The 143,665-nt window shown below is 49.4% G+C and overlaps 3 protein-coding genes across 3 annotated transcripts; 2 read left to right on the top strand and 1 right to left on the bottom strand.

Moving 5' to 3' along the window:
- Window positions 1-66,191: 66,191 nt before the first annotated feature.
- On the top strand, window positions 66,192-93,530 carry UNC93A (unc-93 homolog A; the record flags this gene model as incomplete). The annotated part of the gene is made up of 11 exons (XM_082633248.1): window positions 66,192-66,278; window positions 70,952-71,133; window positions 72,073-72,302; window positions 73,926-74,051; window positions 78,113-78,327; window positions 81,404-81,539; window positions 82,632-82,763; window positions 90,674-90,935; window positions 92,304-92,365; window positions 93,095-93,201; window positions 93,522-93,530. The coding sequence occupies 11 exons, from the start codon at window positions 66,192-66,194 to the stop codon at window positions 93,528-93,530; spliced, it is 1,548 nt and encodes a 515-aa protein (XP_082489374.1).
- Window positions 93,531-110,075: 16,545 nt separating this feature from the next.
- Window positions 110,076-111,029, top strand: GPR31 (G protein-coupled receptor 31; the record flags this gene model as incomplete). The annotated part of the gene is made up of 1 exon (XM_082634098.1): window positions 110,076-111,029. The coding sequence occupies one exon, from the start codon at window positions 110,076-110,078 to the stop codon at window positions 111,027-111,029; it is 954 nt and encodes a 317-aa protein (XP_082490224.1).
- A 15,854-nt stretch (window positions 111,030-126,883) lies between these two features.
- Window positions 126,884-128,000, bottom strand: CCR6 (C-C motif chemokine receptor 6; the record flags this gene model as incomplete). The annotated part of the gene is made up of 1 exon (XM_082633826.1): window positions 126,884-128,000. The coding sequence occupies exon 1, from the start codon at window positions 127,994-127,996 to the stop codon at window positions 126,884-126,886; it is 1,113 nt and encodes a 370-aa protein (XP_082489952.1). The 5' UTR covers window positions 127,997-128,000.
- Between the last annotated feature and the right edge of the window lie 15,665 nt (window positions 128,001-143,665).

Below are 143,665 nucleotides of genomic sequence, written 5' to 3' on the forward strand. Positions count from 1 at the left end.
CTCAGGGGTTAAAATTAAGCTCATCATTCAAGGAGCATTTAGAAAAAAGGGTGGGGTGCAGCATCCATGACCTTGAAGGGTGGTCCATTGGCTGCGGTCCCATCTTCCTGACTTGGCAGGAGGGAGGCCCTTCCCTCAATCTCCTCCCAGACAGGATGGGCTGGCAGACAGCCTTCCAATTCAGCTCTTCCAATCTGTCTTTTCTTACATCAGATTCATCTCCCATGGTACCTTGTTTCCCTCTGGCTTTCCGTTGCCTAGGAAATGAAATAAGGATGTAGCAGGGGCTGCTCGAGGGCTGGGGGCTGCGTGCTCTCTGGAGCTCGCTAGGTGGAAGGGGGTCTGCCTCTGTGTCTGACAAGAATTTCTGCAGCAGTCAAGCAGCCTTGTTAGGGTTTTTCCCATACCACTTCACAAAAGATGGAAGGCACAAACAAAAGTGAGATGCTAGCTAGGCTGTACCCCTTTGTCCGAGAGCCCAGGCCTGGCTGGACCTCCCGGCGCATGCATGCATAATTCAGAGCAGCCAATTCAGAGCTTTGTGCTTCCCTTAAAGAAAAGGTGGCCCTGGAGAGGAGGGGTGGAGAGACAGAGGTTGGTCTAGTTAGGAATACCCAGTTGTGCATAATATTTACATAAGGCAGAGCTAAAATTCCTCAGATAGTCAAGAAAGGGAGAAAGTAAGAATTTAACCTCTCAGAACAGCAAGATAAGTGGAAGTGTAGCACTTTTAATTCACGGCGCTTCACCTCTTGCAGCAGCCTTTGGCGTGTGTGGACCGGAACGCAGGCTTCTTTGCCCACGTGGGATAAGCCTGCCTCTTCCGTAGGTGCTGAAGTCATCAGCACTTTTCCCCCGGGTCCCGTTCGGGTCACGCTATCTCATGGGATTCACAGGACAGCTTTGTCCCTGTTTCCTTGCCAGCAGGCCTGGCTGATGGAGCTGTGATTCCCAGTCCTGTAGAGCCCGCCGCTGAGGGGCTGAGTCTGGCGTGTTCTTTTCAATCCTTCTTCAGCTCTCCCTGGAGGCACCGACTGGACGAAGGCAGAGCTCTGGCTGGTTCTGTCGTCGCTTTTCTGTTACCATCTCCAACCTCTGCAGTTCAAAGAACTGGGCAGGAGAGTGTGAAGGGAAGCAGGAGAGAGGAAATTAAAACAAGAAACCTCTGCTTTGAAATCCTATGGTAATTCTAAGGTCACGTAAAGACAAGGCTGTTTATGTTTCTCATTTTAAGAATTCAGGGGAGGGGCTTCCCTGGTGGCGCAGTGGTTGAGAGTCCGCCTGCCAATGCAGGGGACACAGGTTCGTGCCCCGGTCCAGGAAGATCCCACATGCCACGGAGCGGCTGGGCCCATGAGCCATGGCCGCTGAGCTTGCACGTCCGGAGCCTGTGCTCCGCAATGGGAGAGGCCGCAACAGTGAGAGGCCCACGTACCGCAAAAAAAAAAAAAAAAAAAAAAAAGAATTCAGGGGACGTCCCTGGTGGCACAGTGGTTAAGAATCCACTTGCTAATGCAGGGGACACGGGTTCGAGCCCTGGTCCAGGAAGATCCCACATGCTGCGGAGCAACTAAGCCCATGTGCCACAACTACTGAGCCCATGTGCCACAACTACTGAAGCCCATGTGACTAGAGCCCATGCTCCATAAACAAGAGAAGCCTGAGCACTGCAACGAAGAGTAGCCCCCGCTTGCCGCGACTAGAGAAAGCCTGCACACAGCAACGAAGACCCAACTCAGCCAAAAATAAATAAATAAATAAAATTTATTAAAAACAAACCAAAGAATTCAGTACAAGGAACACGATGTCCCCATATCTGATTGTTTTAGTTTTACTTAAAACTCTCCATGTCCCTCAGAGTCATCTGTGGTTCCCAATTGCCTGGTGGAGCCATGTCCTCAGATAGGTGCCCAGGGGGTTCTGTAGCTCAGACACACACACACATCCTTGTTTACGTGGTGTGTGTGGTGTGGATTGCATCGAATCTACAGATCAATTGAGAAGAATTAACATTTTAGCAACATTTACTTATTTAATCCTTATTTCTTCATTTATTCAGGTCATCTACCATTTCTCTCAGCAATATATCCTATTTCCAGTGTGGTTTTTTTTTTTTTTTTTTTACATCTTATACTTAGTTTGTTAAATTTCTCCTTAAGCATGCTTTTTATACTTTTATACAAGGTTTTAAAATTTTTTTCATTTTCCATTTTTTGCATTGCTAGTATATGGAAATATAATGGATTTTGTTGTTGATGTTGTTAGTATCCTACAATTTTGTTAAATTACTTGATCGTTCTGGAAGCTTTTTTGGTGATTCCTTAGAATTTTCTACATACTTAGTCCTGTCATTTGCAAATAAAGACATTTTATTCTGCCTGACCAATATGTGTGCCTTCTATTTCCATTCTTGGCTTATTTCACTGGCTTGTGCAGTGTTGAATAGAAGAGGTGGGAACACACGTTCTCACCTTGTTCATGGTCTTAGGGAGAAAAGAAAGAGCCTTTACAGCGACACTCAGGAAAGTTCACTCATCACCACGCTTGTGTCAGTGCCCACTCCAGGCCTGGTGCTGAGGCCAAGAGAACAACACATCCTCATCCCTGGACCCACAAACAGGGACCTGGGCTGACAACACTCAGGCATCATACGTGCAGCTGGGAAGGACACCCCCCAACCACCCCCAGGTGGGCGCTGGGCAGATGGGGACAACAGGTGGACATTTCATTTTGGTTTGTGGCTACTTACGCTTCCCTCTTGCAGACAAAAGCACAGCGATGTGGATGCACAGGGCTGTGAGGATGCCTGCAGGATTGTGGTCGTTTGTCGGAAGGGCGTGTAGGATGCACAGGAGCTCCCGCCTTCCTCACCGGCCAACTCACTCAGCATCTTGATAACTCCCATCCTCACCTGTGGCACGGCCGGAAGGACAGTGCCCGCACCAGGGCGCAGTCTGAGGACTAAGTGACTTGATACCACGGCCCACCTGAAAGTGTGCACTCACAGTGTTAGCTGTTACTGAGGTGAAAGCGTACGTCTCCCAAACTTTTTAAGCCAATAAATCCTATTTTTATGAACGTCTTGTGAGACTAATGTTTCTCAGAACATACTTTTGAAAAGTCTGTGCAGTGGAAAAGTAAGGGTTTTGGGGCTTAGACTCTAGATCTTTGGGGAGTTTTCTTTCGTTTTTGGTGTGGGTGGTGTATCTCATTGAGTAATTTCTTTGTTTCCAGAAAGAGTGCGTGGGTGGTAAGATATCTGCCTTTTGTTCTCAAAGTTAAACAACAGTTTGGCTGAGTGTAAAACTGTAATATTCTTTCTCTCAAAATCCCTATACATACTAACTGCTTTTTAAGCTTAGTGTCACAGTAAGGGCCTCGGTGTCAGCCTGATTCTCTCTCCTCCATCAATCCCCTTCCTCCACATGGGAATGGTAGCACTTTCTTCTACGGGGAATTAGGAGCACTGACCAGATTGTATCTATATGTATAGTCTTCCTGCCCCTTTGGTGCGGCTCGGGAATTTCCCTGTGTCCTACACTTGGTTATGGCCTCCCAGGCCTGGTGCAAGTTGTGTAGTCAGCCAGTGCCATGCTAATGCTTTGGAACAAGCCACCCCATACTCTACGGCTTCAGCCATGATCACGCATTACCCACACTGCTCGCGGGTCAGTGTGGCCTCCAGCTGCAGGGCTGTGGTCAGAGGGAGACTCTGCTCACGTGCCTCTCCATCTGTGACCAGCTATTGCACCGGGTCCTCCTCCTGGCAACAGAAGATGCTCAGAGCAAAGCAAGTCTCCTGGGCAAAATCAACCCCAACGGGACAGGGAAATATGCTCTTCCTTTGGTGGGGGACATCCAGAGTCCCCTGGCTGAGGGGGTGGGTGCGGGCACGGACGGGGAAGCGCTGGAACGGTAACTGCAGATGTGGAGTACAGCTGTCTGGATGTTGTAAAATTCCTCTCTCTTCCCCGCTCGCTCTCTCCGTCCGCCCGTCTCAATGCTAAGTGAGTTGTATATGACAGTCTTCTAATTCAATAATCTGGTTCTAAGTGTAAAAGCAGGAACAAAAATAACCTATAAACCAGGGAGAATCATTTCACTTCGCTGGTAATCCAAGAAATGGCAAATGGCGACCCGCAAAATCAGACTGCCCACTGGATCTAGAGCTGGGGATCCAGCTGCCTCTTTTGCTGCTGCTGGGGGTGTGAGGCCCACAGGCCGAGGCTGAGTTAGGAAGGACGGACCCCCTTCCTGAAGGCTCCCCCTGCCGGATGCCCCTGTGGTCCAAACCTCTGGCCGGTGCTGAAGAGCTTCCAATACGCCGTGTGGACCGAGCCTCCGCCTTTTGTGCTGAGACTGAGCTGTCCAGCCGGGGGAGCCACTCATCAGCCACACAGGGTTCAGGGCGCTTGAAAGTGGCTCATCCAAACTGTGACAAGTCTTAAGCACTGGGTTAGAAGGTACAATAAAAAAAGGAAACCATCTCATCACAAGTTTCTTTTATTTATTTATTAATTATTATTTATTTATTTTATTTATTTATGTATTTTTGGCTGCGTTGGGTCTTTGTTGCTGTGCGTGGGCTTTTCTCTAGTTGAGGCGAGCTGGGGCTACTCTTCATTGTGGTGCACAGGCTTCTCATTGCAGTGGCTTCTCTTGTTGAGGAGCATGGGCTTCAGTAGTTGTGGCTCACGAGATCTAGAGTGCAGGCTCAGTAGTTGCGGTGTATGGGCTTAGTTGCTCCGCGGCATGTGGGATCTTCCTGGACCAGGGCTTGAACCCGTGTACCCTGCATTGGCAGGCGGATCCTTAACCACTGCACCACCAGGGAAGCCCTCATCATAAGGTTCATAGTGGTTATGTATTCAAATGATGACTTTGGATATATTGAGTTGTATAAAATATGCCATTAAAATTAATTTCAGCAGTTTCTTTTTACTGTTTTTAATGTGACTCCTAGAAAGTATACAGTTATGTATGTGGCTTGCATTAAGTTTCACTGGATATTCTATTATACTGGACATTGCTGCTTTAGAACATTTACCAACTGTTTTAAGCCATTTAGGTTTAGACAAATGTTACTCCCCAAGTTTTTATTTTGTTTTATTTTTAACAAACAAAATAATTTTATTATGCTTACCTACTTGGCCTTTTATTGTAGTTTACTTGAACTTTTGTTATATTTTATCTTATAATTCTTAGTCTTTTTTACAAGGATGTGTTTATTTTTATCTTTCATTTACTTTACGGAAAAGAGGAAGTTACAGTGCAGAGAGGGATTGTTCGTGTTCAAAAAAGGGAGGCTAAATACTTTTTAAAAATTCCTCTAGTTTCCACCGAGGACTTTCCACAGTGCAGAGGGGTCGCCCTCCTTCCTGTGAGGACGAGCCCCCGTGTTCTGCCTCCGGGACCCCAGCACCCCAGCACCCCAGCAAAGCCCCTCTATCTGCTAGCCCCGCAGGACGACTTCATAGGCCTGACCGGCCACCCTGACTCTTGTCAGTCTTAGGAAAGTTGAAATGTGTCCCAACGATGCTCAGCTTTGCCTCCGTGAAGGAGCTCCAGGGGGCCGCACTACTGCCCCCAACTGCGGGGACACTGGCGGGACCGCTGGAGCTGGCCGAGGTCGCTCCAGGTTAAGGCAGGGAGCCGCTCGAGCCGCTCGGTCCGTTGCAAATATCCCCCGTCTCCACACCTCCCGAGCCCCGTCCCCGGCTCACTGTACCTGCACCACTGCGCAGGATGGGCCAAGATTCCACCCCACGTGCCCCCCTGACCTCCCCGTGTGGGTATGGCCCTCCCCCACCCAGCCCTGCTGCTCCAGGACCAGAGGGAAGAAGTTCAAGGTGCGAAGGGTCCCTGCTCCCCATGGGCTCCTTCTCAGCGGCCTGGGAAGGTCACGTGCCGTCCATCACAAGGTGCTCTGGAAGGAACGGCGTGGTCGGGAGTGACGGGAACTCCAGCTCCCACATCTCTGGCCCTGGAGACTTTTGGAAGCACATATCCTTCAGGACCGTGAATCCCTCCTGGACGGGCGGGACCCGAGGCAAATCCGAGGCCCTGACGTAACCCCAGCCTCGGCTCAGCTTCAGAAGCCTTTCACGTGGAGGGTTTGAGGTGCTGCCATCACCCCGCAGTTGGGGCAAACTGGGTGCCCTTGTCACCAGGAGCTTTGGAAAATGCCCGTGTGTGCTAGCCCTGCATGGCCCAGGTGACTCGGGGCGGGCGGGGGGACACGAAGCCACGGAGTGGATCACATGCCCCTGTGTGATCACTCAGGACCCAGTCTCTGTGGCTCTGAACACACGAAGCCAGTGTAAGAACCTCAGATGGAACAGGAGTGATCAGGGCCCCTGGCAAATGTACACTAAGGATGCAAAGGCACACAGTTCTCTGGGGCCCTGCACAGTGACGCCGGGAGGGGTGGGGACCCCATCAGCAGGAGGACGGGAAGAAAAGGAGGCCAGGGGGGCCTGCAGGAAGTATTGGCCGGTCCAGCTCAGGGAGGCTGGACCGGGGACGGGGGGCTGTCCCCACCTGCTGTCCCCACCTGGCTCCTTCCCAAAACACAGCCAGGGTGGGTGACTCCAATCACTTCTCCTGCCAGAAATCTCCAGACGAGAAGCCTGCCCGGCCTCTGTGGTCAGGTAGACAGGGGGTGACCAGGGCAGGAAGATCTCTACGTATCTGGGGCCAAGGTGGACACCAGCGTGGGAAGGGGGAGGCAGGCGGAGGGACGATGCAGAGGTGGACAAGAGCAGACACGGCCATGCAGGACTGTGAATGAGACTGAAACATGTGATGGTCTCCCAGCTCAGCCCAGTGAGTCAGTGGATTTTACCTGCTTTATTTGGAGGCAGGAAGGAAGCTTTGCCTCCACACAGAGGAGCCTGGGCCAAGCTCTTCACCCAGGCCAGCGGGTCCTCATCCTGGCTCTTTGCTGGACGACTGGTCACTGCGGACAAGCACGTGTCCTCTCTGGGCTCCACTTCCTCGTGGACAAACGTCCGCCCTGATCACAGCCTCCTGTCCGACGTCTCCCCCGAGCTCTCAGGGGTCTCTCCTGATGCTTTAGTCTCTCTCGACTTTCTCCGCACGTCCCCTGACCTAGAAATCCTTTCACTCCCTTGAAGCGGCCTCTTGGAGCAGCCTGGATAGGCCCGAGTGTCTTGCTGCAGCCCAGAGCGAGGCCACCCCCAGAGCTGATGGGAGCCACGGTCCCAGCCCCTGCAGGGAAGCTGAGGCCTGAGGGCCAGGGCTGCCTTGACCCTGCCGGTCAGGAGCTGCACCTGCCCTTGGGCAGCTTCCCAAGCCCTCCCCCCTGCAGCCCCTCCACCCCCCGTCATTCTCCTCAAGCTCCCCACCCGACCCCCACTGACCTGTCCAGTGAATGACAGGGCCACCCACCAGAGCGTGGGCTCTTCCAGGTAGTGGGGTCTTCAGCTGCCTCTCCCAGGCCTCTCCCTTCCTCAACCTGTGACCTGCCAGCTGTCCCCATCCATCCTGTGAGCCCAGCTTCACCAGGCCTGCCCGAGCATCACCTCCACGGAAATCCTCCCTGCCAGGCTCAGTGGCCTCACCCCAAGCGCCGCTCCGCAGGCTCATGCTACACAGACACTCAGTCCTGGGGTCCTCATCTGCACCCCCACCTGACACCAAGCCCCCCAGAGCGTGTCACCTGGGTGTACCCAAAGTGTCGTGTAGACCTAAAGAACTCGGGAAGCTGCACCAGACGTTTGCTGAAGCCCATGCCTCTCTAGGGGGCTCTGATTCACGCCGGTCACAGATGGTGTTAACAGAAGTCTAAAATCAAAACTAAATGTGACCAGAAACAGTCATCTTCTTCGGCTATCCAAGGTTACTCAGGATAATGTGTAATCTGCACTAATTTGTAATCTCATCGTAGCCTCATCATTTTCTTCTTTTAGCCTCAGGTTTCTTCCACGAAGGCTGCAGCTTCATTTAAATAATTTTAACCTTTTGATGTGGCAAAGTCACGAGTATCGTTTATTGTCACCAATTCTTTTGAAGGAGAAGGGGGTGAACGTGGATTTGGTGACAACCTCCTCATATAACAGGAAACGTGGGCTTGAACAAATTAATGTTGACTCTTAACTTTCTCATCTGAAAAATGGGATTAGTACTGCTTATCTGACAGCACTGCCATGAGGATTAGGTGGAATAATGCACAAGAACAAGATGGTAACAGGCTCAGCTTCTCCTGGCTTCCATCCCAGACCTGAGATACCACAGAAGCCAGAGGAAAATTGATGGGTTCCAGAGCCAACCACACGTTAACAGATGGATGTGTCTAAAGGTGAGACACCTCAGAGAGCAGGAGGTGATGGACCCCCTTGGGGAATGGCAGTCTACATCAGGGCACGTGTGTCACCAGCCCGGGATGACAAGAGTAAGAAGGTACAGAATAGTGAAAATAGGCTCCTCCTGTGTGTGCCCTGCTTGTCTCCTGACCCGTTGCTCCTGGACGTGGAAAGAATGGCACCAGCTCGACTGGGGGCAATGAGTGGCAGTGCAGCAACAAGGCAGTGGCAATGCAGTGACAATGCAGTGACACGGTGGTTGGCTGCTCTTGGTGGAGACAACAGGTAAAGGAGAAAGAGAGTCCCTGGAGGCTCCTGTTCTCCACCAGGCACACAATGGCAGACAAAGTGGCTGATCATTCCAAGGATGTACAAGCTCAAAAGGAAAAAAGATGAGAGATCTGAGAAGGGTACATGCTATGTTAGACAGAAAACTGTACATAAAAGGCAGCATATAGTATATATCCAAAGTAATTGAAAGCAGGGTCTCAAAGAGACATTTCTACACCCATGTTCATAGCACCATTATTCACAGTGGCCAAAAGGTGGAAGCAACCCAGGAGTCCATCACTGGATCAAGAAATAAACACATCACTGTCCATCCATACAATGGAATGTTAGCCTGAAAAAGGAAGGAAATTCTGTCACACACTGCAGCATGGGTGAAGCTTGAGGACATTACGCTCAGTGAAATAAGCCGGTCATGAAAGGACAAATGCTGTGGGGTCCACTTACGTGAGGTCCTTAGAGTAACCAAGTTTCTAGAGGCTGAAAGTAGATCAGTGGGTGTCAGAGGCTGATAGAAGGCACAGGGAATTCGGGTTTCAGTTTGGGAAGATGAAAGAGCTCTGGAGATGGGCGGTGGTGATCGTTACACAACAATGTGAATGCACTTAATGCCACTTAGCCTTTAAAAAAATAGTTAAGATGATAAATTTTGTTATGTATATTTTAATATAAAATATTTTATATTTTAATAAAAAGGTAGCATATTTCACTATTCTGTACCTTACTACTTTTATTTAAAATGTATTTCTTGGAGATCTTACTTACTGATTCCATATTTTATACAATTTTGTTCCAGAAAATGGGGGGAAAAAAAGCAAGCTAACCATCTCTTGTATAAGGCTTAATATAGCCCTGATTTTAACTAGATACATAACAGAATCATTGAAAAGATATGTAGAAAACATAAGGTGTGTTTAACTTATGAACAAACATCTATTAGCAAATGATTCCATCATTTCAAACCAATTAAAATTAATGCAGCATGATTAAGTGGGGTGTATCAGAGAGTTAGAAGATGGTTCTACATTAGAAAATTTATCAGTTTAATAAATCACATTAATGAACTAAAGAAGAAAAATCATGTGATTATCTAAAGAAATACAAGAAAGAGCATTTGATAATATCCCATAGCAGTTTGTAATTAAAACCAAAAAAATGGAAGGGAGCTGTTTTTTATTTTGATAAAAGCTGTTTACCAAACACCTAGAGTAAACACACCGATTGAGAAATATGAGAAACCAGACAAGGCTTGCTACTTAGAAAAATGGAGAAAACCACCAGAAGAAGCAGTAACGAGAGTTGAAAATAGTTGCCTCTGAAGAGTGGCAGTGCTTTATTAATTAGTCCTCAATGGATGGACATGTAGGTTGTTCCCAATCTTTTACTGTTATAAGTTCCGTTGCAAAGAGAGATTATTGTATGTGTATAATTTTGCATGTGAGCAATTGTATCTTTAAAAAATCCCTTAAGTAGAATTTCTGGGTCAAAGGGCATGTGCATTTGTAATTTTGAGAGCTATGGCAAATTGCTCCTCAAAGGTCTGCACAAATTTACACGTCTGCCAGGGAAGTGGGAAAGAGCCGTCCTCACGGTCTCCCCAGTAGGGGGTCATCAATTTGGTCCAATCTGATACATCAAATCACTCAGCGAAATGTAGTCTGCACTTTGAACATCTCTTCATAAATGTAAGAACCACTTGTATTTCCTTTTCTGTGAATCGTTTCTCATATCTGGTACCATTTTTTCTATTAAATTGTTGGGGTCCCTTCCTTCCTTCCTTCCTTCCTTCCTTCCCTGTATCAGTTTTGGTCTTATATATTAGGGGTGTTAGTCCTTTGACTGTGATGTAAAACACAGATATTTTTTCTGTTGTTATTTTGTCTCTTACTTGATAAGGCCATTTTTCTTTTACCATGAAGGTTTTAACATTTTCTGTGTGGTCAAACTTATCAATCTCACCTTTTATGACTTTTAAGTTTGGATGAATAGTTATAGAATCCTTCCACATTCCACATTTATAAAGCAATTCTCTCACGTACAAGGTAAAACACATTGTGTGCGTGAATGTGTGGTTACGTACGATTTAACTGAAAAGAGAAAGTCGTTCTACGTACCACATTTCTAGATGGAATTTGTCACGTCGGAATGCCCATCTCTGGGTTTTCTCGAGATCTTTTTGTACCTTGAGACAGACCTTTCTGAGGTTGATTATCACTCAGGGAAAAGAGGCCCCCATTTTGCCTGTTGGAGTTTTGCTGTGAGAAAGTGGCTGTTTGGGAAAGGGAGAGGAGAGCCTCGTGGGGGCCTTGACTGCGGCCTCGGGTCGTTTGTCACGTGTGTAGCCGTGGAGGGGCGCGGGGTCCCTCTCTCCAGCCCAGTCGGGTTCTCACGCACGGGCTCACCGGCCTCTTTCCCTCCCTCGGTGCTATGGGGACGGAGGACTCGCTAAGTGCTAACGCTGTCGTCAGCCTGAGAGTCTCTCTGAGAGGCCAAGGAGGCATGGCCAGGGTTAGCTGCAATAACAAAGCGTGGGAAACCGTCCAAACGCCCATCACAGGGCGATGGCCAAGGAATCGTTGCTGCTCCAGACGATGAAGTAGGTGCAGCCGCTCGGGCGGAGGAACGGTTCCTTGTGGACTCTAATTGCAGGATCCCACGATGGGCTGCAAAGTTAAAACCAAAGCAAGTTACAGAGCAGCATGCAGAAAATACTGTGTAAAACCCCAAACAAACAAACAAATAATTGAATGGATACCTTGAATGGAGAAAGAGAGAGAAAGGTGAAGACAGACAGAGACAGAGATAGAGAGACACAGAGGGAGGTTACTGGGCGTTAACACTGGGCAGTGAAAGGGTTGTTGGATGAAGAAATATACAGAAGACGTAAACTTTTTTTTTCAATTTTTCAAAGAGCATACATTTCTTTTCTATTATGAGTGCATATTCCCTATACTAAAAGAAGGAAGTTCCATGAAGAGTTAAGGCAGTTTTAAGAGAAAAAGGAAGAGGAGCTGGCCTCACAGGGCAGTGCCCTGCTCCACGGATACCAGCGCAAGAAGGGTAAGCGGTGATCCTAAGAGACACGTGAAGTCCAGACACGAGCACACGTGGGAACTTTGTGTTGATCGACACAGAATTATCACACATCAGCAGGGAAAGAATGGTCATTTAGTAGATGGTGTTAGGAAAAAAGGCACATGGGTAGAGAAAAAAACTAGGTCCATCCCTTCCTGAGCCCATACACAGAAGTAAACTTAAAATGGACCCAAGACACGAACGTGAAAGGAAACACTCTAAATCCCCAAGAAGGAACTATGGGCAAATGCAACTAGAAACTTGGGGGGAAAGAGATTTTACATAAGATTCCCAAGTTCCAAACCACAGGTGGTAAATTGATGGTGTGATGACATCATAGTTACAAAGGATGCAGGGACAAAATTAGCAAATAAATAGCAGATGCTTGCAGTGCCTAAAACAGTGGGGAACTAATATTCTCAACAGACTGGGAACACTTGCTAATCAAAAATAAGGTCATCAACTCAAGAGAAAAATAGGCAAATTCTACACAATTTAAACAAATTGGAGGCAACCTCAGCAGCTACCAGCAGGTGAGATGTTCAACCTCTCCCATGATCAGAAAAAAGCAAATGGACAACCCATGAGAACCGGGACTGGCAGAAATACAGGAGTTTGATGGAGTCACACCAGTGGATAAAGATGTTAAGCTGGTGACCAGCAGCCCCTCCTGGTGTAGACCCCAGGGGATCCTCGTCTAGCTCTGCAAGGATGTTCCCATTAGCAGGAAGCTGGGCAATTAGGTGTCCATCCTCAGGGGGCATAGGGGAAATCACGGTGTGTGCAAATGATGGGCATGTTACAGGGGTGCCTGGGATGAGGTACATTTACAGACAGCAACACAGAGAAGTCTTTTTTTAAACTTATTTTATTGAAGTATAGTTGGTTTACAATGTTGTGTTAATTTCTGGTGTACAGCACAGTGATTCAATCATACATATATATGCATTCTTTTTCATATTCTTTTCCATTGTGGTTTATCACAGAATACTGAATATAGTTTTCTGTGCTCTACAGTAGGACCTTGTTGTTTATCCATTCTAGATACAATAGTTTGCATCTGCTAATCCCAAGCTCCCAATCCATCCCTCGAGAGATTTTAAAACACAGCACGAGTGGGAAAGAGTAAGATGCCAATTGATACTTAAAGTACAATACAATTTATGTAAATTAAAAAACATGACCACAAGATACAATATATTACACTTTGAAGGGCTCACACATATCTAAGGGTATAAAACAGAATAGCTGGGGCCGAAGGCAGGGAAGGCAGTGAAAGTAAGGGTAGTAAGTGAAGGAAAACTAATAAAAACGGCACTGTTCACAGCGGTGTCAGGCGTGATTCTAAGTGTTTTGTGAGTATTACACTGAATTCTTGTAACCTTCGTTTGGTAGGAATTACGGAAATGGGCACAAACATAGAGTTCAGTGAGAAAATGTGTTTTCCTGTAAGAAATTGTTTGAAGAACTTATTTAGATTAAAATCTTAAGGTCTCGGAGGAGGACGTTCAAAATCTTCTCATAAAAAATAAAGCTGCTCACGCTTGGTGAGTTTTATTAAGATGTAGGTCAAAGCAGGTTTGAAGATGTTTCTGGGTGTTCCCCTTTGACTAAAAATGTCCGGCGTGCGTGCAGCCACCTGGGCAGTGGGCTACTCACAGGGACCTCGGGGCCACGGCCCACTCTGTTCTGCTCCCACGGTGCCAGGTCTTAAGAGCGGGGTCAGGTGGTCACGTGGATCCCTTAATTAGCACGAGGAAAGCCTCTTCTCACCTTTTTTTTTTTCATTGTAAAGTTAACACAACAGTAAAAAGCACATTCGGAAAATAAAGATGTGAATGGAAAAAGCCAATAACGTCCTCCTTCTGCAAGTACTGTTAAGAGTCTAATGCATTTGCTTTGAGAAAATGTCCATCCCTAAGTAAATATTGGGGAGGTGAAGGATAGTCTCCACTGGAACCCAGAGAATTCACGGGGATTCACATCTGCTTGGGCTGGAGGGACCCAGGCCCCTGGGAAGAGTGCCTCCCAGGGGACAGAGGGGCTGGGGCCAGCTCCTGGGTGGGCTCGGGGGCAGGCGGGCTCCCCAGGGAGGGGACGGCTGCAGGGGCTCCGGGTGAGGACACCAAACGCCAGGGACTCTTCCTAGTCAGCTCCTTCCAGGGTCTAGAAAACAGGGCACCTGCACTGGCTCCACTGCTCCCCGGGCCCCTCGAAGCCGAGCTCTCGTCTCAGGGCTGTGATAAGGGTGTGCAGCCTGGAAACAGGAGGCCACCGCGAGGCTGCTGTGAGGAGGGACCCCTGGGGTCTGAACTCTGTGGAGGGGCCACAGGCGGCTTTCTAAGAGTGCTGTCCACGGGTCGGATTCCAGTCACATCATTGCCGATGGTAACCACACAGCTTGTTTGGGATGCTGCCTGGAGAACCCAGCTGGGACGCCTGGGCGGGGTGGGGAGGGAGCACCCAGGGTCCTGCCCCAGCTTGGCCCGTGGCCTCAATGCCCCGGAGACTGTCTTCTGTCTGAGTACCTGCAGCCTTGGGCCAGCTGTGGTGCTAGCACACTGGGACACCAGTGGGACTCCGTGCCCTGCAGGGGCTGAGGTGCCCGTCACCCAGGGAGGAGGGGCTCCACCTAGTGGCCCACAGGACCGAGTGGAGGGGAGGTGGTCCCTGCCCCCATCCCTGGCTCTACTGCACTGGGGCAGCCCTCCACCCCCTGCTTTTGGGATCTGGCATCCTCACCAACCCTGGCTGTTGCTGCCCCTGGCTGTCCCCACCAGGTCCACAGAGCCCTTTTGCTGAAGAGCACAGCTGGACATCTGGCTGGGAGGACGCCCGCTCTCACCTGGGGTCTTTACCAGGAGGGGCTGCCGGTCACCGGGCCAGCATCTTAATCCACTGGTGTGACTCCCTCGCACACCTGCACTTCTGCCAGTCCCAGTTCTCACGGGTCGTCCATTTGCTCTTTTCCCATCGCGGGAGAGGATGAACACCTCACCTGCTGAAGCACCAGTTCACCCCTCTCCGTGCTCTGCACCAAGATCACACTCACAGGCCCTTCTGTGCTCGGCAGGGCTGCTAGTGCACAGGAGAGTGGGGCCCAACGCCTGTGGTGTCCCCAGGCCTGCCTCAAATGGCCATGGTCCACTCCCAAGGGTCCCCCAGCTGCCACTCTCCAGAAAGAGGGGGCAGCCCCTGTCCCAAGAGCTCCCTCATTTGAGTTTCTGGGATGTGTTTCATTCCAAAATGCCCTGGGAAAGAAGCTGTTAGAGGCTTTTAAAAAGAGAAAGAATATGATATTCTTTAAAATCAGATAACTCTGCTTTTATTTAGGAAAAGAAATAGAGAGGAGAGGAACCAGAAGAGTCTGGAAGGAACGGTGTGTCTTAATTCAGCTTCTTTCCAGAAACCCATGGAGCCTCCTTGGAAACAGCTGGAAATAAAGACGTGCAGGAGAACAGAGCAAAATTCTCCATCCCACAGGAAATATTTTAGAGCCTAAGTGCTACTGACCATCAAGGAAGACAAGAACAAATGCCTCAAAAACAAACATTTTACAGCTTCTTCTTTTTTTTTTTTTTTTTTTTTTTTTTGCAGTAAGTGTTTGTGTCTTTCATTACTTATTTGTTCATTTGACCAAGCTGCTAGCTGGCTGATATTTGAATGTTAATGCAATAGATGCTCTATATAGCAGTAAACTTCTTTGTTCATTTCAAATGGGGCCTTTTAATGAAGGCTCAAAATTAAACAATTCAGAGCTGAAACCAAGTTATAGATTCTGTATAAACAGCAATCATCATAAGGAAATATTTCCTATTTTAAAATATGTCAGGAAATAAAGCTTAAAGAAAATGATAACAGTTTGTACGTGTTAAAATAGTGCAAGTAACTTGTTCGTTCTTTATGAAGATAAAACAAAAGCTGAAGAATTAGGTGAGTCTATATGACATGAAATAATCTGGCTAATTATTTTAAGTATAAGTTTAAATAGTAAAATAATATGTAAATGTGCCTCCACATTTACAATCAGTTAATTTTAAGAAGCTCAGAACAAACTTAGTGTGAGATCAACAGAATGAGATCTATTATTTAAATGATGTAATTAATGATAATGATAATGTAAAAATCATTCATTTGTAAGATAAAATAGTTACTAATATGCTAAATTAGTTACGTACTTGATATAGGCAAAAGTAAGGGGCAGACACATCTTTCAAAACTAAGTAAGGTTTTGGAAGGAGCTTTTCATTCTCCAAATAAGTAACTGTTTCAGTCTATTTGGGCTGCTAAAGCAAAAATACAGAGACTGGGCAGCTTACAAACAATAGACATTTATTTATCACAGTTCTGGAGGCTGAGGTCCAGGGTGAAGGCCCTGGCACTTTCACTGTCTGTGGGTCCACTTCCTGGTTCATGGATGGGGTCTTCTCACTGTGTCCTCACATGGTTGGAGCAGCGGGAGGCTCTCTGGGGTCTCTTATTAGGGCACTGATCCCCTTCATGGGGGCTCCACCCTCGTGACCTCATCATCTCCCAAAGGCCCACCTCCTCACACCATCAGGTTGGGGGGAGGCAATGGGTAGGGTTTCAGCATACGGCCCTGGGGGACACAGACACTCAGCTCACTGCAGGTACGTTGTGAGAGTTGGTAGAGGAGCTGGTGTGGGGTGGGGTGTCTGAGAGGGGTCACCTGGAACCATCACCTTCTTCTAGGTCATCTGAAAGATGCCCTTCAGAACAAGTGTGTGTTTAGTCTGGTAATAGGCAGTTATGATGTGAGAAACCTCATCACTCTTGTAGGAAAACAGAGAATCATTAAAAGGCTGGGAGGGCCAATAATGTATCTCAGCAGACGGGAGCAGCTTGTAACATCTGAGCGAGCCCCTGCGGGGTGTGCCCTGTGACCGGTCACCCCCTGCTATCCATCGCATGAGGGGACATGTGTGAGTCCCCACATTGTCCGATCTGAGCCATCCCATGAGTAACGTGAGTCTTCACGGCCCGAAAGAGGCTCCCGGGACTGTGCTCAGGCGTGCCGAGAGCCTTGCACTCTTTCAGCTGGGCTGGAAACTAACATTATTGGTCAAAATCGTCACCACCCCTTCCTGCCCATGTGAAATAATTCTTCTCTTTGATCAAGAATACCCATTTCTGGCCTTTTCCTCTTCTCAACAGTAAGAATCAGAGTTGGCCAATTCCTACCATGACTGACAGATGGAAAAAGTCGTTCCTTCAAGGAAAACCCACCTTCGCCCTCCCTACCGGGCACACGCTGCTCACAACCCACTGGGTACCGACCAGGTGTGGCCTCCCAAAACCCATCCACGCCGTCTGGCCACACAGCCTCACATCATAATTGGTCACATACACAACATCTTAGCACTTCTTACATCAAAACGGTTTCCAGCCTGAAGCACCGCCAGCGTAAGGCAGTTTATAACAGCTGAACATGGACTAAGAGCTCTAAATTATACAACCACCTCCCTTTTCTGGTATTTAGGCAGTTTCCAGTTTTTTCTTTATTATGAACACCTCTAAAATGAACATTTTCCATGTAGTTTTACTTGTTATGATTGAAGATTATGAAACTTTAAAATATTCTGTTGCCTTCTTTCAAGAAAGATTAAGAGCATCCATCCCCGTCATTTTCTACAGTGATCCTCTGATCATCGTAATGTCTGATTTTCTTTTCCTGTCCCCCTTTCTAGAATGGAATCTGCTTGTAAAAACGGAGTATGTAGCTGGAAGGGACCTTTCCTGTCCCAGGCTCCCCAAGAAGGATTGCAGTCCACAAAGGAGTAGAATTTCTGTTCTCTCTCTAACTCCTATTTCCCATCTGCCTGCCCTCAGAATGCTTCACTTCTTACTCCACAGTTGCCAGGGTCAGTCGTGGCGCACATTACATTTACATTAGCAGAACTTCAGACGGGGCAAGCAGAGGAAACCGACAAATACTCTGGCCTTTGTGACAAATGCACATTGTGAGTTTGCTTCCTCCACTGCATCCATCAGGTCCCAGCGGCAGTGCCTCAGGTCCCCCTGGGCAGGCGAGCAGAGCCAGGTCACACTGAGAAGACGATGCGACTGTAGCTTCAAAGGCACGAGTGAGTCGACCAAACTGCTTGGAAGTACTCTGCAGAGAGGCTACGGGACACCTCCCTCCCGTGGTTTACGAAGTCCACTTACATAGGACGCCCCCTAGCTATGGGCTGGCTCCAGAAAAATGCCAAAAAGTTACTTTCTTCCCCTTACCCCCATGAGAATGCAAGGCAAGTTAATAGTGAGTTCAGTCCTAAAAACAGAGACTAGTAAAGGGAAAAGGAGAAACTTTGTCATCTGGAACACGGATTGCATCCACCCGCAGATGGCATGATGGGATGGTCCAGCCTTTGCACTCACTGGCCCCGGAGCTGCTGGCTGCACGCATCTGCAGAGACCACCAGGGCTGAGGTGGGGACTCGGAATCTGAAAGGAACCATCGAGAAAGTGAGTATGTGCAGATAACTGCCCTGGGAAGAACCCACTACTGATGAGAATCCTGAGTTCGTGGGCAGCCCACTGGCCTCACCCTCCAGGCCATCCCGGCTCCTTTTTCTTGCTGTGAGAGCTGGTGGGGACCCTCCCAGGCCCTGCTATGCCCGATGCTGGCATGGTCATTGCCCCCTGGGACCCGTGTGGCTGTCGGCCTCCCTCTGACGAGGTGTGCCTTTGTGGTCACACGAAGATGGAGCTTCACTAGCGTCACCATCCTGTCACTGGGAGAGCGTCTTTAGTGACACACTGTAAGGCCACTTTACGTGTGAGTTCACCACTAAGGCATCGCTCATACTGCTGAAGCAATTCTGATAAGTAGGAAGGTTCAGACAGGATCCCGCGCTTTGCCGTGGGTCTCAGACATGAAAGACGCAGCCACTGATCACATGGGCCGAGCGCTCTGGGGACAGGATCAGTCAAGCACGGACATTCCACAGAATCACTGCATGGGCTCAGGTAGCAGGCGATGAAATAAAATCTCAATTTGGATTCCACAGCCTAGAATCTGCAGATAGGACATATTGAGGGAATATGCTTTCTGAACCCAATTGAGAGGGAGGTGCAGGCTGCACCGAGCCATCCGTGTGAAGCTGAGGCCAGCCAACCTCAGGCTGTTCTTGTCCCAGTTCATTCACCCCGGAGTACCCGAGCCATCGTCACCCGTGGGGAGTTCTTCCAAGCTCCTCCAAATTCCTTCACTCCTGGAATTGTATGGAGGCCCATGTTTAGAGGATTCCGGGCCCGAGACTGCTTCTCGGTCATTCCTGATCATGGATTCAGCAGAGAAGACCTCGGGAAAAAGTCCTGACCGTGTCTCTGAGCAGCTAGCTGGTGTCTCAGAAAGAGAAAAGCAACGGGAACATTAAGACTTTCCCAGTGCCCTGGACGACTTGAGTGGTGTGTTGGTGGTCATCCCTCGATGATGCTTTTCCCCCTCACTCTGAGTGCCCGGGGTCCCAGGCGCAGGCCTGGAGCGGGAAGCAGGACCTGGCCTCTCTCATGGCGGGTACACACTCCCTTGGGCATTCTGGATCCCCCTCAGCCTCCTGTCAGGACAGACAGCAGTGGGGCGGGAGATGCAGCAGGAGGTGCCCATGCCACCTCCTTCTCTACACAAAATGACCAGGATGCTTCTCCCAAAAGGAATTTCATGTGCTATGCTGTCCCCATGGTCGGGCACACCCCTCTGAGGTCTCAGAAGGACAAGCTCCCCTCAAAAGGGAGGAGGAGAAGAGGGGACTTTGGATCAGAATATGCCACCCCCATGAGGTCCAGCTTGTTCCCTGCACCCCTGGCTGCCTCGCTGGTTCAGCCAGCACCGCGCACCCCGTCCCCCAGGAGCCAGCTGTCACTGTCACCGTCACCAAGCCCCTGAGAGCCCAGGACACAGGAAGAGGGGCAGGGAGAGGAGGGAGGGCAGACTGCAGGGACTGTCCACTTTACTTTTCATTGCATTTGATTTTTGTTCACACACACTGCCTCTCTCTTAGCCAATTTTTTAAAATATTTAAATTTTTGATTTTTAGTTTGATGTTCTTTAGAGAGAATGTGAGTCTTGAAATACAATTCTATTAAAGTGCTTTTGGCTTGGGAAACCCAAAGTCTCAGGACTCGGACATTTTGATGTGGGGACCTGTGCTAACCGGGAGATCTTTTGGGGACCAGCTGTGGGCTCAGCCCCCCGGGGGAGGTATAACCCGGTGCTCTGAGACCTGCTTAATGCAAGGACTCACTTCCCGTTCCAGCCCTGGACTGGGATGCAGAGAAACGACAGAGAAAAAATTAATCACTGGGAGATGGGAAATTTCATCAAATTTGAGTTCAATCACCTGCTTTACATTAATTTAAATGGAAACTTGGCCACGGGCAAAGGCTTAGCTTGCACCCCTTCTAAGTGTTATTTTCCATCTTGGAAAACCTTAATGGCTTAATCTGACTGTTGCAGTTACTCTCCATGATGGTTAATTTCAGGTCAACATGACTGGCCTCCAGGAGCCGGACTAGATAGCACTCTGGGCGTGTGTGAGGGTGTTTCCGGGTGAGATGAGCGTTTGAATCTGTGGACTCAGGGAAGCAGGTCGCCCTGCCCAGCGTGGGTGGGCAGCGTCCGGTCTGCCGAGGCCCCAGTAGGACAAAAGCTGCAGGGAGGAGGATCCTCCCGTTTCCTGTTTCCTGCCTCAGTGATAGGCGGGCCATCTCATTCCTCTCCTGCCCTCGGGCTCCCCTGGTCCTCAGGCCTCTGGTCTCAGGCTGGGTCTCAGCCTGCAGACGGCAGATTGTGCGGCTTCTCTGCCACCGCAATCGCGGAAGCTCGTTCCTGTAATAATTCTCCTTTCAGGTATGTAATCTCCTGCTGGCTCTGTTTCTCTGGAGAACCCTGACTAGGATGCTCACTCTAAGGCTAGCCTGTGATGGGAGATGCTTTGTTCCACTTAGATACCCTCAGGCGGTGGGATGCAGCTTCCATTCCTACCAAGGACAGAGATTCCAGCACGCCCTCTGCTAAGGAGGACCTCCCTCCACATGAGCTAGCAAAGGAAAGCATCTCGTAATGTCTCTGCTGGGACCAGCGTTTCCCAAGCTAGTCGCTCATCAGAATACCTGGTGATCCCTAAGCACTGGGACTCCAAGGCCCCCAGATGTACTGAATCAGAATCTCTGGGTGCAGCCTGAGTCACAGACCTGAAAGATCTCAGGGGAGTGGGCCCAAGGTCAGCAGTGTCCCACCCTCTCTGTGTCTTCTGTGCTACGTCTTCATGGTCATTTGTGTCTGAGATTCAAGGAATTTGAGTTATATATGCATTTTCAGTCTGTGTAGTTATGTATATAGTGATGGACTAATGTACAGTTAATAGTAGCTTCCCCGCCCCCAGAAAGTGTGCATATACATACATGCCTAAGTTTATTATGAGTTTTACTGATGTAGAGGTATGCAGCACACGAAATAATAAATTATACAGTACTATTTTACCATGAATTCCATGTAGCCAACTGATTCTCACAGGATGATTTTATTGATTTTTTTAGACTATGATTTGACAAATAAAATTACATACCAGTCTGTTAACTCTTCACCCTATAAATTTATTGTTGTTAATCTGATTTGTGATCTACTCAAACTATTTTCACCCACATCTAAAATATAGTAAGAATAATATATAATATATATTATATGCATTAAGCTGAAACATCTTTCAGCTTCAGCAGTAGACACAACACATGGTATCTGCACTGGTAACATTTTCTCCTTTACTTTCTTCCGTCTAGACAATCAACAAAATAATAAATCAAGCCCCAATTTGTAGTGTTTGCCAATTCCTGGGGTGTAAACCCTTCCACGATGGCTTGTTTCGAACCAAGCGTACACAGAATATCACGATGGTAACTCATCATGACAAAGTTTCTCCACCACCCGGATACAAGGGATGAGCAAACTCAAAAGCAGAGAACTTGTAGAGTGTAGAAAAACTGGTAGGAAGTGATGAGCTTTGAGCATTTATTACCTTTTAAAAATATAACTTATATATTTGAAAGTTTATGTAACTTCATTTAAAATAATGGTCATGTTGAACAACAGGTTTGCCCAAATCCTGAAACTTTAACAAACCACTCTTGCTGCTATATATATATCTTTTAAAATATGGGATGTACACGGAAAAGGGTAGCAGGCGTGGAGATGCAGGGAAAATCTGTGACAAATCACAACAGCTTTAAGGTAAAATATTCTGTCGATGTCAAAAGAGGAAATGGTTTCGAATTATTATTTTTTTCCCTAACAAGAGACCACAGCACTCTCGGCCCTGCCAGCTGTAAGCTCCAGAGGAAAAGTGTTCCTGTAACATTTTCAGTCTCACAGTTTTTAAGGCTGCAAAGAACTGGACCAGAAACAATTTCAGTTTGTGATCAGTCATCTTTGTGAGCAGAAAATCCAAATGCCACACATATCTGAAAACAGGTTCTGAGCCTCAGATTGCTGGTCGTTTCCAATCACGCGTCACAAAGTTGTCATAATGTGTTGAAAGGGATTTGTACTGATCCTGGATGGTGCTAACAGGGCTGGCAGCTCCGTTCTCCCACCTTCGGCTGCCTGCTCCCCTGGCAGGTAGACACGCGGTGCCGCTCACAGCCTGGAAGGCTAAATCCCTCATCTCATCTCAGATCTGAAGCACGTCTCCCCAGCTGTTCGCCAGCTTGTCGTCACACAGTTTCCAGATGTGCGCGCAGCGGTTCACTGTTGGCTGTGAGCCGCTACCCTCCTCATCTCCGTCCACTGGCGTCTCCCCGCTTCCCTGCAGACATTTTCCAAGAGTCTTAGTTTACCTTCCTGGCTTTTTAAAACTAGGTCCAGAAGGGAGATTAAAGAAGAGAGTCCTTTATCATTGCAAAGGCCGCAATGCCAAGGTTGATCTTTATGCTGTTTTTGCTGTTGTGTAAAAGTCCTCAGTTTCCAGGCCCTAAATTTAGAGGTTCTCATCATTTTCGGGTTTCTGAGACATTTCTGGCCCCCAGCAGGGCCACTCAAGGAGCTGATTTCTTTGTGGGGCTACCTATACCAGCGTAGTGATTTTGCTTTTGAACCGCAGGTGTCCAGGCTCTGCAGAAATGGTTCATTTCATGAAAACGTAGGATGGAGACACAAGTCAGAATGGTGACTTTTAACTCTGCCATGATGGTGATATTTGTTTCCCTCACCCAGGATGCCTCATTCCCAGGATCAGGGTTCTTGGAAATCAGATTCTAAAGAGGGGGTTGTTTGGAACCACAGGAGGAGATTGAAGGCCCTGGAGCTCCTGCGGCTCTTTCCCACCCAGGGTCTCCTCTGCCCACTCAGTGGCACTGCAGCCCACCAGCCCCCAGGGCTCCGCCTCCCAGGGTTTCCCTGGTGTTTGCACCGAGCCTTTTAAAGCCGGTCAGGCCGCCACCAACACTGTTTCCTCAGACAGTCGGGTGATAACATCGGAGACTGGAGCCTGCTTTCCTCGATCAAGTTGTAAGATACTCCCAAGCATGCACTCCAGTTTCTTACTTGAACTCTGGAAGGACCTTGAGCGAATCAGCATCATGTTATCCTCTCATCACTTGGATGGGTCTCTTCTAAAGATGGTTTATCTCAAAACCCAGTTTTCACTTTCCCTCATTCCCATTTCACATGGCGCCATTCCCCGACGGGACTCGCCATCTTCTTGGAACTGGAATGCCTCTACTTTCTGTAACCAAGTTCCTGGTTCCCTCTCCTCACCTCCCCACCCCAGGACGGAAGCCTGCTGCATTGTTTCAAGACCCCATGGCTTCAAAGTGAATCTCTGGATTCTCTCTCGTAGGTCCTGGAGCAGCCCAAGGGTCAGGAAAGTGGGGAAGAGCTCTTTTCTCCCCCCACCGTCCCTGTCTGTTCACATTATTGCAGGATCCTTTGGTTTAGCAAGTTAAGGACTCTGAAAACACCTAGTGCAATGCTTCACATATACTAGGGGTGCCCTAAATGTTAATTGAGTCTATATGTGGTTGTATGAGTTTGCTTGGGGCTGTCACAACAAAGTACCACAGACCAGGCCACTTAAACAACAGACATTTTATTTTCTCACAGTCCTGGAAGCTGGAAGTCCAAGACCAAGGCTGGCTCCTTCTGAGGTCTTCTCCCCCTATCCTCACCTGGGCATCCGCTCTGCACGGCTGTGCCCCAACACAGTCACACTGTGTGACTTATAAGACCACCAGTCACACTGGGTTAGGGCCCACCCACATGACCTCATAATCACCTCTTTAAAGGCCCTTTTCCCAACTAGAGTCACATTCTAAGTACTGGGGGCTAGGACTCCAACATATGAATTTTGGGGATACAATTCACCCTGTGACAGAGGTTGCTGATTTCAGACATAGACATACCTAGACATTTCCACAAAAGGACAAAAGATAACAAACCCAGAGGTGACCAGCTTGGCGTTTCTGGTCCTCCTGGGAATGAAGAGCCAGGTTATGCCTTGGTCAGAAGTCCAGTCAGTGGGCCCACTGGTTCCTCCTCTGCTCAAGGAGACCAGACTCAGCCAGATGCTGCCTTCACCTGTAAAGTTAAACCCAATCTGCCTCAAGCAAAGCTAAGAAGACGCAGCCTGCTTTCCGGAACTGACTGGTCCCCAGTGCAGGGAATCCTCTAGGGCCAGAACTGACCTTCTGGCCAAGCAAATTTTCCCACTGCTTCTCATGTGCCCGAGGCTCCCCTGAACCCCTAAACTGTACGAGGTTCTGGGAAAGGGGACGGGGCCAGGACTCGGCAGGCCCAGGGTCCAGCACGACGGGCCAGCCATGGGGCTCTGGGACCGTCAGTTTACCTCGCGTCCACGACAGGTCAAACACGCGTTGAGCAGGAAGCTACCTGAGAATGTTAACTGATATGTGTCCCCAAATTTCCTGTTCCCAACGTTCCTGCCCCTTGTCCTGGTCGATTATGCTTCAGGAGGGAGATAATGCTGCAAAAGGCGGACAACAAAATAGGACAATTATCAGCTCTTCAGTTGGAAGAAACCGTGACCCTAGGCAAAGATGAAATATTTAAGACACTGAATAGACCTCAGTTTTCCTGACCCTCCATGCCCATGTCCACCCACCTAAGGGTAGATGGATCCTGTATGCCGGGAGGTTGGGCAGGGGAGCTGGAGGAGGCTGGAGGTGGTAGATGCTAGACGGTCCTGAGACGCTCCCTACGGCCCCAAGCCCAGTCTCTGGGTCACACCAGGAGCCAGCGTGATCCTAGAGAGGAGATCTGAGAAGTGAGTGTGTGCTGTTTAGGTGGCCTCGTGGCCTCTCCTGGTGTGGCCCGTGGACATCCCCCGTGGGGTGCGCAGGAGGTGGGCACTCCTCCTTTCCTTCCTTCCTTCCTTTTTCTTCCTGGCAAAGACAGGTTGGCCTGGTGTGGGGCAGAGGGAATTTTCAGACAATACATACTGAGTTTTGATCCACAGTTGATCTCTTACCGTGTTATTTTAAAACACTTTGTAGAGACTGCACTAGTGTCCTTATTTCTCTAACACCTTTCCTTATAATTCTATACAATTATAGAACAATTAAGAATTGTTATAATAATAATACTAGTTGTCTTGGGACAGTGGAGCTGGGAAGATGAGGGAGGGGGTTGGAGGAGGTTTGTCACTCTAAATAATTTGGTACTTTCGAATTTTGAACAAAGTCCGTGCATTACAACATACACTGGTCAGTCATTTGACTGTGTAACAAAGAGCCCCAGATCTTAGTGGCTGACAACAGTGGCGCTTTCCTTCTCACACTGAGTGCCCTGGACAGGTCTGCCTCTGGCTGCCGGCCAGCTGGGCTCTGGATCCCAGGCAGGCTGCGGTCTCTTGGAAGGGACGGTAGTTCTCTGGGGCATGGGTTTGCGTGGTGTGTACTTGGCTCAAAGGCCAAACGAGTCTTATGCCTCACAGCCCATCAGCAGAAGCAAGCCAAGCATGGGGGAGCTGGAGGGGCACCCCCCACTCTCAGACTGCAGGTCATGTGGCAGAGAGATGGAGAGAGGGAGGGAGCTTGCCAAGCCAGCCTCCCATGCCACACCCAAAATAAAGAGCCGGAAAGGAATAAAGAGTAAAAAGGATTCAGTAAACCAACTTCAGTATTAATAATAAATCACTGACGCTGACATTTCTGAGTTCTTGTCATGAGCCAGGCATTACTAGCTGTGGTTACTTCATTGACGAACACTTTGACCACCCCCATTAACAACAGCCTCTGTGATGTTCTCACTATTTTAAAACGTGTGAGGCTAGGTGTTTAATGGAATTCAGGGCACAGCTATGGTATCAATAGCTTATAAATGGATGTAAGGAAAAATACATCAGCAAGGTAGCTCATCCTTTTAACCTTTACCCTTGTTGTTTAAGATTTGGAACCAAGACATAGATAGAAATGATTCATGAAATTTCTCCGCTGATAGAGCATCATTCAGCGTATGTAGTCAACGGCGCATTTTTGTACCCTAACTGATGCGACGTGCTGTCCTGATAGTGCAAGTGCAACTTTTCAGACGAAGGAACCGTGCGTGGAGAGGACTGTGACCATCTCAGGCCCAGGCTGACTCGGCTCCAGCACATGCAGAGAATGCACCTGGGAGACACCGATGCAGTTAACTCCTCCCACTGAAGCTGTTCCTGCTGCCTGGGGACCACGTGCGGCCACTGACCTTCGTCCTTCCCTTTCACAGCACTCCTCCCGGCCCCCCAGTGTGCCAGAGTCCCCATCGCCTAGGATGCTACGTGAACCTCTGCTTCCTTCTCCTTTGAAGGGGACTCACGGAAGCAGAGAGGGAGGGGTTGGGGGAGATGCTGCAGCCATGCAGGGTGAGTTCTAGAGACCGAGACCTGCTGGCTGTGTTCTTAACAACACAGTGCCGTGCTCTTTTCAAGGTGTGTGAATACAAGTATGTAGATGCCATGTTACATGTTCTTCATGTACACCATACATGCCACACACAGGCGTGCATGCGCACACACACACTGCACACACACACCTACACACCACTCACATCACACATACATACACACACACACACACCACACATCCACAGTTTCAGTGAAATCCAACTGATTCTTTTGCAGAGGAACGGAGCTAAATCCCACAACTTTCTGGGAGCTGATGCGTGAAACTCTCCATTCAGACTTGCATGCTGTGGGAAAATTATAAAGTAGGCAAACTTTATTTTCACCCCGATCTGCGCTTTAAATAGGCACCGCTGGGGCTCCCCAGGCCCCTCGCTGGCGGACCCACATCCGTCTGCCCCCGGTTCTGCTCTGTGTCACGCCCGGTGAGCTGATAAACCCACGTGCGAGAGGCGGCAGGGGGTCTCCCTGCCTAAGGCTCAAACTGTCCCCCGGAGAGTTAACATTCAGATTTGAACAGAGAGGGGCACGGAAGCAGGATTTTCCGGGTGGATTTCTAAAGGAGGAGCGCTTTCCAAGTTAACTCAGATTATACTAACCAGGTGGCCACCTGAGCACCACCTGGGCCCCAAGGTCCTCCACCTTGAACATGCCCGGTGCGGGGCTGAGATGCCACTCAGGGCAGAGCCTGGTCAGCGGCCGCAGGGTGAGTCCCTCGGCGTCTGGAAGACTACAGCCTGCAGGGGATCGTGCAGATGTGCTGTGGGTCCGTGTAGATGTCCAAGCTGTGGGCCGGACAGCGATCAGATCCCCAGTGGAGCTGGGGACTCCCGTAGTCAGAGGCTCCAAACGTGCTGCTGTGTCAGGGGCGTCACTCCTGGGCCTGCTGTGTGGACTTGGGGGAAGCCGGGAAGGGAGGGTTTAGAAGCAGTCGCAGCCCCACGCGAGCCCGGCTCTGTCCATCTTCCCGGAATACTTCCTTCCCAGCCCACTGCCACGTCCCCCAGCTCCCTGCTCCCTGAGCCCTGGGCAGTGGGGAGGGGAGGGATCCAGGCTGGCAAAGACTCAGTGGTCCCCCCGCAAGCAGCCGTCCCAGCAAACTGCCCAGGAGGCAAAGGAATGTGGGCTCGGCCGCCGCTCAGGCCCTCTGCACTGAGAGCCTCACGCAGGGCACAGGAAAGACGCTTCTGGCCCTCGGGACTGGTCCTGGACCACGGGTGCCGGGCCACCGTGGCCCTCTTCCCACACGTCACCCACATGGCCTTGGGTCGGGGCCGCTCGGGCCAGCCTCTCTTCCCACCGGGCGAAACTCTCTGCAGGGAGAGTGGGTGACACACCCGTGCCGAGTGTCTCTGGGCACAAGGTCGTGGCCACAGCTGTCTTGTGAGGCCAATGACAGTGCCTGGAGACATCCCTGGGAGCACTCCTCAGACCGAAATGGGGTGATGGGGCAGCCTTTTCGTGTTCATGGCGACACCCTGAGTGCAGCTTGCGCGTAGCCACGACTGTTTGGTAGAAATCGGGACTGGGTGGAACTTTGACCATGTTTCCTGGAAAAAAACGCCATTTCCTTTCTGCAGTCCTCCCACCAGCTTGGAAGACTGACAGGGCCAAACAGAGCTCTGGGCCGAGGATCTTCTGAGCGAGATTCAGAGAATAAAGGTCTTTCCTGAGAAGCAGGGACACGGAAGCGGAGCCTGAGAGGAGAGCTCAGGCCATCCCAGGTCTGTGCTGATGCCACAGGTACCTCCTGTCGGTCACTTAACCTCATGGCCACCATTTCCCCATCTGCAGAGATAGGCGATGCCCTGGGGATTGTTTGAAGACCCACAGAATGAGAACAAGACCCGAACAACAAATGTCTCTCCTGTGACCACACTTCAGCAGAGCTTTTGAACACAAACCATGAGTTCTCGTGCCCCCAAAACACAGTGTCTGGCCAGTGACACAGACAATAGTTGCTCCCAGAATTCAGAAAGTGAAGCTGGCGTGGCGGGCTCAGCTGCCCAGGTGAGGGCCAGTGTCCAGGCCGGGCAGGGAGGGCTCTGGAGCTCGCGGTTTCGGGGCAAGTTCTGGTACAAGAGGATACCCTACAGCCCAGTCTTCATCACAAACCCTGGGCCTGCGCTTGGGTCATGATGTCCTATCTGCCACCAACAACAGTGACACAGGGATTCTCCGCGAGAGGACAGTTAGCATGAATGGCCCGGGGCTCCGCACTGAAATATACATAAGCGTGGGTCTGCAGGGGTGGGGTGGGATTGAGGCAGGGGAGGAACCCCACGGGGAGGTCTCCAAACAGTCGCCGTTGGCCCCGTGAGGGAACAAACAGCCCCTGGATCGTCGCAAACAGCCCTGAGGAGTTGGGCCTCCACCTGTCCGCCTGTGGAGAGTGACTGAGTCAGTGCAGACACCGTTTGTCATGTGGTAAAGGTTAATGGGAGTTTGCAAAAGGCATCCAGATGGCAGCATTTGGCCCCAGGAACATCCAAATTTAGAGAAACTTTTGACCATCATAAAAAATAGCAGGAAAAACAAAACAAAACAGACACCCAGAAGCCAGAAGCGATGTATTGTGTCTGCACGTGCGTCACCCAGGTTCTTACGCTGAGGTGCAAATCTCTCTTAATCACTTAAACAACGAGCTGTACTCAGTCCTTCCTCTGAGAACTGCAGGTTTCTTAGCAAATATGCTTGAATAAACCATGTTAACACTACCCCAGGTACCAGGGCAGTGGGACGAGGGAGGGATGTAGATGTGACAGCCATCCTGACAGCAGACTGGGACATTAAACACTTCCAGACGACTCTTTCCAGGGACTGTGCACTAACCCAGTGCGATCACCAAGTGATTCCGGTAAACATACCTTCTCTTCCCGTTAAAAGCTACAGAGAATAAATTTCAGAGAAACTGGAGTTTATCTAACCCAAACTACCTTATTTTATGCTTTGCCCAAGGTCCCACCACCAATGAGAGAAGCAAAGCTTCTAGCCCATATTTCTGGGTCCTGTCTCCTTGAAACCCATACATTTTGTGCTTAGATTCAGAGCAATTGGAATAATCCCCTCGCAGTTCTCTTTCTAGCCTCCCAGAGCACATGAGTTCCCTGGTGGTTCCAACAAACCTCTACATAGAGAGATAGAAGATAGATAGATAGATAGATGATAGATAGGCAGATGGATAGATAGATAGATAGGCAGATAGATGATAGATAGATAGGCAGATGGATAGATAAATAGGCAGATGATAGATGATAGGCAGATGGATAGATAGATAGGCAGATGGATAGACAGGCAGATGGATAGACATACACTCACAAATATAGCCTATGTATCAATAAATGCATACAGGACAATATTAGTGTACATGTTTGGGTCTGTATCTGTGTGCCTGTACTTTATGAAAGACATGTTTTGGGGGCAGAATGCTAGTTTTAGCAAAACTCCCAAAGTTTTGTCAAAGTAAACAAGTTATCCATGGGTCAAAGTAGGAAATCCATTTTTAGACCCTGGCTCTTCACCTCTGGTTTTCTACAATTTCTATAATCACTACAGGTATCTAGCATTGAACACCTCCAAATTGAAGTGTTATGAAAAACAATTTATCTTTCTCAGGGGTATTTATATTAACAGAAATGAATTACTTAAATCCAAGAAAACAGTGTCTATGGTAGAAGTGCCAATGTTAATACACATATATTTTCTATCAAACAATCCATCCATTCTCCAACTCAATCAATACTGTTTTTATTGAGTTATTGTTTTGTACCAGGAACTCTTCTAGGTATAGTAACAAAAGTTTCTGCCTTTATAGACGATTCATTCCAGATGCGTATCTTTTTTTTAAAGCAGATTACAAAGCATTTTTACATTCATTGCTTTAGGAGAAACAACAAATATGTGGGTATATTAGTCAACAATTGTCATAGTAATGCTGGGTAACAAGCCATCCCAAAACTCAGTGGTTTCCAAGAACAAACATTGTTTTTCACTCTCATGAGTGTCTAGGTCACCAGTGGCTCAATTGGTCTACACTGGGCTCAGCTGGTTGTCTGGGTAGCTTGGCTCCAAGCTGTGGGTTTAATTTCTTTCTGTCCCACATGCTATTCTGGGGCTGCAGCTGAAGGACAGCTGCTGACCGGGGTGTGTTCCTTTCATGCTAGAGCTCGAGACAGTGGGGACCCCTGAAGCCTCCTCCTAAAGCCGGCACACTGACACCTCTGCCCACGTCCCTGGCAGGTAAGCCCCATGGCCATGCCCAATACCAGTGGGCTGGGACACATAGTCAGACCCTCCTGGGAGGCCCTGCAAAGTCATGAGGTCTAAAGCTCTTTTATAGGTGACAGAAGAATGGGGACTATTTATCCAACCTCCCACACCTGGAAAAGTGATACTGTCCCTATTTCACAGAGGAGGAAACTGAGTCTCACAGAGGTGAGTGGTTTGTTCAAGCTCACATCATCATTCCTGTGACAGCCAGGCCTCTTGGCTCCTAGGTCAGTGCTCTTTGGTTATTGCACTCTTTCAGCTATGTAACCTGGGCAACTTTCATTCACACCGAACAGGCTAGCCTATCCAGGCTTACGGGTTCTAGAAGGCCGAGTCAGGCTGACAAAGCTCATGCCAACAGCACTTGCTTATTCCCATCTGTGGTCACTCGGGACCCTGCCTGATGTATCTTGTGAGTCACTTAACTGCTAGGTATCTCAGAGGAGGGGGTTACAGGGCCATGAACCGCAGGGTAGAAATATGGGTTTGCATATACCACAGACCCACCTCATCCCCAGGGCAGGGTGGTAGTAGAATCAGAGAACCAAACACTTCAACATGCGCCTTCGTTAAAAGGTACAAACTGGAAGCCAACACAAGGTGTTTGAGGTGCTGATGCCTTAATACCCACATTGCTCTTCTTCTTGCTATAATCCTTTAGGAAAGGATCAAGGCACCTGTCAAGAGACATTACCCTTGAAACACAGCAGCCTCGAGGAAGTTATTAACATGTTTGTCTCCCAAGGGCCATGTGGATACCCTGGTGTCCAGGCCCAAGGGGAGAAGGTGTTTCTGCCATCTGATGCTCTGCTTCCGGCCCTGAGCTCCGCCTCTGTCTGCCTTCTCCTTGCTCTTGATTGAGAGACCGGGTCGCAGGTCTCTGATCAGAGGACACCATGGACATGGGGTGCCCGCTCCCTGCCTGCGTGATCACACAGCTCTCCTGCAGGTCTCTCTTCCCCTCCCCTCCTCTCCTGCCGTTCCATCCTGTGTCTCTCCGGCTGAATTCCTCATACACGTCAAGGACATTTTCTGTTGTACTGCTAATGGTAAACAACCTTAAAAACGCCTTTAAATGTAAATACATTCTGGCTGATGGGTAAGATCCGACCCACCCATTCACCAGATAAATTTCCAGCTTCAGAGAGGAAGCCAAAAATACAACTTTAAAAACTGAAAACAGATCCTAAAGCACGTTGGGACCAGGTTACTTTGGAAGCAGTGAACTGCGGGTAAAGGTAGTGAGCAGGTGTGGTGCTCGAGAAGATGCCTCAGCATCACTTCCCATGGGGGGTTCGCGGACCCACGCAGAACATGACGGCATTTTCTCAGTTCCTTGATTATACAGTTTCTTCTGGTCTCCGTACAAACTGCCCTTGCACTTGATTTCGGATGTGTTAATTACCTGAAATAATTAGCTTCTTATATTTTTATGTTGTTTAAAGAAACCAGAAAGCTTTAATTATTCAAATTCCAACTCAATTGGCTTTCACATTTGCCTTTCAGATGTGGCTATGCCCTGGTCTGATCATTTTATAAGGCGTCATGTGTTGTCTTTGGTGGGTTAGCAAATGTGCTGAGGTATAATTTTATTTTTTGCTGGAAGATATGCAATTATCTATATGAATAGGATTGTGGTAAATGTAAATGGAGTAGATAGGGCATTTTATGAGTACACATTCTTTGCCAAAGCCACTCAATACATTTGTACAATTACGTACGTTATCGAATGATTGATTAATTTCTAGGGCATGATTATAGACTCAGATCAATTGTGACTCCAAGAATGACCCCCCCAAAAATGGCAGAGGCTCCAGTGGGTAAACCTCAGGTCCAGTTGTTTCTCTTTCTAGAATCAATCATATCATTTTGATGGTTATGAGAGTTGTTTTAAGGTTGGGAATTAGAAATCAAGCTATACTACTACTCAGGCCCATTTCCTAAAATAAACCACAGTTTATAGTTGTGGGCTGCATAAGCTTTGATATTCAGATACAGTTAGGAGCTGTAAATATTTGGAAAATGAATCGGCCTCTATTCCAAAGTAACCAAACCAATCTTTCCTTAAGTATTGAGAATGCTATGAGACAAAGACCCCATAATACCCCAAATTGATCAACAAGGACTCTAGGGATATTCCTTTCCTGAAAACAATTCTCAGCATTTCAAAGGCTGGGAAATCTTAGCCATGAGACCTGTAGTTTCAAGGTCTAGTTCCGAATCCCCTAACCTGACTTATTCATGAAATGGAAAGAAGCCAAATGCATAAATTCATGTGGTATAGCCAGGTCTTATTCATTTTCTCTAAGAGGTAATTACTCTAAGAATGAAAAAAACCAGAAATTCTACAGCAGAGTTTTCAAGAAAGGTGTTGGTTTTAAAGCATGTTCGCTCCTCTTGGTGTGAGCTGCACGTGGTGGTTTGCTTTTCACATGGGGCGTATGGTGGAGGTGACTGCCTATCAGTCCCCTGACTGATCACAAAGGCACGTGACTTCCTCCTCGCTCTTTCTGGGAACACTCACTTGGGGGCAGGCCAGTGCCATGTCATGAAGATACCCAAGCACCCCGATGGGCAGGCCCGTGTGTGAGGAATGGAAGCCATGTGAGGCACCATCTTGGAAGTGGACCCTCCAGCCCCTGTCGCACCTTCAGGTGAAGGGGCCCCGGCCAACACCTTGATTGCAACCTCAGCGGAGACTCTGAGCCACCCACTGAGCCACTGCCAAATTCCTCACCCACCAACACTGAGACGGTAAGCACTGATTTATTTAAGCTGCAAAGTTTGGGGTAATTTGTCATGCAGTGCAGCTGACTAATACAGAAAAGGGAGAAGTGCTCCTTGTCCCATCTTCCCTGACCCCGCGGGTGAGCATGAGGGTGTGGAAAAAAGTGAGTGTCAACTAATACATGCAGGTTTCTGATACTTTAGTTACTTGAAAGTTGGCCAGAAAATAAGATGTTTCTTTCCCTTGGGTAGGTACATATTACTTAATACATCTGTGCATCTTCTTCACTTTGTATTATTTTAGAAATTCCAAAATTGGACAGTGAGAGCCAGAACTAGGGTAAACAGGCAGAGCTGGCACAATACACACAAGCACCGGGCACTTTTAGTACCTTCCACATTCCCATCTTCCTCACTGTGTCTCCCTTCAGATCTTGCGCAAAATTTCAGGAGTAGACCCTTTAACTAGAAGATAATGAAATCCATCAGGTTAAGATTTTTTTTCTGTTAATTATTCTCTTCCTTAATATTTCTCAAATTTAAGATTGTAATCCACTTTAAAGAGTCATCCAAAGAGGGCATGATTATTGAGGAGTTTTAAATAACTATCAAATACTTACATTTATCTGAAAAAGCTTTATAGCAATAATGATAGAAGTGTGCATTTTTTTTAATATTCTGGGGTTCTGATATATAGTGCTATTTTTCATTATTGAGTTATAGTTGGCATACAATATTATGTTAGTTTCAGGTATAGTTCATAGTGATTTGACATTCACACACATTTTGAAATGACCACCGCAATAAATCTAGTAAACTTCTGTCCCCATACAAAGTTATTACAATATTATTGACCATAATATTTATGCTGTGTATTATATGGCTTATTTATTTTATAACTGGAGGTTTGTTCCTCTTAGTCTCCTTCACCTACTTCACCCCCCACCCACCCCCTGGCAGCCACCCATTTGTTCTCGGCAAATATGAGTCTGTTTTTGTTTTGTTTGTTTGATTCTTAGATGCCACATATAAGTGAGACCATATGGTAGCTGTCTTTCTCTCTCTGACTTATTTCAATTAGCATAATTCTCTCTGGATCCACTCATGTTGTTGCAAATGGCAACATTTCATTTTTTACACCTGAGTAATATTCCTGAGTAATATTTCATGTTTATGTCTGAGTAGAGTACCGGCATGGTTATTTTTCTCTAGTGTAGCAAGAAACTCACAAGTTTGTCCCTCAGAAGACTATTTATGACCTGGATATTTTGCCTGCAATAGAGATACACTTTCACCAGAAGGCGGTGTGGTCCAAGCAGCTCTTTCCCTACAGGCACTGTTACCAAACAACTTTACTTTTTCAACAAGAACATAGTTCAAGCATTTGAAGTTACTTCTTCTGATGCTACCAAGTTTCAAACAATGACAACATTTATCATCCAAACACTTTTCTGCTTGTTCTCTTAGCAATGACCCCAGTAGACTCCCAGGTTGGTTATAAGAATCTGCTTCTGAATTAGCCTTTTTTTTCAGGTCAAATGTGGCTTTCTGGAACACAGCTTGAAACCCCACTTCAAAGATCAGCATACAGGTGGTAGTGATTGGAGGGTTCTCTACACTGGACACTGAACCTGGGAAGCTGACTTGCTGACCTCTCTGAGCATGTCAGCCCTGGTGGTGGGGCAGCCTCAGGGAGTGGGCTTGCTGCTTGGTCCCCCTCCCCTGGTTGAGGAAGGGGGAGCCCTCAGCAAGACCTCACCTCTGCCAAGCTGCCTCTATGCTAGCTGCAAAACTAAGTGAAGATAAGCCAACAGTTTACTTGTTTTAATGTAATGAAGGGAGAGCAAACTTCACTGCTACTCTGTGGCAAAATATCAATAGCAAAGTAGGTAAGATTCTCTGCCTGAAAATACATTCTTATTTCTTGTTAAATATCTCTTTTAACTCCGGGAAATAGGAACTAATATAAACAGCACTGAGAAGTCAACAGTCTAGCATATGCTCTTCCACTGGCGGGCAGTTCCCTGGCTGTGACCTCTGGAGAAGTTACTTAACTCCCCTGGTCCCTACAGAAGGGAAATTTTGATGATTAAATGGGATAGAAAAGTGTATAGAAAGCACCTGATGCTCAGTAGATTTTTATTAAAACTGCTAGTTCCCTACTTTTGTTCTTTATGGTCTCAGTTTTCATTTTTCGAAATTAGAATTTGAAAGTAGCTGGCATCTATAGCCTGCTGTAACATTCTATTTGGGTCTTTGGAAGAGATGAAGCTAATTAATGCTTTTGGTCTTGCAAGTGTTTGAGAAAGAAACTCATCCTGAAGACTGAAGGAAAGGGATTGGTCTCCTCAGGGGTCTGAACGCAAGCCTGCCCCGGACATGATTCCAGGTCCCTTACATCTCCCAATAGAGGGCTGGACAGACCTCTCCTGCCGTTTCTCCCTGAACCTTAAAATACTGTTTAACATGACAACTCCCCTCATCAGGAGTTTTCCAGGTGCCTGATTGGCAGTTTGGATGCTGTGTGGGCAGATGGAGAGAGGAGGGCTTTCGTGCAGGTCCATCTCAGTCATGGGTAGCGTGCAGCGGGTATCGTCCTGCAGTCACGTCCCCCTGAGGCGCCCGCCCACCTTCCTCTGAAGCACAGTCTCCCCTCTCCAGCCTCCCAGGCTCCTCCCTCATTCTTTTCTCTCGAGAACCATCCTATCATCCTACGGTACGCATCACAGCGCTTCTCAACCTGTGTGACGTCGCCCCCTAGGGGACATTCTCAACATGTCATCGTGTTGTCTCCGCTCTCACCAAGACAACTGACCCTCAGGGGCTGGCAGCAGGGTGCTAAACACCCTGAAAGGAAGGGGACCTTCCTGCAGGGGGAAAACCTACTTCTAATCACAGGAACACGGTGTAAGCCTGCTTTACTGTTAACACCCGTCTTTAGGCCAAGTCTCAACAAGCACTGAATTTACCTGGAACACACAACCCTCTGACCAGCAGGCAGATCGCACTTGGCTTTGCTTGAAATCCTCAGTAACTTGTGTTAATCGATTCACTCTAGGTTTCTTGGTGTCAGTCCGCATCCTGACTGCATCCATGGGGATCCTAATAGTCGTGAGTGGTTAGCCAGCAACAGACACCGTCGTTATCTTCTTGGCTACTGCCCCCAAGCATCAGATACCAAATACATGTTATGTTATTAAATGACTGTATTAGTCAGGGTCCTGCAGAGGAACGGAACCAATAATATATATATATAAAATTCGTATATTTATGAAAGGAATTGGTTCACGAGGTTATGGAGGCTGAGAAGCCCCACACATGCCGTCTGCAGGCTGAGACCGGGAGAGCAGGTGGTGTGATGCAGTCTGGGTCTGAAAGCTTGAGAACCAGCAGAGCTGATGGTGGAAGCCCCAGCCGGAGGGCAGGAGAAGATGAACGAGACAGTCCAGCGCATCAGTGAGGCAGGGACAACGGGAGGATCCTCCTCCGGCGCCTTTTGTCCCCCTGGAGCCTCAGCAGACTGGACGCTGCCCACCCACACTGGGCAGGGCGACCTGCTTTACTGAGTCCACCGATTCAAATGCTCATCTCGCCCGGAAACACCCTCACACACGTCCAGAGTCCTGTCTAATCCGGCGCCCTGGGCCAATCAAGGTGACACAAAATTTACCATCACAATTGCTTTCTTTTTACTTCTCCTTCATATAAAGGCGAGGGCCTTATGTTGCTTTTTTAAAAGGTTGTGCTATCTGTGAATTCCATTTGAAGATCATAAAGGAGCATCACAAATATTCGCTGCAGCGGGGGAGGTGTGCTGTCTGATAAAATAAAACTGTGTTTATGAATAATGGTTCACGGGGTTACTGTTCCCAGGGTGTGGGCATGTTTTAACAAGGCTCTTAAAGACTGAAATGCTTAAAGGTCTTAAGATAATCTATGTCTAGTGGGGAGATTTCAGAAGACATGACAAAGAAAGATTCAGGAATAAGTGGGGAATTTTCTGGTGCCCCTGAAATTACAGCTCACAGATGGCTACTGGATTCTGCCTTTCACAACAAAAATGCCATGTGAATAAGCTGAGCCCAGGCTTATTAAGTCTGAAATAATGATTTTTGATCCAAGCATGGGATTAAAGCAGTGATCATCAGGCCCTGAGGGAATCGCCCCAGGCTCAGGCCTTGGCAGGGGAGGGAATTGTGTGTCCCTAACCTCAGGCCAGAGGCTTCCTGGCTGTCCCTGGACTACAGCCAGCGGTAGGGGCCCTGCCTTCAGAGTCTCTTTTCTCTGGGTCCACGCTGCTAAGTGAGCAAACTCAGAGGCCAGAACATGGCCTGCGGGGATTCTCCTTCACTTCCCACCACTGATGTCTCAATGCTGGCACAACTCTGAAGAGCCTCGTGCTGGATTCAAGCCCCAGGGAGACACTGACGTTGACCTGGGGGGGTCCCCAAGCTGCTCACACCCCCTCCCCTCCTTCTCCACGGCTTCCCGGGGACACAGCAAAGAGGGAGGGAAGCATGGCCTCCTCGTTCTGCAGCCCACAAAATCGGGAAACAAAGACAATGCCTGGGGCTCTGGCGAATACCCTGTTTCCTCCAAATTAACTGGGAGAGTAACTCGGAGCAGCGGCTGCTTCGCTTCAGTCAGTCAAGCAATTCCTTCCATTCTTTCCTTTTCTGTTTCAAGAAAAGCAAAGGAAAAGAATTGAAGGAAGGAAGAGAAACAGACATTTTCAAACCTACAACTGCAGCTTTCCAGGGTCCTCTTGGAGAGCTGAATGCTTCTGAGCCCTGTGTGTGTGGTGTGAGGGGAACCCTGGCCACCTCTGGGAATTCCAAGATCAAAGGAAGGCCTTCCTGGCCACTGCTGTGGTTTTCTGAAAGCTGCAGCTTTGAAGATGTGCTACAGCTGTTTATTGCTCACTTTCAGAAAGCAGCTTTATATTCTTTTCTCTTTCAGGCTTTTCCGCTAAGTTAGGAAAAACTAGCTTTTCATTCACTGCCACCTCCTGTTCTGCCCTGGTGGTGTTTAGATGACGCCTCACCAAAGGGCCTGATCGGTGTGAGATGGGATGCCCGCTCCTGCGGGAGGGGCCGGATGGGGAGAGACAGGCGGCAGATTTGCCTGGTGAGGCTCCTGGTCCCTAACTAAGAATTAAGGATGGAGAAGCCTCCTGCCTTTCTTCCCTTCCATGGGCATCTTCTTTTTCATTCTTGAATTCTCCTCGCTTTGTTGGGAGGCCCTGGGGTTTGGAAAAGTGTGAGAGAAAGCCCAGCTTGGACTCCGCTGAGCGAGGCTGGCGGCGGCCCTGACAGCCTGGCGGGGTTTACTGAGCCCAGGACCTTCCCAGCTTCCCCGTCTGGCAGGCGTGGCCATGTGACTGATTCTGGCCCGTGGGGTGGGGGCAGATGAGCCCTGGCTCTGGATGCTTCTGACCGAGGCGGGGCCGCTCTCCCTACTCCTCTTCTGGCAGAATGGGGATGCCTACGGGGACGGAAGGGTGGGGACATGGAGGGACCCAGCGTAACCACGGAAAAGGTCACTTACCCACCCAATGTTTTCTAAGCAAAAATTAACTCTGAGATTAAGCTACAGAATTGGGGGTTTATGTGTCGGGTCAGCTAGTACTATTCTGAGAAACACAGGCCTGTTACCCCACCTCCAAGCCCTGGTTTTCTTGTCTACACAGAGTGAGAAATAACACTGCCTGCCTTGCTGTGTTCACGCCAAGATCACAGGACATGACATTTGAGGGTGTGCCTTCACCACCCCCAAATATTTGACAAACCAAATATTTATCAAGCATCTGTCTGGCCTCGGCAGATGCTTGATAAATATTTGTTTCCCTACTTTTAAGACAGGCTCTCACCTCTCTAATTATCTTCGCTGCCTTTCTCTGAAACGTCTCCATCCCTTTGCTCATTTGTGTGGCACAAAAGTCCTCACAACTGCCCATGATATACGGCGAGGGAAGCGCCATGACCCGGCAGCGGGCCACACCCCGTCTCTACCATCTGCCGCTGTCATTCTAGCCAAGTAACCCTCCCTCCACCCCGCCAGTTTCAGCTGGTACTCCAAGTGGATCAAAATCAGGACACCGGGACAAACGTGTCTGTCTATCAAACCGACACCTAATACCAAGAGGGCTCCAGTCCCACAATTGTCAGGATGATGGAGCTGCTCCCAGTAGGAACCAGGCTGGTATCACTCCCTAAAAGTTCATAATTATGTGTCTGCCAGCTGCACACCCAGGCAGAAATGCGCCGAGCACAGGCTCCAGGCAGGAAGCAGGGGCCCCGCCAGGGCCGGCGGAGTCCTGGTCCTGAGGTCAGCCCCGCAGCCTGTCTCTGGGTGCCAGACACCAGCATCTCCCTAAGTCCCGGCCCTGGAGGCACCCACAGAGCAGGGCCCACCTTTTTTAAAAAGTTAATTTTTTTTGCCCAGCTTGATTGGGGTATAAGTGACAAATGAAACTTACATATGTAAGGTGTACGACGTGGTGTTTTGAGTAGGAATACGTGGGAACTGTTTACCACACCAAGTTCACTGACACATCCACACCCCGCATAGATACTTTTTTTTTTCTCATGATGAGAACGCTTAAATCTACCCTCTGAGCAAATTTCAAGGATACAAAAACGTATTACTAACTGCAGGCCCCATGCTGGCCCCTGATCCCAGGACGTCCTTACCTTTGAAGTGGAGGTTTGTGCCCTTTGACCGACATCTCCGCATCCCCTGCCCCAGCCGCTGGTGACAACCGCCCTGCTCTGGCCTGGCAGCTGGACTGCTTTTGATGCAGCACAGGTAAGGCGGGCAGTGTTTGCCTTTCTGTGTCTGGCTCATTTCACCAGACACCCTCTCGTCCATCCATGCAAACGACAGAGTTCTTTCTTTGTCATGGCTGGATAACATTCCTCACAGGGGGAGTGCTGAGCAGATGGAATCGGGGCCTGTTTCAGAGGTCAGAGCAAAGAAGGAACTGCAGGTGCCCCTTTCAAGTGGACACTGAGATGCTCTGAGTCAGAAGAAGGTGATTAAAGGGCTTGGCCTGGGCAGGAAGCTCCTTTACCAAGGGCACCACTGGGCCCAACTAGGTTCCCCAGAAGCAGGGGCAAAATGGACCATAGGAAATGCAGCTCGTACATTACACACCACCTGTGTCTCACACGCGTGCACACACACACACACACACTCACGAGGCTCTCCCACAAGCCACCGCTGTGAACCAGCACTGGCTGTCTGCTTCACATGACACCCTTACACTCACACCTCTGACCTCTGTGCACAGGGGCGGCGGGGAACCCTGAGACCAGTGGCCTGACACCGTCCCAGCGGAGTCACGTCTGCTGCTGTTTTGTATCTGCCACTCGGAGGTGATGACTCACCTGTGGAGCTGGCACGGGGCAAAATCCCACTTCTTCTCCCCAGTCAATGTGATTTCAAACCACACAGTCCCCAGACCCAACCGCTGGCCTTTACTTCTTCCTGTGGCCCTAATCAGCCATGAAATCTCAGACAGGACGGCCAAGGGGAAGGGCTGTCTGCCTGCCACCCATCCCCACGACGGAGAGATCCACGGGCTTCCTCACCTCGTGGGGCAACAGCCATGCCCTGGAGGCCTTAGAAACCCGACTAATAGTTCATCTCTCATAGAGGGGAAAGAGAGTCTTGTGGGCTGCAGACCAGAATACCGGTGACTTGCTTCCCAGAAATGGCAGACTTGGGAGGTTTCCAAGGCGGGCAGCCAGCGGAGGGCAAGGGGCAGGCGGGAGACAGGACAAGCGTTTGGCAGAGGACGCGAAGGGAGGTTGCAGGTCTGGGGCTTCTCCACGCAGAGATGGGGCTGAGGACGGCTACACAGTTTGCAAAGAGAAACTGTGTGTGTGTGTGAGTGTGTACACGCACGTATGTGCATGTGTGTGTGCACACGTGTGTGTAGGTGTCGATGAAAAAAAAAGCACAGCGTGAGAGTTGTGAGTTGGGGTTTATTTGGGGCAAAATGAGGACTGTAGCCCGGGAGACAGCACTTCAGACAGCCCTGAGGAACGGCTCCCGAGAGGAAGCGGGGAAGGTCAGTGTATGTGTGATTTTGGTGAAGGTGGGTGCAGGCAACCAAGCACACATTTTTGCAGAAGGTTTCCACTAGTCACTCCTTGCAGGGGGTGTTGAAGGCCAGCAGTCACAGCAGCTTGTGGTTTAATCATTGTAGAGGCAGACGGCAAGTGCCGGTGTTTAGTCGGCATGTGCATGTGTGCACGTGTGTGTCCTTTCCTTCCCGCAGTTCCTGCCCTCAGGGGTCAGGGATTGTCACCTGTGACGGCTGACCCCTTCGGGCATGTGAGGAACAAAGCAGTGGTCCAGACCCTTGGCTGCCAAGCCACAGAGCAGCCCTACCTAGTCCAGGTGTGTGAAGGCAGGAGTCCACACCTGGAGATGCTTCCTTGCCAGGCTGGCTGGGACGGCTTTGGCTCTGATCTTGCACCAGGTTCTGGTGACTGCAAGGACCCAAGTGCAACCAGAACCTTTGGAGTGTGATGCAGGACAAAGGTTTCTTCTGACTTGACATTTCAAAGACTCAGACGTGTGCTATGCAAACCCTCCTTCGATTTGGTGGTGCGGACTGACTCAGGCACCACCATTTTCTATCTTTAATAGAAAGATTTTTAAAAAGAAATAACAAGCCCAAAATGGAGTCATTTGTCTCCCTCAGGACAGCAACTTCTGCTGATTTCTGTTCATGGCAGTTTCAAGCTCTCCCAGAAATGGCACCTTTAAATAGACTGTCCGAAATGCCTGATCGGCACCGGTGAGGTCACTGGTGTGATGAGACGCCTGGCTTCCCTTCCCCCAGAAGAAGGTGGCCTGGCCTGGAACAGTCCCTTTCCTCCTCTTGTGACATCTTCCTGCCCCTCACCCCGCCCCCCTGTAAAACCCTTTCTTTTGGGTCCTTCTTCAGAGCTCCCTTCTCCTTGCTCTATGGGGAGCTGCCAGATACGTGAATCACTGAATAAAGCCAATTGGATCTTCGCATTACTCAGACTCCTTTTGATTTTCACAGATCAGAGCCGTTGGCTGTCCATCCTCCCAGCCAAAGCGTCCACGTGTGTGCGGCGGCAGCGGGTCCCCTCGGCTGCAGGCGCGGTGACTTCTTTCCACTGCCCCTGTTCCCACGTCCCACACGGGGGCCCTTCCCTTCTCAGTCACACGTCCACTACAGGTCTACGTGGGAAATGATGATTCCCGTCACGTCTTGTAAAATCTCCTTGGGTGACGGTGGTTGATAATTCCTGAAACGATGGTCTTACCAGATCTGCACCCATCTAGAGAAGGGCTGGGATCCAGGCTCTGTTACCTCCGGCCCTGCTTCGGGCACCTCCCCAGCCTCAGGCTGTTTCTCATCCTCAAACCCAACAGCAAAACCACCAAGCAGAGGGCCTTGCTGCGCCCAGGAAGGACGCGATGAAATGTCTGTGAAGTACGCTCCTCCTAAGCTCATGCCGTCAGTGAAAGTTGCTTTGTCAGGACCATTCCCTTAGCACCTGGAGAAAGCACCTCTCAGTGGAGAGAGAAGTGAGTCCCCCGTACACGCTGCCTCCAGACCCAGCCGATGATCCCAGCACGTTGTCCACGATAGGCCAGGCCCCAGTTCTCAACCACAGAGGACCCAGCAGGCGTGGCACAGGGGTCCTTGGCGCAGGCCCTGGGCACAGCCTGCCTTGTTCAGGACGCTGCCCTTGGGGGCACTTGGGGTCTCGCTCCTCACTTCTCACTGCACTGCTGGTCATCCTGCTGAACACTGCCAGGCGTCTCTGGGGCCCCCCGTCAGGCCGCGTCAGCCTGTCACCCGGCCACCTGGGACAGCTGCAGGCCCGGGGGAGCCTCGGTCCCTGTGGAGGCAGCTGGCTGCTTCAGGGACATCGGGCTCTGCTGGCTTTCTGTCTGTCTGTCTTTCTGTCTGTCTAATGGGGTGTGGCCTCTTTACATCCCTCCATTCTCCAGGCGATTCTCAAGGTTGCCCAGAGAATGCAGGTCAGTCTCCAAGTACGAGCCCCCAGACATGGACTTTCCTGACACCTGGTGGCCACTCGCCACCTCCCAGGGCACCTCAGGTCTCACCCATCTTAGGGTCACTGCAGAGGCTGCAAGTTAGGTTGACTCGAGAGAGAGGAACAGGAGAAAAACAAACAGAAGTTACTAAGGCGTGCGTGGCGCGTCTACACAGAGAACTCAGGGATGTGGAACTCAGGCTGGTGGGAAGCCACAGCTCAGACAGCGTCCCCGCAAAAGAACAGCAGGCTTGGAGAGAAAGGACAGGCCAGAGGACAGGGACCTCGAGCTTCCAGAGGCAGCGAAAGATGGCACGGCAAATGCATGGGGCGCTGACGGGAGGTGAGGGTGTCTCAGGGACGGGCGGAGGTTGTCACGCAGGTTCCTCGGTGCCACCTCTGGGCTGAGAAGAGTCTAAAGTCATCTCATAATTAAGAATAGTCTGGCCCTTACTGATGGGGGTGGGGGAGAGTTCTTCTTGTATTTACTTTTTCTCAACGCTTTCAGCTCAAAACCTTCCCTGTGCCAGAGCGGCATATCTGGGGTGACACCCGCCCCCCCCCCGCCCTTCCAGAAGCCAGCCCCAGGGGGCAGTGCAGCCAAGGGCCTCTGGGGCCTGGCTCTTCACCACCTGGAGAAGGTGACTTTCCCGTGCGTCTGCACAAATGTGGGCAGAGTCCCAGCCTGTGTCAGTCACCTGAGCGGGCAAGCCCCCCAGGCCGGCTGGTTTCTCCTCAATCACTCCTCTGCCAGAGCCCGGAGCCCAGACGGGATGTACCGCCGTTGGGTCAATCTCTCTGCCTTTGTTTCTGTTCCACTCGAGGCGGATGCCCTGCTCCTCCCGAAGGACAGGCTCTGCTATCCCAAGAATGAGTCTTTCCTTCGATTTGGATCTGAGCTGAATTCCCTGGAATTAGGGGAAAAGCAACAAGGATGGGCTCTGGGCACGTTGACATTAGAATTTAAGAATAGTATCCGTTGCAGGAAGATAAAAGCTTTTTCCTCCAAACTTAAAAACTTTTGCCAGCCATTCTCTAGCGATTATTCTTGAGGTGAAATGCTTGAGGTTTTGTGACCCAACCTTTATCCCCCTTTCAGGTAGATGTTGCACTCTGAAAAATGTTGGGTTTAGCAATACAGCAAAATTGGCAAACAATGTAATTAGTTTTTTGTATACACTGGTTTGTTTGGATTTTTATAAATTCACCTGCTAAGTATGTTATTGTTGCAGGCAGGGGGACCCCTGCCAGGGCCCGAGAGGGGGCTCTTGTCTAACCCTCAGAAATGAAGTGTCCACGGAGACACTCGTGCTGACAGAGCAGGAGACTTTATGGGGAAGGGGCGCCCCAGTGGAGAGCAGGAGGGTCAGGGGACCCAGGAGAACTGCTCTGCCGCGGGGCTCGCAGTCTCAGGTTTAATGGTGATGGGATTACTTTCTAGGGTGTCTCTGGCCGATCATTCTGACTCAAGGTCCTTCCTGGTGGTGCGCGCGTGACTCAGCCAAGATGGATTCCAGCCAGGAAGATTCTGGGAGGCTGGTAGGACATACGGACTGGAGTCTCCTCTCTCCTTTGGACGTTTCCCAAATTCTTCCGGTTGGTGGTAGCTTGTTAGTTCCAAGTTCCTTACCTCCTGTTGTAAGATAGCTCATGCAACTGGTTACTACGTGCCTGGCTAGGGTGGTTTCCGTCAGTGGTTCCCCTAACATTATGACTCAGCATTTCCTACAAGCTCACGTGGGGACATCTTAAGAGAAACAGGGAGTTCCTCAGGGCCCCTCCACCGAGGGGGCACCCCTGTTACTTTTCTCTAAAAGGACAGAGGAAAATTTCTTTCTGCACGACACATCGTGATTTTGCCTTTCTCTGAAGATTTCCTTTCAGACATCATGTACAGACACAATGCACAGAATGTATTGTGAATGAAGAATGGTTCTGCCATATCAGTAAGCAAAGGATGTTGCAGCCGTCCCCAAAGGTGCACCCTGAGGGTACTGTGGATGGGAAAGAACAGAATGCCGGCCCCAGGTAGCTCAGGCGCGTATCAAAGGACTGGCTTCAATGACCCAGACACTTGCATCTTCCCATACACAGAAAAGCGCTAAATTCGTTAACTTGAGATGTCTGATTTTCTTTAATTAGCAGTACTCTTTTGATGTTCTGACTACCTGGTTTCTGTTGCAAATATCCTGGCTCCCCCCTCGCCTCTTGGGAGCAGTCCCTCAGAGCCATCGGAGAAGCTGTCTTCCGGACTAAAGTCCTCAGGAAGTCCAGCAAATAAAACGTAATTCTCAACTTTTAGGTTGTGCATTTTTTTCAGTGGACAGCATTATCCTCTTTAGACTTTTGGTCCGTGGTTAATATTCTATTACGTGTGAGTGACCATTCTAGATTCTGGGCTTCCGGGAATCAGAAAGCATACTTTCTCCTTGATTCTGTTCCGAGCATGACCGTAAGGAAGGATCCAATACTTACAGCACTTCTGCAGAAAGTATTTGTATAGTTTGCCTCAGGCGGGGCACGACCACAGGAAAATCGGGGGCCGAAGAATTTAGTGAGCCCCAACTGTGGCTCCGCGAGGTGCCAGAGAGCAAAGCAGCCAGACCCTTGTCCTTGCAGAGTGAAAAAGGGTGCAGTGCGTGAAGGGCTTGGAACACCCTGCTCTGTGGTTCAAGGTAGCGTGACCGAGCAGGACCCCATGGGGCCTTCCTGGGACAGGCCCCTCCCCCAGGTCCTCTGCGTCAGCTCCGCTCTGAAGTACCCGGATCATAGTACCTGATGCACCTTTCCCGAGTTGTTTTACAGATGCTAAAACCGCCACCAAATGGAAGAAATTAACTACTTGACGACCACGGGCACGTAGCCCCCAGCCCTACTGGCACCTAAGGATTGATCATGTGAACCCCTGTGACCCCGCCCTGTGACCTCACCATCAACCAATCAGAGAACTGTGCACGAGCTGATCACACACCCTGGGACCACCCCCTCCCTCAGCTGGCCTTTGAAACTGCTTTCCTGAAACCCATGGGGGAGTTCAGGTGGTGTGAGCACAAGCTGTCTGGACTCTTTGCTTGGCGCCTGCAGTAAACGCTGCACTTGCCTTCCCCACAGCCCGGGGTCAGTGGATTGGCTTTACTGCTCTGGCGAGTGGACCCAAGTTTGGCTCAGCTACACGATGCTAGTTGAATTCGAATCGGAATTATCTGGGAAAATAAGACTATATGAAACACCTAGACGACAATGCCAGGCAATCCATAATTTACCGTGAGATAGTGTAATAAAATATGTTCTCAAGGAAATCCAAGAAAGCAAATGCCATTGTGAGCTCAAGAAGACATTTGCTTTCCCTGAATCCCAGAACCCCCAGCTCATTGTCAGCTCCCATCACTGGCCTTTACTGGTAACTGTCAGCATCAGGTTTCACAGCCCAAGCTCATCTTTCAAGCTGCCTACTCATATGTAAATGAGATGTTCAAAAGCAGAGAACCAGGTCCTACATTCAGCAAAAGGAAGCCCCTGCCTTGTGTAGCAGACTCATCACCCAGCCTAACCCTGCCTGGGCTGCTGTGAGCCCAGGTGGGTTCCCTTTCAGAGATCTGTAGAGGCTGGGGGATACAGGTGCACCCTTGCTTCTGGGGAAAAGAAAGTGCTTTACAGGGGAAGTGCTAATATTGAGGGGGGAAAAGTTGTCCTCTACCCTTCTAGGTTCTTCTGGCTGGTCTAAGAATTAAACTGACACGAGACGGATGAACAGGAGAAAGTCAAACAAAAGTTTAATAACATGTATACATGGGAGACCCCCAGGAAAACTGAGTAACTTTTCACAGTGGCCAAAACCCTCACCTTAAACGCCATAAAGATAAAAGAGGAAGTTGCCGATGGGGAGAGTCAGTTATGGGAAGTCACCAGGAAAAGTGCAGTAAATAAAGACGATTGTGATGCAGACTTAAGTCTTGCTTTCTCCACTGATAAAGAGCTTCTAGATATGGTCATCCTCCTCTTCCAGGTATAGAAAGGGAGACACCCTTACAAACCTACTCAGTTTCAGTTTTTTCCATGTCTGCTGTTTCGTATAAATAATCACCTTAAAATAATTAATGTCCAAAGAGGCATATTTCAGGGTGACCTCTTCTGCTCCCGACACTAGCTTCATTGCAACAGCACCCCGAGTTCTGTCTTCAGAGAAGGCAGGAGGCACCCTGTTCCTGAGTTTTTGTTTCAAAGGGCTTCACGACGCGTTTGCCAGCTAAAAATTGGCACCTGCCGTCTGCCTCTATAAAGACTAAGTTGCAAACTGCTACGGCCACTGACCTACAGCAACCTGAAAGGAGCTCAGGGTGGAGATCAGGGACGAGACGCTCTGTGCTCTGGGAAGAGCTGGCAGAACAGGCCTTCGGATAGTTAGATATTTTCAGGAGAAGATTTTAGGAGCCCAATTCTTGCACCTCCCGGTATCTAGAAAAGCAGTAAAATCATGAGCGGTGACGTCTGCTCCTCGTGACCAGCAGGCAGCCTCTGCCACCACGTGTGCCTAGTGCACGTGCCCCCTCCTCTACAATCGTACATAACACTGACCTTCCCCCGGCCTCTTTGGAGCAGTTCCTCCGAGCTATCTGAGATTCTGTCTCCAGGGCCATAGTCCGTGTTTTGCCCCAAATAAAACTTAACTCATGACTCTTACGTTGTGCTTTTTTTCAGTTGACATGTTTAACAAGGAATGTGGGCAGTTTGGGGCAGTTTGGGTCCTGCTGTTTCAAATGACAATTAAAAAACATTACTGATATCCCAGTCTTTAAGAGATTCACAGAAAGCCAGAGGCAGGCTGAGTTAGGACGCCTTGAGCGACCTCCCTTGTGGAGCCCACAGCTGGGCTCACACCGGCTCCAGAGGGACAGTGCAGGGCCCTGAGGACCAGGGGACCTGGACCCTCACCTAGGCCCAGCTCCTGGGCATCAGGTGGATGGGCCTGGCAGGGCCTTCCTGTGCCCACATGGACTCGGGACTCTAAGTCCAAGGCTGGAATTTGCAGGGTGTAGGGGAGTAAAATTTACCACCCCAGAATGTGTATCTGTGCAATGACAATTATTTTAGTCACCTTATTTATTTTTTATTTTTATTTTTGGCTGTGTTCAGTCTTCATTGCTGCGCGTGGGCTTTCTCTAGTTGCAGCAAGCGGGGGCTACTCTTCGTTGAGGTGCGCGGGCTTCTCCTTGAGGTAGCTTCTTTTGTTGCGGAGCACGGGCTCCAGGCGCACAGGCTTCAGTAGTTGTGGCTCGTGGGCTCAGTAGTTGTGGCTTGTGGGCTCCAGAGCGCAGGCTCAGTAGTTGTGGTGCATGGGCTTAGTTGCTCCGGGGCTACAGTTTTATAATCAAAGAAAAAGTGGGGAGGGGGAAAAGACCACCTTCTTCATCATTCTTGAGTAGACTTCAAGCTTCCATCATCAGCTCCTCCTTCATGGTGGGTGGGGGAGTTTTCTTGTCCCTACACGGTCAAGCCGGGACTGTCATAGTGCAAAGGAAATGAGCAAAAAGGTGACATATGCTAAAAATAGTAAATCATTTCAGGTTTCAGTATAATGTCACCCTTTCCTTACATTTTTGTTTTTGATGTGTCCAGAGGAGCATGTCCTAGGAAGCATTAACTTACTGAGCTCACTGGGACAGGATATGGGTCTCAGGCCACCATTGTTGTATTGTTTGGGGGCATGTCTCATGCTTCTGTTGCATGGTTTTGTTGCTAAACAAACCTGCTTGGTTTTGTGGTAAAGCAAACCGGCTTTCATGAGTGATCATTAACTTACAGGGGTGTCCCACACTTTTTTTTCTACTTACCATCGTCTAGTGGGATTAACTATTTAATTACCTGCTTTGTCCCTTTACTCTGTCCCTATCACAGCCAGTAAGTAATCTAGAGCAATTCTCTGATCTAAAGTCACCTTAGCAAGGAAGCCAAGGGGTTTTTGTTGTGCAGCTGTGACTTCAGTGGTAGACTCAGCCAATGTTACCAGAGTTAAGGAATATCATCTCCCTGCGTACTAACAGAGAGGAAAGCCAAGTAGCAAAACTGCTAGAGGAGTAAAGGTTTCGTTCTGGAGATGAGGATCTTGACCCATGATCTTGGGGGAGCTGTCCACCTCAAGGTGTCCTCTGCTTCTGGGGGACCTCCCTGCTCAATTTTAATTTTAGATTTCCAGCTGGTATACCATTCCAAGAGTCTGAAGGAGCCCTGTTTAATTGAGAGAAGTGGACCCAAGGTTTAAGTCCCTGATGTCTGTCTGCTCTCTGGGTGGTGAGGAGGACCTGGCATGGTCCCTTCCAAGGAGGTTCAAGGGCAGTTCTTGTTCCAGTTCAGTGATGTAATCTGAAAGTTATCAGAAACCTGTACTTGTCAGAGGCCTTTTCATGAATCTCTCTGAGTGGTACTTTTGGAAGAACATCAGAGTAAAGTAATAACTGTCTTTTTGGCTGTAAATGACAAAAAAAGACTTTTCAAAAATCACCATGGTTAGAGATTTGATGAGAGTTCATTTGATAAGAAAATTTAGTTATTTCTGTGCCATACAACAGTTTCAGATAATTACTGGACAGTGAAGGTATTGACAAATATCTATGAAGTTCAAACAGTTTCTGGATACCCATATTAGTAAGAAATATTTATACACATGTAAACTAAGAAGGTTTATCATCAGTTCCTATTTTACACTTCCACATAATTTCACATACCAGATTAACTTCATGTATCTTTTTTTAAATTTTTTAATTGAAATATAGTTGATTTACAATGTTGTATTAGTTTCAGATGTATAGCAAAGTGATTCAGTTATAAATATATATATATATAAATATATACATTCTTTTTTACATTCTCTTCCATTATAGGCTGTTACAAGACATTGATTAGAGTTCCCTGTGCTCTACAGTAGGTCCTTGTTGATTATCTATTTTATATATAGTAGTGTGTATCTGTTAACCCCAAACTCCTAATTTATCCCTCCTCCCCATCCCCTTTTGTAACCATAAATTTGTTTTCTATGTCTGTGAGTCAATCTCTATTTTGTAAATAAGTTCCTTTGTATCTATTGCATTGGCCAAAAAGTTCATCCGGATATTTCCATAACATATGGAAAACCCAAATGAACTTTTTGGCCAACCCAATATTTTTCAGATTCCATATATAAGCTGTGTCATATGATATTTGTCTTTTCTGTCTGGCTTATTTCCCTTAGTATGATCATTTCAGGGTACATCCATGTTCCTGCAAATGGTATTATTTCATTCTTTTTATGGATTTTCCACTGTATATATATACCATATTTTATCCATTCATCTGTCGATGGACATTTAGGTCGCTTCCATGTCTTGACTATTGTAAATAGTGCTGCAGTGAACATTGGGGTGCATGTGTCTTTTCAAATTATGGTTTTCTCTGGATATTATGTCCAGGAGTGGGATTGCTGGGTCGTATGGTAATTCTGTTTTTAGTTTTTTAAGGAACCTCCATACTGTTCTCCATAGTGGCTGTATCAATTTACATTCCCACCAACAGTGCAAGAGGGTTCCCCTTTTCTCCACACCCTCTCCAGCATTTATTGTTTGTAGACTTTTTGATGATGGCCATTCTGACCGATGTGAAGTGGTACCTCACTGTAGTTTTGATTTGCATTTCTCTAATAATTAGTGATGGTGAGCATCATTTCATGTGCTTTTTGGCCATCTGTATGTTTTCTTTGGAGAAATGTCTATTTAGATCTTCTGCCCATTTTGAGTGGGTTGTTTGGTTTTTGATATTGAGCTGTATGAGCTGCTTGTATATTTTGGAGATTAATCCATGTTGGTGGCATCGTTTGCAAATATTTTCTTCCATTCTGTAGATTGTCTTTTTGTTTTGTTTAACTTCACGTATCTTTTAGCAGGGTCCCTCTGGGAAATTTCAAAGTTACTTTGAGGTCAAAAAGATTCCATTCAAACTTTGATTTGGGGAACTTGTCAAAACTGTCAACAGATTTGAACATTTGATCAAATAAGATCACAGATCATTATGAAATAATGCTTAATTATCTATTGAAACAAAGTGACAATGGGAGATTTTAAAGGCAAATACAGAAGTTTACATAATTGTAAATAAAATTTAGCTCTTTTAATATTGAGAAGACTCAGTTCTCCCAAACAAAGACCTGATAAAGACACGAAGCACAGGAAACTTTGGTAGGACACAAAATCTTTACTTTCCAGGCAGATTACCCAAAAGGTAAAGAAAAACTTTTCGCAGTCTCTTATCAAGAGCAGAACAATAGTCTAAGAAACTTGTGCTCTTTCAACAAAAGAAAACTAAATTCTAATTTTGCACCAGATTGCACCTGTGTAGTTAATTAGAAGCCAGTCTGTGATTTGACAGTTGAAAGTCCAAGGGTATCTGAAGACCAATACAAGAAACTCAGAAACTGTACAGACCATGTGATGTGCTGGGAAAGCCATGGCTTTGATGTGAGGGGCAGAGTCAGTTCCTCGACCTTAACTTTGAGGGCACTGCACTACCTGTGTCCATCGCAGTATCATTCGTACAAAGTGAGTAGTATGACGTGTTGGGCAAAGCATAAAGTGCCACGCCAACGAGAGTGATGACAGACCGTGAGTGTTAAATGAATTCACGTATGTAGGGTTTATCACAGAGGATGGCGTGTGCTAAGTGTTCAGTGAAGGGAGAGGGCAATGTTCAATGAAAAATTCAAGTACAGCTCAATGAATAGCATAACAGACACACCATTATAACAGCTATGCTGGGAGAACAGAACGCATAGTACCTACTCTGGCTGGAAGAATAGAAGGCTGTGAGAGGAGGTAATTCTTCTGCAAGGACTTAAATTCTAAATGAAAGCTTGCCAGGCAGAGAGAGGTGGGTAGGAGGGAAGGCAGGTAGGAAAGCACGACATGTGCTCAATAAAGACAAAGAGAGGAAGGCAGGGCATCTGGCTAGTTCAGAGTATGGGCTTCACAGAGAGCAAAGCAGGGACAAGAGAACAGTGTAGGGAAGAAAAATACCTTCTTAGGTTGTCTGCAGGGGCCCTGTAAATTAGGCTCACAAAAGGCAGATTAAGAAGAGACAAATGACAGAAGTTTAGGGTGTGCATTGCACTTACACATGGGGGCACCTGGAGATGAGTAACTCACAGCAGTGGTTGGAACCTGAGGTCTCCATACCTAACTTTATAGGGGGGAAGGGCACTTATGGAAAAGCAAATGACATTTTGGAAAAATAATGGGCCTCTAGGAAACTAGATGAGAGATGATAGGATTTGCATTTGCTATCAGAGCAATCTAGAGGTATTCCACATCTGGAGCTGCGTTACACTGCTTAGAAATCCTGGCTTAATGCAAGACAGAAGAGAGGAGACCAAAAGAAGCTCTTAAAAGCAGCCAGAGAGAAAACTTAGATCACCCATGAATGAATGGCACTAGACTGATGTGAACTTCTGAACCACAGGAATCTAGAAGATCTTCAAAGTTCAAAGTGCTGACCTAGAATTATATGCCCAGAATGAACCATCTTTTAAAAATAACAGTGCCATAATTACAGCTTAAGATTAAAACAAACAAACAAAAAACTGGGAGGTTTTACCACCCAAGAAGAACTCACTAAAGAAAATTCTATAGAATAAACTTCAAAAAAGGGAAAGTTATCCAGTAGAACGGTCTGACACATAAGAAGGAATAATGAATAAAGACATTGTTGAGCATACAAGTAAATGTGAATTAATATTGTCCATAGAAAATGAAGTTTAATTTGGGAGAGTAAATTTAAAATAGCTAATATACTACAAAATAGCAACATATAAATTGGGAAGGATGTTCTTAAATTCTTATTATTCAAATGGAAGGGTTAAGACATTAATTAACTTAAGGTTCCTTATATATGTGTAGTTAAAAGTCAAGGATCACCATTAAATGGGTAGAAAATTGTACTTAATCTCTAAAATAGAGAGAAAATGGAGCATGGAAACAAGTATAAAGTCAACCAAATAAAAAGAAACTGTAAAGGAGAACAAAAAGAGTAAAAAATTAGGACAAAGAAAAAACACAAATAATATTGATAAAAATAAGTTTAAATATTTCAATAGTCACAATACTATTGAACTAAATTTCAGGTGGATTTTTCAGATTAGATTCTTTAAAAATTCAGCTATATCTTGAGACACACCTAAATTATAAGAATATGAAAAAGTTGCAAATAAAAGTATGGAAAAGTATATGTTAAGCAAATAGCAATCTTTAGAAATTTATTATTATTATATCTGTATCAAAAATTCTTTAGGACAAGTAAGAGCATTATTGAATAAATAGGGTCACTAAATAATTATAAAGATTCAACTCAGGGACTTCCCTGGTGGCACAGTAGTTAAGAATCTGCCTGCCAGTGCAGGGCACACGGGTTCGAGCCCTGGTCCAGGAAGATCTCACATGCCGTGGAACAACTAAGCCACAACTACTGAGCCTGCGCTCTAGAGCCCACGAGCCACAACTGTTGAGACTTCATGCCGCAACTACTGAAGCCTGCATGCCTAGAGCCTGTGCTTTGCAATAAGAGAAAGCCACCGTAATGAGAAGCCCGCGCACCACAAGGAAGAGTAGCCTCCACTCGCGGCAACTAGAGAAAGCCTGCGCACAGCAACGAAGACCCAATGCAGCCAAAAATAATAAAATATCTTTTTTAAAAAAGATTCAACTCAATAAGAAGATATAACAAATCTAAACTTTTAAAGAAATAGGCTTTATTAAGTAAAATAAGTCAGGCAGAGAAAGACAAATACCACGATTTTACTTATACGTGGAATCTAAAAAACAAAACAAATAAACATAACAGAAACAGTCATAGATACAGAGAACAAACAGGGAAGAGAGATTGGGGGAGGGAAAAAAATAGGTGAGAGAGGGAGTTCCCTGGCGGTCCAGTGGTTAGGACTCAGCACTTCCACTGCGGGGAGCCCGGGTTCAATCCCTGGTCAGGGAACTAAGATCCTGCAAGCCTTGGTACAGCCAATAATAATAATAATAATAATAATAGGTGAGAGAGATTAAGAGGGACAAAACTTCCAGGTATTAAAATAAATGAATCGTGTATGAAATGTACAGTGTGGGGAGTATAGTCAATAATTATGTAATATCTTTGGTGACAGATGGTAACTAGACTTATAATGGTGATTATTTTGTACTATATAGAAATATCGAATTACTATGTTGTGCACCAGAAATTAACATAGGGTTGTAGGTCAAGTATACCTCAAAAAACAAACAAACAAACAAAATCATAGAAAAAGAGATCAGATTTGTTGTTACCAGGGGTAAAGGATGGGAGGGAGGGGGAATTAAATGAAACCAGTCAAAACGTACAAACCGTTTTGAAAAAAAAAGGAAAAAAAGAAATAAAATAGGCTTTAGAATATTTAAAGCAAAACTGGTGGTTCACCAAGGGAGTAACAGGTAAATTCACCATCATAGTGTGAGATTCAGTCTTATTTCTCTCAATTACTAACAGGTCAAGAAGACAAAAAATAATCAAAAACATAGATATTTTGAGAAGTGCACTAAACTAGCTTCATCTAATAGAGAAAAAATATATATATATAGGTACCACTCTGTACTAAAAAGTATACACATTGTTTCTTAAGCACTGTGGTTTTGATTTGCATTTACCCTAGTGACTAATGACCTTGCCCATCTTTTTATATGCTTATTGACCGTTTGGATAAATGTCTTTTTAAAATAAATGTCTAGTTTTTAGTTTTATTGTCTTTTTATTGTTGAGTTGTAAGAGTCTTTATATATTCTTGATACTAGAACTTTATTAGATACATCATTTACAAGTATTTTCTCCCATTCTGTATTTTTTTTCACTTTAAAAAAAATCATACTTCATATATACACTAATATGTATAAAATGGGTAACTAATAAGAACCTGCTGTTTAAAAATTAAATAAAATTAAATTCCAAAACAAAAATCATACTTCAGTTCTTATCTTCTGAAGCCAGGATGCTGACCCAGGTCTGCACATCTGGGACTAGGAATGTTGGGAATTCTACCCTGGAAGAGGGCGGGGGTCTTGTTAGGAAGCTTCATTGACCTAAAGGTAAATCCAATCTAATTGATCTTTGAATAAAGCACAAAATGCCCTGTGTCGCAAAATCAATCAAAAATCGCAAGAATTTACTTCACTTGAGAGAAGAGCTATGAAGGATGAGCCCTCTTTTGAAATGAGGTGGTGCCCATCCATTCTCTGAAAAACACTTCTAAACCCAGACCTGCCCCGGGACTCCCGAATTCCCGGGGGTCGGTCTGGCTTCTGTTGCCCACTGCGGGCGGTGTCTCCGATGGCAGCCTGGCTATCGGTACCCTTCCCAGAACCAAGTATCCTGTGCTGAATCTACCAATAAATGAGTGGGCCGAGGGAAGGAGGGAGAGAGGACGCTACTGCTCTGTCTTCTCCCACACCTCTTGGAGCTTCTCCAGCCCCGGAAGCTGGTCCAGCTGGTGTCCACATCAGTCTTCAATAGAGGCTCTGTCCAAAGGGGCTCTCTGGAACATTTACCAAAAGTCCTGGGATGTGAACTAAAAGAACAGTCTGAGCCCCCAAAAGAGTGAAAGGAAATTAGCTTTCTCGAAAATTGCCATTCTCTGCTCTGGAATTCTAAATTAAATCCAGTGCATGTAGCGTGGGAAGATGGAGGTTTAGAAAATTCATCTCAGACCCTGCTCAGTGGGCTGCCTCAGGTTGAGTCCCGACTTAAATTAAACTTTAAAAATCATTTTAGGGCTTCCCTGGTGGCACAGTGGTTGAGAGTCCGCCTGCCGATGCAGGGGACATGGGTTCGTGCCCCGGTCCGGGAAGATCCCACATGCCGCGGAGCGGCTGGGCCCGTGAGCCATGGCCGCTGAGCCTGCGCGTCCGGAGCCTGTGCTCCGCAACGGGAGAGGCCACAACAGTGAGAGGCCCGTGTACCGAAAAAAAAAAAATCATTTTAATGGCTTAAACCCCTCCCTGTTCCGCCTCAGCCTTCTTGCATTCCACCAATTCTACAGTCTGGTTTGGTTTGTCTTGCTTCCAAAACATCTGATGATATTTTGCAGGTATAAAAGTCAGGAAATTGTGGCAAGCTATTGAAGATACCTATTCACACGTGATTTATAATCAGCCAGTATGAGCAGTTCAGGCAAACTCCCTTTGTAATTATTTGAACGAATTCACCAAATATTTTGCAGACTCCGTGGCTTACTATTTTGAGGTACTGTGCTTTATCTCTACAAATATAGAGAGATAGAAGTCCCTGCAGGAACTCGGCGAAGCAGACAGACTCAGGTATTTAGGGGATGCTGTGGAAATAGAAATTCAGGGAGGGATTCACCAAGACTGACAGATTCCAAGGAATGATTTCTGAAGAAAGTGACACCTAAGTGGAATATTCCAAGAAGAGATGAAGTTGACCAGGCTAACAAGGCAGGATGGGAATTTCCAGCAGAGACATCAGCATGGGCACATTTACCAAGATGCGCCTGTGGCTTGTCCAAAAATAGGAAATAGGACAGGGGAACAGAAGGGGGCACTCCAAAGTTCTTCGTTTGCCCTGTTAAGGAGTTGGAACTTTTTTCATTAAAAAAATAAAGAAAGAAACTGTTCAAGCTTTTAAGAACACAATCAAATTTCTATTTTGGACCCATTGCTCTGGCTAGAGATGGAACTTGTATCGGAAGCGGTGAGACAAGGGACAAGGTTGGTGTGGCTGTGACCCGGTAGAACTGATTAGGTAGTGAGGTCGGGTGGAGAAGAGAAACAGACTCCAGTGCTCCAAAGAATTAGATTCTGTAAGACTTTGTGATTGATTGGATGTCAGAGGAGGAGAAATTAAAAAAAAGAAAAAGAAGCAGCAATCTCCACGCCCCCGTGCTTACATGTTGATGAAGTCCAAACTCTTCACTGGGGTTGGACAAGTCCTGGTCACTTTTCCAGTCTCCAAGGACCCCTCCCACCCCCAGCTCCTTCCTCTGCTTCCCCGGCCAGCCCTGCTGCCTTACCCTGTTTGCTTTTCTGAGTCGTGAGCTCTTTTGCAGGTTTCGCCACAACTCCCTCCTGCTGGAGAATTCATCCCTCGGGTTTCAGCGTAGACGCCACTCTCTGAAGCCCCCTCGTCCATCTAGATGACCGTCCCTCCAGCTGTGACAAGAGCACCTGTATGTCAGAGGCCTTCTCATGTCACAATATAAGTCCCTGTTAATTTGTCTGGATGCCCCCAGGTGGGAGGGCCAGGGGTTCAAGGACCCTGACTGCCAAAGCTTTGTCTGGTTCCTGCCCCAGGTCCCGGCTCATCAGTGGCACACGGTAAATATATGCTCCGTGAATGAAGAGATAATATTCGGGAAGCAAGTATAAGCAGATACCACGAACGCCCCCAGAAGCAGCCCAACTGGGAGAAGGGCAGGGAAGCAGCATCTCCAGGCCACCGAGGCTGGAGGGAGCGAAGCAAGGCCAGAATTTGCAGAGCATCTTATGTTTGCATGAACAGGAGCGGCTGAAGCAGGCCTCCAGCCGAGCCAGCGTGTCACTGGCTTCACATAGAGACCAAAAGGGGGCTTCCGATGAAACTCTCTCCTGAGCTTGATTGATGGTGCCGTAGGAGCATGATGAATTTGATGGGAATGTTGAATATGCACCTGGCGTGGAGAACTTAAAACCAGGTAGAAGAAAAACATGATTCTTAACCTTACAATCTGCTCTGAGTAAAGTTCGTATTGCAAGGAAGTTGATATTTTGTTTTCAGAGTTTGAAAATATGAAGCCAAGTTCGTTGAGGACTCACTGTCACTGGTCAGGGATGATTCATGAAGAAAGAGCTGCTGTAATGAACACCCCGCCCCAGAGACCATGGGTGAATCCAGACAGTGGCGCCCGAGGGAGGGAGGGAGGGCGGTCCCTGCCTGCCTCATACAGCAAGGAGCACGGCTGCAGGACCAGGATTTGATGTTTCCCGGGTGTCACCCGGCCCTGGGACCACGCACGCCCTCCTCCTCCAGGCACTGCGCCCCAGTTGCAGGGATGGCCTCGTGCCAGGCTCGTGCTCTCTGGATGCCCACTGCCACCTACACCCCTGGGTGAACTGGACCAGCAGGGGTGGTGAATGGTCCAGCAGCTGCCTTCTTGCCCAAGAGTTTTGCTTCGGGACTGTCAGAGTTGAGGCAGTCTTTGCTTAGGGGTGGAACTGAAAGAAGAAATTTAAAAGTGAGTCTTTCTTGTTAAGGAAATAGAGCAGTGGTTGAACCAGGCAAGCTGCCTTATCCAAGCTGGTCCTGGAAGTGCCCTTGAGCAGGCCTTCCTCGGGCCTTCCGCAGCTCTGACAGAGGGAACGCAAATGACCTCTAGTCTCACCAGCACGAGGATCGCGTTCTCACTCCCTAGTAGTGGGTCTTCAGGACAAGAGACCCCTCACATGATGAGAGACATTATAACTGCTTAATTATTGAGAGGATGGTGGTCACAGGAAAGAACTTCCAATGAGCAATATCAACCATCACTTTTAGGAGGCCAAAAATTCAGTGATTTGCAAATCTTTCAACCATAAATGGTCTCTTCTGGACACCAGGGCACTTCAGTAAATGACTTTATAGGATCAGAATCTCCCAGAATGTTCTGGGAGTGTTAGAGCTGAAAGTCAGGTGTTGCCTTATTTGGTAGACTCTGTATGCTCTAGTAAATCCGAAAAATATTTACTGCAGGCTGAGTACAAAGCATGGAGAGAAATGCCCGTCAGACCCTGGAACAGGGCTGCAGATGGACGGATGGACGGACGGACAGAGGATGCCCCTCCATTCCTGATCCCCAGCCTGGGGCAGTCCCGGGAGCACACCTCAGGCTCTTCTAACCCTAGAGGGAATGAGACTTGGGGGACTTGCACTGACCTTTGCAAACCCAGGTACCCCTTCACGTGCAGCCCAGGGCAGCCCCAGTCTATGTAGTTTTCTGCTGTGGACCCTGGACTGCAGCTCCCGCGGCCCCTGGGCACGGTGGTGGCAGCCGGCAGAGTTCATAAATAGCTCATAAGAGACAGGGTCCTCAGCTCCTAGGAAATAAAAGAAAAAGAACTGCGGTGTGAACTCCGTGAAGGAAAGTTGCTTAAAACAGCTTTGAAACATCCAGGCTGGGGAGGGGATGAGAGGAAAGATGGAGACAAGAGCGAGGGCCTGAGGCTGACTGTCACCCCCATCCCTGTTCTCACTTGTGTTGTCCAGGTGAGCAGTGCTTTCTGAGCCCCTGGGAAGACACAGCGAAACATCACAACAGTAGCTGAACACACGGGTTTAAAAAAGCAGGATATTAGGATTCCTCGGGAAAATGTGATTTTGCTTGTGGCACCCACCCAAAGCCCGTTTGCCCAGGAAGAGCCCTGGTCCCGAAGTCGGGGGCAGACCCCCATCTGGGTTCAGAAGGCCATTGACACGGTTGGCCATGTTGCTGGTTCTTGGCCGTTGAAGACCATTTGGGAGAGATCTTTGCCACAGAGTCCCTTGGGTTCCCCCTCTCTGGGTGTCCCACCTCGGGTACCCTGGACACTCAGCTCACGGTGACCAAACCCAGGCCACAGAGGCTGGGACCCGCAGGCGGCTCGCTGTCAGCGCAGAACCCTCACCCTCTTGTGAGTCACAGTCCTTTCCAGTTCTCAAAGCACATCATCAGCCTGCCCTTGCCTGGCCTGAGCAAGAATGCACTCCCTGGCCCGCTCCCGCCCCCAGGGCCCTGTCACAGAAGGCAGGAAGTGGCTCTGGATTGATGGGGAAAAGCAGGTGCATGGTGACGTCCCAGAAGGAGGCGGCCTATACTCTGGGACAGAGATGGACGTCCAGTTGTGCTGGCCGCCCCTGAGAGCAGCCTCCAGGCACAGATTCTGGGCGGAGCGGGGGCCCTGCTTCTCCCCCGCATCCCTCCCTCTGCATCCCGGGCAGAGTGCAGCCCCGGGGAAGTTTGCTGGATGCAGGATGGCTGTCGGCACAGCTGTTTGCTGGCTCCTCCAGGGGCCCGGCCACACTTCTTGCTTCTTTCCAGCTGCCTGTAGACAGGCCAGGCCTCTAGGAGTTGCCAGTCCAGTGGGGAACCAGCTGGAGGATAAATGATCAGGGTGCAGCATTAAGACAGTGGTGGGACGGCTTGGGCCCCGAAGGGACGGCCTGTGTGGGTCGTGGGGGTAGGGAAGGCAAGGCTGCATCTAGAAGCGCAGGAGGGTGTGAGCGGGCTCAGCTGCAGCGTCTGACACCTGTGCCCGCGCTTTGTCAACTGCTGGCCTGGGGGTGAGGGACGTAGGAGAAGCTAAGGGGAAACAGGCTAACAATGAAAACAAGAGGCCTAAAAATAAGTTGGAGTTTTGGGTTACTTTTTAGAGCTCCTTATAACAACATTTCTTCATGATTGTCCATTTTCCTTTAAAATCTTTATTCTTTTAAAAATTAGATGCTCTTTCTAAAAATATGGAAGTAGCTTACAGGGGCATCAGATAGAGTACATGTGCCCTATTCCTCCCACAGGTTCTGTTGTCCAGAGAAGGGTTTGATGTGAATCTACTTACAGACTCATTGCATGTAGGTATACACGTGCCTGTATAGATGCGTGTCCACATGTATATATTCTTACACGCATACACACAGATGTAGAGGATCTTTTTCATTAAAATGATTTCCTACCATTTTTCTTCAGAACCCACGCAATCGTGTTCAATAGAGGTCTTTACAAAATGTTCTCATTTAATCACACCAAGTCATCTTCCAGTCTCTCTCTCTACATCCTGCCAACACATCTTTTCCAAAGAGTTCAGTAGTTCCCAGGTCAGCAGCTGCCAGGGCACCTGCAATTTACCAACAGCTCCTGCCACTTGCTGGAATGAAAATAGGTGTTACCACGCGATTCCCCAGCATCCTATGGAAAGGAGTTATTTCCCCGCAACCAAAAGCAAACCAGGGAAACATCGCAGCGCTCCGAAGCTCTCCAAGACTGAGAAGCCGCGCGCTAGGATGGTGACTGGGACTTAAGGAGGTCACCGAACTAGGTCAAGTTGAAGAGGATGTGGCATTATTTGGTTTGGGGACAAAATTCAAATTTTATAGGTGTTTGTGTGTGGTGGACACAAAGGCACAAAATTGTCTTTGGCAATTTACCAATGTAACGTTACATGGCTGTGCCTTTGCCTGTACAGAAAATACAATCGATCGAAAACTACTGCATAGTCATCACTTTTACCCCCATCGGGAGTCGTGGGCCCATGTGCATTTGGCCCTCGGCTGTCCAAATGATGGCCTCAGATTCCTTGGCTACTCAGCGCTCTGCCGGGCCTCATTGGAGCTGCCTGCTCTGATGTGCTGGGCTCACCGCGCCTGGCTGTGAGCTGCAGAGCTGGAACTTTCAGTTGCCGTGGAGAGAAATCTGTCTAGGTTTTCATCTGGGGAGCTGAGCGGCTGTATCAGTGGCTTGAGGTTATTCTGCCACTTTGTGGAGATGTGGGGCTGGGAACCGAATAGGACCACCTCCCCAGACTTTCTATCAGATTACCTGCTTTATTTGGGGGATGACACATATCTCCCCTGAATTCGTTTGATTCTTCTCTTTGCTTCGCTATTTCCTGTTCGTCCGCTAGTACAGGAGCCCTCACCGTCCCATCCGTGTGGAGCCCCAGCACCGGGAGGGGTACCTGGCATAAGTGGGCACCCAACAGGCCGCATGCAATGACTGTGGAAGCAGTTCTGTCTAAGGCGGCAGAGGGTCCATTGGAAAGGGAGAAGGTTATGTCTTTGGGAAAGGAAAGGTGTGCACGCGTGTGTGCATGTGTGTGTGTGTCTGTGCACGCACGAGTGTGTTCTACCCCAGGAGCCGCCATCACCCCTCTGAATACCACGGGGCGGGGGCCAGTGAAGGTCGCCCCCTCCGACTCATTCCACTTTGCACGGCGAGTGAAAGGCGTGGTCGCTGTGGCCTGCTGGCCGCCTCCACCGGGTTCTGAAACCGCACTCCTTCGGATGGACTCGAACCCACAGTCCCTGCCTTAGGTAGGAGGGGCCTTGAACCCGGTCTCACCTCAGCTGGGACTCGAACCCACAGTCTTCTAACCGAAACCACACAACTCATCTCAGGCTCTAAATGAAGCTCAGGTTCTTTATGTCTCAGCACAGAAGGAACTCAGCGAGAGGCAAAGTGATAGGCAAGAAGTAGACTTATTATTATTAGATTTATTTCCACTATAGAAAACAGTATGGGGACTTCTCAAAAAATTATAAACAGAACTACCATTTGGTCTAGCAATTCCACTTCTGGGTATTTATATAAAGAAAATGAAAATACTAACTTAAAAAGATATCTGGGGGGCTTCCCTGGTGGCGCAGTGGTTAAGAATCTGCCTGCCAATGCAGGGGACACGGGTTCGATCCCTGGTCCGGGAAGATCTCACATGCCATGGAGCAACTAAGCCCGTGTGCCAAAACTACTGAAGCCCACGCATCTAGAGCCCGTGCTCTGCAACAAGAGAAGCCACCGCAATGAGAAGCCTGCGCACCACAACGAAGAGTAGCCGCCTTCGCCGCAACTAGAGAAAGCCCACGCACAGCAATGAAGACCCAATGCAGCCAAAAAAATAATTATTAACTAATTAATTAATTAATTAAAATAAAGATAAAATGATATCTGCACCCCCCAGGCTCATAGCAGCGTTATTTACAATAGCCAAGACATGGAAACAACATAAGTGTTTATCAACAGATGAATGAATAAAGTTGTGGTATATATATATATACAACATAATATTATTCCGGTTTTTATTATTGTAAAAAACGAGGAAATCCTGTGCTTTCCGACCACATGGATGGACCTTGAGGGCATTATACTAAGTGAAGTTAAGTCAAACAGAGAAAGAGAAATACTGTATGAGCTCACTTATATTGGGACTCTTAAAAAAAAAAAAAAAACTCATAGATAAAGAGATCAAACTTATGGTTACCAGAGGTAGCGGGTGCAGGGAGGGGGGATTGGAGGAGGGTGGTCTAAAGGTACAAACTTCCATTTATAAGATAAATAAGTACTAGTTACATAGTGTATGACGTGGTGACTATAGTTAGCACTTCTCTTTAATATACAGGAATGTTATTAAGGGGGTAAATCCTAAGAGTTCTCATCACAAGGAAGCTTTTTCTCCTTTTTTCTTTTCTCTTTTCTTTTCTTTTTATTGGATCTATAAGAGAAGATGTATGTTAGCTGAACCTATTGTGGTGACCACCCCACAATACTGCATAGGTAAATCAAACCATACGCCTTAAGCATATACAGTGATGTATGTCAATTATCTCTCAATAAAACTGGAGGGGAGAAAAGAAACATTTTGTCTTGCTAGAGAGCGAGGTCGACTGAAAACCACTTGTTCATCTAAAATATCCCTCTTAAAATAAAGGGTAAAAACAGAGAGGGAGACTGAAAAAACAAACATGATTAAAGCAATTATTTTAGTGATTGATTCCTGATTAGAAGAAGGACAGTTAGAGGGACGGGACAGGGGTGGAAGAGACCAGAAGCAGACCTCCGACGTTTCTTTGCACAAGCTCAGAGCTCCTCAGGAGCTACTGGTTGACTGTGGAAAGGGGTGGATCAGCGGCTACTGGGAGCTGCACACCAGAACCAGTTAGAAAACCCAGAAGATCGTCTGGTAACTTTGAACAGTGAGTAGCAGAAGGAAACCTCAGGAAGGTCTTCTGATATCAAAGTGTAAGTCATCTGTGGGTAAAGACAGGTCAAAATTGAAGTAAGCTGGAGTGCTGCTGAAAAACAAGAAGGAAGTCAGATAACTGATAACAAGACTAGTGAGAAAAGTGCACATGGTCTGCTAAGTATGACATTTCTTTAAAGATTGTCCCCACTGATAATTTCACTGAAAATTAACGTCATCTTAGCTGATTTACATTCACTGGTGATTTCTATGTGCCAGGGCTGTTCCAAAGGCTTTCCCAATGGTTAGCTTCTTGAAATTTTGCAACCCTCCTTTTTCAAGAGGAAACTGAGGTTTGGAAAGTCAGGCGATCCACCTGAGATGGTCCAGCTAAGAAGTTACAGGATTAGGGTTAGAACTTCCAGATCTCATTCGTGTCCAGGATTATCATCCCTTTTCCTAGACTGTGCTGCTCACATGTCTCTGTAAGTGTGAAAATATGTATTTAGTCAATCCCCAAAACTCTTATTTTCCCCAAAATGTGATTCTCCTAGGAATAAGTTAAGCTGCAAGGGTAAGAACTTTATCATGCTCTTCAAATGGGAAGGTTTGCTTCCCTGAGCTGTGTCACCACCTGTGTGACATCTACCTACACTGTAAGGTTTGCCTTATTGATCCCAACTAGATGAAAATAACTGATTTCACAGAACTTTGGAAACAATCTCCCAACTCCAAATTTTACCAACAATGGAATAAAGCAACTGAACTAACAGTTGGAAAGACAAATGATTTCACTTGCTTATTGGCTGTGAGATGTGGGGTATGTTTAAACTCTAGACTGGTCCTGTCCAATATGATAGCCACTGGCCACAGGTAGCTATTTAAATGTAAATTTTAATCAATTAAAATTAAGCGCAATTACGCATTCAGTTCCTCAGTTGCACTAGCCAGGTTTCAAGTGCTCAAAAGCCACGTGTAACTAGTGGCTACTGTATTGGATAATGCAGAAAGTTCTCTTGGACAGCACTGCTCTAAACCTGAAATCCAAAACCTCCAAAGTCTTCTGAAGCTGTTTCCTGTCTGGTAATGGGTCTAAATTCTAATGAGAAGTATCACAGCACTGTCGTAGGACAGCATGTAAAAATGCTTTGCAAATTATAGAGTGTTATACAAATTTTTTTAAATTATTGCAGTGTTGTAAAATCATAGTCTTTGAAGTACTAATACTTTGGCCCTTGGATCTTATAAGCATGTTAACTCTTTTTCAGAAGTTGAACTATAGATCTGGAAGCTGACATTTATACTTTGTTCTTTAAGACTGAAGTACATTCCAAGTTCTGCTACCACTGACAATTTCTCTTAATGAGGAAGGTACCATTTATATGTATGTATGTGTGTGTGTGTGTATATATATATATATATAGATATAGATATAAATATAGATATACATGTAATACTATGTAATATATATAATTATATAATATATGCGATTATATAATATATATAATATGAAAATCACCACTTTCCTATAAGGACCATATCTATCAGAAATTAGTAGAAAAAAGTTCCAGTCCATATGAGCTGATAAGAGTCCTAATTTTTGCCCAGTTAGAAAGTGATCACTGTGGGTTCCACAGAAGGTGAATGAGAAACAGCCCCGGGTGCTTCAGTGACTGTTCATTAACGCTCAGCAGCCTTAGCGACTGATACGCGTCTAACTCAGACTCCAAGACAGAATGTGACTTCTAGGTACTGACAGCTTTTCCTGAGCCCTGATTGGTTTCTTTTAGGGAACTACAAATCTCCTGGTGCCTGAAGCTTTCAGGCAGCACGATGGAAGGAAGCCTGAAGAACATCCTGGTGCTTTCCTGTGGATTTCTACTTCTCTTTACTGCCTACGGAGGTCTGCAGAGTCTGCAGGTAGGTGTGTACAGTCGTCATGTGATCCTACCTTCTGAATGTCTCTGGGACTCCAAGAATTCCTGTGGCACAGACAGCGAGGAACGTGGGGTTTCACCTTCCAAAATCCTCTTAACCAAACAGCGGTTTTTATGTGCAGCCCCAACTCCCAGTTCAGCGGGATTGCACAACTGCGGGTGTTTGACCGTCGGACAAGGAGAGCTGGTCTTGGGTTAGTGATAAAATCTGCTTTGCCTTTGCGTGGGTAAAAGGAGACACAAGACAAATCACTGTGCATTTGTGGTCAGGGGCAGTAAAGAGAATTCATCAGAGGTCCTGATACCACGTAGATTCCTGCTAGATCTTCCCCCGGGGTAGTTCCATTTTAAGTCTGATCTTTAACTGTGAACGAAACCCCAAGGAAGCCCCAGGGCTGGTCAGGAAGCAGCCTGTCATCATGCCCTTGTGCTTTCTTCACCAGCTTCATGCTCTGTGGCCTGGGGGCTGCCACACAGTGAAGTATCTCCAAGGTTTCTGATGACAAGTTAGTGTGGTCCTGGAAGGTCTGTCAGTCAGCGACAAGAAGTAGGCGCCTACTGTGTGCACAGAGCTGAACAAGAAAAGCACGTGCAGGGGGCTCAGAATGGGAGGTGCAGGACAAGAGAGGAGAGATTCAAATTTTCTGTCTTCATCGTTACAGTACAAACCCTTTGGACTTGTAGGTTGGCAAGGTAGCTCAGATTCAGCACTGAATTCCAAGTACATGTTTTCCTCCATAAACCCCTATTCAGTCTTTTTTCTGATTAGGGTCACAGAGAATGAAATTATAGCCCATGGTGATTCCCAGAATCAAGTTGAAGGGGAAGCACAGTCCTCTTTCTTGCCCGGATAGTCCATGACTTTGTAGACATTGCTCAGAATGTTGTGATGTTGTAAAATGCTAATGTGAGTGAAACACCGGTTTGTCATGCTGCCTTGAGCTCATGTTGAATGTAGTGTGTGCTTTCTGGAAGGAGAACATAGCGAGACCATGGACCCATCAGTGACACTGTCCCTACAGAAGCTTGCCCCACCGGAGGAAGTCCTGCTGTCAGCAGGTGGGGCAGCTCCCCTGGGTTCGGGCGTGACTGATGGGGTCCGAATTCTCAGGAAGCAGTTGTGATCTGACAGCTGCAGCTGCATGACGGCAAACTGGCCCCCTTGGAAGCCGGGGGAGGGAGTGGGGGGACCCTAGGAGCTGCCAGGAGTCCCTTCTCTCAGGCTATGACTGTGGGACGCTGAGGCCACACACAACGTGGAAGCCTCACTCAGGAAACTCTCGGAGTGGCGTCTGTGTGGGGAGAGCCGTGCAGCTGAGGGGAAGCCACACTGGCCTCCACGTCCTCTCCAGGGCTCCTGGGCTGGGCACTGCTGTCACTGGTGTGGCCTCTTCCTCCTCAGAAGACCGGAGATGTTAGAGAACCAGCCCTCCCACCCTGCCGTGGAACTATCCCCCCCACCACTCACGGCTGCTTCGTCCCCGCCCTTATCTGGCCCTATTTCCTTACCCACTGCTCCAGGACATGTAAACACGGTTTAACTCTGTCAGTCAGGACTGCCTTCGGAAACAGCAGGTAAGGACAGGGATGGATGTGGCCCTAGGGATGGCTGGATCCCAGCCACGTCGAAGGGACCTGCCGGTCTCCATCACTTCCTTCTGCTTTCATCTGCTTGGCTTCTTTCTCAGGCCCCAGCGAGGCAGCAAAGGTGGTCATAGGCATCCCCAGAGCGCCAGCCCCGGTCTGGATTCGGTCGTGCACTTGCCCAGGACGCAGACACACATCTACACCACCTTCCCCACAGCAGACGATCTCCTGTTTATTATCCAGATCTCAGTGTGCACGTCACACTTCCTTTTCCCCCTTCCCTGTGCCCTGGCTCCCACGTCTGGGTGAGGCGCCCCTGTGTGCACGCCAGGTCCTGTGGCACACACCACACTGCGCCTGTGAGCTCCATGAGGCCAGGCCCTCGCCACCCCGTCCATCACGTATCCCCTGCCTCAGGCAGCGCTCAGCACTGGATCCAATGGATCCAATCCATTCCCCAGTATGGTGTCTGGGGCTTCTGTTGGTCTAGTCTGGCTGGCTGTCCAGCCTCCCCTCACCAGAAGAGCTCGACAGCTGTGGCCATAGCAGCTGAATTCTCCTTGGGGCCTTTCCTCTCAGCATGGGGCCTCTGTAAACACATCCCCTAGACGTCTCTCCTCACCCACACCTCCCGACCTTTCCCTGGTCACCTCCGCATCCTGCAGGTCTCACGAGGTCTTCACTCCTTCCAGAAAGTCTTCTGACGCCTCTGGACTGGACTTCGTGCCCTCCCAGGAGCTCGGCCCCTGAGCTTCCCCCTGCAGGACTCACTGTCCCACTGCAAGTGGCCTGTTGGAGGCGTCACTGGCCCTGGCAGTCCTGTCCGTCACCCGCTCCTGGGTGGTGGCTGGTGGCTGTTGTCTCTCCCTTTTGTATCCCAGGAGCCACACGCAAGCCTCTGTGGGTCAGTGCTTACAGCCGATCAGTCGATCGACTTGCTGGGTGAGCTGGGTGAGCTGAGTGACCGTCCTCGTTGTTTACATACAGGTCACTCCCATGGGCTTCTCCTCGGGTGTGGATTTTGCAGGTTGGCTCTCCTAACACATGGAGAGACAGGTATTTGAACATGGTCATTCACTTAAAAAAAAAGACATTTGGTTTTGAAATTTGGTTCCCACTTTGGAGACTGAAATCTGCCTTCCTTTCCAGCGATGGGCAGTGGAACTCCATTATAAGTAACAAATGCACCTCGCCGCCGACAGGCAGCAGGGCTGTGGGTGGAAAGGAAATTCCAGAGCAGAGCAGTGCTGCCAGCCTCTCATTAGCACACAAAGAGGCAAGCTCACTAATACATGAGACCTTAATACTTAAGTATTAAGAAAACAAAGGGCCCCGGCTGAACCAGTTCCCACATTCCACACTCCTAGCAACTGGAGTTAGGAGCAGAAATTTCCAGATAACCCCACTTCAGGGAGACTGTGCAACTTCTGTCTTCCAACCAGACTTTAGAATTTTCATGGGACCAGACGTTCTTGTTCTCAGTTTCAATTAATCAGCGAACATGACTAAGTACCTGTTTGGGGCAAGGCACTGGAAGAGATTCAGAAAAAGCAGAACGTTCCCTGCACTCAAGACCCTTGGAGACCCTTGGCATGCACTTGAAGAAAGGGCACCCTCTGGAAAGGGGATGAGGATGGTCAGAGTATGTTGAGGGCTGGAAAGGGAGAGAAAATCCTGGGGTGAGAACACAGCCTGTGGGGTTTGGAGTCTCCAGGAGACAGGAAAGGGATGGGCGGGGAGGGCTTCAGAGAGGCCCCCGGCTGATGGGTGGGATCTTCTGTTGTCTTGCTGGGGGACCAGGCAGGAAGGAAGGGTCATAGTCCAGGCGTTAAAGTCCTGGCTTTGGGGTCATCTGGACTAATTCGCTGAGTGTATGATCCTACGTGGTGCGTTTCTTTCCCCCGTGGAGGTAGTAACACCTGTCTCACCCATAAAGGAGAAGGAACGTAAAAGTTCTTATTTCGGTGTCTGCACTTTGTCGACTCTCAAACAGTGGTGGTGTTCTGAGTTTTGGGCTCTGGCTTCTACAAGAGAAGAGACGCTGTGTGCGAATGTTTCTTCTCTGGTGCCTGGTCAGCTGTGTGGGGCACAGCGGGGAACCCCTGCACAATCCACAGGGTCAGGCTGAGCTGGATGTGGAAGCGAAGGAAACAGATGGAGGGACCCTTGTGAAGGAGGGTCTGGCTGCGCAGGGAAGCACTTGTCTTCTTCCCCACCCCCTCCCCTCCCCCTCCTCTCCTCCCCTCCCCAGCCGCTACTCCCTCCTTCCCATCCTCCCCCTCCTCTCTCTCCCTCCTCCCCCCTCCCCCTCCCCCTCTTCGCCCTCCCCCTCCTCTCACTCCCTCCTCCCCCCTTCTCCTCCCCCTCCTTTCCCTTTACAAGTGAAATAAATGGAGGAAGCATTTATGCTAATAGGTTTTTCTTTCACAGCAAAAGCCAAAAGTCACCTCTGCCATTGCCTTTGCCTGAGCTGGCTCTGGTTACCTATTTGACCTTTTGTTCGCTTCACACCAAGCTACACTAGGCACCAAGTGACGAACGACAAAAACAAAAAGAATGTGCAGATGTGCACTGTGTTTACACCAAGTGACGAACGACAAAAACAAGAATAATGTGCAGATGTGCACTGTGTTTACACCAAGTGACGAACGACAAAAACAAGAAACATGTGCAGATGTGCACTGTGTTTACGCAGCGTTAAGCTGGAGCTGCTTGCTCCGCCTCAGGCACAGCGGGAACCTTGATCTCCAAGGAGGAGCCTGGAGATGCGAGGCCCCTGGCTGCCCTGGCACCCCGCCTTCTCAGGGATGAGGCAGGGGCTGCGGGAAGCAGAAAGCGTTAGGGCCCCTCTGCCCCAGGCTGGTCACACTGGCTGCTTCCCCCTGGTCTCCACGTGCTGATTCCCCTTGACCAGAGTTCACCGCAGTCTCCTCCCCTCCCATCCCTCAGCTGGAGGAGAGGCCGCCCGCCCAGGCAGCCTGTTGCTGGGGGTCTCCAGGACCTGGAGATGACCCAGAGCACCTAGCCCTGGCAGCTGGGCCCCTGACCGGGCTGGCCTTGTCCCCGCAGAGCAGCCTGTACAGCGAGGAGGGCCTGGGGGTGGCGGCGCTCAGCACACTCTATGGCGGCATGCTGCTGTCCTCCATGTTCCTGCCCCCCATCCTCATCAGAAAGCTCGGCTGCAAGTGGACCATCGTCATCGCCATGTGCTGCTACGTGGCCTTCTCCCTGGGCAACTTCTACGCCAGCTGGTACGCCCGCGTTCAGATGCTTCCCGAAATTCCCCTCTCGGCTTCTGGGACAGGACGGTAGCGTGGCCTTCTTCCCATATTTTCCCACCAAGATGTCTCTGTCCCCTCTGCTGTGCCCATGCTCCCCCGATTGCCCATCCTGGCCTCTCCTGAGGCCTCCAGCTTCCCTCCTGGGCCAGGGCACTTTTATGGCCCAGCAACAAGGGGAGAATCTGCCTAAGATGCGGAGGGTGAATTTCAGGGGGACTTAGCAGAATGTGACCTGTGGACCAAACCCCACACCCTCACCCCATCACAGGGAGTGGACGCAGCAGGGCTGGAGCCAGTGCCCCAGGCCAGGCCTGAGCTCTTCCTGCGCCCTGACGGAAAGGGACCCTCGGGGACCAAGCTCTGAGGGCAAGGGCCACATGCCCTTGTTGCCAGGCATACACTTATCAAGCATCGATTGAGGGACACCCCGCTGCCATCCAGGATGTATTGATAGGATGGCTTCACGTTATTCTTTTTCTTGTTACCGTAGAGTTCTCATACAGAATCCTCATGGAGGAGAGCGACAGCTAGATGGATAGGTAGATAGATAAGTAGATAGATAGATAGATTGATTGATTGATTGATTGATAGATAATAAATCATTTCTAATGTACTGCCATTAGAAATACCTAGAACCCGCCTAGCCTTATTTGTAACCCCAGCTCATCGTAGCCACGTCCAAACACAAAGAAACTGCTCTGGCACCGAATTCCACTCTTACAAATGATGCTGAACCGGAAAAGACGCAGACTTTCACGTTCATCTGAGGCTAAGGGGCGACTCTGTCAAGCAGGACACCACCAGTGACGCGGCAGTGCTTCACTGGGCCAGGCAAGGAGCTTCCTTCTCCCCGAATGGAGGGGAGAGCGGAGGGCCCGAGGCACCCCACACCCGCGTTTCACTTCTCAGGTACACGCTGATCCCCACTTCCATCCTGCTGGGGCTTGGAGCGGCCCCGCTGTGGTCCGCTCAGGGCACCTACCTCACCATCATGGGAAACACGCACGCAGAGAAGACAGGAAAGGTTGGCAAAGACGTGGTCAGCCAGTATTTTGGCATCTTCTTCCTCATATTCCAGTCGTCTGGTGTGTGGGGCAACCTGATCTCGTCTCTGGTGTTCGGCCAGACGCCCACTCAAGGTAACAGGAAGGAAATGGTGACCGTGGAAGGCCCCTGTTCCCTCTATACACGTCCTCATTCTGGACTTGAGCAGGTGGTCCCGTGAGGCCACAAGGCGTGGCTGTCAGGCTGCCTGTGCCTCAGGGTCACCTGGCCCCCGGCTCTTCCCCAGACAGTCTGGTTGGGTCTGAGGGTCCATCTGTTCCACGGGTGCCCCAGCGATTCCAACCCTGGCCTTCCCTGAGCACAGGGGAGCCTGGGGTGCCGTGGGAAAACTGAGGGCCACCGCTCAACTGTGGAACTTGGGTTCACGGAGTCCTTTACTATCCTTCTAGACTAAGAACGGGTCCCATGGATTTATTTTGCCCCTGAATTGATCCATTCACCAGCGTTTTCCTTGTTACACAAAGGACCACTTATCAGTTAACAGATTTGAACATTTGGTGACTGATGCTTTAATTCATCTGTCTGCCTGACCACACTCAGACAGGGTTGCAAAGTGTGGATCTGCTTTATGCCTGCACCCTTTGATGTCTGAGGACTTAGACCAAGGACAGAGGAAATAAATATCTTCAATTCTCATAGGAAATTTATTAATGGGGAAAAATGTTCTAACTCTCCTGCTGTTATCAGGATCATGTCTCTCTCTCTCTCTGCCCTGGTCCTGTTAAGCCACGTAAAGTCCCACGTTTGGGAAACTGTAATAAAAAATCTGTCTCCCATTTTTGCTCATGTGATGTCATCACTTGCTAAGTGCATCCACAGAAGGGAACCTTTACGGCTGATAGATACTGATCGTTACTCAGTATTGGAGAAACCGTCAGCAATCAGCCAACAGAAGCTGGGGTGAAGGTTCAGTCTCTGACATGACTGTGGTAAAGGAGCGAACGGGTTTACTTTTAAAGACATACAGACAAGTGAGCTTCAGTCCCTGCCTGATCATAGGACACAGAATTTGAGGGCTGGAAGGCACTGTGAGAACACTGCAAGTTTTCTCAACCTTTCTAGGCTTCCAGCCTCCACACTGCCTTCTCGTCCGACAAGCTGCGCATCTCACTGGCCAAGGGGATTTTGCAGCATTTTATGTGATAAAATCTGTATGATGGAAACAATGAAACACTGAGTATTCTTTCCTCCATGACATCCATCCTCTCTCTCCCGAGATTCTGATGTGGGTCTACTGAGGGTCATTGATTGTTCAAATTTTATTCTTTTAATGGAGAAGAAAGTAACATTCAGAGAAGGTATGCAATAACCTGCCAGAGGTCATGGGACTGGTTCCAGATGAATCTGAGAGAGAACCCAGTGGGCCTGACACCCAGTCTAATGTACTCTAGTGCTTAGTTAATTCTGAAAAGTGGACAAGGTTCAATTACGTCAAGAATGTAATGTAACAAGTCACCGACATTTATTGCACATTGGTCCAGAGTGTCTTAAAATCAAGTGCCCAGACACGTGCTCAATGGGAAAAGCATTCTGAGACACTGGGTCAAACGAGCCCTTGTCTCGTGACTCTGACCTATGGTGATGTCTTGTCCTCTGCGTGTCCAGGCTCCTTTTCCCTGGGCGTTTGCTTCCTTGTGTACCGTCTCCTGTCAAGTTACCCGTGTCTTCAAGGCACCTCTTTGCTTCCTCCTTCACAGGGGCCATCCCAGAGGAGCAGCTCCTGTCCTGCGGGGCCAGTGACTGCCTGATGGCCACGGTGTCCACCAACAGCACAAACCGTCCCTCCCAGGAGCTGATCTACACCCTGCTGGGCATCTACACGGGTATGTGCTCGGCACCAGGAATCCAGGCAAAGCAAGCCCATCGCCTTCCTGGGTTGAAAAGACCACCTGCTCAAAGTATGAATAGTCTCTCTTCACCTGCAAAAGCCCCACAAAATGCATTCAGCTGGGTTGTACTCAGCCTTTTCCACATGAAATCGAATGCAGCAGCCTCTGCTGACCGAGGTCTCCTGTGATGATAGAATCACTTCACGTCTGCACCATGCAGGCCAGTAGCCATTATGTGCACTTACTTAAATTCTAATTAACGAAAGTAAAATTACTGTTCTGAGGTCACAGCAGCCACGTTCCAAGTGCTCAATGGCCACGCGGAGCTGTGGCGGCCCCATCAAGTGGACCACGGCCTTGGTGGGCTGGCTACTTGTGTTCTAAGTATGTCCAGGTGGATTTGGGAAGTCCCAAATCCTGGTGTTATCACCTTTTTCTGAGGAGTACATTTGAACGGCTTCTGCTGAGAGGCTGGGTTTGGGCATGGGTCTCCCCAGCACCCACCCTTGGGCATCGGCGAGGCCTTGGGGCTCCCACTGCTGGCCACAGGGCAGCAGAAGGCACAGGACACTGGAAGTTCATGAATGGTGGTCGCCCGAGGGAGTGAGTCCCTGGGACGGTTCTTATGCTTAGACGCTCATTTGAATGGAAAATGTTTATGTTAATAGCTTTCTAAATGACTTTGCTCTTACAGATCTATCTCCGCTTTGCGGGCGTACGCTTAGACTAGTTTTTTTTGTTGTTGTTGTTACCATTTGAAGAAAATTTAATGGTATTCTTTGTCATCCTTTTTTTTTTTTTTTTTTGCGGTACGCGGGCCTCTCACTGTTGTGGCCTCTCCCGTTGCGGAGCACAGGCTCCGGACGCGCAGGCTCAGCGGCCATGGCTCATGGCCCAGCCGCTCCGCGGCATGTGGGATCCTCCCGGACCGGGGCACGAACCCGTGTCCCCTGCATTGGCAGGCGGACTCTCAACCACTGCGCCACCAGGAAAGCCCTGTCATTCTTGAATTCAAGAATCTGTAAAGGTCTTGGACTGTGTCCTTCTTAAAGATCAAGAGTCTGATAGGTATCGGATTTGGTGGGACTGAGTGCAGGACTCCACTGAGAATCAAAGGTCCAGAGGCCACGTGCACAGTCAGTTTGTCTCCCCTGTGAGATAAGCTGTCTCCAACACGCCGGTCTCTTTCAAGGTTGCTTCCAAGTCAGAGGTGCCAAGTGAGCCCTTTATGCTACAAGGCAGAGCGGGCACTAGCAGATGCCGAGCAATGTGCTAGGACTTCTGTGGCCCAGAAACCAGCCAGACAAGACCCTGACTTTCAGTGACCTTAGAGTCCAGATGTGCCTTCAACTAACCAAAATTTGATAGGACACGTGTTTTGAACATAGTTCCCAGTTGACATGTAGTTACATCTTCTGAGGAAATTGCGTTCTAGGGCAGATTTGATGGGGAGGTGGTACCTAAGCCAGGTCTTGAAGGGTGAGTAGGAGTTTGAAGGGGACGTGAAGGACACTGAGGGCAGAGAAGCCCCAGAGGGAGCCAGAGTGGCTGGAGGACAGGGGCCTGGAGGGGCAGGGGAGCCAGAGGCGGGCGTGGCCAGCTGTGGCCTTGAGTCTGGATGCGCACTTACTTGTCTTGTAGACAGATTCTCGTGTTAGTTCAGTGTGGGCGTGAGAAAAAAAGCGGACAGAGAAGCCAGTGCAGGGGCGACACAGTGACCCAGAAGAAGGGAGTGAGCGCAGTGTGCAGAGCGAGGGAGGGCGGCGCGAGAGAGTTAGAGTGACAACTAGCAGGACTTACCTACGGACTCGACACGGGATATGGGAGAGGATGGGCCGACATCCTGTCTGGGAAACGTTCAGCCTGATGTGAGGGCAGACAGTGTGTCCCCTGGGCGGTTAGGGAGCTTCCGCAGAGGTCCTGGTTCACAGAGAATCCAGCCGCCTAAGTCCAGACGTTTATGTAAAGCAGGGACCTTGCAGACGTCATACGGGGAAACTCTCTTAGTACCTGGATCCCGGTTCGCAAGGCTTCACACCCTTCTTCCTTCAAGCAAGGCCATGTTGCCACAAAGACAAAAGAAAATAATAAAAATCAGAACTAAAATAAGAAAGGAGAAAAACAGACCAAAGCAAAGAGAGCACCATCTCCCTGGAGTAATTTTCTAGGATTCCTGAGCTGTGTCCTTACGATGCAGCATATTAGCCCTACCACCAGCAATTGCCCAGTCCATGCCCCTGCAGATGGCCCTGGACCAAGGGACCCTCTGGACACGCGTCTGTGTCCTGGTGAACATGTGGCTTCTAGTCCTACCCCCGGTCCCCGCCGCTGCACCTCAGTCCCTGTCCCGGGAAAGCTGTGTCCTGGGGCTGCTCCGAGCTCAGGCCGGGGAAGGAGCTGTGGCAGGTGGTGGGTGCTCATAGCCAGCTGATGGGCCAGTTTGGAGGAGTGCCTGCGTGCGCTGACTAGCTTTGACAGGTGGGAATCATGACCCCAGAGGACATCAGTGCCATTGTGAAATGTCTGTGGACAAGAGCCCAGCCTAATAAACTTGGTCACCAGGTTGATTTACCATGAAATGGGGGAGGGGACCAATGTTTAGCCAAGAGGAAAAGTAGCTGAATTACAGAGATAAAGCTTAGAGGTAAAGTAGTACTCCTCAGCATGGAAATGTGTTTATTAACCATGGACTTCTCTGAGATGCGTGTGGGGACTGGTTTTACCATTTCTCAGGCAATTTGGAGGAGGGCTGACTTTGTAAGCCTGACGGTTTCAGTACGGCTCAGGCGGCTACACCACAGTGAGGGGCGAGCCTGCTGCCTTGGGCGTCTGTGGCTACAAGAGATGGAAGAATAGTAGACAAGGTTGGGGACCAGTAAAGACACAAAGTGGCTCAAATCCTTTTTAAAGGGTGATGGGTCAAAGCCAGCAATAAGCGATAAAAACTGTTCTGAAGGGTCCCCGATCCCACCAGGGAGAGGAAAGACCACCACTGGTCGTGAATTCACCTGTGGATCCCAAACCATGTGTATCATTATCATTGTAGATGGAAGAACAGTAGAGACATGAGAAATGACAAAGGAGCCTCAGCCTCAGTGAGGGAGCGAAAAGGTGTCCACGTAAAGAACAGGAAGATTAAACAGACATTTGTCCTCCCTCGAGAGACAGGAAGGTGGGTTCATGGCAGAGAAAGAGACCTCGTCCTCACCTTCCGGAATCATGAAAGTACAGGATATCCCCTTAAGGGTGAAAGGAATAGTTGTCTTGAGTCATTTTTTGATAGATCCCCTGTTCACATGGTCCCAAATACAAATATTGTAAAAGGGGAAATCCCCCTCTCACCACCACCCAGCTTTTCCGCAGCCGTAGACAACCCACATAGTCTTTAATTCTTAGACACACCTACCGCACGTCTAAACAAATATGTCTTTATGCCCCTCCTTATCCAAATCAAATGGGAGCACAGTAGACTCCCAGCTCTGCACCTGGCTTTTCCTTTTAGCCATTTGTCTTGGGGGAAAACTTCCCATCTCAGTATGCAAAGAGCTCCTTTCCTTTCTCCAAACGCATCATCCCACTGGGGTTGGGAGATACCTCAATACATGCAGCTCCTACCACAGGGTGTTTGCATGAATAGATTTGGGATGAACATGAAGAGAAGCCAACGGTAACTTTCCTGGCGGGACCCATAACCCTGAGAAGGGAGCCTAGCTGTTGGTAGAAATTACTTTGAGGATTCTGACGAGAGAAATGGTCCATGGTTAAGGGCCCTGAGGCCCTCAGGGGTCTCGCCCCGGGTGTCTGTGTTTCCCATCACCTGCTCTGTGGGTGAGACAGCCCGACAGTCACAGAACCAGCACACGAGGATCGAGGCAACGTGTGAGGCCTCCGAGTCCACATCAGGGGTCAGGGGCTCAGCCTGCCGCCGTCACCTTAAATGTGGATTTGAAACCGACCGTCCGTCTCGAGAGGAGGAGGAGGTGAGGAGATGAGTCTGTGCGCGTGCGCGGTGCCACTGTCACGGCAGCCTGTCCCCCCACCTCCTGTCCTTTCAGGGAGCGGCTTCCTGGCGGTCCTGCTCACCACCGTGTTTCTGGAACCCGTAAAAGACGCTCAGCGGAAAAGTGAGGGAGAGAAGCAAGCGCCACCGTTCTGGTCCACTTTGCTGTCGACGGTCAAGCTGTTTAGCGACAAGCGCGTGTGCCTCCTGGCCCTGCTGCCGCTGTACTGCGGGTTCCAGCAAGCCTTCCTGGCCGGCGACTACACGCGGGTAGGAGGGGAGGCCGGCGGGGGCGGCACGGGGTCCGGGGCTGCGCTGGGTCCTTCCCGGACTCAGGAGAGCCGCCGTGTGGTTAGGACATCAGCCCACCTGGGAACACCGCTCACTTGAGATGTGTTTTCAGGGAAAGGACCAAAGCTGCTCAGGAGTCATCGCAGGGACATTTACTTGCCTGCATCTCACCCTGTGTCCTCATTTTAGAGTGAAAAATAGGGAAAACCATGAAATCCATGAATAACACTGAAATTCCTTATTACCTAGTTTTTAAAATTTTTTTATTTTATATTGGAATATAGTTGATTTACAATGTTGTGTTAGTTTTAGGTGTACAGCAAAGTGATTCAGTTATACATATACACGTATCTATTCTTTTTCAAATTCGTTTCCCATTTAGGTTATTACAGAATATTGAGCAGAGTTGCCTGTGCTCTACAGTAGGTCCTTGTTGGTTTTCCATTTTAAATACAGCAGTGTGTACATGTCGATCCCAAACTCTCGGTCTATTCCTCCCCCCAACCCTTCCCCGCTGGTAACCATAAGTTCATTCTCTAAGTCTGTGAGTCCGTTTCTGTTTTGTAAATAAGTTCATTTGTATCATTTTTTTAGATATCGCACATACACAATATCATATGATACTTGTCTTTGACTTACTTCACTTAGTATGATCATCTCTAGGTCCATCCATGTTGCTGCAAATGGCATTATTTCATTCTTTTTAATGGCTGAGTAGTATTGCATTGTATATATGGACCACATCTTCTTTATCCACTCATCTGTTGATGGACATCAGCAGGTTGCTTCCATGTCTTGGCTATTGTAAACAGGGATGTAATGAACATTGGAGTGCATGTGCCCTTTCCTACCATGTTTTTCTCTGGATATATGCCCAGGAGTGGGATTGAAGGATCATATGGTAACTCCATTTTTAGTTTTTAAGGAACCTCCATACTGTTCTCCATAGCGGCTGTACCAATTTACATTCCCACCAGCAGTGCAAGGGGGTCCCTTTTCTCCACACCCTCTCCAGCATTTATTGTTTGTAGATTTTTGATGATGGCCATTCTGACTGGTGTGAGGTGATACCTCATTGTAGTTTTGATTTGCATTTCTCTAATAATTAGTGATGTTGAGCATCTTTTCACGTGCCTCTTGGCCATCTGTACGTCTTCTTTGGAGAAATGTCTGTTTAGGTCTTCTGCCCATTACCTAGTGTTTCAATGATGTGTTACAATCTAGAAACGGAGGTTGATCTCAGCCTGGTCACCCTGGCTACTCAGACACTCTTTCCCTGGATACCCACCTGACCCCTGCAATGCCTGCCCGCCCACTTTGTGCCTAAAGGGGCGCCCTCTTTGGGGGAGGCTGGAGTGGTGCCCCGACACTGGACACCAAGTGTGACACTGGACACCAAGTGGTGCCCCAACACTGGACACCCATGTCTGGCCGACCACCTTCCATCAAGGGTCTCCCCCTGAGCCTCTGACTCCCTAGTTCCCCTGCCCAGGTGGGATCCTGTCCTGAAGAACCTTCTGGGATGCCGTGGAAGGGAAGCCGCAGACGGGGAGGTCAGAGTTAGGGTCCTTTTCCCCAGACATTGTTGGAGAGGACCTGGGCCTGGTGGGAGCTGGAGACAGCCAGGGTCAAGGCTGGACCCGTCGGCCTGTGTCCGAGGGGCTCCGCCCCTGAGGACCACCCTCCTCATCCAGGAAACTTCCTGTTCCATCCCCACCCCCGCTCCCTCCCGGGAAGGCTTGCCAAATGGGCAAGATAAAAGGCAGGGTAAAAATCTGAATTTCAGATAAACCACAAATACCTCTCAGTGTAAGTGTGGCCCTGAGTATTTGGACACCCAAGACTTTCTTTGGCAACCCTACTCTTAGGACCGTCCTGTTGGGGTCTTGGAGTTTCAACGAATGAAGACAGAATGACAAACCGTCCCCCCTGCTATCCAGATGCAAGGGGCCTCCTAGCCAGTCTCCTGTCTGTCCCCAACCCCGCCCCCGAGTCTGCGGCAGGAGCACTTGCTCTTCTTCTCATCTCTATGGAGATTCCCTTCCTGTTCCTTCCATCTTCTTCTTCTTTATTAAGACTTTCTTTTCTTTTTTTTTTTTTTTTTTTTTTTTTTTTTTTTTGTGGTATGCGGGCCTCTCACTGCTGTGGCCTCTCCCATTGCGGAGCACAGGCTCCGGACGCGCAGGCTCAGCGGCCATGGCTCACGGGCCCAGCCGCTCCACGGCATGTGGGATCTTCCCGGACCGGGGCACGAACCCGCGTCCCCTGCATTGGCAGGCGGACTCTCAACGACTGCGCCACCAGGGAAGCCCAAGACTTTATTTTCTTAGAGCAGTTTTAGGTTCACAGCAAAACTGAACAGAAAGGACAGAGAGTCCCTGCACGCCTGCTGCCCCCGCACGGGCACATCCTCGCCCGCTGCCCCTGCACGGGCACTTCCTCGCCCGCCGCCCGCCTCCAGAGGGTCCATTTGTTACAACTGAGGACCTACATGGATACATCGTCATCACCCCGAGTCCACAGTCTGCCTGAGGGCTCGCTCTTGCTGCTCTACACTCTCGGGTTCGGACAGGCGCATAATGACCTGCAGCCATCACCGTGGTATCGTTCATGGTATCGTTCGGAGGAGTTTCAAGGCCCTAAAACTCCCCCAAGCTCTGCCTGTTCATCCCCGGGCTCCGTCCCACCCAGCTGCCTTTTGGCGGGATGGGAAATGACCCACACCGGCGAGAAGGGTCCGAGTTCGCCCCTGTGTACGTAGCATATGGTACAGGTACGCCGGGCGAGGATCGCCAGGCGTCCACCCAAAGCGCCCCCTGCTCGTTCTTACTCAGAAGAGGCTCCTTACAAGCATCAGCAGTGTTCTCCACCCCGGGAGCTGGAGGCCCGGACGAGCTTCCGGGCCAGCGTAGCAGGCCAGTGGTCACAGGGCCGAAAGCGTGTGAGCATGGGCTGGATTCCCGGATCAGATCGAACCCGCAAACTGCAGCTTCAGAGCTCAGCCCTGGAGCAGGCCTGAGGCAGCGCGGGTGATTGGTCTGTGCTTCTCCCGCAGTCCTACACCACCTGCACCCTGGGGATCCAGTTCGTGGGCTACGTGACGATCTGCTTCTCAGCTGTCAACGCACTCTGCTCCGTGCCGTATGGGAAGCTGGCCCAGTACACGGGCAGGATCGCTCTCTTCGCACTGGGTAGGTGGACCGTGGACGCACAGTGGACGCAGTCCTGGGGCAGGTCTGGCTGCACTGCAGGCGATTAGAGCGTGTGTGATGAGGGCCAGGGTTGCGGTAAGGATGGGGTTTGGTGGAGGCACAGAAAGGGGGGCCCACACCCGCAGTGGGGGCCATGGGGTCAGGCAGGAGATAGGGAGCCTTCCAGAAGGAAGAGATCTGTGTTCATGTGGTGGATGAAGCTGGTCTTCTAAATGGACATCACCTTCTATTTTTCTTGAGGGAGCAAGAAGGATCGGAGACAGCATGAATAAGGAGAAAGGAGGGTGTTCAGGAGACAGCTACCTGGTGGCCCAGTCAAGGCCCAAAGGGTCTGTGGCGATGCAGCAAGAGGGAGGGAGCCCATTAACCATTGGTCAGTGCTCACTGGGGGCCAAGTCATTTGCTTTATATTGAGGAGAGAACAGAGAAGCATAGTAACCTGCCCAAGGTCACACAGCCTCGGGGAACCCAGGATGCACCTGCTCTTTCTGCTCCTGGGCAGTCCCTGAGGGTCATAAGCTGCTCTGTTCCCACATTTGAGGGACATCACAGTGTCTGCGGAATCACGAGGCCAGGCCTTAGGACCCATTACGATAGAGTCAGGAGGAATGAGGAAGCTCTCCCCCAGCCTCTCCCTCCTTGTCCTGTTGGGAAGCCCCAGCTCCCAGGCTGGGGGCACCCCTTCCCGTCCCCTCCTCACGCCCCCTCCTCAGTGAGAAGCAGGGGTCCCACCACTCGCTCCTAATGAAGAAGCCCTTCCCTCTCCCACTCTGAACCCCCATAATCTGGGGCCCCCTCTGCCCAGCAAGGCGACACTTTCCTCTAAGACACAGAGGTGTGTCACCCCGAGGCCCCCCACCTGATGATGTGGAGGCCAGAGGTGGATGGAATTGCACACCTGCCAGGCGTGCCCTGCATTTCACCTGCAGTCTCTGTGTGCCACGTCAAAACCCACCTGAAGAAATCAGTCTGGGTTATTTTAGGAAACATCCCTCCAGCCTGGAAGCAAATGATCAGAAGACTCGTCCTGTAGCGCAGAGTGGCTGAGAGCAGCCCCTTTCCCGCTCACAGGGGCCGTGACCCACCTGTCCTGCATCGTCGCCCTCCTGCTGTGGAAGCCCCACCCCCGCCACCTGCCTCTGTTCTTCGCCTTTCCTGGCCTCTGGGGCGTGGCGGACGCCGTCTGGCAGACCCAGAACAATGGTGAGTGCCGGGCACAGAGCCTTTCCTGCTCAGGCTCCCCGCCTCGGCCAGTCATGGGGGGACACGTGGTGGGTGGAGGGCCCCCCAAGGGGACATGGTGACATGTGCAATAAGGGCAGTGGAGCGGGGACCACACAGGCGGGAGGGCTCCAGCTCCACACTGGGGATTTGCAGTGCTTTCTCTGAGCGTCTACTCAGATCCATGATCTCCATGAGAAAAGGTACCAAGTGTGCAACTTCCTTTCCTGCAGTGATGGTTCCTTCATGGCTTCCCCCTGGAAGAGCTGGTCTGAACAGAACAGGGTCCGGCCCGTGTTCCCCGTGCTGGTGTCTGGGGAGGACGGGACCTCCGGCCCCTCTCAGCTGAGGTTGGGGACAGGCGGAAGCTTACAGGTTACCGTGACAACGTCCCTGCAGCGGCTCTGGGGCTCGGGGTGGGTGTCAGTTTTCAGGAGAACGGAGTTTCGGGCGGGAGGGCTCAGCAGAGGCTTCATCCTGGGGCCACGCCCGAGTGGCCTCCTGGCCGATAGTCCTCCAGGCAGCGGGGAGCCTGGGGGAGGCAGGGAGGTGGGGGGGCCGGGAGGGAGCCGTCTCTGTCGCTTTAGTGCCGTAACAGGACTCCACAGACTGGGGGGCTTGTAAACAGCAGACATTTACTGCTCAGAGCTCTGGGGCTGGACGTCCAGGGTGAAGGCACCGCAGATTCGGTGTCACAGAGGCTGTCTCTTGCCATGTCCTCACGCAGAGGTAGGGGCCAGGGGCCGATCTGGGGCCCCTTCGCGAGGGCACTGACCCCTCCCTGAGGGCCACACCCCACGACCTCGCCCCTCCCAGAGGCCTTCGCCTTGGGGTTTCAGCATGTGTCTCCAGGGCACTCTGAGAGGAGAGGCTGGCTGGCCCGACGTAGGGCCGACGTACCGCTGCAGGGTCCACTTTCACTCAGCACTGGTGGAAGCAGCAGCAAGGGTTTAGGGCGGGGCTGACAGGGTCACGGCTGCCGTGACTCAGGGGACGGTGCGGACCCACGGGGAGGTGGAGGGCAGGGGCGGGGGCTTGGAAGGAGGCCGAGGGACGGAGCTTCTGGACGCAGGGACTCAGTGGTCCCGGGGCCAGGCTGGGCATCGGGATCCCCAGGCTGAAGGTGGCAGACGAGCCCACAGACCTGGACGCATCCGCTGAGGGGCTTGGCTTGAGCTTGAACACGACACAGAGAGGACGCCGGTGGGGGGACCCAGCACTGAAAAGGGGCTGTTTGGGGCACGTATCACTACGATTATTTCATTATTTCAGGCTGCACCGCACGGCACGCGAGATCTTAGCTCCCCGGCCAGGGATTGAACCTGGGCCGCCGTAGTGAGAGCGCCGAGTCCTCACCACTGGACCGCCAGGGAACTCCCTCTCTTAGGATTTTAGATTCAGAGTGAAGAGCTGTGAGGAGAGGAGGAGGGGGAGGGGGAGGGGAGGGGCCAGAAAAGGAGGCCGAGAAGGTTGGGGAGGGAGGCCCCTGGCCGGGAGGGGAGGGGTGCCCTTTCTTTGGAACGCAGGAGAAGGCAGTCAGGAGGAAGGATACGGCCCCTTTGTCACCACGGGGAAAGGAGTTAATTCAGGCCTGAGACACGTGGCTTCCTAGAGGAGCCACAGCCAGCGACGACCTAACAGACAGTTTTCACCACGAGCCGGCCGTCAGTCCTGCGAGGATTCGTTCACCGATGTAGCCCAGCCGGGCGGCATCACCCTCAGCGCACCGCTCCCTGCAGAAGCGCGGCCACCTCCAGAGGCCCGGGCCTGGGGCAGAGCGGGACTCGGGCCCAGAGGTCCAGCCGCAGCCTCGGCTGATGTTGCAAAGTGGGCGGGTGAGAGGCGAGGCGGGCAGAGCCGCTGAGGGCAGGGGGGCCCCGCCAGCCAGCGCAGGGGAACTGGAGAGCTGCCCTCAGGCCACCGAGAGCGGTGTGCGTGGCCAGTGCCGTCCGGCATCCTCGGGGGCCCTGCACCCTGACACAGCGGGGGGTGGGACGGCCACCAGACGTGCGACAAAGGCCTCAGAGGCCAGGCTGTGGATGTGAGGGACACGGGAGAGGCAGGTGGGGGGCATCAGGGGAAGAGGCCCCGGCAGCCCCGAGTGCGTGGGGAGCTGGATGACCGGAGCCAGGCCTGGGCTGGAGGCCCAGGGTCCAGACTGTGGTGCAGGGAGCTCTTCCCTGGGCTGTGATGACTGCAGTGGGTGGGAGTCTGGGCCACCCACGGCGGGTGGGAAGGGAGTGGCCGCAGCCCAGGAGGCGACATCCAGCCGAGGCCCAGGGAGGCCTCCTGTGGACGCAGGCTCCCCATGTGCCAGGAGGCGCCCTGGTTTGGCGGGTTGGTGGTAGGTCCTGCCAGGGGATGAGCCGTAGCTGACTAGGTCTTGGGGGGAGACCACAGGACAGAGGGGAGCAGGGGACTGGCGGGCGGCCCATGGAGGACACGGAGCGCGGCTTGTGTTCCCTGTGACCTAATGGGACGAGGGCTGAGGGCGGGAACCCTTGGCCCTGAGTTTCCCGAACCACCTACGGCCCTGGCCCCGGGCGGGAGGGTGTCGGAGGCCCCAGGAGGTGAGCCGTCTACACAGCCGGCATCCTGCAGATGCGTGAGCCCGGGGCCCCAAAGGTGGATTTGGCTCAGAAGAGAGCCTCTTCCTTTGGAAACACCACCCACCATTCAGCCCTTATCGGGGAAACACCCGGACTGGAAACTGGGTCGGGCTAATCCACAAACAAGCCACAGGCCAGCGTTTCCAGGGGCGGGAGGCCTGGCCGCTGTCCCTACACCCAAAGAGAACAGGTGCACGTGGCCTCACCATGGTGGACTCAGTACTCCAGGATGGCCTCTCCTTACCATCTCAGCTGTTGCCGGCTTATGAAACAGCTGAAAACATCACTGAACAAACCCACTGCTGTAGGTACCAAGGGGTTTGGGTTTCACAGTCTTGGCAGGAGGCTCTCCGGAAGTTCTGAACCAGGTGACAAAGTGTGTTAGGCTCAGTGCCATAATCTGGTGTGTTTGGACAAAGGTCAGTTGGTGGAAGCAATGACAAACTAGTCTCAGGCTGGGCTGCAATGTTGCTCTACAGAAGAAATACTGAATCGGTAGGGGAGAGGTACACAGACACCACGTTAGCTTTTCTTGGCAGTGCAGACTTCTGAACGAGTGCAGGTCACAACTTCCCCCGTAGGAATCTTAGGCATTTTCCCCAGGGAGCGTCAGGAGAGAATTGCTTTCAACAGCCCAGAGGAGGTGTGAAAGACCCCCACTATTTTACTGAACAGTCCAAATGCTTCTGCCGTCTTGCTTTCTAATTAGCTGACATCTCTCAGTTCACTTGAATTTTTTACAGTATTTACACATTAGAAGTCAGCAGCCACGCAATAGTCCATAGAATAATTCCTTAGGTGTTTCAAATGATTGCAAATAAAATGTTTGGTTTTCTTTCTCCCTGAGATATAGGAGTAATTGCTTTAACTCTCCTTTTCTTTCCACGGACATGAGAGACCATCAGGCAGAGCCTTTGTCAAAATTGTGCAGAGTTACATGAGATCCAGTGAATAACTTGGAGAAAGATCTCCTTGAATAAGGAATGCTAATTTAAAATGAATTATGTCTGTCTTTTTGTTCAGATCAAAAGTAATTTGTTTCAAGGAAAAATCAGTTGCTGGGGAAGATTGTTCTTTTCGTGTACGATTTGAGAATTTCTTCTGGCGTCTATGCTGGCGATCGTCTTGGCTAGGAGGGATGTTTTACTGACTGAGTCCCCTGCAGGCTGGCTCCACCAGGCTCTCTCGGGCTTGCCACCCTGCAGCGTGGTCCATCCATACCGTCTCTGTATTTTCAAAAACTGGAAATTTTGTGTAGCTTTCGCCACCTCCCAAGATCAGCTCCCTCTCATTTTTGCTTTTTCAATAGCAAGTTGGATTTCTAATCCTTTTCTCCCTGAACGTGTCTCTCTTCTAAGAAGATACGTGAGCCACATACTTTCCTAGTTAATGAGACTGGATACAAGTCAGTACAATTTAACCCCCCTTTTCAGTCATCACCTCGCAGTTTAAAAACTGATTGTTACAGTTCTCCAGTTTAGAGGCAAATCAGGGGCGGGAAGCATCCAAGCCCCTCCATCCTGGGACAGAACCGTGCTTCTCGCTGCTCATGTTCCCACTGGGCTCCAGGGATCCCTCCGGCCGTTGGAGCCCATGATCTGGAGGCTTTCTGTTTATCCATCCTGACAGTTCACGAAAGATGGGTACCGTTGCCATGGCAACCCTTGCACGCCAATGCCTGCACTTGAGATTCAGAATGTCTGGCCTGAAAATACTCTTTGGCCCTGTCAGCCACCAAAGGGGCTGTTTTCAGGTGGATAAACTCAAAAAATCTGTCTTCTCTTACATGTCCAGTTCATGTATCCTGTCTTTTCCAACCCAACAAGACTCATTCACATCCTGTCATCCGAGGACGGGGGTCAGCATCCGGTCACTTCCACCTGGTGCCTTTCCCAGATCAGGCTGCAAGCAGGCTTTTCTTTTCCCTTTTCTTTTGGAATAATCTTAGATCAACAGAAAAGTTGCCAAGGCACTACAGAGTTCCCAAATACTGTTCATTCTGTTTCCCTTAATTCGAACATCTTACAAAACTGCAGTACATTTGTCAAAACCAAGAAATTAATACTGGTACATAACGAAACTTCAGACTTTATTCAAATTTCTCCAGCTTCCCCCCCCCCACCATCCTCTGTGTGCTCCCAGATCCCAGGCAGGCACCACGTTACACGTAGCCATCCCATCTCCTTTGTCTGGTCTGTGCCAGTTTCTCATTTTTCTTTGTTTTTGATGACCTTGACTTCTGGAGAATACTGGTCAGGTGTTTTGTAGACCATCCCTTAATTTAGGTTCATCTGATGTTTTCTCATAATTAGGCTAGAGCTAAGGGTTTTGGGGAGGAAGACCCCAGAGTGAAGTGCCTTTCTCATCACACTGATCGGGGGCACAGACGGCCTTCCTCCCGGTGAGGGCCCCTCCTGCCTCCCAGACTGCTGAGGTGTTCTGCACGCAAGGCTGTGAGCTCACAGCCACTCTGGACCTCTCTTCCCTGCTGGCGGATCCCCTCACCAGGGTCACATTTCAGAATCAGACTCACAGAATGGCAAGTTCTTCATTGGGCATTTAAGGCTCTCGGGGCCCAGAAAGTTTAAGTTTATGGGAAAACCTCAGAAAGCCAAGGAGCCCATAGCCACTTAAAAGGCTGAACTGGACTTGAACCAGAACTTGCCCAGGAGAGAGTGGGCAGTGGGTCCCCTTATCCTGGAGCACAGTGGTCTATAATTGTCACAACCTAAACTTAACCTTGAAATCGCCTAAGGACACCAACCTATAGACCAAAAACGTTGACTTAAAGCTAGAGTTGGCTGTGTTACCGGATGTTCAAAACATCGGGGTGCATTTGTCAGGTACCCCAACCCACTAAGGGAGCAGCTGGACCTTTTTGCCAGAGAACAGGACATAATCCACCACTTGTAGCCATAGTGTCTCACCTTGGATTTTCTTCTCTAGCATCTTGTTTTTAGGTCCTATTTTAGAGTCACCCTCAGAAGAAAGACAAGAGACCTTTAAGTAATCTCAGAAATTAAGTCCCAGGGTGTGGTTATTAGGTTCTCTTTGTGCATTCATTTCCATTAGGGCGCTTTGCAGACTCCACACAAGAAGCACACCTCCTTCTGAATGTTCCAGACAGCCTCCAGTTTTCCCAAATAGGCATGTGTTGTTTAAAATGTGTATCTTATGTCATATCTTATATCTGCCCGAGGGAGCCCCGTCCTGAGCGGTTCCTGCGCAGATGGACATCTGAGTAACCAAATGCCAAGGGGTGTCTCCTGGGCGTTGACATTTCCAGGCAGGGCTGCAGGAGACCTTGCTGCTGCCCTCAGACCTTTCCCCCCAGAGCTGGAGGGCCCCTCCCTCTACAAGCGTCTCCTCTCCTGTTCTAAACGCGGAAAGAGGGGAGGGGTATAAGGAAATGGGCGAAGTTAAAGGAACAGAATGAAAGCTGGAAAGTGCATATGTGCATGGAAGTCCCGCCATCAGCTCTCCCCACCACAGCTGCCCGCCCGTAGGCGGGACAGTTCTGAGGACGTGTCCACCGCTCTGCGGGCTGCGGCTGCCTCTGGGAATGAAGGACTCCGGGTGCAGAGTCTGTCTGGTCCCGCTGGGCTCAGGGCTGTCTGCTCATCCCCACCGTGCCGGAGCCCACGCTTGACATTTTGGTTCACGCATTATCTGACCCATATGCAAAGGGGGTGCCTTGGCCCGTGCCGTGCTGTGTGTGGTCACGTGTCCTTTGTTACCTGGACTGCCTCGCCAGCGTGGGCTTTTGGGTTGTAAGGGGAAGCGGAGAAAAGGAAGGAGCAGCTCTCCCCCCAGGACTGCCCACCGTTTACTTGGGTTACTGTTTATCCTTTGAGAGGCGTGTGACCCGCAGGGTGTGCTGACCCGCAGGGTGTGCTGACACTGCAGGACCGGGCTCAGCGTTTTTCCACTTCATGAGTCACCGTCCACCCATGCGTCCACTCAGGCATTCAATAAGGATTTTCGCTGACACTGGGTTGTGCTGGAATTATCATTCCAGATAAGATAGGTTCCTGCCTCAGGGAACCCACGGCCTAGCAGAGGACAGGAGGAGGCACGGCAAGTCCATCAGCCAGAATGGTAGGCGTGGTGACCAGGCCGCTCCGGGGAGTGCAGCAGGACAGCGGCCGGGATGCTCAGGCCGGTCCCCCTGTTGAAAACCTTCCCTTCCTAAGTGTCCACCTTCCAGACACACTGCCGCCTCGCTCACGTCCTGGGGATGGGGTTGATTCCCGTTCGGCGAAACTTTACCACACTGCAAACAGGAACAGAAAATCATTTACGCTCACCTAGAAGCATGATCAGACTGTACTAGTTTGCTAAGGCTGCCGTGACAAAATACAGCAGAAATGGAGACTTGAGGTCTGAGATCCAGGTGTGGCAGGGCTGTGCCCCTGAGGCCTCTCTCCTGGGCGTGTCCTCGGCCGTCTTCTCCCCGTGTCCTCACGTGGCCGTCCCTCTGTGCATGTCTGTGTCCTGACCTCCTCTTCTTATACGGACACCAGTCACACGGGATCAGGACCCACCCTGATGACCTCCTTTAACTTGATCACCTCTCTAAAGGCCCAGCTCCAAATACAGTCACACCCTGAGGTCCTAGGGGCCAGAACTAGCACATGTGGATTTGAGGGACACAGTTCAACCCGTATCACAGACTCAGGTCATTTCTCCCCCAAACCTTCAGACAACCACCCAAGCGGGTTTGAGTCCCTTCATCAAGAACTCAGTGTGGGGCAGCCTCACTTGGAGGCTTCACCCGGCTGAACGCTCTTACCCCTAAAGTCTCCAGGATGGGAAGGAAAGGCCCACACAGTGGCAATCCCCTTGCCCTGTGGCAGGCACCAAAAACCCCACGGTTGAATAACTTATGTACTATGCACTTCCCCTAAGTGCAGGAATGAATGGCCTTCCCTCTCACGACTACGGCCTTTGTTTGTCTTCACTCTGGGGCATCTCGCCTTCACCTACACGGGTCCCATCTCTCGACCTTGCTTTTCTTACCTGCGAAGCTCGGGCTTGGGCCACATCCCCTACAGTGTTAACTTTCATCCGTTCTGTTTCTTGTATATATGATGGTTCTTCATGGCTAGAGAACGTCACCTGACTTGCTATCATCCACAGCGTGAAATAATTCCACTTTTTACAAAGGAAGGTCCTAGTTTTATTGGGAAAACTGGGCCGTGGGGAAGCTGCATATTTTCGGCAATAATCAGAAAGGTCGTTTGCGGTTTTACAGCCACATTTTCACCCGTCTCTCCCCTGCAGCTCTTTTCGGGGTCCTGTTTGAGAAGAACAAGGAGGCCGCCTTTGCCAGTTACCGCCTGTGGGAAGCCCTGGGCTTCGTCATCGCGTTCGGATACAGCACGTTTCTGTGTGTCAGCGTCAAACTCTACGTCCTCCTGGGCGTCCTGAGTCTGGCCATGGTGGCATATGGAACTGTCGAGTATCTGGGGTCCAAGAAGGTGGCCAGGCTGCTCACCGAAGAGCAGACAAAACCAGCTGAGGAAGGAGTGACACAGACAAAAATGTGAAGCCACAAACCCCATGGTGGACGAACCCAGAGCGTATCAGCGGGAGAGTTTTACCTGAAGATGCCTCAGAGTTTATAGTTGATTCACAAACAGGTAAACTGAGGTCCAGGCAAGTCAGTGACTACCTCTCAGAGTCAGTAAGTGACAAAGCCAGACTAGGGTTTATGTCTCTTGAAACTTATAGAGTATGAGTTTCTAAATAAATGCAATTACATTATGGACTTGACTCTTGTCCACATACTTTAGACACACACACAAGTCATCACATTACCCTGTTGTAGACCATTGGAGACAACAGACAAAAGTAATTCCCGGGGCTTCCCTGGTGGCGCAGTGGTTAAGAATCCACCTGCCAATGCAGGGGTCATGGGTTCAAGCCCTGGTCTGGGATGATCTCACATGCCGCGGAGCAACTAAGCCCGTGCGCTACAACTACTGAGCCTGCGCTCTAGAGCCCGTGAGCCACAACTACTGAGCTGTGTGCCACAACTACTGAAGTCCACGTGTCCAGAGCCCATGCTCCGCAACAAGAGAAGCCAGCACAATGAGAAGCCCACGCACTGCAACAAAGAGTAGCCCCCACTTGCCACAGCTACAGAAAGCCTGCACACAGCAACAAAGACCCAATGCAAGTAAAAATAAATGATAGATAAATCAATTTTTTTAACATCCTTATTGGAGTATAATTGCTTTACAATGGTGTGTTAGTGTCTGCTTTATAACAAAGTGAATCAGTTATACATATACATATGTCCCCATATCTCTTCCCTCTTGCATCTCCCTCTCACCCTCCCTATCCCACCCCTCCAGGTGGTCACAACGCACCAAGCTGATCTCCCTGTGCTTTGCAGCTGCTTCCCACTAGCTATCTATTTTACGTTTGGTAGTGTATATATGTCCAAGCCACTCTCTCACTTTGTCACAACCTACCCTTCCCCCTCCCCATATCCTCAAGTCCATTCTCTAGTAGGTCTGTGTCTTTATTCCTGTCTTACCCCTAGATTCTTCATGACATTTTTTTTCTTAAATTCCATATATATGTGTTAGCATACGGTATTTGTCTTTCTCTTTCTGACTTACTTCACTCTGTATGACAGACTCTAGCTCCATCCACCTCATTACAAATAGCTCAATTTCGTTTCTTTTTGTGGCTGAGTAATATTACATTGTATATATGTGCCACATCTTCTTTATCCATTCCTCTGTCGATGGACACTTCGGTTGCTTCCGTGTCCTGGCTAAAATAATTTTTTTAAAAAGAATGTATAGAAGTAACCTCCACAAGGATGCAACACGTGAGGCTGATGACACGAGGAGCCTGGAGGTGGGGCAGACCGGTCGCATGCCTTCGGCCCACTCACCAGCAAGACCTACGTCCCTCCATCCTCCTCCTTCCTCACCGTCTTTGACAGCTCGGGAACACCTGGTAACGCGGTCACGGCTCTTCTTTGAGCCCCGCTTTCTTTCTGAGGCATCCCAACCCTCTGGCACCTCTCGGACAGTGTTCCCCGCTTTTCCTCTTTTCTCCTTTCATGGACCTGTCGGTTAGACCGCTGTTTAAACACCACCCACCTGTGGCCGGTGTTTCCGAGGTGCGGCCTGCAGCCCAGCCCAGCACCCTCCAGGAGGCCCCTGGCCGCTCTCAGGGGCACTCTTGCCTCTAGGGCTTTGCTCACCTTCCTCGTCGACCTTGAACGCCCTCCTGCCCTCAGTCCCTATCCATCTGGGCTATGCTCGTGGCCCATGAACACACACTTTCCGACCTCAGTCTTTGGTATGAGCATCTCCCCTGCTGGACCTCAAGCCTCCCGGTGTCCACTATGTAATACTAGTGGGCGCCTAATGGAGGTTTGTTGAGTGCAGAAAATGTAGCAATAATTCAAAGAAGGATGAACCCATCCTTGGCCTGTCCACGAGCTTCCGGCCGAAGCCGGGCCCTTCCTCAGTTGTTCACTCACTCACTCAGTACCAACCGAGCCCCAGATGCCCCAGATGTAAAGCTGAGCCAATACACTCGCGCTCCTTCCTTCCTGCAGCTTTCAGCTTCAGCCAAGAGAGAAGACAGGTGTTAATCAAATAAATAAACATTTTGGCTGCTGTGTGTAGACACATGAGGCCTCTCAGGTGCCACCTGCCCCCTCTGGGATTTGCCCAGGACCCCCAGCTCCGGGACTGGCCATGCTCTGTGCCCCCCACCATCCAGGCTGGGCCGTCCTGTCCGTGTGGCACCCTCTTGCCCCACCCATCCGTCAGACAGCTCAGGTGCTGTGCTTCCCCTCCGTCCTCTGGCCAGTCTCCTCCAGGCCACACACAAGGTCAGCCGCTCCCCCTCACATCCTGCCTGCCTTTCATGGCTCCCAACTTCCAGTCCTTTCTGCCGGCGCCAGACCCTCCCCTCTGCCCAGGACCGACCCCCTCCATCCCACAGCCCAGCTCCTTCTGAGGGCTCCCAAGTTCACGGACTGAACGGACCACGTCTATAATCTTAACATCACTGAGCCTTTACGTTCTTGAAATCTCATAGCATTATTGCCCCTTTCCTGCCAGTCTTGCTGGCCACCTTGCGCTGTGTCTGTTTGCAGGATGCCTGACCCCTTTGCATGCCCCCATTGTGGAGCTCAGGTCATTTCACAGCGAGTCAAAGCTCAGTGAGCATCTCTGCAGGAGGCCCTCGGCGAGGGCTGGATAGCATGTACCACCCGCCGACTTGGAGCGCTGAGACTCTGTACATAAACCACGTGGGCTCTGCATGAAGATCAGGCTGACCACAGCCTGATTCGGAGCTGAGCTTTGGGTGCTCACTCAGCTCAGAGCATCTGAACGTGAGGTGCCCTGCCTTACTCAGGAATCTCTCAGCCCTTGGCCCGAGACACAGTGGCACCAGGATTATGCCTTAGGCTGAGGGTCCAGCAGGGGTGCACTCTGTCCAACAGTGCCCAGCATCAGAGCCCAGAGACAGGGGCACCCCAGGCAGTCTTGGGTTTACTTTATTTATTTTAATTTTTTGGAGGCTGGGGAGGCGCCCTCGGTGACTGTCAGCACTGGTGTGACCTGACGCAGGGCTGCGTGCTGTTGAGCACCTGCTTGCGCCCCAAGGATGGGCTGACCTGGCTTAGAAGGCAACAGCCAGACACTCAGTACTGTTGCTGGGAGTGCTGAGTCCTCCTGAGCCTGGGTGCTGGTGCTGGGGGTACTCTGCCTGCAGAGATCCAGCAGACACCCAGAAATGAGGGGAATGTGGGCAGAGAGGCCCGGACTTGAATGTCCGGCCCAAGGCTGCCCCGTCTCCCAGTTCCAAGCAGAGAAGCCAAGTGGAGGGCACTGCATCTCCATGTGGTCCTGAGGCAGATTCCACTGCCTTAAGAGCTCACTCGAGGCCAAGGCATCACCAGGCTCTGAACAGATGGTTGAGCACCTTGTTTTGTTTGCTGCTGATGATGCCCAAAGAAAAATGTGCCAGAAGCCCAAGCCCCTCCGGGGACGGAAGGGCTTCAGGTCCAGCTGGACGCAGGCTTGGGTGTCTGGAGGGCAGCCTCCAGGGCTGCCGAAGCCTCCCAGCTGGATAACATTTTCCTATCTGCCAACCGGCTGCAGGGCCGGCACGTTGGCCCTCCTGGAAGGTTGCCTACAGCATTTGGGCCGTTTCTTTCCTCTTCATCCTTTGAACTTGGGCATGTGCCCAGGTGCCCTGGTACGATGGGGCGGAGAGGCAGGGTCCTCAGGGCTCTTGTCTCTACCTGGGCCGGAGCAGGTGGGGAGGATGAGCGGTGGGTCCCTGCATCATGTCAGTGTTGCTCTGGGAAGGCTGAATTGTGGCAGAAAGCAAGTGATTTAACCTTGGTCTTAGTATTCCATTTGCAAAATGCAACTATTCCTGCTTCATAAGGAATCATTAAGATAGTGTGTTATTAAAAGGGGAAAGGGGTGGGGGAGATAAATTAGGAGTTTGAGATTAACATAGACACACTGCTATATATAAAATAAACAACAAGGACCTATTGTAGAGCACAGGGAAATATACTCAATATTTTATAATAACCTATAAGGGAAAAGAATCTGAAAAAGAGTATATATATATATATATAGAGAGAGAGAGAGAGAGAGAAAGAGAGAGAGGGAATATATATATGTAAAAAAATAAAAGGCTTCGAAATTTTTTTAAAAGACAGTGTGTTATTATAAAACATTGCGAAGGGCTGTACACAGTGGAGTGAGGAGAATGAACGCCCCAGACTAAGGTTAAAATGCAATGGTTTTGTCTATCTGTGAACTCCGGTGGAGTTATTACAAGCCTCGACTGGATTGGATCCAACAGTCGTAAATCTCTTGACCCACCTCCCAGGGCTCAGGAGCAAAGGTGTAATCTTACTACTTGCTCAGAGTAATTAATGAGGGCAAGGTTTTTAAAAATATAATGTATGAAAGTATGTCGCAATCTATTGTTAAAAATTTCCTAAAAATTAAAGATATATCTAAAATAAAATGTTAACTGTAGAAATAGCAAAGTTACAAGCATATAATAATAAGGAGAAAGCGAGCATGGCAGTAATCTAGGCTTATGCTGCCAGACTCACGATCATTGTCTAAAACGAGTGCTCAGTTTACTGGCAGCCCAGGCAATAAAAAAGAACACGGGCTTCCCTGGTGGTGCAGTGGTTGAGAGCCCGCCTGCCGATGCAGAGGACACGGGTTCGTGCCCTGGTCCGGGAAGATCCCACATGCCGCTGAGCGGCTGGGCCCGTGAGCCATGACCGCTGAGCCTGCACGTCCGGAGCCTGTGCTCCGCAACCGGAGAGGCCACAACAGTGAGAGGCCCGTGTACTGCAAAAAAAAAAAAAAAAAAAAAAAAAAAGAACACAGATGGCCTAACAATCATTATCTGATACAAGGAGGCTTGCCAGTGTTTCAAAAGAGAATAATTTTCTAGGTCCTAAGAGAATAGTTTTCGAGGTCCTAAGATGTAAAGGAGTATTCCTGTGGGTCACAGGTGAGGAATGTGGACGAGCCCATGAATGCTGCCTCTGACAGAGGACCGGGTATTTTCTGGCAGGTTGGTCCTGGTGACCATTGACAGTAGCTCAGGGACTTCTGCCGGACGGTGATTCTGTGGACAGGTAGGGCCAGGGGTGCTGCAGGGCCAGGAGGGTGGCTTTCAGTGAGAAAGGTCACTCACTTCCCACTGTGCCCTCCAGGAGCCTGGAAAGTTCTACTCAAGCCCAGGCTTTGGGCCTTAGATGACCCATACCCTCAGCCTCACCCAGAACAGACTAGCACCGCTCCAACAGGGTTTACGTAGTCAGGGAGTAAAGTACACAAACCATTTTACTAGTCAGAGATGATGACAAAATAAATCACCTAGAATGTGAGGGTTAAAAAGGACTAAGGTGTTCGGCAATATTTTCCAGTTTCACATTCAGTTCAAAATCGAAGATGGTGTTTCTTCCCGAGTCCCTTTCCAGGCCCGGGTCGCAGCTTTCCTCCGCATCCCTGAGTCCCCCTCCAGCCTCCTCCAGACCTGCTCTCAGAACCTCCCCCTCCCCCAGCCACAGGGCCCTCTCCAGGCCTCCCTCCTGCCCATCATCTGTGTTCATCTCCCATTTCCCACCTCCCCACGCGCTTCCAACTGCTCCATCAAATTACCTCTGCTCTGGCTCACGGGGCCCAAGCTTCCTGGTTTTCTCTTTCAAATACCAGAATTAAATATTTGACATATCAATCTAATTGCAAAGTATGTCTCCAGGGCTTCGTCTCCGCTCAAGGGCAATTCTCCCCCGTCACGTGCTGTGGGGAGGTGAGGCTCTGCAGGCAGACCAGCTGGGACACATTCACGGGTGGTGCTTCAGCTGCTGGCCTCCAGATGCTCGGCTAAGCGTCTGGGTAAAGCAGCCTGTTGGGGGTAGCGTCTCGTGAGCTGCAGGGGCACCCCCAGCCCAGGCGACGCGGTGGCCCCCCACAGGGCCGTCACCACCACTTTGCTGAGCCCTTGACCAGCCATGAGCCTTCTGCGTGTGTTAGCTCATTTCATCCTCATGGTTGGGGGGCATCTGGGTTTGTCTCTCCCGACCTCTAACCCAGGGGTCCAGCCTGGCGTGGAGCCCGGGCATCAGCATTTTTAAAAACTCCCCAAGTGTTTGAAAGTGTAGCTGGTGTGAGGCTCCCCTGGTTTTAAAATCATGTTATTTCTCTGCTGCTGCAGCGGCTTGCTCCCCCCGGCCTCCAGCCACCCACTGCGGGGGCCCGGCCTCCGCTGCGGACCTCTGCCCCCCCACTCAGCCACGGGCAGACAACACTCATGAGCTCCGGGGGCTCTGGGCCTCAGCTCCCGGCTCTCTCCCGCCAGGCCCCAGACACTCCTCTGCTTCCAGCATCACCTCCCTCGGTCGCCAGCCCCTGTGGGTTTTGCTTCTGCCAAAGCTTCCAGCCCCTCTCTCCTTGGTCCCTGGTGCTTCATGACCCAACAACAATCTTCCAAAGTGCCAGAGTCACATGCTGCCTCCCCTGCTCACAAACAACCAGCCATGGTCCTTTTCTTTCAGGGTGAAATCCAGCGCCTTAGCCTGGTTTACAGCACCCTCCAGGATTTGGTCCTCTCTCGTCCTTGTCCCCCGCCATCCCTTTTCTCCCCGAGAAATAATATACACTTCCCCCAATACAAGTTTATGTGTGTATTACTTATAAATATAATCATCTCCGCATCTAAGCGGGTATTGCTGGCTTTATTAAAATTCCTTTCCTCCTCCACTGCTGGCCTACTTTAGTGCTCAAAGTTCCCCTTAGATGTCTTTCCTTAGGGGAAGTCTTTTAAAACTGCCCTAACCTCCCCCAGGCAGCAGCCTGGCTGGCTCAGGTGCCCTTCCATGGCTTCCCCAGAGGGTTCTGCCCTTTCTTCCTCGCCGGCCCTTGAGGCTCCTTCCGGGAAAACAATCTGTCCCCTTGTCTGTTCCCTCCCCAGCGTGAGGGTGGCAACGTGGGCAGATCCCACAGCTGGAGGAAGCTGGGTCTGGAGCAGCAGTCGGTTAGTTTCCCTCTTTGTCCTTTCCTCCCGCCGGGGCTCAGCACCCTGGAGGGGCAGCAGGTGGGAGAGGAGTGCGTGTCCAGGGGTGCCGTGGGGACCGGGCGGACGGTGCCGCATCACCCGGGCTGCGGGAGCGGGCACGACGGGTGCACGGCGCCCCCTGGCGGGTGGGGCGGGCGGAACAGGGCGCGCGGGCGGGCGGTCCTCTGCCCGTCATTCACCTGAGTTCCCGGGGCGATGCTCCAGCCACAGGTGATGCTCCTGCCCACCTTCCTCCGGCTCCGTGACCCGCTTGTTATTTCTGTTAGAACATCAGTCCGACTCTCAGTGCAGTGCTCCTTCACCTCTTCTCCCCGAGTTCCTTACAAAAATAAAACAAAAAACCACAAGCCTCCCCACCAGGCTGCTTTGGGAGGGAAAGCCTCTTATCTAGGAATTCAAAAGCAGGTCATTCTCTTTCGAGGCTCCACCCATGTCTGCCCTTGGGATGTTTTCACGTTGTATGGAGCAGCCCTTAATTAGAGACTAGTTCCTTTCTTCCAATCTCCAGTCCTGTGGGGTTTCTGTTTCCCTCCACCTACCGCCCTGGAATGTGATCAGGGACCCGAGTGGAGATTTTAACCTGTGGCCATGAGATCCACAAGGATTCACTGGTGGACACACACAGGGAAACACGCATTCCATCGATGAAATTCTGAGGCAAGGGAAACGTCCTTAAAGAAACCAGGTTTGGGAGGGTTTACATTTAATGTAGGTCTGTGGGAGGTTCCAAGGACGTGGGGAACCCCAGGGCCACCATTTGAAGGTCTTTGCCCCCAGCCCCTCCCCTCTGCTCTCTCTCCTGAGCCCCCTCGCTGTCCCACCTGCCCCTCCAGCTCTGCATCAGAGTCTCCTGGAAGGCAGTCTTTTTTTTTTTTTTTTTTTGATTTACAACGTTGTGTTAGTTTCAGGTGTACAGTAAAGTAATTCAGGTATATATACATATATACGTTTGTTTCCTAAGTCTGTGAGTCTGTTTCTGCTTTGTAAATAAGTTCGTTTGTATTATTGTTTAGAGTCCATATATATGTGATATCAGATGAGATTTGCCTTTCTCTGTCTGATTTACTTCACTTAGTATGATCATCTCTAGGTCCACCCATGTTGCTGCAAATGGCATTATTTCATTCTTTTTTTTTTTTATGGCTGAGTAACATTCCTTTGTATATATATAACCACATCTCCTAGAAGACAGTCTTGATCTCTGCTGTGCCAGCAACCTGTCCTGAGGCTTAATCCTAGCCATTTAGCTTCCTTTCTTGACCCTACAAATTCCAAGCAGGCTTGTTTTGCCTTGAACAATCTTGTCACACAAGGAAGTTATATAGTAAGCAAATTCAAATGTATCATCCATTTATTCCACAAGTACTTATTAAGCACTTGTTAAGTACCATTGTTCTAGGTCTGGTGGACACAGCAGTGAACAGAACAGGAAGGTGTCGCTCTCCAGACGTTTCTTCTCTGTCACGAATGATAAGCCCCTGGGGGAAGGCGCTGTGAGGACCAGTGAAGTGACATGGGGTGTCAGGACAGCTGTCCCTGCAGCGCGGGAGGGGAGCCGCTCTCCCATGCTGGGTGCGTGTGTCCAGCTCTGTGACGAGGTCCTGAGGGAGAGGATCACAAGGTGCCCAGGAGAAGAGAGCCAAGTCGGGTCACGGGAGCCTCCAGTAGCCAGAGACAGCCTGGGGGCAGGGTGTCTGTAGTGTGTGTGTGTGTGTGTGTGTGTGTGTGTCTGCAGTGTGTCTGTGTGTCTCTTCCTTTCTTATAAGGAGACCCATATATTGGATTAAGGGTGCACCCTTTTCCAGTATGATCTCATCTGAGCAGACTGCAGATTACTTCTACAATTATCCTACTTCCAAAGAAGGTCACATTCTGAGGTTCTGGGAAGGATATGAATTTGCTGGGGACATTATTTCACCCAGTACAGAACCCACTGGAGAGCACTGATCAGAGGACTGACGTAATATGATAATTGTAAAAGGCTCACTGGCTGTGGGTGGAGAAGACACCGTGCAAGGCTGGGACAGAGTTGATTAGGAAACTACTGATTCGATGGGGCAAGAAACGGCATGGCTGACACCAAGGTGGACTGGTGGCTGTGGAGGGGTGAAAGTGGTCTAATCTGGCATATGCTTTAAGGCAGAGTCTACAGGATGGATGATGTAGAGGCAGGGAGCAAGGAAAACTCCAGAAGTCTGGCTTAACAAGAACTGAGACTGAAGTGGCCCCTTAGACGGGGAAGGCTGGCAATGGGGCAAGGCCACAGGGTGAAAAATCAGGAGTCTGGTTTTGAGTCTGTTAGTTTTGATATGTTATTAGACATTCAGGTGGTTTTGTTGAGGGGGTACCACACAGAAAGAGATAGACTCGGAAGTTATCACCATATAGATGAGATTTAAAGTCATGGCACAGCAAGAGAGACCAACTCTGAGTGAGTGGAGATGGAGGAAAGCAAAGATCTGGGGTCTGAATCCTTGCATTTTCCAGGCTTTAAACATCAGCAGGAGGGGCTGGGGAAAAGTGACCAGTGAGATAAATGACGGCGCTGAGAGGGACACCACAGAGCCCCGACGGAGAAAGTGTTCCAAGAGACCGGGCGCGCCACGTCCACGGCTGTCCATGCGATGGCCGGCATTGGTTTGGCAACGATGAGGTCTCTGGTGTTCACGACCAGAGCAGCACAGGGGAGTTTGGGATGAAGACGGGAACCTAGTGGCTCAAAGAGAAAAGAGAAGTGTCGACAGTGGGTGTTTCCAACTCTTCCCAGAGGGCTTCTCTGGAAAAGAGACACTGGCCCAAGCGTGGCCTTGGGGTCAAGGGTCATTATGTTGCTGAAAGTGGGGTCCAGCTGCTTGCTGCTCAAAAGCCAGTAACGCTTGCTTTATTTTGGATGTCAGGAACCAGCGGGGAGGGTAGACCCCTGTCAAAGACTGGCTCCCCCACCCAGACCATCAGTGGGTGAGAGATTTTAAAAGGGGAGTTTCAGGGGTATAAAGGTGGAGGGAGGGGGCTACATCCAGAAATGGCACAGTCAGCCCTGACGGTCATCTTGAAATTGGTCGTGCGGTGCTCTGATCAGCAACATCTTGATTGTTTTAGGTACAGTTAATCTTCAGTTCCAGGGTCGGTTTGTTCCCATTTCCTTGAGGCCAGTTCTTGGAATTGTGGCGGTTTATGTCGTGGCTACAGACCAGTCATCATGTAGTTGACTTCTTCCACCTGGTAGGGGTTTCAGTATCTATTAAGAAGCTCAAGGGACATGGTTCAGAATATTATCTATAGCCCTTGAGAAGGAACTAAAGGTCCCTGACTTTGGTTAATGACCAAACTATTATTATGTAGTCCTACTGAGCTGCTTTACTTTGCTTCTGCATTTTCTCACTTTTCTAATTAAACTTATTCTTAAGCTAAAGTTTTCTCACAGACAAAAGTCAGGTGGAGGACATGGGGGGCACAGACCATAGGTCCTGCTCCATTTCAATTACACGGTTGAAATCTGTGGGAGTTGGGAAAGAAAGGGCATTAAGATGATTCTAGTTTAAATTCTTCCTGTGATATTGACAAGAAAAGCAAGACTAGTCAGTAAGATTAGTGACTTGGCCTGGGTCACATACCCCAGGTACTAGAAAAAATGGTACTAGAACCTGGCTTCATAACGCCTGGTTGAGGTGTTAGCTACTAAAAGGGCAGATAGTGATAATAATTTCAAATGCTCTTCAACTGAGGCAGATGCTCTTAAGTTTTGGGAAGTTTTTCCTGAATTGTAACATAAAGACAGAAAAGGTATATGTGTACAGTTTGATAAATTTTCGCACACTGAACACACCCACGTAACCAGCACCTAGAACAAGAAACAGATGACCACCAGTACGGACCCCTGGCGACCCATTCCCATCACTTCCTCCAAGGCAACAGCTCCCCAAACCATAGATTCCTTTTATGCACTTATATGTGTCTCTCTCAAGTTTTTATTATAGAAGTATCTTGTTCATATAAGTCCTTCAAGCAGTACAGCAGTGACGATGGTCATAAGTAAAAGTTCATTCACAATAAATATTTACCATGCTTCCAATGAACCAGGAGCTGTACAAGTTTTGGTTTTCAATGAATGTTAACTGGCAAAATGTCAAGGGCATGGTCACAGGGTGGGAAGATCTTTGGGGGCCAGGAAAAGACTTCCACATTCACTTAATCATGCTGTTTTCCCTGTCTCCCTCCCTCAGGCTTGGTAGATGGGGTCCTTTTTCTATCGACCACCTGGGGTGTGGGTCTTACAGATGGGACTGAGGGGTAATCAAAATAGGGAAAATTCTATTATGGGTTCAGAGCTTGCTTGGACGCCACCAAAATCCTAGATTTAAACATCATAATGAATCCAGCTTCCTCCCAATCCTATCAGAGGAGGGCATGCAAGAGAAGAGCCTCCGGCCACAAAGAGCAGGCCTGTGCACTTGAAGGTGAGGTTAGAAGGATGCTGTAAATGGTGGGCGCTTGTGAGGTCCACGTAACGTATGGGAGAAAGCCCCAAGGGCGTGGGCTTCAGCATGGAGCCGATGTGGAAGGCGACCCTGGATCAGCACTGCCCCGGCGCATGGATGCACCTCTGAGTCGGTTTTCTGACCACGAAGTCCAAAATGCATGTGGTCAGTGACCAGGGCGCACTGAGCCATCCTGAAGCCTTTCCATGTCTGAGGAGGCCCGGGGTCTCATAGAGAACGCAAGCCACGGAGAGAACTGAGCCCGATGAGAACTTATCAAAAGGAAGTTGAACATGGAAAAGACACAGTTGGAGGAGGAATGTGCTTTCTCATTTTGGAAAACAACGATCATTGTCACCAGAGAAGTGCTCCCTGCATTTTCCTTATTGCTCAGGTGCCCTTATCTGGACAGTCGCCTCCTTTCCCAGCCCTGACGCCCAGGCGGGCACTTAGCCTGACATCCTGGAAGCCCATGCGACCATCTCAAATTGACAGGAAAATGTTAAATTGTTGCTCAAATTCAGAAGGTATAAATCGCTCACCTGGACAATGCAGCCTAAATACCCTTCCTCAAGTCTGCAGGGCCCTCCCCGTGTGCACATCACTGAAATCCTCCCCAAACCTGCCCTTCGTTTTATGCGCCTGAAGACAGTCAGGGGAAGAACTTAATTAATTACACTTCATTTTTACAAAATTTACCAGCACATGTGGCTGGAGGATAAAAATAAATAATGAACAAGTGAACACGTCAGACCGAAAAAGAGAAATGCCTTCTAGGCTACATACAATGAATTACTGTTATTCTTGGTTTGCTAGTTAGAAAATCTGCAATGGTTCCCTTTTGCTTGATACAACTTAGCCAACATCTTCAGCTGTTGTGTCGTGCAGTTTTCATATAGTTACGTGAAGCAGTTTATTGGCCCTGAGCGGTTATAACAGTGCCTGTAATCTAGTAGATAGCAGGGAAACATTAAACAGTAATCAAGAGAGGTAATAACACATTGGAGCCCGAGGCGCTGAGTAAAAAGATTCTTCAGTGAGGCTCCTGCTTTGAGATGCTAGACAGTTCTCTCGGGTTAAGGCCTGAAGTCCACAGGCGTGGCCCACGGGCCCTGGAAGAGGGGGTGAGACCCTGGGGGCAGCATTCAGCCTTCCTGGAGGGTGGGTCCAACCTGCTGTCTGCTTTAAACATGGCTTCAACGAATAATAAAGATTCATTTTGGAAACTCAACTGTTTTTATGTAGAAATAATGTATTTTGAGGCCCCACTAAGGTGCATCCCCAGGAGACCCCGGGAGGCCCACCCGACGAGCCTACCACCTCTGAGCCCTCAGGTGTATCGTTGATGGGCCACCAAGCCCTTGGCCTGTGTGGGTCTCATGGAAAGAACCCCCGCCAGGGCGTCCATACCCTGGACGGGCTCCTGAGCCCTGGCCCTGCCCCTGAGGGGATGACCCCCTTCGTGAGGAGAGCAGGCTGCATCGCTAGGTGACCAGCATGCCGGCTTCTGGTCCCAAACCCTTCAACTGGGCTCTGCAGCTGCCAAAGGAAGACCCCAGACTCGCCTCGGACCAGACGAGAGAGGGTTCCCGCGTCCACACCAAGCTGGCTGGGGGACGGGCCTGTGGAAGTCACACCCACAGCTGGACGGTGGCCCCTGGCGAGCCGGCACCCCAGGACCCGCCCTGCACGAAGCACTGTGTCCAGGGCTGCTAGGAGCGGTGGGCGGACACCCTGTCCAGTCTGCCTCCTCTGTTCCTGCCCGGGTGGTCCTGCTCCCACCCACTGCCAATCCAGAGAACAGGCAGAGGCCTAGTGTGTGCTGGGTGGTCGCCACACAGGGTCAATAGGGCAAACAATGTCTGTGACAAACGTTACCGAAGGGTGAAAGCCTAGCTCTGGTGCACCCCTAGCTGGGGGGAGACGTCCGACTGAACGCAGCCCAAACGCCGAAGAGCCAAGGGTCTCCATCACTCCAGGCGGAGGGACGCCAGGGCCGTAAGACTGATCAAGAGGGTCTGCAGGGACACAAAGGGCTGTAACGTGCTCCACTAAGCGAGTCTGAAGTGGCGTGGGCCCAGAGGAGGGCGCAGAATCCTGCCGGGGGGAAGGGACACAGGGCAGGAAAGTGGGCTTTGAGAGCTGGGCGGCAGACATCTTTTGGGCAAAATTAAATTCTTTTTTATTCAGAAAAATTCAGAATGTATTGTGCTGCTCCTTCTGTGCTGAGACTACAAATACTTATAATTCTTAGAATACGTCCCAGATTTAAGCGATTTATATCCCCGTGAGGAGGACCAATGAGCACACGCGTTTGTAAACAGCGACATGATACGTAATTCAGTACGATGTGTACTTGAGAGGCAGCGGGGGCAGGGGAGAAGGAGAAGCATCCCAAGGCAGCCAGGCGCAGGGAGGGGCCCAGCGCCTGGAAAGGGCAGCCGGGGACGTGCAACCACAGCCCAGGCCCAGCTGTGGACCGCCCGGCGGTCCCATGCTGGGAGGGCCGCCCACCTCTCTCAGCCTTGGTCAGCGGCTTCCCCACAGACTCTCAGAAGTCCCCAGAGCCAGGCCACGGCCTGGGCCAGAGTCCTGTCCTTCCTCTTCCCGAGGGGCCTCTGCTCTCTCCCACGTGGGCTGACTCTGCAGGAGACTTGCTGACTCTTCACTCTCTCATCTGATTTTCACCTCCGGCCTGGGAGGGGGACCTTACAGAAAGGAGCTATGTCATTTCCAGGAAAAGAGGTCATTTCAGAGAAAGAGGCTGGAAGCAGTCCCAGAGGTTGGAAGTCCCTGGCTGGGGCAGTGTGCAGGGGTCCTGGGCACCAGTCTGAGTTTATGGTCCATGTCAAGGAAATTTAGCAACCTCAGAATATTGCTAGGATGTGAATAGCACCAAAGGAAGGAATGAGTGCTTCTTGCCTAAGAAATCACCTTGAGCATCATTTATTGTTGCAGAAAAAATTTTAATCTTACAAAGGTAAAATTTCAGCAAAAGTTGAATAATTGTACTTAATTATTTTTTTACATCTTTATTGGAGTCTAATTGCTTTACAATGGTGTGTTAGTTTCTGCTTTATAACAAAGTGAATCAGTTATACATATACAAATGTCCCCATATCTCTTCCCTCTTGCGTCTCCCTCCCTCCCACCCTCCCTGTCCCACCCCTCTAGGTGGTCACAAAGCACGGAGCTGATCTCCCTGTGCTCTGCGGCTGCTTCCCACTAGCTATCTATTTTACGTTTGGTAGTGTATACATGTCCGTGCCACTCTCTCGCTTTGTCATAGCTTACCCTTCCCCCTCCCCATATCCTCAAGTCCATTCTCTAGTAGGTCTGTACTTAAACTCCAACACGGTGTGCAAATGCACTTCCTAGTTAAAAAAAAAAAAAGCCCTTTAATTTTTTTCTTCATTTTTTTTCACTACAGGTGTAAATGAACTGAGTCTCAAACTCAAAATGATGAAAATCCCCTACCTAGGCCTTCCTGAGTGGGTACACAAGAGGCAGACGAGGACAGACGTTAAGGTGGCCGCACAGGACTGGTCTTCAAAGGTGTCTTTTTAGTTTCATTGCTCCTGGAGAAATCAACTTGTATCAAAAGACGGCATTCCTTATACTTTTTGTGAACCTGAGAATGTGTAGTTATTTATTCATTCGTTTATTCAAGAAATCAGTGGGGACTTCCCTGGTGGCGCAGTGGTTGAGAATCTGCCTGCCAATGCAGGGGACACGGGTTCAAGCCCTGGTCCGGGAAGATCCCACATGCCGCGGAGCAGCTAAGCCCGTGCGCCACAACTACTGAGCCTGCGCTCTAGAGCCCGAGATTCACAACTGCTGAGCCCACATGCCACATCTACTGAGCCCGCGCACCTACAGCCCATGCTCCACAACGAGAGAAGCCACCGCAATGAGAAGCCCGCGCACCGCAACGAAGAGCACCCCCCACTCACCACAGCTAGAGAAAGCCCGCGAGCAGCAACGAAGACCCAACGCAGCCCAAAATTAATTAATTCATTCATTTTAAAAAAGAACTCGGTAGATCACTGCCACACACCCAGTCCTGCTTTGCCCCTAGGGGTGGAGCTGCGTCTGATCCAGGTGACACACCTGGGTCACCCAGGAGTGGTGAGTGAGCAGTGATGACGGCAGTGCTATTTTCGAAGGCTGGTCCCCGAAGGCCCTCTTGAGAAGTGACAGGTGAAGCGAGTCCTTGAAGGGAAGTGAGGGCAGGAGCGTCTGCGTGTGGGGGGAGACACGCACGACGGCGCCTAGAGGTTGAAGAGGTTTTTGTGACTTTCTCTTGCAAGAATAAGTAAAAGTATCCAAGAGCATTTTGTAAATTAGATACTACCACGTAGTCTCAGGTTACAAAAATTAAAACAATCTCATCTTGATGCAGAATTAGAAAGTTGAAAGTTCAGTGGAAGGGAATAAGTAGTAAAGAAATAAAGTCAAATATGTAGAATATGATGAATTTGCTTTTGAATATTTTGTACTTTTGTTTAAAATTTTTCCTTCTGTTGCATCATGGGAAATCACAGACGCCCTTCTGTGGAGCTAGAACCAGCGAGTAGAGGCGGTCCATGGGGGACAGGCTCCCAGCGGGCGGGGTCGGCGTGGGGTGCGGCCAGCTGAGTGCCACCCACTGTCCCGGCCAGGATCCCTGCAGGAGGCAGGTTTCAGCAGTGCCTTCATGCCGCTGTTGAAATTTCCATGTTGTAAATGAAACGAAGGTCACTGGGAGCCGTGCCACGGCGAGGAAAGGCAGGGAAATCGTTGCTAAGTCTTTGTTTATGTCACTAGCTATCACTTTATGAAAGATTCTAAGACATGGAACTTGTGTCTAAGGTATAGGAGGGCTTTGCGTGTGTTTGATTTTAATTTTTGTTGTTTGTTTTTAGTAAATAGGTGTAAAGTTGACAAAGAAGATCTTACGTTCCTTTGGTGTTCTTTCTAGATCTATTAGGCCAGGAATCCGGGGAAGAAAAATAATTTGAGGGGACCTGCCGAGGAGGCACTGAGAGTGGATTCTCCAAGGACGGGACCCTGCGTCCACGGGCGCCAGGCCCTACCCCCTGACCCAGACTTGCACCCCTGGGACTGTGTCACAACCCGGCAGAGCTGCAGCCCTGTTGCTCTGTCAGTGACCTGAGACATACCCCTCCAGCCTGGTTTCGCTGGGCTCGCCCCAGGTCTCTTCAGCTCTGGGAACTTGTACTCGGCCCACCGAAGTGTGAGTTTCAGGGACAGGCCCTCCTCTTCCTGTTTCTCAGGCTTGTGGTTACGAAGAGCCGGCCGCTCCCCAAGCTGTGACACTGGACGGGCAGCCCCCTTGTGGGTGAGTGGGTGGTAGATTCCCACAGGGCTTGGATGTGAGGGAAATTTTGAAAGAGAATCACAGTTTACTGACCAAGTATTCTTCATTTATTGACATCGAACAAAAAGTGAAACCAATTGGAGTGAGAACAGAGAAGTTTTCTTAATAGGAAGAGTATTGAAGAAATAGAATGGTTTTTGAAAATGGAGTTTCTAAGGATAAAAAGATTTAACAAGATCCCTAAGGGAAAAGCTCGAATATTATAACTTTAAAAGAGAGGAAGTAAAGGACAATTCAGTCTTTCAGAAGTAAGGAAAATACACCAGGGTGCTGAGAAAGACAAGCAGAATTTTCAAAAATTCTGTAACTTTGATTTTCTATTTTTAAAAAGGAAAATGTGTAATTATTAATGTTTATGTTACCTATTGAGCTAGAATATTTATAATTTAGAAAGTCTTTGGTGGACTGTGGACAGAAATCTGCAATTAAGGGGTAGCTTTTAACGTCTCTCAAGTTATCAATGTGTTAAGAGAAAGGATTTAATCCGTTTCTTCCCTGCATTTGTGTAACTCCCGTCCCTGAAAAGATGAGTGAGTGCCAGCTTTTCTGGTGTTACCGTGCGTGTGCTATGGCATCCCTGGAGGTGAGACACGTGGTCCCCAGCCAACCCTCACCTGGAACAAACGCATCCTTTTGTGCCCCCAAGGAACCCTTTATAACAGGCATGCAGTTCATGGGAGGTGTCACTAGAGGCACCAGTCGGGACGTTTCTGCAGCTCTGGACGCTTGGACGACTCTCCAAATGCACCTTCTTAGGAAACACGAGGCCGGTGAACCTGAGTGACACAGAGATGGGGGAACGTGTGGGCTGGTGGCCCAGCTGGAAAGGAAAACCCTGATAAAATTAAAGCAAGAAGGACTACAAGTCAAATGACCCGAAATGTCATGCAAATCAATAGTCGTGGTGGGCTTCATGAGACATAGACTTTTCATGCACACAGGAGTGAGGCTGCTGCCAGCAGGGAAGTGGTGGGCAGCGTGGTCAGGACCCTGGGCTCTGGTGCAAGCTGGGCTGGGGGGACCTTGCTTCTGCCGCTGACTGCCCTGTGACCTGGAGCGAGTGACCTAACCTCTCTGAACTGCCACGCCTTCATCCATAAAATAGAGCTTTCCCAATGCAGCCAAAAATAAATAAATACATTTATTAAAAAAATAGAGCTTAAAATTGTACCTACTGCACCTCGTGTTGCTCGGCTCATTGCAATAACACAGGAGAGCACATGACGCGTGGAAAACATGCAGCGAACTAGTAATTCTCACTGTTGAGACCCCTTGGAGCTTCCAAGTTAGGTCTCAGAAACGAAGACATCGAAGAACCGTGGAACTGCAGTTGGGTGCGAAATTGTATTACCACATTGGGAGAGAAAAAAAGTTTTGTTAAAAGTCTAAGCATCGTTTTGTTAAAAGTCTAAGCATCAGACAGGTTAATAATGACTGCAGCAAATGTATCTGGCACCTGAGATGTCCCAGATACAGTGCACAGTGCTGTACCTGTAAGAGTATCTCACATACAAGGACCCCGCAGGCAGGTATTATCATATCCACCCCCACATTGCTGCTAAGTGGAGAGACCAGATAGAACCAGAGTCCATTTGATTCCAAAGCCCAAACCAGGCTGAGCAGGGACTTCCCTGGGAGTCCAGCGGTTAGGACTCTGAGCTTCCACTTCAGGGGGCACGGGTTCCATCCCTGGTCAGGGAAGCCTCCTCAGCAGAAAATCAAATCTAACAAAACGAAAGGACAGGTGAAAATGGGCAACTACAAAATGGCCAGGCCCTCCCCCACCCATACCCTCTTCGAGGGGAACGCGGGACCAGATCTACCGGAAAACAATGCAAACTAGAGAACAATCTATTTGTTTCCGTCATTATTTTAACTTTATAGACAGCAAGTCTTCCCAAACTTCCCAAGCCCCTTCAGTGACAGCTGTGGATGAAGAGCCATGCACACGCAGAGACTCTCGGGACACTAGGGCTTCCATTTAATGCCAGATGTGGGAAGTGAAACACAACTTCCCCGCTTTCAGGGCAAAACAAAACTGCAAGGGGTTTTTTCCCTCTGCCTCTGATCCTCTTTCCACAGACAAATTTTAGTTTGCCTTTGGCTTTATCCGGATGCTGGTCAGTGTGCTTTCTGTCCTTCTGCGGGAAAGAGAGCAACCTCGGGCCTGCGTCCCTGCCCTCCGCTGCGTCAGGCTTGGCCGCGGCGGGGACTCGGCCCCATGCTGCCACCCAACTGCTCGGTGGCGCACAGCTATGCGGTGGAGGTGACCACAGCCTTGCTGCTGCTGCTGGAGTGTGCCCTGGGCACGCTGGGCAATGCCGTGGCGCTCTGGACTTTCTTCTTCCGTCTGAAGGTGTGGAAGCCCTACGCCGTGTACCTGTTCAACCTGGTCCTAGCAGACCTCCTGCTGGCCGCCTGCCTGCCCTTTCACGCCGCCTTCTACCTGCGGCACAAGACCTGGGGCCTGGGACGTACGTCTTGCCAAGGGATGCTCTTCCTGCGGTCCCTGGGCCGTGGGGCAGGTCTCGCCTTCCTCACCGCCGTGGCCCTGGACCGCTACCTCCGGGTGGTCCACTCGCGGCTCAAGGTCAACCTTCTATCCCTGCGGGCAGCCTGGGGGATCTCGGTCCTGGTCTGGCTCATGATGGCAGCCCTCACCCACCCAAGTGTGCTCCTCTCTGAGGCCGAGTGCCCCAGTTCTGAGCCCAGGACGGAGTCCTCCTTCAGCCTGATCTGGCAGGAAGCCCTCTTCTTCCTCCAGTTTATCCTTGCCTTCGGCCTCATCCTGTTCTGCAGTGCCGGCCTCATCAGGACTCTCCAGAAGCGGCTCCGAGACCCACACAAGCAGCCCAAGCTGCAGAGGGCCCAGGCGCTGGTGGCCGTGGTTGGGGTGCTGTTCACGCTGTGCTTTCTGCCCAGCTTCCTGGCCCGCATCCTGCTGGCCATCTTCCAAGGGGCGCTCAGCTGCGGGGTCCTGAGCTCCATGGTCCATGCCGCTGACGTGACCGGCAGCCTCACCTACCTGCAGGGCATGCTGAACCCCGTGGTGCACTGCTTCTCGAACCCCACCTTCAGACGCTCCTACCGCAAGCTCCTGTACACCCTCACCCTCAGGGCCCGAAAGCAGGAAGCAGAGGCTCCGGGCTGTGAGCTCAGAGATTCTTACTCCTGAGGATGTCCAGCTCCCTACCTCGCGTCCACGACAACTACCCGGGGAACGCTGAGCAGTCACGATGGTTAGTTAAGATTCCGCACTACAAACTTGAACGCAACTTCAGCAGGTGTCACTGTTGTTTACCAGGATTTCCTTCAGCTATTTTGTGTCGCAGAGCAGTTCATCAAAATGAGCAATCAGAGCCTCCTTGATGCAATTCCGATGCACATTCAATCACTAAATGACTACGACACATTCATAGCTGGGAAAAGATGCTGTGGTGGACCGGTGACGCAGAAGGTGGTGGAAAGCGGCATTGCAGATGCGGTCCTGACTCTGTTTGGCGTTGGCAAGTCACTTTATCCTTCTGTGCTTGAATGCAGAAAATGCAAAAACTCTAGGCTCTTTTCCTAACTATTGCACAGACTTGTGGTAACTGACATGGGGAACTGGAGCTTTGGGTCTAAAAACAGGTTCCACAAGGTATAAGTGTCCTGAGCTCAGTTCTACTTAGCTCACAACTGATTGGTAAACTTGAGCTTCACTTGCACAGGTTACACGTTACATCCAAGACAACATAGTCAGTGCCCTCGTTTATTATAAGGAATACTTTCCTACTAAACTTCTCAAAATTGCTTCTAGTACTTTCTTTTTAAGTTTGAATGTCTGAATGCTTTTGGAACTCAATCTGCTTCCCCTGCTCTAAAAAAATCACTGTACTTTAAGCCTCCTGGGAGAAACACACAGTATGAGATACCAATTTGCATGTGAAATGGTGATTTTCACCCAATGGCAACTCCTGAGGACAGCAGCTAGGGACCAGCCCGGGTGCAAGGCCACTGCAGGGAAGGTGGGCACAGCCCCTGGACACCAACAATGGCGCAACTTTCCCTCTCACTCTTCTTAAATTATGTCCCAAATTTGTAGCTCATGCTGGTGACAAAGGATTTAGAAAGTCAGCTTCCTATCTGCCTTATCTCTCACTCTCTGTTCAAGGCGGTTGTGCTCTCCCTCAAAGGGACTCACCAAAATGCTTAGAAGAGGCCTGGGGTCTGCGTGTAATACAGGGTCCCATGCAGCCCACACCGGGCAGCCTCACCTGGAGCTGCACCTGTACTGCCCCCAGGGAGAGACCTCTGCTTTTCCCAGGAGGTAGTCCTATGATCGCTGTAATATTTAAGGTTAAAACTGCATTAGGCAATAGAAAAGGGCAAATTTACACCGTCTCCCGGAGCTGTTTGCCTCCCAGGTAGGTTCCTTACCAGAACCAGACTTGAAATGCGGGGGTGACCCCACTATTGTGCTTCTGAAGGCTGTAGACCCTGTTGACACCAGAAGTATAATGTGCCCAGTGGTCCCAGGGGAGCGAGGCTCCCATCAGCAACCTTGTGCTGTTTTCTTGGGTTTTATTTCCTCCTTAGTGAACAGAATTTCAAAGGGCTTAGAAGGGAAATGTGACCAGATGAGATGCAAAGCGGTCGAATAAAATTCTCTGATGGGAACATTCTATGCTGTGTTTCTTCCCTTTCAAAGAAAAGAAATGTCTCCATTTTTCTTGCTTTGATCTTACTGCATATACAATTTTAAATGCTGCTTTTAAAAAAATCCAACATTTAATATAAATATTTTCCATATTATGATGAATTCCCCATAAGCATGACTGATGACCTAATCATCTTCCCAGAAGCTGTTTCTTAACCATTTTCCTGCTGATGACATTTAGATGCTTTACTCCCTACACAAGTCAATTCCACACCCTGAAAGCATGTACCCATCAGGCGCCCTTAGGTGGGGTGAAGCCAGCTCATGTGGTTGCCTAGACAGGCCTGCTGGTGAACACTGGTCACGAATGCTTCCCACACACGGTCGGTCCTGCCTGGCTCCCTCCATGATGCTACAGCCAGCGGCTCTGCCTGGCGAAACGGAGAGATCTCCTCACAGCATTACTGCCTCTCGGGCTCTTGCTGACCTTCTCCTGGACTCGCTGTGGGATCTGGGAGCTTTTGAAAGCCCCACGTCTTGGCTAACCCCGGGGTGGCCTGACTCGGTTGGTCTGGGAGACATGGGTAGCTTCAGAGGCCCCTCATTAATCCCATTACTGTGCAGCCAGGGCTGAGAGTCCCTGGGTTACTGGCCACGGTCAGGGCCTTTGGGTCAGCTTCCTGCTCGGTCACTTCCCTGCTCTGTGACCTGGGACAATTCACCGAACCACTCTGAACTTTCCTCTTCTGTAAAATGGGGATAATAACAACAGACCGTACGGGATTATCGTGGAGACAAAATAATACATAAAACTCTGCTGGGCACAGAGCCTGGCACACGACAATATTCAGTGGGTGTTACTTTGCTGTTTCCAAGTGATAGGTTTATTCTCTGATCCTTGTTTACGTCTCCAACAGTCTGTGGGCCCTTTGCAGACACAGCTTTTCGCCGGTACACCCTCAACACAGAGCCTCGTGAACTGGGTGTTGAGCAGTTCTGCTAAGTCAAAGCTTTATTACTATTCTTTCTTTCTAGTAACTCTTTTCTGCATATTTTCTAAGGATTCTGTGAAAAGGACAATGTTTTGTAGTGGAAGCTTCAGGATCCTCTGAACACCCATCTCTGAGGATGTTTTTGTCACCCTGTCCTGTCACTCCCGTCAAAGACACCAGCTCTGCACTCAGACAGTTGTCTTCTTTAAAGACATAGAGTAACAAGGTCATCTTCTCCAAATTATTTTCTCTGAGAGAGGAAAAGACTCAAAATGAAAGTGTGATTAAGCAGTACATGATGGGCCTCAGAACCACAACTATTTTGCTACCAGTAGCAGATTTTGGTTTCTTTTCCCGTGTGACTCGCTTCTTGTAATACAGCAGGTACCCAGCCTTGGCTGCGAGGCTTGCAAATCTCAGCACTGTCTTAATCCTGACATATTCAGGAGCCCAGATTTTCATCTGAGTGATGCATTTCTTTCTCTATTCAGATAATGCCATCACTGTTTCAAAATCCTGGTCATCTTCACCTTTCTCTTTCCAAAATCCAGCAGGTAACTGAGCCCTCCCTGAACACATCCTGCAGGTGCCGGTGTGCTGTCTGGGACACTCCAGTCTCTGTCCTGGGAATCCCTACCCGCCACTCAGGTCCAGCCTCTGGGACCTATCTCTGACATGCCCCAGCCAGACGCCAGCATAGCGCCTGACTCAACCCAGCCCAAAGGCCTCCCGTGGGCCTCACGTCTGCTCTCCCCTCCCCGTCAGCTCCTTGCACGGGGCCTGGCACACAGTAGATGCTTAATAAATCTGTGGAATAAATACATAAACAAATCAACCAGATCTAAAGTTAAAAAGTTCACTTTATCCACTATTCAATAGGTTTTAAAAAAAAAATTCACTTTGAAAGACTAGATCCAGAGGCAAACTTAAAATTGTATCTTAAAGAATCTTCTAGGGAAACACTAATACAAAGGAAAATATAATTTTCACATTTAATGGAGAAAGCTTTTCCTCTGTATTTTCATAATAACTTCTGCCAAGAATTCAGGCAACGATTTTGATTTATCTAAGGGTCAGGATGGTGAACGGACCCCTTGTTTGGCCGTGGCCTTGGCGGGGACGGGGAACTGCATCACGTGCCTCTCAGAGGCTTCCCGAGCACACTGCCGGTGCTCACAGGAACCCCCCAAACAACAGTCACCCTCAAAAGGTCTCTTTTATAAAACTGGGGTAAAATATACATAAAATGTACGCTCTTACCCGTTTTTAAGCATACAGTCCAGCGGCCTTAAGTACCTTCACACCATTGCGCAACATTGACACCATCCGTCCCCAGAACGTTTGGATCGTCCCAAACCGACACTCTGTCCCCATTAAACACTAGCTCGCCTGCCCCTCCCCCAGCTCCTCCCTCACGCCCCTCCTTTCTGTCCCTATGGATTTGACTCCTCCAGAAACTTCACATACGTAGAAGCAGACAGAACTTGGTTTTTTTCTTAATGATTATTTCACTGCACATAACGTCCTCGGATTTCGTCTATGTTGCAGCCTGTGTCAGGCTTTCCTTCCTTTTTAAGGCTGAATAAGAGTCCACTGCACAAATGCACTGCGTTCCGTTTATCCATGGGTGTCAGTGGACACGTGGGTTTCTTCCTCTTCTTGGCTGTTGTGAATAACGCTGCTATGAACCTAGGTGTGCAAATATCTCTTCAAGACCCTGGTTTAAGTTCTTTTGAGTCTATCTGCAGAAGAGGAATACTGGGTCATATGATAATTCTAGCTTTATTTGTTTGAGGACTCTCCATACTGCCTCCACAGCGGCTGCACCAGTTTACATTCCCACCAACAGTGCAAGGGCTCCAATTTCTCCACACCCTCGCCAACACTTGTTGTTTTCTGGTTTTGTTTTTTCTTTGTTTGTTTGTTTGTTTTTTAGAGCAGCCATCCTAATGGACGTGAAGTGGAGAAACGCTTCTTTGAAAATCGGGAAATGCTTGATAACGTCAGAGACTAAGAAGAAGACACCCCTGTGCCTGGATCCCGGAACACCAGACCCAGGCCCACCATGAGTTCGTCTGTGGCCACACGGTTCTCTAATCCACCGAGATCTCACACAGTGTCTGTTTCTAAGGCTCTTTTTCACTGAAACCATAGGCCTGAGGACAAGTGCACCGGGGATTGTCAGAGAAGCCGTCCCCCGGATGCAGAGCTGAGCCACCCCTCCCCCAAGCTCAGCCACAGATGCCGGACGTGCCCTCGGCTCTGAAGTCAGGACCAGATAGGCTGCCGTCCAGCTGCGAGTCCTTCGGCCTCAGCTTGAGTTTAGCCCTGCTGCTCTTTGGCCAAGGGACCTCAGGCACATCACCCTGTAGAGGTTACGTCTTCATCTGAAAAGTGAGGGTGACGACCCTTTCCTGGAAGGATGGCTGGGAGGACGGCTGACCACCCAGGGCCATGTCCTGATCCATCCACACTCGATGTCACGGGGTCTTCAGTGAAAGGGCCCCTGCAGAACAGCAGTCTGTGATCAGAACACAGGAGAACCGGGGGCTGCGAGGCGCCATCCCTCCTCACACCCTTCCCCTCCCCCCACCTGGTACCCACAGCCCAGTCTCTGCCCGCTTCTCTCTGCCGCACACGCCAGCCCGGCCCCGTGGCCTCTCCCTCTCATGCAAGGTTACAGGCACTCCTCCATGGTCCGGGCTTTTTTATCTTCTCTTCCTCTGTAATCTGACAGGCTTTCCACTAATCAGGCAGGTGGTCTCAGGGTGTAGATGGTCTACACTCACACACACAGGGTGTGCTGAGCTGCTGTGAGTCATCCGAGTCCAAAACAGTAAAAGGACCAGTAGTTCTTATTTACAAAACCTATGAAGTCAGCAAGGAAAGTACTATCCCGATCTGCAAAGGAGCAAACTGATGCTCTGAGAGGTTTGGGAGTCTGGCCAGGACCCCGCAGACGCGAGCCGGGTCCCCTGGAGCGAGCCCGGGGCTCTGCACTTGAGCTGCTCTCCCAGGGCCTCCTCCTCCCCCTCTTCTCTCTCTGGCCGAGTTTTGCCGGCCAGTACTGGACCCCCTTCTGTGCAGCCGTGTGCTGGTACCAGGCTGTCTGGGAAGAGACAACAGCCCTGATTAGCAGGAATCGAGAGGTGTCAATGCTCCCATGTGGCTGACTTGAAGCTGTGACCGACTCACGGCGGCTTCCCGAAGGCTCCCCGATGAGTCTGCAGCTGTGGCCCCCTGTCTCACCCTGTCCTGGCCATCGTCCCTGGGGATGATGTGCATCTCACTCCCGCACCTCGGGTCACCCGACAAGAAGACAAGGACAGGATGAAATGCGCTAAGAAGAGAAGAATCTCCCGCAGACCTCAGGGCGGGGGGAGAAGTTCCCACTGAGGGTTGGCAAGGGGGCTGCTCGGGAGGGTGTAAGGCGCCCGTGATCCTGCGCCAGCATTTAACCCTGTCAGCCCTGCTCGGTGTCAACCAAAAGTATCACGTGCCCCTTGTGGAGACTTCTGGAAACATCCTGCAAAGAGAGCTTGTCTTAAAGGCCACCAAAAGGCCAGTCAAACCCAGGCACCCAGAAGAAACCTAGTGGGGTGCTTGGAAGTGTGAGCTTTAGTAAGTAGAGGATAACGGAAGACAAGACCTCGGATTTCTGAAGAGCTAACGGGAAGCCATGTGCTTCGGCAGATGGTACGTGAAGAGGTCGGACATTCTCAGGCTGGAACTCCAACTTCTCCACTTACGGCTTCCAACTGCCCCCTAGAGCCGCATGGCCACGCTGTTTGCATGTCTGCAGAGAGGAGGTGGTGCTAGTGTGTGCCCAGTGAGGTTGGCGTGTCCCCTGAGATGCTCAGCGTGACAAAACTTCCGGGTCCCACACGTGTGGACGCACTGAGCTCGGGGCCCCTGTTGGGCCAGGCTCGGTCCTCCCTCCCTAAGGCATGAATAAAACAGCGTCACATCTACAGACAGAGGGAACTACGATGAGTTTTGGAGAATATCTCAAATGAAAACTTACAAATGCACGTGATATTCACTAAAACCGCTACAAGATTTCCCTTTCACATATTTTATTGGAAAAGTATATAATAACACGGAACTTTTTTTTTAAGTGTTCTAATCAAGAATAGCAGCAGATGGGATGAAGCGAGAGAGTGGCACGGACATATATACACTACCAAATGTAAAACAGACAGCTAGTGGGAAGCAGCCGCGTAGCACAGGGAGATCAGCTTGGTGCTTTGTGACCACCTAGAGGGGTGGGATAGGGAGGGTGGGAGGGAGGGAGACGCAAGAGGGAAGAGATATGGGGGCATATGTATATGTATAATTGATTCACTTTGTTATAAAGCAGAAACTAACACACCATTGTAAAGCAATTATACTCCAATAAAGATGTTAAAAAAAAAAAAAGCAGGAATATTGGGCCCAAACTATACTCTTATTTCTTAAGTTAAACCAACTGACTACAGCACAGCGGGAACTGGGGGAGGAGGTGGGGTCTCTTCGAGCCATCCTTAGCACGAGGGCGCCGACCTCCTTAGGGCCCCGCCTTCCTTTCTACACCTCGGGGTGCTCTAGTGTCCGTCCTGGTGAGCCCTGGGGGTTGCACTTCCAGACAGCGCCTGCTTCCTGGACATGGAGGTGTCACCAGAAGTCACGCGGGAACATGCACCTGAGTGTGCCAAAGGGCTGGGTGGAGCCGAGACCCCCCGACCCCCCAACCACCCCCCTCCTCCTCCCAGGGTCGCTCCTGGCCCCAGGCTGGGCTGTCAGGGAACACGATGGAATCTTCTATCTGCAGCCCAGCCCCTGACAAGCAGCACAGGATGCTTTCCACATTTTCATTCAAATGGGACGGTTTGCCCAATGGGCCACTTTGAACGGACCAGACAACAGTCTTTGTTCTGCGACATTTTACGTTACATCCTCAGCAGTTTCTTGATCCTGTAAAGGGAGGTCACGGCAGGAGATTGTGCTCCAGAGGATTCCTGTTGATCCTACCTGCCCAGGCAGCCCTGGCAGATGGAGATTCAGAGAGGGGAGGACACAGATCTGTGTGCAGTGGATGGGAGGAGAGACAGGGAGGAAGAGAGGGGGTATCGGGCCCAGACCTCAGGGGTCCTGCACAGCCGCTGCCCCCGGTCACCCGGCTGCGCACTGCACCATCACTGCACCAATCTGACAGCCCTGGGGAGGTGGCTCTCCAGTCTGCTGCTGTGTCTGGATGGTTAAATCATTGTCCATCTCAGAATTCTTTAACAGCTGCCCAAGGGCTGCGTTTAGCCCACAGAAGGCTTTTGATTGACTCACAAGTTATTTTTAATGACTTTATATTATACGTAGTTAAAAAAAAAACCCCGAGACTCTACATTTTTAAAAGTTTAGATTTTCAGCTCTTCTTGAAAAGTGGCAGATCCGCCGCCCTGGGCGCACACTCCCCCGGCACTGGTGGGCTTGGAGCCCCGCTCCTCGGGTGGGTTTCACCTTCCAGTCCCTGAGTCTGGGCTGGTGTGTGTCCTTCCTGGTCCCAGCGAGCGTTTGTGCCATCGTAGACCCTGATCTACACCTTACTGAGTTTCAAACGCAGTTTTCAGTTTCCCCTCCTGGGTACGTGTGATGGTTAATTGTCTGTGTCCACTTGGCCAGACAGTGGTGCCCAGTGACTCCTCAGACACAAACCCAGTTGTTGCGAGAAGGTGTCTGTGGACGAGGTCAGTGTCGTGAGCAAAGGAGATCCCCTCCCTAGCGTGGCGGGCCTCGTCCAATCAGGAGAGGGCCTCAGAGACAGAACCCCGAGGTTTCCCAGAGAAGGAGGAATTCTGCCCCCAGACGGAACACAGAAACCCGCCGGAGCTTGCAGCCCTGGGAGCTTCAGACCTGTCACCCTCACAGACGTCGGAGTCAATTCCTTTAAAAAATCCCTGTACCTGTGCACACACCTGCGTCTCGTACCTGCTCTGCTACTCAGGAAGGAGACCCCTCCTCCACTCTTGCTGTCCGCCTTCCCGTTGATCAGAGGCAGCGATTTCAGTGATGGCTGCCAGCGCAGGTCTTCAGAAGATTTGCTTTTATCACTTTATTTCTGCTTCCATCACCCCCAGGCTCTCTCACTCACATCTCTTCATGCTCTTAATTTCAGGCTTCTCCTGGGCCTCTGTCTCCTTCTCATCCAGAGCGTCCTCCTGTCCTGTGACGCCCTCGTTTCTCCCCCGACACACTTCAGACCCCTGCCTCTGGCTTTTCTCTACAATCTTCTTGTGCCTGCGCTGGGGACAGTCCAGAGTCCCCAAAGCTCGTGCGTTTGGTTTCTGTTCAACATGACACTGAACGGTTCTCGGTTACATTCAGCCTATATCGGATCCGGCTGTATGTTTGTACAGTCCTGTTAAACATGAATGCTCAGCGCAGAAGGTAGGTTTGTTTCTGACCTCTGGACAAAAGCTCAAACTGCTCTGTTATCTATACATTCGTATGACACCTTTTTTCATTTAGCAAGAAAAACGCAGCCGGGTCTCACCAAAATCCTAACCCCATCCAGCACCTGCATGAAATGCAATCACCAGTTCTGAACTACAAGTTTTTGTCAGTTAAAACTCAACAAAGGGGGCTTCCCTGGTGGCGCAGTGGTTGAGAGTCCGCCTGCCGATGTAGGGGACACGGGTTCGTGCCCTGGTCCGGGAGGATCCCACAAACCGCAGAGCGGCTGGGCCCGTGAGCCATGGCCGCTGAGCCTCCGCGTCCAGAGCCTGTGCTCCGCAACGGGAGAGGCCAGAGCGGTGAGAGGCCCGCGTACCACAAAAAAAAAAAAAAAAAAAAAAACTCAACAAAGGTATATTTCATAATAGCAATTATTCCCAAATTAAAAATACAGGCAAAAGAAACCTTCTTTAATCCTGGGGTGTGAACACACTGGCCGTTCTAGAGAAAATAAATGTGTTTTAGGGAAGTAATTCCTCCAGGCAGCCACGAGCTCGGCTTGGGGGAGACTCAGACGCACTGTTTTTGTTTCTAAATGTGCATTTCAATGTCGAGTGGGAGAAGTTCCCCAAGTCTTTACTGACTCACTTTTCTCATTTTTACTAGAACTCTGATGCAATCATACGTCTATTATTTGAGACTCCAGCCCAGCTGCATAATAACCAGCCTGTTATTCTTATAAACAAGCCTGGGACTCTCCTGTGATTATATTATTTTACCCACAACACATTAAAAGCATTTACAGCTTTAATTTGTGCTAAAACATTTCGTTTGATTCCCAACACCAGCATCCTAAAATTTTAAGAGCTGGCTGCCTAGAAAAATCCATTGGCTATTACTTTTGCCAATACAAAGGTAAACACTGTTAAGGAAAAGAAAGAAAACAATAAAAACGAGGTAGCAAAATTACCTGGAAAGTTACCATAGTTACCTAGAAACCATGGTACCTTAGCAGTCGCAATACTTGAAAATTAAATTCCCAACCTGACATTTAAGGGGTGTGGGTGTGTGTGTGATGGGAGGAGACTGAGAAAAGTGAACAGACTCACCAGCAGAGAGGCAGACAAAGGGACTCTGCGTCCGCAGTAGGCAAGAGATGCAAGGGGCGTCCAGTGGATTCTGATCAGAGGACTCACAGGCTCTTTGCCTTTTCACACTGGACAGCAACTTGAGTGTCTGCAGGTGGGAAGGGGCTTCCTGGGCGCTGGTGACAGGCGGATGCTCCCCTCCTGGTCCTGCCCAGCTGCCTGGTAGCCATGGTGGCCGTCACCAGCCTGGAGAGACCTCGGGGCCGAAGTTCCTGGCAAGTGTCCGGCCGGTGTCTCTTGCTCAGTTGTGAGACATTGACAGATTCCTTCAGCCCCGAGGGTGGGCGCACAGGGTATGAAAGTCACCAGGTGAGGGTGCAGGAAGCCCAGCTGTGACTTAACAGGAGGGTCGTCATAATTCCCACACAGAGGGCTCTGCGTCTGCTCCTCTGGGTCTGCTGTCCCACCTCCACACTCAGCTTGGGTCTCACAGGGCCTGCGACTTGCACCCTCTTGCCCAGACACATCGGAACAGCGGTGCTGGCATTTCAGGTGGGACCAAAGTATTTACGGAGAGCAAAGCTAGGAACCAAGTGCCGACGACAGGCCAGACTTTCTAGGCACAGGGTGAGGACTTGAAAAAATGGCCCCCTGACCACAGGGCCACCCGGGGACCTTCTGCCGTTTGAACAGAAGAATGTGTGCTTTTTACACAGCACAGTGGAATCAGAGCTGCAGCCCAGCCCCAGAGATCAGGGAGAGTCGGGCAGAAAAGGTACTTGAGTATGAAAGTGTTAAGATCTGTGTCTTCCTCTGTGTGTTAATTAGACAAACACGCTTTGGGTGTGGAACCATGTGTTAGACACTGGCCGTCACTGGTGAGACAGACACGATCCTGCCCTAATGCTGGCTCGTCTAGAGTTGGGCACAGACTCTAAGAAGTGAAATACATAGAACAAACAGAGGAAGGAATGTGTGAGAGGCTAGGAGGCCACCAAGAGGATGCTGAGTTACAAGACAGCGTGGGGACCCACCTGGGTCAGGGAGAGACGTCAGGAAGGCCTCACCAAGAAGGGCACCTTCCAAGGAAACCTGGCAGGGTGAGCAAGCGTGATCCGTGCCCAAAGAGGAGCGTCCAGGCGGAGAGGACAGTGCCAAGGAGGGAAGGCATGGCCTTGGGAGGAAGGGGGCCAAGCTCTGGCTGGGACCCTGGGCGTGAGAGGGGCCTGAGGTGGGTAGGGGGCAATGGGGCCCAGGAAGTCAGGCCTAGCGGGGGGCAGTCAGGATTGTCTTCTACTTGCAAGGTCAGTGACTGAAAGGGGTCAGGCAGGAGAGGGAGAGGATGCACTTTGGGTTTACAAATCCACTCGGGCTGCAGTGTGAAGGCAGAAGGGAGGGTGAGAAGACAGGCCATGGTGCTACTGCAATGGTCTGTGTGAAAGAAGATGTGGTGGGATGAGGGGCAGTGGGCCCCACTATGCAGAGAGGTGCTTAGAGACACAACCGGCGGGCCTGGGGACAGCCTGGAACGGGGGCCCTCCAGGGAGTGGGCTTGGTAAACACAGTGCGCAGAGGCAACAGTCATCAAAAAGAGAAAGACCGGGGTAAATGAGCTCTCTGGGAAAGATGGAGCGCTCATCAAGTTCAGTGCGGAATTCGAGGCTCGGTGGAGGTATCTGGCAGGCACATCCAAGAGACAGGTCTGTCTGCGAGCCCAGAACCTTGGGGAAAGTTCCAGACTTGTCATCAGCATGTGGCGGGGTGAGGGGGTGTCCGGAAATCCAGGGACGGGAGGCAGCCTGGGTGGGGGGCACGTGGGGAGGGGAGAGAGCCCAGTTGGAGCAGCTCTGCGTCGCGGGGGCGGGTAGAGCAGGAGGGGCCCCCACTGCAACACAGAGGAGGAGCCCCGGGAGAGAAAGCCCCCGGCCAGGACACGTTTGGAGATGCTGCTGAGAGGCAGGTGGCCCCTGGGTCTGAGGAGATGGCCACCAAGGTCATGAACGTCTCCAGAACTGCCACCCCGCAGCCCCTGCTCCCCAGATCCGGTGGGTCGGTGGAGGGTCTGTGCGTGGTGGCAGAGACTTGACCTTGGAAGTCAGGCCTGCGGGTGACCGAGGACAGCTCGTTGGGAAGGCTTTCCCCAAAGGCGAGGCTGTCAGCAGCCTTTGATGGGGGTCTCCAGTGCGGCCACCCCTCCCCGCCCATCACTCACACCGGCAGACCAGATGCCCGGACATCTCACCTGGAGCCCCTGTAACCGCAGCCTGCATCCAGCAGGTGGCGGCAGCGCCCCGCCCAGGAGGCTAGTGGGCAGCACATCTCCGGTGAAGTAAGGACCCTTGTAAGGACCCCTTTACAGCGTCTCACAGATGCACTTGTTCGCTACCAGCGTGGAGAGATGTGCTGGGTCATCGCCTACATGCTCGGTTCAGAAAAAGGACCCCCAGATGTCCTTCGTAAATTCAAATTCTTAAATTCAAGGAGCCAGTTAATCTTTCAAAATGAGGGAGAGAAATAAAACTTTCTCGTTAAAATATGAACCCTGATTCCAAACACGGTACTGACCGGCTCCAGGTGCTGCGGCGCTGGTTATCACGCAGGTCGGGGGGAGGCCGCTCCCGGGCGGAGGGGGCTGGACCGACCCCTCTCCTCAGAGACCCTGGCCAAGACCATCCCCGCTTCTTGTGCTCTGTGCTTTCGACTGCAACTTGAACGTGTCTCTCAAATGTGCAGCCTTTGCTCTGTTTCCGAAGTGAGTGGTACGGCTGCACTTCCTTCCCTTGAAGTTCATTTTCCCACTGTCCCCCCCCCACACACACACAGTAACAGTCCACGGTGACAGAGCTGTGGGGTAGGCACTGTTGTTACACGTGTGTGGACACGTGGCCGCCCAGCGGGAGACATTTCTCCAACGCTCTTTCACCTTGTTGTAACCACATGACTAAGTTGAGGCCAATAGGTTGGGAGAAGTGATTCCCACAACTTTCAGATGTGCCCTTAAAGAAAAGGCCACCTGCCTCCCCCTTTTCCTCTTTCTGTTGCCTGGGGTGACAATGTGAAAGAGGGAGTTAGAGCAGCCCCCTTGCACCATGAAGACACACTGAAGTTGAGGACAACAGCATCCTGCTAGTCATCCTGGATTGTCTACCTGGACTCTAATACAAGAGAGGAATAAACCAAGGGGTTAGAAAAGATACAGGGCTTCCCTGGTGGTGCAGTGGTTGAGAGTCCGCCTGCCGATGCAGCGGACACGGGTTCGTGCCCCGGTCCGGGAAGATCCCACATTCCACGGAGCGGCTGGGCCCACAAGCCATGGCCGCTGAGCCTGCGCGTCCGGAGCCTGTGCTCCACAACGGGAGAGGCCACAACAGTGAGAGGCCCGCGTACCACAAAAAACAAAAAAAAATTGTACTTTCCTGGCTTCACTTAAAAGCTAGGCTATCTGTCCTCAGAAGCAAATCAACATACAATTTGCAAGATAATACCTCCGTGCCTGAATTTTCACCTTTGCTGAGATATACATATAGTAAAATCTCAGTTATCCAGAAATAGTTGATCGAGACCACATCTCAACTACTTTGTAACAGGAACCAAGAAAAATTATCCTTTGAGAAAAAGAAAAATTAGCCTCTGGTCAGCACATAGATGTGATTATACATAAACACACACACATACATATGCAATAAATTACACATGTGCATATGATTAATGTATTAATAACAGCCTGGCAGGCACGAACCCATTGTCCCTATTAATACACAGTCCTGACAAGTGTAGACAGATGATCCCCGAACACAGTGGAACAATGTTTGCAAAGAGTCAGAGGAGGGACGAAAGGCACACACTTAAGGTCCAGCCAGAGCCTGACAGTGAGAGAAGATACGAGAAATAGATGAAAAGGAGACCCGGGAACCGTTAAAGAACAGTCCAGAGCCCTTTAATGTAGGAGCAGAGACCCCGGTAGCCCTGGGTCTCCGGGGGTGTCAGCCTCTGCAGCACCAAACGGCTGTTGATGCACCTGTTCTGATGTCCAAGGCAGCACGAAAAAAGGATGCCATTTAATGAAATAAAATATGTAGCACATTTTAGAAACACCTTTATTCATTATGGCTGAAATCTGAAAAGGGTTATTGCATAAAGAAGCAAGTTTCACTCCTCTGGAGACTGAGATGCAGAAGACCTTGATTCCAGCTTCACCGAGTCAGCATGATGTTTCTGTGCCGGTTTTGAAACACACTTTCACAGATCTCATCAGTGCTCTGGTCAAACCGAAAGCAGAGGAGGGGTCATGCCTGCTCTGCTTTGATTTCTGAAGTCACACGCTGACAGATTTGAAGGACGTGGGACCCCTGCACACCAGGGTCTCCCAGTCGGAGCTCTGAGACTGGAAGACAATTCCTACTTCACCCACAGAACAGTTTTATTTTGCAAAGCCAAAGCCATGTTTTAAAAATACAGGCTTTAAATCTTAAGAGATCATGTCGAATTTCATGTAGAGATGTAGCTGAAGCTTGTAAGAACAAGAGAAACTTTCAGATAACATTAAAAACACATCAGTATCTTTGCAGCTCATGTCAGGACTTTTCTAATACGCATTTGTGGGTTTTTCTGTTTTTTTGTTTTGTTTTGTTTGGTTTGGTCATGCCTCAAGCCTTGTGGGATCTTAGTTCCCCGACCAGGGATCGAACCTGGGCTCTCAGCAGTGAAAGCACAGAGTCCTAACCACTGGACTGCCAGGGAATTCCCACGTTTGTGTTTTTGTAAGATGTGTTGATGCTTTTCCACTTAGGTTCATATATTTACAAAGCACTTTCAAAACTTGAGTTCTATGAACTTTTGACGCAGTCAAAGAGATTTGTTAAAAACTGATTCCATAGTTAAGCTCAGACTTTTGGTAAAACCACTTTACTGCAGCAGAAGCCAACGCGATCCAAGGTCTCTGAGAAGCTAATTTGAAGCTCGTCACTACCAGAGTCCCCTCCACACATCTTTCTTCAACTCCACGATGGAAGTGAACAAAAGTTCTCTCATTATCGTCTCAGTAAAGTTTCCTGGTTCTTTTTTAAAAAGTACCCTATTTATTAAAAAAAAACAATTTAAACGACTAACTCTTTAAACTGCACTATAAGCTCCAATTTTATTGTGCTTTGTTAAACAAATACTTATCAAGCCCCTTCTGTATGCTAAATGCATGCAGTCTGATGGATTTTTAGAGGAGGATTTCCAATCACAGAGGGAAATGAAGCAAACGTACGCTTCCTGACGGCCCGTTACAACCTCAACTGCCTTATCCACCATGACAAGTGTCACTAGTACTTATGCAGCCACCTCTTCTGTCTCTGAGCTTGTTTTTCTTCTGCTTTTTTATGAGCTCATGCTTGAGAAATGAGAAAAAGCTCACACTTTTTCACAGGGAAATGAGATAAAGCTCAAGCCAGCCCATTTTGCTATTATGATTACCAACAGTAACCATCACAATGGACAAATGTTTAACCTTCTGCCTAAAGTGAGTTACATGAGGGCTTTCGTTTGTTTTTTCCATTTTGGTTTTTTAAGCCATGGGATGTTTTGTGATGACCAGAAGAAACTGTGGTCTAGGGCTGCTTAGTGAATGTTCCTGAAAGTGTTCACATTTGTCAGCAATTCATTTTCATTCAGCACTTCCCGAAGCCTGTTTTGCAGAATGCCAGCCGTCAGGGACAGGGGCACAGAGCATCCCCGTCGAGTGAGTTTGGGGGATGCTGCCCGTCAGTGCCTGCTAGCAGCCCGAGCACATGCAGCCCTGATCTTGCAGGAAAGACCCCGCTCGCTTTTGCTTCATGTCCACATGCCCCGTGCATTTTTGTCCTGTCTGTCCGCCCGTCCGCGCCGAGCCTGGGGGGCGTCACATGGTGAAGGAGGACGGGTTGTCATTGTCCGCCGTCTCGCTGTTCTGCCGGGAGGTGAAGTTGTCCGACTGCAGCCGGGAGCACGGGAAGCCCGGCGACTTCTGCCTCCTTCTCACACACCACAGGTCCTTCATGATCTTCAGGAAGTAGCTTCGAAACTTCTGACCGACAAAGGCATAGAGCACGGGGTTGAGGCAGCAATGCAGGAAAGCCAGGACCTCGGTGACGTTCCTGGCGTAGCCCAGCAGCCTCTCGCTGCTGCACGAGCGGTCCGTCCTGCCCAGGTTGACGGCGGTCACGAGAAGCACCATGTTATGTGGAATCTGGCAAGCCAGAAAGACAAGGACCACGGCTATGATCACGCGGATGGCTCTGTGCCTCTTAGAATTCTGCGCTTGAATTAAGGTCTTGACGATAAACATGTAGCAAAATATCATAAACACCAGCGGGATGAAGAAGCCAAAGAGGAGCTGCAGTCCCAGCATCAGCAGCTTCCACCGGATTGGCTCGGAGACGGTGTGGTACCTGGGCTCGCAGACGTCGCTGCCTTGTAGCTTGTATTTCTGGTTGAACATGAAGGTCCAGCTGGAGATGAGGATCGACACGACCCACACGACCAAACAGATCATCCTGTGGTGAGCCAGGGTCCTGGACCGGAGCCGGAAGGACTTGGTGGCCTGCACGATGGCGATGTAGCGGTCCAGGCTGATACAGGTCAGGAGCAGCATCCCACAGTTGAAGTTGATGGCGTAGATGCCGCGGGTCAGTTTGCACATGATGTTGCTGAAAATCCACTCGCCAGTAGCATGGTTGACGGCCCAGAACGGGAGGGTGAGGACAAAGAGGATGTCTGCGACGGCCATGTTCAAGAGATAAACGTCTGTCATAGACTTGGCTTTCTTATAAAAAGCAAAAGTGACCACCACCAAAATATTACCCAGGAGGCCAGAGACACATATCAAGGAGTAAGCAAGGGGCACAAAAAGCCCAGAGAACTTTCTGACCTCCTGCAAGGAACAGAGAAAGCTGTCAACATCGAGTGAATAATCTGAACTATTAGCCAACCCAAAATAATCCTCATTTGCATCGTAGATGTTCGTGGAATTCATGGGTTCCTGGAAAGTGAACAAAGATGGAGTCAGCAGTAGTGTAATTTTCAAGGAGCACGACTGACCGAAATTATGCTCCCAACCAAAATTAAAAAGATACTCACCATTCTCATGGTGGTGCTTGATCTGGGCAGAAAGTCTGGGCCTGCTCTAGAAGGGGAACGGACTTTCAACTCCTCTGGCTCACAGCAGAGAGAATAGGAGAGAAGTGAATCTAAGGAGGAAAGAAAGCAAAATGCATTAGTTAAGTATTCTCAGAGAGCCAGAGAATTAAGGAAATAGATGTCTTCCCATTTCAACACAAAGAGTGCACAGCATACTATTGTACCCAGAAATATGCATTTAGAGCTGGTGCTAGCAACCCCTTTCTGTAAAAGGCCAGATGGTAAATATTTTAGGATCTTCAGGTCCTGTAGTCTCTGACACAACTACTCAAATCTGCAGGTGCAGTGTGAAAGCAGCTACAGACAACTACACAAATGAGTGGGCGGACCAGACATGGTGCCATGGGCTGTGATTTGCCGATCCCTGATCTAGAGCATAAAAAAGGGTGATATCGGCAAAACCACAGATTTGATCTGCAGAAAAATCTTCTGCAAAATTCAAATTAATTACATTCACAAGATTCCACTGAACAAAACCTATAGACGTGTAGGTGCTGCTAGGATACTTTTAATTTATAGTCCTAGCCTGAAAATATTATATATAATATTAAAGGCTGGGTACATATTTATGGTTTTATATATATAATCCTTAAAAGCCACAGATATGTCCAATGGACAGTCTAGCTAACAACCACTAATCTGCTGGGGCAAACACATCATAATCCTCAGAAACCAGAGTTTGGGAAGGAAGGTTCAGGTTGGCATGGTTAGGGAAGGCTCTGTGGACAGACCCACTCTGGGTCCTTGGAGAACAGGTCACCTGCAGGAGACCACTCTGGCTGAAAAGGAATACTGAGCACTGCATGTTTGTGAAACCGTGTGACCAGCCTGGCCGGGTCAGCCTGACTACTACCAAACAACCTTGATGGAGCATGTGACATGCTGGGAATGCCAAGAGGGGTGACACGGGGTCCAGGCTCAAGAAATTCACCAGGAGACTAAGAATGGATGGAGCTGGAGTCTCAGCACGCAGGACTCTGAAATCTATCATTTGAAACAAACAGGAAGAAGGAGTCTTTGCTCCTCCCACACTCACTCCTCCTTCTTTACTTGGTGTTGTTCATCATCCTGCTTTATTATCCAGCCCCACCTCCGACAAAATCCCTGTCCTGGGATCCTGATACTTCTGTGAAATGCACATTCACTCTCCTTCTTTAGCTCCCCCTTTGCCATGCGGCCTAGCAAGGTCAAGAAGACGGAGGAACAACAGAAATGCGGGCCTCAGAGGCTCAGACAGGAAGGAGAAATGTGTCCCATAACCCATCCACCTGCGCCAAGTCAGTCCCCACCTCCAGAGCCAACACTGACATCTGGGGGAAGGATTCAGTAGATCACAGAGGTCACCCTGAAGGATTTTCTGAACATACTTCTTGTATCATTTGATTCTCCCGCTGTTGCTTCCCAATCACAGATCAGGTGGCCTGAACCCACTCCTTCCCTGATGCCTGGAGACTGAGTCTTCGCTGCCGCTCCAGTCCCTGCTCTGGACACAGGACTGCAGGGAGGCTGGGCTCCCCTCTGCACTTTTGCAATTGCCTGCAAGTGTAGAGTTCTAATGGGCGCTTCAGAGCATGCCGAAGACGCATAATACAGAGCTTCTGTGCTGCAAAAGCATATTGAGGAAGTAGACACGTCGATCAGATTATCAGATTAAACGTATCAATCAAAACTCAAGACTTGTGCTTCCAGTCATGATGGATTAACAGAGACCAAATGCACCTTACCGCATTAAACAACAAGAAAAGCCTATAAAATGCATTAAATCACAGTTTACAGACATCACAGGACTATGGTCCCCGACAGGAGACCAGTGAAGTGGGCAATGGTCTGAGCTCTGCGAAGCCCCCAGCTCTCAAGGGGAGCAGTTCCCAAGGGCAGAGCAGGGGGGTAACCCAGAGAATGGCCCTCTTGCTGAGTTGAGGAGACCAGGACCAGAATTCAGGGAGGCCCGGCGGCTGAGAAAGGAGGCCCTACACACAGAAAAATGAGGAGACTAGCAGAGTGGTGTCCTTAAGAGGAAGCGACACATGACTTGGGGAAGAACCACCAGAAAGGACGGGCAGCGGGGTTCGCAGTGCTCTCCCAGGCTGGAAATAGCTCTCCCATGGCCAGATCGCTGTTGCAACAGAAATTAGTTGATAGTCTCCCTCATGTTAAAATTTATTCTTTTAGCCCATCCGGCCACTCTCTCCCACAGATATATATTTTTTTCTTTTTCTTCTTGCTTAACTGCCGTTTGAAAATGATTGTTTTCTGGTTAGAATTGAACTATGCACCTGGTGTTTACTTCTTGGAGAAAACACTCCCTAACAACCCCTCCCTTTGTGAGCCTTCTTCATTCCAGAAAGAAGGTCATGGCACGATAGCCTCACGGACCACCAGAGCCCATCCTGGGACCACCTGACGCCAGCTTTGATGGTTCTGAAACTTTCCTGAAGTCAAGAAGAATGTGCCGCTTGCACTCTTGTCTGCTGCCCAATTTCCCACCCCTAGACTATAGAGCCTTTCCTACCCTCAAGGGAGGGCACATCTTGAGGGCACTAGCCTGCTGTGGCCCCCTTTGCCTGGCAAAGCAATAAAAGCACTCTTTTCTACTTCACCCAAAACTCTGTCTCCGCGTTTCTACTTGGCACCAGTAAAGAGGCGGGGTTTCGGCATCAGTGGCAACCATGACCTTCCGCATCCCAGGGCCCCGGGGAGCATCCTCAGAAGGGTGCCATCTTAGGAGTAATGGGGTTAAAATAATCTGACCTAAATGCTGCTCTGGACCTGCCGTCCAGAGCAAAGCCTGAGAGGAAGTCTCAAATGATCCATCTGATTCCAATAATACAACTACATTCCAGAATAAAGCCCAAAATTACTTAAAGAAATAAAAAAAATTCAGCCTTCAACATGTAAAATTCATAATGTCAAGCACCCAAACAAAAATTTCCAGACCACAGTAGATTGAATGTTTGCAGCTCCCCAAAATTTGTATGCTGGAGCTGAACCCCCAGTGTGATGGCAGGTAGAGATGGGGCCTCCCCCCATAATGGGATTCGTGCCCTTACAAGAAGAGACCCGACAGGGCTTGCTTCCTCTCTCTGCTCTGCGCCCTGTGGGGACACAGTGAGAAGACTGCAGACCAGGAAGCAAGCTTTCATCAGACCTGGATCCTCTGGGGCCTTGATCTTGGATTCCCCAACCCCTAGGATGTGAGAAATAAAATGTTTGTTGTTTCAGCAACAAGTAACAATGTGTGGTAATTTGTTATAGTAGCTCAAACTGACTAAAGCACAGACATTTAAAATAACAGAAAAGTGTGACCCATGATCTACACAAAGAAAGAGAAAAATGACAGAGATGATAGAATTAGCAGAAAAAGATGCTCCAACAGCTACTGTAAATATACTCCATATGATCAAGAAGGTAGAGGAAGGCATAAACATGATGAGGAATGTCATGAAAGATATAAAAAGACCTAAAGAAAGATCCTATAGATGAAATACACAATATGTAAAATGAAAATACATTGATTGGGGGACTTCCCTGGCAGTCCAGTGGTTAAGGATCCACACTTCCACTGCAGGGGGCATGGGTTCGATCCCTGCTTGGGGAACTAAGATCCCACATACCTCACAGTGCAGCAAAAAAATAATAATAATAATAATAATACACTGATTAGGATTAACATAGACTGGGCACCGATGATGATCAAGTGTAATTCTATGCCTCAGCAACATTTGGAAATTGAAACTGAAAAAAAATCATAATAGCATCAGAAAACATGGAATGAAATACTTATGAATACATCCACCAAAATGTATACATATCCTGAAAACTACAAAACATTGCTGAGAGAAATTAAATAATCTAAATTAACGGAAAGATATGTCATATGTAGATTAAACAATTCAATATTGTTAAAATATCAGTTCTCTCCAAACTGATCTACAGATACAACAAAACCCAAATCAAAATTGTGGCAAGGGTTTTTGTAGAAACTGACAAGGTAAATCTAAAGTTTATTAAGAAATTCAAGGGATTTAGAATAGCCAAAACAACTTTGAAAAAGAGAACAAAATTGTAGGACTCACAATACCTGATTTCAAGACTTACTAGAAGCTACAGCAATTATGACAGTGTGGTATTGGCAAGAGGATAGATTCATAAATCAATAGAACAGAATAAATACAGATTTTTAACTAAACTACCAAGGTAATTCAGTGGAAAAAACAGTCTTTTCAGTAAATGGTGCCAGAACAACTGGATACTCATGTATAAAAGTTGATCCACACCTCTTATATCATACCGTAGGCAAAAAAATAATTCAGAATAGGTTATAGATCTGTATGTGAGAGCTAAAACCATAAAACATCTCGAAGAAAACATAGGAGAAAATCTTCACACCCTTGGGAATGAAAGAGATTTCTTGTATATAAATTGCTCAAGGCATGAACTGTTATAAAATTGATAAATTGTAACTGATCAGAATTTAAAACTTCTGCCCTCCGAAAGGCTTCAGAAAATGAAAAAGACCATTGAATGGGGAAACAATTGTAAATTTATATCTGATCATTGTAGCCAGCATATTCGAAGAACCCTTACAACTCAATGTCAAGAAGACAAACAACTCAAGTAGAATCGGGCAAAAATTTTAAGTTGATTCACCAAAGAAAATACATAGAAAATACATAGATGTATTTATAAGCACAAGAAAAGGCACTCCATGTCATTAATTATTAGGAAAATGCAAATTAAAACTGCAATAAGAAGTCGTTTCATGCTCACCAGACTGGCTAAAATCAAAAAGGCAAACAAGACTGTGGAAGAAGATGTGGAACCTCGCATTCTCACCAAAGTGGTGGGGATGCAACACAGAGACCCACTCTGAGAAAACAAGTCAAAGTCTCTCATAAGTTAAACACACACTTACCACGTGAACCACAAGTGACCCCTGCGTGTTCACCCAGGAGAATGAAAATGAAAGACTTGTACTCAAAGGTTTATTCTTAACAGCCCCAAACTGGAAAGAACCCCAGTGCCCATCAGCTGGGGAACAGATGTGTAAATGGCACCCTATCCACACACTAGGACGCAGTCAGAAGATGAAAAGTGGCTACTGATGCCCACTCCACACAAGTGGATTACAAAAGCATTTTTCTGGGTAAAGAATTCAAACATATAAGACCCATATACTGCATTATTCCATTTATATGAAATTCTAGAAAAGGCAAAACAATAGTGGCAGAAACCAAGTCGCTGATTGCCGTGGGTGAGGGATAGGAAGGAGAGACCGGCGGGACCAGGCTCGGGGACTTTTTGTGGTGCTGAAGATGCTCCCCGTCAGGGCGGTGACTGTTGTCAAAACCCACTGAAGGGTGTACTTCAAATTGGTGACATTTATTGTTATAAATTATGCCTCAAAAAGCTAATAAAAATAACGTGCACACAGCTTCACACAAATGCGCTGATGTGGGGGACTTGTCCTCACTCGGCACTGAGCAGGTTGTGGAAGGTGTGTGGGAAGAAAGACTTCCAAGGACTCCAGAAGGAGGAAAAGGTACAGACCGAGGGAGGGGTGGGCTACAGGTGCATGGGAAGGGGGCTGGGAGCAAAGCAGGAGGGGATGCCATGGAAGCGGGGACACAGGGCTGCCGTGGAGACCACGCTGCTGGGGAGCTGTGCAGGGACCGAGGCCAGACGGAGTCCAGACCTGGGGAGGCAACAAGGGTGCTGGTGAGACGCGGCTGCGGGGTGCTGGGGTGTCAGGCCTTCATACCATATGGAGGTGGGGTTGGCAACTGTGGGAATGGCCGCCCAGTTAAAACGCAAGAGGGAAGGGATATGGGAACAGATGTATATGTATAAATGATTCACTTTGTTATAAAGCAGAAACTAATAAAAAAAAATGCGGTAAGGGATGACCCAGCATGCTCAGCCCAGCTGGAACCCCACTTAGGGGAGATGTTTTTTAACCACACCGTGGTAGATAATGTTTTCTGAATTCAAACTGAATTCAGTTCAACCAACGTTTATGAGTATCTACTGAGGAGAGACACAGAGGATGCAAAGATGCATTGAACATAAGCTCCAGCTTCCAGAAGCCGTCAGGTAAACACATCAGTATAAAACTGTGCGATACTGGCAATAATAGTGGGGTGTCCAGAAGAACAAGGGGTTCCCTCTGGTAAGGAGACGGCCAGGGTCAGGAGAGGCTTCGTCATGAATGTCGGCGGGAGGCTCTAAGCTGGCACCGCAAGGAACCAGGTATTCAGGCCATGCTGCCGGGGGGTGCACTCCAAGCAGAGACCTTAGAAGTTCGGTCTGAATTATGTCTATTCCTGAGACATTATTGTAATTTCCTTTGATTTCCTCTTATTTCTGAGTAGAATGGAAGAATAAATCACAATAACCCAAATTTGTAAGTTCCGCATCTTTCAGGGATAGTGGTACATAACTGTTGGGTGTAAACAATACAGAAATCTGGATGAGGACACACAGTGCTATTGTGGTTGAGAATCAGTGTTCACAAAAAAGACTGCTCTCAGGTTGACGCATATGCGAGGCACGTGCAGTCACTGGAAGTAACTCACCCTGCCCCAGACCACCCTTTTCATTACAAAAATCATGTGAGTTGTTTGGGGGAAATGGCGTTGGTGACAGATGGGCATCAGGGGCACCACAACATGGAAAGAACCTTTCTTTTTTCCTCAAGTAAATTACCTCAAATCTTGAGCAGCAATAGTCAGCTTTTTGGAGAAAGAATCTGCGGACTCTCTGTTATGAAAATTGTGATATTAAGACATTTCAAAAATAGATGTTTCGTACCTTCTCTAATGAACTGAGAGTTAACTATATGTGTGGTAATTTGTTATGGAAGCAATAGAAAACTAAAATAATGCTCAATAAATGTAACCTGTTAAAAGTAATTGATCTTTTATTTTTAGGCCAAATTATTGCAAGGCTTAGAATGAGGTACGTGATAGTTTCATCAAGTCTACACTGATCAGACTTACATAGTAATTTTGAGTTGAGCTACGGAAAAAAATGGCCACCTGGAATCAATTGAAGCCAAGTGGCTATGATGGTGAAGAGAGACCCCCATGTGTCAGAACTGGAGATGTTCCACCTGAAAGGAGGGAGGGCCAGGTAGGAATGAGGTCATCAGCTACCCGCAAGGCTGTCATTTGAAAGAGGGTCTAGGCTTACCCGTCCCCGCACAGGGTAAGAATGTGCCCAGTGCGTGGAGACGGTATCCACAGATTTGACCAAACGTTAGAAAGAACACTTGAACCGTTTAGTAAGAATGGCACGAGCTGCCTTGGGGGACGGCAAACTCTCTGGCGGCACAGTGGTGAGTCCTTACAGGACACGAGGTGGGTGTGAGGTGGGTCAGACCTGCTGAATCAGAGTCTCTGGTGATGAGCTCTTTGGTGAGGAAAGGGTTGAAGCAGGTGCAGCTCTGCCTTCCAGCTGCAGACACGGGGGCAGGACTAACCTTGATCGGCCTCCTTGGAGCCATGCTAAGTGCACTTGCCTGTGGAGTCCCTGACGGAGAAGCTTTGAGGCAGACAACACCCTTGTGCCTGGATGTGGAGAATGGGGGCCGCTGGAGCCAGATCCACGGGAGGGGGCGGGGCATGGGAAAGAGGCAGCCTCCAGCTGCGCGGAGAGCAGGTCACACCTGCAGAGCCCTAAGGGCAGTGTCTTCACATGTACTGCTCATAACACTGCATACTGATCTGAAACCAAAACCCATGTTCAGTAAGCTGTATCTGATGGTTCGGGGCCCCTCCAGGAAAGCGATGTCACCCTGTGCCTATGCTTGCCTGTGTCTTCTGAGTCATCAGTAAAGTTGGGGGTGAGGGAAGCTCTGGAGTCCTGTGCATGTCCACTGGGATCATGGACCATCTCCTTTCACACTGTCTCCAGGTTACTCTAATGCACGTTTGTGTGTGAGAACTGTGGCTTCACCGGGAATTCCAGCATTCAGTAACTTAGATCATTGGAATTTAGATCAGCATTTAAAAGTGAGTTCCCGGGAGATGCTCTGGGTACAAAGAACAGTGGGAGAGAGGGAGCGAGGAAGAGCAAGGGAAAGATTGCTCTGGAGTTGAGTAACATTGGGCAACACTCCCACCTGCATCCTCCTCTTGGATATTTATGTCACGGTTTATTACCACGGCTCAGAGCCTTGCTGAGTAACCACATCTTCCCGACTTGCTCACACACAGGAACTTTAGAGTCGGTGTTCTTTGGAAAATACTTTGGAAAAAGCTGACCTAGAGGAGCTATCCCTTCCTTCCTTCCTTCCAAGACAAGTATAAATGCCAGGCCCACATGCCGCCCGGTGGCCAGCAGCTCCAGGCTCTGTCCAACGCTGGCACTGCCTGCTAGGGCAAGCTGGTGAGGGATAGCACTAAGGCGAACAGATCCCCTATCTTTAGGCAGCAAGCTGGTCTCCACGCCGGCCTCCAACTAGGAGTGTATCCACCACTCAGAAATTGCATGAAAGGAAAAGTACACAGGCCTTGCACTAACTCCTGATGGATTCTTTTCTCATCGTGGACATACTTAGAAATCATCTATTATTAAAAGATATATCTTTGAATGGCTTTTCTGCCATTTATAGAGACACACAGTGATAAGCTGAACCTTCATATGACATTTGCATTTAAGATTTGAAACCACAAATATATTACTCTTTTAAATGAAAAGTAAATGTGCTAATGTCCCAAGATTCAACGTATGCACATGGTGAGAGCCTCTGCCTCTCACTTGCCACATTTCAAAGATTTTGTTACCACCCAGGAAAAAAAAAGTGTTACTTCAAGGAAAACTTAATGTTACTTAATTAGATGAACATTTTTAACATAGTGTTTTAAAGGCTAATTTACTTTTTCTTTTTTTTTTGTTGCAATTAAACAGTGTGGCTTCCTAGTACCATTTTCATTAGGTACAATATGCAAAAGAAGGTATCTCAGAATCTAACAGCTAATTGACTACTTCATTCAAAAATGAAAAGAATGTCCAATAATACATGTCCTAAAAATCAGAATAGGCCCCACGAGCGGGAGGCAAGGGTCAAAGCCCACACCAGGCAGTTTAAGAAACTCCAGGCAGGGGGCTTCCCTGGTGGCACAGTGGTTAAGACTCCGCCTGCCAATGCAGGGGACATGGGTTCGAGCCCTGGTCCAGGAAGATCCCACATGCCATGGAGCAGCTAAGCCCGTGCACCACAACTACTGAGCCTGCGCTCTAGAGCCCATGAGCCACAACTACTGAGCCTCTGTGCCACAACTACTGGAGCCCGTGAGCCACAACTACTGAAGCCCACGTGCTTGGATCCCACGCTCCACAAGAGAAGCCACCACAATGAGAAGCCCCCACAATGAGAAGCCCCTTCACCACAATGAAGAGTAGCCCCCGCTCACCGCAACTAGAGAAAGCCCACGCGCAGCAAACGAAGACCTAATGCCGCCAAAAGTAAATAAATAAAATTAATTAATTAAAACAAAAAAATATTAAAAAAAAAAAACTCCAGGCAGTGTCCCTTCTCCCTACGCAGCTGCCCTCAAATCCGCCAGAGGCCGCCCCCCGGGCCTCCACTTCACAGGAGCCACTCCTTTGCTCTGGTCTTTGAGGGCTTTGGAAGCCCTCTGGTCACATGCAGAGGACCAGGGACAGGCAGAAAACAGTTTAGGTCATCAGCAGCCAGTGTCCTCACTGGTATCAGTTGACCAAGGACAGCCTTGCAGGGTCTGTCTGTCAGTTACTGGTCTGCTCTCTGTCCGGACCACGAGTGGGTGGCAGCAAAAAGGAAGTAAGATCCCCAAGAGCAGAGAAGAGGTGGCTGAAAAAGCAGAAGGGGGTGGGTAACAGCCCAACTGCAACCTTGTTGTGCATTTGGCCGAGGGCAGAATCTACCCAACAAATGAAATACGGGGAAAACATGAATAATTTTAACAAAGTATTATCAGCAAGGAAACGGTGTTAAATTTTTGATTTAAACAAATTTAATAACAAGTTTAACAGTTTGTTAAAGTTAAAGCAGAAGATTTTAAACCTGTGTTTATTTTCATAAATAGTGATGGCCCACAAGACAAGGAACAAGAACTAAATGTGTATGTGTACATATGTTGAATATATGTATGCACATGCATACATGTGTGTATGTAATGTGTATGCATGTATGTATGTCACATTGTGTGTATAGGTATATGTATGTATGTCATGTTATGCATTGCATGCATGTGTGCATGTGTGTGTGATGTGTGTGCATGTATATATGTTGTGTACACACATATAGTCAGTCATATGTATGTATATTATATATGGGTGTATGCATTGCATGCGTGTATGTGTGTGTATGTTTGTTGACTGTGTGGAAAGTGGGTGTGCACGGTTTAAATTAAGTTCTAATTACACACTGGGCATTGGGATCACTGCTTTACATCTATTATCCCTTTTAGCCTCACAAAAACCCTCTAAGGTAGACTTATACCCATTTATAGATGGGAAGACTGCAGTTCCTCTAGGGCTGTGAATTAGAGACCTAATTCACCTTGTCTCCATCAGGTCTTACTGAAAGACTATAAACTTCCCACAAGGTCTTAAATAATAAGTTTATTTTAAAATGATATGTGTATCAGAATCTCACATACTACAAAAGTAAGTATTCAATAAATGTAGGTTCTCTTAATTCATTTGAACCATGGGTGGTTTATCCTTTTTTAGATGAACATCGGTGGAGCTGAAACTCTAGTCTGGTTTCCTTCTGCTTTTGAATAAGAGTGGTTAAGAAAGAAGCCAGAAGGTTTTTTCCAGTGATTGGTATATAGGTTTGTATTTTTTTTTCTCTTGGTTCCCTTTGCTTCTTTAAAAGCTCACTTTTACATTTTCTTTTTCATTACAGAAATTATATTTCATATCTCTAATCATTTCCAGAATTATTGCTTAATTAATTCAGACCTTGCATTTGTTTCTTTACTGATCTCTGCAATAGCTATTTTCTGCAACTCCATAGGGTTTGGATGGAACCTACGGCAGACTCTTTTAAAGACCACTGTGCATTCTTTTATGGTCATGAGACACTCACTCCACAATCATTGTGGCATTTACAGCCATTATCAGAGCTTTTCCTGTATTTCACTGAGTCTCATAAAAATTTCCACCCCATCAATTTCTCTTAAATGACTGCCTGAAAAGCTCCTTCCCAATCAATCTCGTCATCTTTCAGTGCATAATTCACCTATTGCATGGCCGCCAAAACATCATTTTAGCTCACGTTTTAGCTCTGCAAACTCTTTACGTACTTATTTAAATAAAGAATTGCTCTCCAGACAGGTGCCCCCTGGACTTTTCCCCTATGAAGCAATGCCCGAACCATCGCCCAAGCTCCAGTTCGAGGCAATTAGAATGAAAGGAAGTGTTAGAATGTACAGGAAGTGTCCTGTACATTTAGAGGGAAAGCGAGCTTCCTGAACACACAGTACTATTCCTAAAACTATCAGGACACTGTATGTGTGAAAGTGAGAATGTTTTACTAAGTGTAAACACAGACAACATGCCAGCATTCTGGAATTCTTAAGAGTAAAGCACTTCCATGTCTAATATTCCTTAGATGTGGGTATCAGAGAAGAAAATACACTTTTAAAAGGAGTCAAGGGGGCTTAGCAGGGCTCACCTTGAGAAACGCCGTGATCCAAAGTGCCCAGTTCGGTTACACGCCCCTCATGACACCCCAGGAACGCACAGCACCAGTGTGATTCTCTTAACCAGATGTACTTTCTAATGGTCATTAAGAAAAAAGCAGTGAGAGACCAGAATTAACCAAAAGCAAATCGCTGAATTACCACTTCCTATGTAAAAGGAACGCCTATTTGCCCAAATACAGATGGTTAACCATCTATATCCTGTAGGTTATAAAATAATCATATGACTCCCTGGAGCTGGTGGTAAAGTTGCTGAGAAGGGAGGGACCTGGGTGCTGTTATCTCCCAGAAGAAGGGCTCTGAGTTGCCTTTCAAGGTGTGACAATGCGTTTATGCTCAAACACTCACTCCGTCTCCTGGTCAGTTACCTCTGGGAGCAAGGGCACTTTGTGGGCTGCCCGGAAAGATTTAGAAGTATTTAGAAAGGGCCATGTGAGCCTTGTGGTTAGTGATGCAGCCTCTGGAGCCCCCTGTCTGTGTTCACCCCGAAAGCTGTGCACCACAGGGAGGCACTGACCTTCTGTACCCCTCATTGCCTCCTCCGTACAATAAAGACCATGACGGGGCAGGCTCAGAGTGTCACAGAGGACAGCAGCCTCAGTTCACGTGACGCTGGTAGGACAGTGCCTGGAGTGGGGTAGCTACTCAATAAACACTAGTATTTTGTGGGGATAAAAAACACAAGTATTACTATTGTATCATTTGGGATCAAAAACACCACGTGTGGTGATGGATATTAACTAGACTTATTGTTCATTTCACAATACATGGAAATATCCAATCATTATGTTGTACACTTGAAACCAATATAATGTTATATGTCAATTATCTCTCAATTTAAAAAAAAAGAAAAGCATGAGATGCTAAAAATCTGGGCACTTGATCTTTATGAGATGGCAGGTGACAGATCTAACAAGTGCCCCATCATTAAGTATAGCAGCTGATGGAAGGAAAAGCAATTCATGAGTCATTTGGAGAACTCATTTTTGGGTGCAAGTGATTTAAAAAAAAATGACAGAAAAATAAAAGGAAAAGAATTCTGGAATCATAAAAGTGTTCACCATGATGTAGTGTGTTGTTGTGATTCAAGTCTCAGGAAATAAGTTTTTTTATTTTTTATTGTTTTTCTTATACATTTATTTATTTATTTATTTTTGGCTGCATTGGGTCTTCGTCACTGTGTGTGGGCTTTCTCTGCTTGCGGCAAGCGGAGACTACTCTTCGTTGTGGTGCACAGGCTTCTCATTGCGGTGGCTTCTCGTTGCAGAGCACGGGCTCTAGGAGCACGAGCTTCAGTAGCTGTGGTGCATGGGCTCAATAGTTGTGGCTTGCGGGCTCTAGAGCGCAGGCTCAGTAGTTGTGGCTCACGGGCTCAGTTGCTCCGTGACATGTGGGATCTTCCTGGACCAGGGCTCGAACCCGTGTCCCCTGCATTGGCAGGTGGACTCTTAACCACTACACCACCAGGGAAGTCCCAGGAAATAGTTTTACCAAAAAATTTATAGCAAAGTTTTATAGCAAATATCAGTTAAAAGCAAGACCAGGTTGACTGACATGTTCCCTCCTCCTTTCTCTTTAGCTTCCTTTCTCTTCCTGAGTTGAGCAAGCTGCCCACGGCCCACCCTCTGCTTTGTCTTGACTAAGAGTTAGTCAGGGGTGTCTCCTTCCTACAGACCCCAGAACGCGGCTTGTCCCCAAGTCTGAGCAGCACTGAAACGTGGACCTGTTCCCTTGTCAGCTTCTCTGGGGAATCGTCAGAGCACAGCGGGACCCTCTTCCTGGCCATTGTGGGTCATTTCCCTGCAAAGTTTCTGCTCATCCGTGTCTCCTTCCCCAACCCTATAGAAGAAAAGCCTTTTTCTGTTTGACTTTGAGGTGCTTGCCGACCTCTACCCCAGGGCACCGATGTCGCAATAGTCCCATTCCCTCCCTCACGATGATCCTTTTGAATGTCATTCGCTTCTTTCCAAGTCCTGACTTGTTTTTCTCTGATGGAGCTCACGATTCTGCACTGACACGGGTGTCCCATCCCCCCCCCTGTTTGAAAAGAGCCCTCCACGTGACTCCCCTAGGGGTCCCTGACCTGGGCCGCTGATCCCTGGATGGAGAGCAAGGGGGCGTGTCCTTTCTGCCCGTCCCACCGCTGCCCGTCACCACCCACCACCTCCTCCGAGGTCCTGCTTCTTGCTTTGGGTGGAAGCTGCTGGAAGGGCTGCCTACCAGGCCCCAGGCTCCTGGCAGAGGAAAAAAACAGGCCACCTCGGGAGCTGGGGGCACGGGGGTCACGCACACACCTTTTCTGCCCGTTCCTTCTGAAATCCCCTTTGATGGTCTCATTTAGCAAGAAGGTGAGAGGGTTGGGGCTTCCCTGGTGGCGCAGTGGTTGAGAGTCCGCCTGCCGATGCAAGGGACGCGGGTTCGTGCCCCGGTCCGGGAAGATCCCACATGCCGCGGAGCGGCTGGGCCCGTGAGCCATGGCCGCTGAGCCTGTGTGTCCGGAGCCTGTGCTCCGCAACGGGAGAGGCCACAGCAGTGAGAGGCCCGCGTACCGCAAAAAAAAAAAAAAAAAAAAAAGGTGGGAAGGTAAACCGTTTTGCAGCTCATTATCACCGTAGAACTGGCTTCTGTCTAAAGCAAGAAAAACAGCTTTGACTTCGCTGAGGACCAAGACAGGAACAGTGAGCAGGACTCAGCAGGTTGAACGACGGGCCGGGAGGCGCCCTCGCTGGAACCACACGCTTCGGCACCAACGCTGGCCTGCCTGTCAAGAGGAGGGGGAGACACCCCAGGAGGGACCCCTGCCCCCCACACGACTTCCCTGCCCCCAGAGGGAGGAGAATCTGCAGCAGGTTTGGCCCTGGCCTCCGAGCAGCTCCAGCCCCGGGCCTCGGGTCTTCGTACCCCGTCCTCGGTGGGACTCCGGGCCTGCGCGGTCCTCATACGCCCTCTCCCCCGCACTCCTCCTGTACTTCAAAGGAAAATCCAAATTCTATGTCATCCCTGGGAAGCTCAGGCCCATTTTGTTTTCTCTCTCTAGAAAATGTCCCACATGTTAAAGATCCTGGGAGCTCTCGCCCCATTTAAATAACATGCTGCTGCTCATTTGCATGACATTGTGAGGGGTGTAAAAGGAAGAAGTACACAATCCGGTGATGCATTTTATAGAAATAGTTTCCAGTCTGACAGCAGGTGTGAAAAATTCATTCAGAACAAAGTCCAGGGACAGTTTGGTAAATTAATATCACGGCCAAGTAGGAAGTGCTTTACACTTTGCAGTGAGGCTGGCTGTGATCTCCTGTGTAGGTCTGGGCTTCCTGAGGACCCAACCTCTTAACTGCCGGGGTTCACCCCTGGGGTGTGGAAAGGCAGCTCCTCCAGCTGCAGGTCCCCGTTTAATTAGAAGGAAAGGGAGTCTTGGCCACACAAGCACAGCAGAGAATACAAGTGGGTTCCCCTGAGAAGGAAGACGAATTTAAAAGGAAAAATAGGAACTTGAGAAATGTGTGTACATTATGAACAAACACATTTTTTCATTATAAAAGTTAAAGTGATTTTAGGCAACAATTTCATAAAGTTTTTCAATCAAATGGACTTCCTCACAGATGATATTGAATGTTCCCTTAAGGGACAACAAGGTTTTTTTTTTTTTAATTCTTTCTTTCTTTATTTTAATTAATTATTTAATTTATTTATTTTTGGCTGTGTTGGGTCTTCGTTGCTGCGCGCGGGCTTTCTCTAGTTGCGGCCAGCGGGGGCTACTCTTCATTGCGGTGCGTGGGCTTCTCATTGCAGTGGCTTCTCTTGTTGTG

The sequence above is a fragment of the Mesoplodon mirus genome, assembly GCF_964341445.2.
Source record: "Mesoplodon mirus genome assembly, chromosome: 10".
Classification (NCBI taxonomy): domain Eukaryota; kingdom Metazoa; phylum Chordata; class Mammalia; order Artiodactyla; family Ziphiidae; genus Mesoplodon; species Mesoplodon mirus.